Source organism: Protomyctophum parallelum (genome assembly GCF_964188405.1).
Source record: "Protomyctophum parallelum genome assembly, chromosome: 5".
NCBI classification, from domain to species: domain Eukaryota; kingdom Metazoa; phylum Chordata; class Actinopteri; order Myctophiformes; family Myctophidae; genus Protomyctophum; species Protomyctophum parallelum.
The window spans coordinates 33,045,692-33,154,919 of NC_139702.1; the positions used below are offsets into that span (position 1 = coordinate 33,045,692).

The 109,228-nt window shown below is 42.6% G+C and overlaps 10 protein-coding genes across 12 annotated transcripts; 5 read left to right on the forward strand and 5 right to left on the reverse strand.

The window, feature by feature from the left end:
• Nucleotides 1-622: 622 nt before the first annotated feature.
• On the reverse strand, nt 623-9,028 carry ltv1 (LTV1 ribosome biogenesis factor). Its single transcript, XM_083764576.1, has 11 exons — nt 8,862-9,028; nt 7,399-7,530; nt 6,431-6,649; nt 6,156-6,249; nt 5,270-5,399; nt 3,872-4,076; nt 3,392-3,519; nt 1,752-1,885; nt 1,494-1,546; nt 1,157-1,357; nt 623-1,011 (listed from the first exon to the last, which is right to left on the reverse strand). The coding sequence occupies exons 1-11, from the start codon at nt 8,862-8,864 to the stop codon at nt 898-900; spliced, it is 1,413 nt and encodes a 470-aa protein (XP_083620702.1). The 5' UTR covers nt 8,865-9,028; the 3' UTR covers nt 623-897.
• Nucleotides 9,029-9,664: 636 nt separating this feature from the next.
• On the forward strand, nt 9,665-10,813 carry LOC310858551 (large ribosomal subunit protein uL4B-like; the record flags this gene model as incomplete). Its single annotated transcript, XM_083764715.1, has 1 exon — nt 9,665-10,813. The coding sequence occupies exon 1, from the start codon at nt 9,704-9,706 to the stop codon at nt 10,811-10,813; it is 1,110 nt and encodes a 369-aa protein (XP_083620841.1). The 5' UTR covers nt 9,665-9,703.
• A 4,227-nt stretch (nt 10,814-15,040) lies between these two features.
• LOC310858478 (G2/mitotic-specific cyclin-B2-like) lies at nt 15,041-19,515 on the reverse strand. Of its 2 annotated transcripts, none has more exons than XM_083764601.1 (9): nt 19,425-19,515; nt 18,708-18,821; nt 18,241-18,558; nt 17,991-18,119; nt 17,106-17,264; nt 16,771-17,016; nt 16,107-16,277; nt 15,853-15,957; nt 15,041-15,176 (listed from the first exon to the last, which is right to left on the reverse strand). In XM_083764601.1, exons 1-9 carry the CDS (start codon nt 19,482-19,484, stop codon nt 15,072-15,074), a joined length of 1,407 nt encoding a protein of 468 aa, XP_083620727.1. In that variant the 5' UTR covers nt 19,485-19,515; the 3' UTR covers nt 15,041-15,071. The 2 variants fall into 2 exon arrangements, with proteins under 2 accessions (XP_083620727.1, XP_083620726.1); XM_083764600.1 differs by having other exon boundaries at nt 18,241-18,564.
• Nucleotides 19,516-27,112: 7,597 nt separating this feature from the next.
• capn9 (calpain 9) lies at nt 27,113-40,268 on the reverse strand. The gene is made up of 20 exons (XM_083764744.1): nt 39,917-40,268; nt 38,745-38,814; nt 38,322-38,440; nt 37,975-38,108; nt 35,423-35,591; nt 34,836-34,919; nt 34,494-34,579; nt 34,318-34,395; nt 33,618-33,778; nt 32,227-32,384; nt 31,615-31,823; nt 30,852-30,888; nt 30,670-30,750; nt 29,858-29,915; nt 29,530-29,594; nt 29,280-29,348; nt 29,089-29,167; nt 28,208-28,324; nt 27,611-27,669; nt 27,113-27,465 (listed from the first exon to the last, which is right to left on the reverse strand). Exons 1-20 carry the CDS (start codon nt 40,124-40,126, stop codon nt 27,439-27,441), a joined length of 2,070 nt encoding a protein of 689 aa, XP_083620870.1. The 5' UTR covers nt 40,127-40,268; the 3' UTR covers nt 27,113-27,438.
• A 782-nt stretch (nt 40,269-41,050) lies between these two features.
• taf5l (TAF5-like RNA polymerase II, p300/CBP-associated factor (PCAF)-associated factor) lies at nt 41,051-48,386 on the reverse strand. 2 transcript variants are annotated; one of them, XM_083764784.1, is made up of 5 exons: nt 47,984-48,386; nt 46,851-46,992; nt 46,445-46,549; nt 45,515-46,272; nt 41,051-44,600 (listed from the first exon to the last, which is right to left on the reverse strand). In XM_083764784.1, exons 2-5 carry the CDS (start codon nt 46,987-46,989, stop codon nt 43,809-43,811), a joined length of 1,794 nt encoding a protein of 597 aa, XP_083620910.1. In that variant the 5' UTR covers nt 46,990-46,992; nt 47,984-48,386; the 3' UTR covers nt 41,051-43,808. The 2 variants fall into 2 exon arrangements, with proteins under 2 accessions (XP_083620910.1, XP_083620909.1); XM_083764783.1 differs by having other exon boundaries at nt 46,851-47,031.
• A 514-nt stretch (nt 48,387-48,900) lies between these two features.
• nup133 (nucleoporin 133) lies at nt 48,901-68,997 on the forward strand. Its single transcript, XM_083765873.1, has 25 exons — nt 48,901-49,170; nt 51,235-51,347; nt 51,593-51,696; nt 52,398-52,631; nt 52,908-53,078; nt 53,524-53,679; nt 53,830-53,900; nt 54,253-54,400; nt 56,074-56,224; nt 56,908-57,062; nt 58,140-58,231; nt 58,556-58,719; nt 59,560-59,654; nt 60,353-60,577; nt 61,059-61,181; nt 62,062-62,161; nt 62,435-62,683; nt 63,396-63,529; nt 64,208-64,366; nt 65,097-65,232; nt 65,929-66,047; nt 66,410-66,490; nt 67,218-67,282; nt 68,019-68,107; nt 68,747-68,997. Exons 1-25 carry the CDS (start codon nt 49,028-49,030, stop codon nt 68,881-68,883), a joined length of 3,414 nt encoding a protein of 1,137 aa, XP_083621999.1. The 5' UTR covers nt 48,901-49,027; the 3' UTR covers nt 68,884-68,997.
• Nucleotides 68,998-71,785: 2,788 nt separating this feature from the next.
• Nucleotides 71,786-76,189, forward strand: acta1a (actin alpha 1, skeletal muscle a). Its single transcript, XM_083765154.1, has 7 exons — nt 71,786-71,948; nt 73,114-73,253; nt 73,837-74,161; nt 74,257-74,418; nt 74,530-74,721; nt 74,939-75,120; nt 75,687-76,189. Exons 2-7 carry the CDS (start codon nt 73,125-73,127, stop codon nt 75,828-75,830), a joined length of 1,134 nt encoding a protein of 377 aa, XP_083621280.1. The 5' UTR covers nt 71,786-71,948; nt 73,114-73,124; the 3' UTR covers nt 75,831-76,189.
• Nucleotides 76,190-77,412: 1,223 nt separating this feature from the next.
• On the forward strand, nt 77,413-83,811 carry ccsapa (centriole, cilia and spindle-associated protein a). Its single transcript, XM_083764971.1, has 4 exons — nt 77,413-77,721; nt 78,604-79,018; nt 79,152-79,489; nt 79,867-83,811. The coding sequence occupies exons 2-4, from the start codon at nt 78,637-78,639 to the stop codon at nt 80,044-80,046; spliced, it is 900 nt and encodes a 299-aa protein (XP_083621097.1). The 5' UTR covers nt 77,413-77,721; nt 78,604-78,636; the 3' UTR covers nt 80,047-83,811.
• A 6,115-nt stretch (nt 83,812-89,926) lies between these two features.
• On the reverse strand, nt 89,927-91,731 carry LOC310858332 (rho-related GTP-binding protein RhoU; the record flags this gene model as incomplete). Its single annotated transcript, XM_083764438.1, has 4 exons — nt 89,927-90,430; nt 90,915-90,944; nt 91,188-91,246; nt 91,494-91,731. 4 exons carry the CDS (start codon nt 91,729-91,731, stop codon nt 89,927-89,929), a joined length of 831 nt encoding a protein of 276 aa, XP_083620564.1.
• A 10,371-nt stretch (nt 91,732-102,102) lies between these two features.
• Nucleotides 102,103-108,066, forward strand: dla (deltaA). The gene is made up of 11 exons (XM_083764626.1): nt 102,103-102,239; nt 102,346-102,648; nt 102,932-102,992; nt 103,101-103,358; nt 104,215-104,275; nt 104,414-104,544; nt 105,981-106,150; nt 106,305-106,521; nt 106,824-107,598; nt 107,719-107,827; nt 107,947-108,066. The coding sequence occupies exons 1-11, from the start codon at nt 102,186-102,188 to the stop codon at nt 107,950-107,952; spliced, it is 2,145 nt and encodes a 714-aa protein (XP_083620752.1). The 5' UTR covers nt 102,103-102,185; the 3' UTR covers nt 107,953-108,066.
• The last annotated feature ends 1,162 nt before the right edge of the window (nt 108,067-109,228 follow it).

Here is a 109,228-nt window from a genome sequence, read left to right on the forward strand (position 1 = left end):
TTTCCCCTCTTGAAAATGCCATGTCATGCAAGTTCTGAGGTAATTAAACCAAATCTTAGTACCAGTCAGCAAGTTCCTGGCATTGATAATTCATGCCAGTGTGATCAGTGCAGATTATTGATGACATGCAGGATTTAATACGCAACCGCTAGTCTCTCAAGACAGACTGTTGACTCACGAAGAGGCTGCTGTTTTCCCTGTTTTGCAGATGGGTTCCCAGATTTCCCAAGCGCATACAAGAATAAGAATATAAAAGATTTAAAAAACCAAACAGTATGCTGTCTTTCAAAATCTTGACGATTGCTTTCCTTGTAGTTTCATCTGATTTAAATAAAAGTTACGAGTGGTTTACAAGCCATTTACTAGGCCTAGGGTTTGAGCAACGGTTGCTTTTGCCCATAGACAGTGGTTGACAGCAGGCTTATAACCATAAATTTAGTACAATTTATGGATTTTCATTAGTCAAGGCAATGGGGACATGTTAAGCATTTATGAAGGGGGGGGGGGGATCATCCTGTGTATGAAATGGGTTGGAATCAAGAAAGAATTGACAGAGCAGGTCATGGAAAGAAATATGCTGAAATAAACAATCACAGCAAAATGATAAAGCGCTACAGGGACATAATAGTAAGATATATTTATTTTCATGATCTTCAATAAGAATTAAACTGTTTTGGATAGCACTTACATGTATATACTGTGATGACCATTTTGAAACTCACACAATCTTCTGTGATTGTGGTTATCAGAAAAATGGAACTCTGCGAGCACCTAATGAAGCACATCCCTTTAGTCCCGATCTTTGAGGTTCCAGTCTCTGCATGGATCATTCCATTAACAGAAGAAACAAAGTCATTCATTGTTAAGAAAAGCACTTCCAGCTTCTCATCCAGCCAGCTAGGAGAGCTTCAGGCCCTGAACGTTTGATCGCAGGTTACACATCTGTTTCTCTTGTCGGACTTTCTCCTCTTTGAATGCCACCTGGTTGGCTTTCTTCTCCGTTCTCCTCTCCTGTTGAGACAATATGGCAATTTATGTCATGTTTTTAATGTAAAGTGCTCCTATATTCAAATATGACTTATGTCCCCGATTAGACCTAAATCTGTCCTCTCAAGTCAGAAATGTCACTCCTCAATATCTTTGCTCAAACACACACCTTGCGCTCTTCTTTGATGGCCTGTTTCCTGGCTCTCTTGTCGTCCTTACTCTCCTCCTTGTTGCGTGGCTGGGTGCAAACGCGCGGAAGGTCCAAGTCATTGATCCGCTCCATGCGCTCAGCCTGCTTGGCAGTCAGGCCTCTGGTGGGTAAGACATCCAGGGGAATGCCCGTTCTGTTGGATACTCGGATGGGCTTAAGCTGTGGCATGAACACACAGCAGAGGCAGGGCTCATTTTAAAATTTGTGGCCTGAAAGCCGAGAAGCTGGCATAACAGATGCACATAGAAAGCAACTCCAACATGAAGACAGAAAAAGCACAATACTCATGACATACCTTTGGTGGATCTTGAATGATTTTGGGTCGGTTGTATATGTTTGAATATGTACCTAGGAAAGAATTAAATATGATGAAAGCAAAATTACTTTGAGCAAAACCTGTTCCTGATTTCGCCCAGTAATGATGGAGTATAAAAACCGCCTCTTTGACAACTCTCGACATCAGAAAAAACACTGATGCAATATTCTGAATTTCTACAGCAAAAAACATTTAGTAGACAGGTGCCCTGAGGAATGTTGGTAAATTCCCACTCACTGATGATGGTTTCACAGTCCCACTTCTCTGTTGGCTCTTCAATGACCAATGTCTCCTGTTCCTCTTCTTCATCTTCCTCGTCCTCGTTCACCACGGGAAGTCCTCTAGGTCCCAGGTCATCAGGCCGCTGGAAGCTAAAGCACAGACATCATCTCCATCAATTACTTATTATTCACTGTTCAAAACTACAGGCTCCATTCCCCAGAAGGCTGTGTAATCGTATCAGTTTTACTTCATTGTTCACACATCCTATAGAGGGACAGAGTCGAGATAAAGCATACTTTTCAGGCAACCTTTTTAGACACAAGATTTGGTTTTGAACTGGCGAGATCTACGACTACCAAACATATTAAAGCCATCAAATACCAATGGAACTTGTTACCATTCCATTCCAGTGATGTTGGTACAACTACATGCTGCTGGTTGCTATTCTCAAAGAGGCCACAAGGTGAACAGAATGTAAACAGATGACCATCTGTTTATTGGGACTGATTGATAGTCTTCAATTCATCTTCATGTGAGAAAACAAAGACATGTGTGCACAAATGGAACACAAATCTTCATGGCAACATCCATTATATCCTTCATATTCAGTATTTTCCTGCAAAGTATTGCTATCGAGTAATGCAATGACAGTGGCGACTGGCGAAACAGGGAAATCAGAGCTTTGTGCACCTCCATGGCCCTCCATGACTTGGACAAAGTTCACCGTTATGGAAACAAGGCTATTATGAAGAAGGAAGGAACCTTATCACCTGTGTGTTGTTTCAGTGGCAAAACAGTGAGAAACACCTCTTGTGTACACACAAGGAGAATGAAATAGTGTCTGCCTTCATTTAAACTACCTGCTTTTTATATTGCTGGTTAAGATTTCAGTTCCTTCCACTTTCTCTCATTTCACTGTCTGTCAGTTGGGAAGGTATTGTTAAATGATTTGTGGTTCGTCAGAAAGTGTCTTTCCAATTCCCTTTTTTTTGCCATTGCTGTGCAGTTGGACATTTGTTGGGGTTTACATTCAAATGTACACGAAAAAGATGGTCAGCCAAACCTGATGCACCGTGGTGGTATGGTTTTAAAATCAGTGCTGCTTAGCACAATCATTCCCAGGATTCATTCAAAATAGGAGCTCTGGGGTTCCCGGAAAGACATGGCCGCTTTTACTCTGAACCCCCGCCCCCCCCTAAGCTTGCTAGCTTACCTTGCTCTCGTTTTCATTTATACGATAAATAATCCAAAGCGTTCATATTTTGAAGGAGAGGCGGACGAGAAGTCACAAATGAAGCGCTTAGTATATCCATCAGATCAAAAACACGGAGAGCGCCCTGGATTGGGAGAGACGAGGCATTCTTTCTGCAGCTAAGTGAACGGGACGCTAATATGAACGAAGAGCGCATTGAGGATGTGCATCCGTTGATTAGATTCCCTATGACGTTTCCAGATATCCTACAGATGGAATGTGTTATGGGTTGGTTTAAACACTGCGGTTACAAGTGGGTGCAGGTTCAAAAAACCTTTCTACATCGATTACGCTTTGAATATCCCAATTTTACGGAAGTAGAGCCACAGTTATCCATATTATTAACGGCCAAATCTAAATGTTTTTTCAAACAATAAAATTATAAATGATCACATGAACTCACTCTAGCTCTTTCTGTGTGAAGTAGTCCTTGATGATCTCGTCTAAGCGCATGCTGTCCGGGTTGATGTAGCCTTCCAGTTCAGCATTGTCCAGCGCTCCAATCTCATCATCATCAAACTGCTCATAAAACTGTGACAACACAAACACATTGGTTTAGAGTAGAGTCCGGCCAGTAACAGATTTCTTTAGTAAGATGCTGATCCAAATTTCAGAGAGTGGTAATGAATGGATGTTATACAGAATTTATGAGATTGACACTTCCACTTCTTCCATTTCCACTTATAATAATAATAAACCCTTAAACCACATGAACATTGTGCTTTTCCGAGCTTGGCCAAATACGGGAAAATTCTGAAACAAGCGGTGAAAATGTCAGAGTAGATTTAGTGTAGGAGAGGATAAAGACCTCTATGGGAATGCAGTCAACAACATATATACTGTAGGCCAGGGTTTAAGTGATTAGATGCTGAGCTGAAGTCACCTTTTCGAAGCGGTCGTCCAGCAGTGTGAGCTGCTCGTTCCTCCTCATGACAGAGGAGGACATGGAGTACTCTGTGAAGCGACTCTTGGTCTCCTCGTCCATGAACATGTGCTCTCTGCCAAGCCCTTCCTCATCCCCCGACAGAGCCCCCTCCGAGCCGAAGTCACCCTCCTCATCCGTGTCCTCCCACTCATTGTCATCCCCTCTGCAAATCATTATACACACGGTTGGGAGATGTTATGAACCAGGTCTGTCGTGGAATATCTATTATCAAGGTCGCCCAGGATGGAGATTAATCACAGGACAGAACATTAATGATATATATCATAACAGAGCGCACCGCTCCACAGGCTGGGAGGCGTCGATGGAGCAACATTCAATGTCCTTTCCAGTTGGAACATCATCCAAAGTGGACCCCTCCATGTTAGTGGATGAGAGGAAAAATAACTGAATAACTGTTGATCTAAATCAATCTGTCCAATTCTAACCAAAGATTAGGACGGCCATCGCTTGTCACGTTAGAAGTAGCCTGAGCTAACATGTTAGGTTTCTGGTCTAGAGGGGCAGGTCGCGGCTCAGATTTGCGCACGCCCTGATTGGATCTCATCGATCTGTCCGTCACCCCGGCCCCTCCTCTCCCCCCTAGTGCAGCGCTACGTCACATCATTTGGAGCGACGCCCACCCGGAAGGGTTGACTCCCACTTTTAGACCAGAGCGGCCAATGCGTTCCTCCAGGCTTTCAATTTTTGCACCAACAAAAATGAAAGCCTGGTACCGAGGCTACGTTAGAAGTAATCGTACTTCCCGTTGTTGTCGATCCCCTCGGGGGTGTTTTGGCTACGTCTAGCTACTTCATGCCACTTCCAAAATGGCGCGGAGCAACCTTGAAATAGGCACTAAAGGGAAAAAAATTGCTGGGAGTCCTGATTTTATGGTTACAAATACCCCCGGGCGTTCTAGGTGTTAACCACGTGAACTAAACCCCAGCATCCCTATTCTGGGTATTTCTTAACAGCTGAATAATGGGCAAAAATACACATTTCCCCCGCTACACCAAATCCCTCCCCCGAAAATAGTCGATCTACAAGCTCAGAGCACGTAGTGATGCATTGTGAACTTGAAGATCTGCAACTTTCGCCGAATGTTCGCCCCCCAGAATAGGGACAATAGGGTTCACGTGGTTAGTAACAAACGACTAGAGTAAGGGGGAAACCTGCAATGCTAGCTCTAATGCTGCCAGGTGCCCATAGCTAAGGACAGCCCAACTGAGAAACCATTCTGAACACAGGTTAAAAATACTACAGCAAATTTTTATCTTCACAGAAGATGTAGTTAGTGGATTCTCTTGACACAGGCAGGTTGTTCAATGGGCGTAATGGCAAAAAAATGGTTCTTACTCCTTCAAAGCCTCATTTACATCATTGGCCTTGATGATGAAGTCATCGTCCAGTACGTTGTCTGGGTCATCATAGTCAAAGTCCTCATCGAGACCTGCTACGATGTCAGGGTCCATGTCCAATCTGGGCCCTACGAAGACATACATGGACGGGGTGGGTGTTAACACTTCCTGAACAAACAAACAAACGACAATGTTTGTTTGTCATTTCGCTGAAACCTCTTATATCCATATTCTAATTTTTTGTGGGTTTTTTTCTTAGATTAATGCTTCATGTGATTATACTACTACAGCGTCACACAAAAGTATAAAAAGTAGCAGATCCATAAGCTTTTGAGCGTTTTGAGCTTGTACATTAGATCTGCTACTTTTGATATTTTTTAATTGGAATCTGAAAAGTAAGTTTCCACTATTGAGAGAGACATTGACAATCAAGATTAATCACAACTCAAAAGGGAAAATGTCACAGCTTATGCCCCAGAAAAATAACTCCAAATTGGAGTTATCACAATTACACAAAGTTTACCAACAAACACTCTTGATTTCACAGCCAAATTCTTAATCTTTGCGTAATTCTCCTTTATATGACTTGAACCCTATACCCTAAAAATATCAGATATACAAGTTCATAGCACGTCACTTTGTGCAAATCTTTGAATGTCATATTTTAAAGCGAACATTTTTTACTAAAATCTTTGCATCTGGGAGTCCCTGGAACTAAATATTTCGAGATGGGGGAGTTGGCGGCCAATTGCATATCATTTTGGGGGTCCTTGACATGAAAAGGTTTGAGCCCCACTGATATAGCAACATAGGTTTTTCAGAAAATTGTTAGACACTTGTAGAATCGGCCTCAGGCTAGAGTATCTAGAGGGTTCGCTGCTTACCTGAAATGGGAGCAGCTTTGTTCAGAAGTCCCACAGCCTCTTCAAACTCTGAAGCAAACACTGACGAAGGGAGGTTCAGAGTATGTACCGGTACCTGTTTGTTACAAAACACAATAAAAATCAGTAAAAGAAAAAAAAAAACAACAAGCTAATGCGCCTCATCACAATACTGATTTCGTACCTTTATTCGGCAGAGGCACTGCTATCATTGTCTGCATAATCAACAGTCATTTAAGCAAATGCTAATAAGTTAACCAATAGTCTCCAGAACATACAGAGATGGCCTGGTCCATTTCCCCCTCTTCTTCTTCTTCCTCCTCCTCCTCTTCTCCTTCATCTCGGAGGTCAACGAGCTTCGTGTCCAGGTGAGAGGGATAGGTTGGCACCAGCTCGGAGGGTCTGGAGGGCTCCTTCAGGTGCTGCAGGTAGTTGTAATCATCGTCAAAGAACACCCCGAATTCCCTCTGCTGCTCGTTTCGCTTCTCTGCCTCCACCTGGGAAATTCAGGAAAATCACACGTCACACAATATCACCAAGTTTTCTGAAAACCTTTAAATTATTATTATTTTATATATATATATATATATATATATATATATATAAATCTCAAAAAAGAGAAAAAACTTCCAAGGAAGGGACTGCACACTACAGGGAACAGAGACGGACAACTTACTGCATCAAACGTATTATTATCTCCTTAACATTTTGCCGTTAACATTTCAGAATTAAGACTAATGAAGTATTCAATTAATCAATCTGACACTGCCTTTCAGCCTGTCAGCTGTGGTCAAATGTCATTGGACCTGTCAGCTGTGGTCAAATGTCTTTTGACCACAGCTGACAGGCTGAAAGGCAGTGTCAGATTGATTAATTGATGGAAGTAGTAAACAAACAGGAGAATGGCGCACACCAGTATTGGTGAGGGGCGGCGGTGGCTCAGTGGTAGAGTGACTGAGTGGTAACCGCAAGGTTGCCAGTTCGAACCCGGGCTCACCCAGAGTTAGTGTGTCGAAGTGTCCTTGAGCAAGACACTGAATTGCTCCTGGTGTGAATGGGTGAATGTAATGCACAATCTATGTAAAGCGCCTTGGATAAAGGCACTATATAAATGCACCATTTAGGTACTGCTGGCCTTGGAAAATAGTTTATTTATCTTCAAATGGGTGGGCTTTTGAGACTTTTAAGTGGGCCTGATTCAGAAAAGGTTACTTGGGAACTACTGCAGTAGGCCAAATCTTCTCACCGGATTGGTATGCAGGAGGACATGCTGGGGTGCGGTCTCGTCTGCAACCAGCGGATCCCTCTGACTCCTGTGGACCAGATTGAAGTTCACCGCATTCTTCTTGTCTATGAAGGACCTCTTCTTTTTGAAAGGCTGGAGGAAGAGACCATGACCATGGATCAGGACTGTTGCATTATGACAGCATCATAATGTGGTAGTAAAATGACATGCATTGATTGATACTCCATTTTGGATGGGATGAAATTAGAAAACACATTTACTAAATGATATATTATTGCATTAGTATGTATTATGCCATTGTGATTATTTTTATGACGATTGAAATTTCAAACACAATATGAATTATAAATATTATATAAATAAATAATCATATCTCCTAAAACACAGCGATATAGATAAGTAGCGTACTGCTTATCATAGCACAAGGAAATGTCTGATTTATGTACGATGCTATTGGCATGGCATGGATACAGGCTATGTGGGCAATAGGAGCATCTGGGCACCTTGATGTCAAATTGCAATTGGCTATTTTGCCCAAAAAGTTAAAAATGTGTCTAATGTAAAATAAAAAATATTCATGATGTGAACATGCACAGTACATCATTGTGAATCTTAGTTTTATCCGTCAACATATTTCTTATGCCCCAAATTGTAGCAATTGTAGAACAAATATCTGATCCTAAGCATGTATGTATACTGTATGTATACATACATTATCATTATTATTTACATTTTTCAATTTAACACCGAGGTGCCCACTCACCCATAGCTAGAAAACCTGTAACCTATGTCCATTGTCCAGGCAAATCTGAAGGCTAATCTTTCCCTGTGATAAAATGACCACCAACGTAATCAAAAAAGTCAACCAAAGAACAAGATTCCTACAGGATCTCCTCACTGGTCAACAAAAATAGCCTGGCTAATAAGTCAGACCGAAATTGCCTGCCGCGACAGTGGTGTGATATTAGTCTGGCTTATTTTCGCAAGGCTACAACAAAAACACCTTGAAGACCGCAACAGGAGCCCTCGTACTAGGTCGTTTCTTCGACTATGCATGCAGCTCCTGGTACCACAGCACCTAGGCTCCAGACTTCCCAAAGCATACTGGTCAGGCTACTACTTGGCCTCACTCCCCGAACCCACCTCACCCCTGCGTGCCCAATTTGATTCAGAAAAGGTAGCAGCGCATAGCCTTAGCCCATACGTTCCCTCAGTCCCTACAGCATTAGCTTTAGATCAAGAGTACGACTGTATTTTATCGATGTTGACATAAAATACTAAATACATCTACGAGAGTCATGGTCTAAGGCTAGAGCAGGCTGCCAGGCAGTCAGTTGGTGATGTCAGTTTGTTAAAGATCTTCTCTAGTCAGAAAACAAGCTACTGTATGTACTGTATGTTAGCTATCGTTGGCTAGTTGATTAGGTCTTTAAAAGGCGCACGCAACAACAAAGTACACTTACCATAGTTTAACGAGATTGCTGATGGCTTTGTTGGATGTTATCAATAAAGAACCTCGTCGCGACACAAACTATTAGCTGCTGTAAACCTGAAAAATGATTTAAATGTAGAATTTGTCAATGTTTATAATCAACATTGGGCTGATCTTCACCACGCTGAAAGACCACCATTCCCGGAAGGAACCATTTCTGGAAATACCGTAGGGTTGTTGTGTACTTCAACAAAAAATAAACCTTTTCAACTTGTTCGGGCGTCGGCGGCGAGTATCCTGAAGATTCTCTTTTATATATTTACTACTACGGCTGCTTTTAAATCGTTTGCATTATATCTTTATATTAAGTAATGACGCAGATGACTCCAATGTCTCCTCCAGTCAATATTGTTGGTATAGTCCAGAAGACGACAGCAATCGAACGCGTAATGATGACGTGGTAAAGTGGTTTGCATAGTTGATTCCCATCCTATCATCTTTTAGAATTAGAATTTATATCATTAGATCATACTTCAAATTGAAATATACTATAGGCCTATGGAATATATGTTTTTGGCCTATGCTTTATATTTCCCCTTCCAAAGTAATTAGATTTTAGATTGAGGGCCAAAGAATCAAGCTTAGTACTCCAGGTCAAAACGGTACCTCAATGTGTCTCACATGGCATCAGGCTCAAATATGGGCATATATGATATGACATCAGGGATATCCATATATGGGCATGAAAAGGGACAATGACTGACAGATGTGTTGACAAATGTGTTATGCCTAGGCCTACTGTGTTACTGTCACTGTAGCCGTCATAGTGTGAGGAGCGTGGTTCCCGGCGAGCCGTAAAATAACTTACCCAAAATGGCTTGTGCCAGACCGATGATCTCGGTTTATTCCGAGAAAGGAGAAACTTCAGGCAAGAATGTTCTCATGCCAGCGGTGTTCAAAGCTCCAATTCGCCCTGACATCGTGAATTTTGTGCACACTAACATGCGCAAAAATAACCGTCAGCCCTATGCTGTCAGTGAGCTGGCAGGTCACCAGACCAGTGCTGAGTCCTGGGGTACAGGAAGAGCTGTGGCCCGTATTCCTCGTGTGAGGGGTGGCGGAACCCACCGTTCTGGCCAGGGAGCCTTTGGAAATATGTGTCGCGGAGGCCGCATGTTTGCCCCCACTAAGACATGGCGTCGTTGGCACCGCAGGATCAACACAACCCAGAAGCGCTACGCCATCTGCTCTGCTCTGGCAGCCTCTGCCCTGCCTGCCCTGGTGATGGCCAAGGGACACCGCATTGAAGAGATCCCTGAGGTCCCACTGGTGGTTGATGACAAAGTTGAAGGGTACAAGAAGACCAAGGATGCAGTGCTGCTGCTTAAAAAGCTGAAGGCCTGGAATGACATCAAGAGGGTGTACGCCTCCCAGCGAATGCGTGCCGGTAAGGGTAAAATGAGGAATCGCAGGAGAGTCCAGCGTAGAGGACCATGCATCATCTACAACCAAGATGCCGGTGTCACCAAAGCATTCAGAAATATCCCTGGGATCAACCTTCAGAATGTGAACAAACTGAACCTCCTGAGGCTCGCACCTGGTGGACATGTGGGCCGCTTCTGCATCTGGACAGAAAGTGCTTTCCGTAAACTAGATGAGCTGTATGGAACTGGGCGCAAAGCTGCCTCCCTGAAGGAGGATTACAATCTCCCCATGCATAAGATGACCAACACTGACCTGAGCAGGATTCTGAAGAGTGAGGAGATCCAGAAAGCACTTTGCGCACCAAATAAGAAGATTGTCCGCAGAATTCTGAAGAAGAACCCTCTGAAGAATGCAAGAATCATGTGGAAACTGAACCCCTATGCCAAGACAGCCAGGCGCTGTGCCATTCTCCAGCACGACCCTACTATCAAGGCCAAGATGCTGAAGCCCAAGAAGAAACCAGCCAAAAAGTCAGCTGCTGCATCTTTCAAAGCATAAATTCAAAGCATACATTGGATCATAAAGACTGTTGGGTTCAATACTGGCTTTAAAAAAAAAGGTGTAGGAGGCGCACCATTATGATGGTGCTATATTATTGGTTAGGTTGGCATATTAGTTTTGAACACTTGGTGGCGGGCTTTAGATTTGACAGCACATAGAGGGTCACTCAGGTGAACTTGAAAGACAAAATCACTGGTTTGAACCAACAATGTGTGCATTCAATGATTTCATGCAAAGTGTACGATGCTGGCTATTTAAAAATGAAGGGTTTATCAGGGCATTTGAGAGTGCAATTGAGAAAAAGACAAATAGATGATGACTTTTTGGAGCAATATACAAGAAGGCATCCAAAAGACCTGGTTCAAAGTCATCTGCCTCCATCACAGGGCTACCAGAGAGAAAAGCAGCTGCTCAAAGAGCATTTTGGAAACGAACATAAGATTATTTGCCCAACATATGCAAATTAGCATCCGGCAGTTTCTAAATGCTGGGGACCCATACTCAACAAGATAAAAACCTTAGGGTACTCATGTCTGGGCTCACATTCTGCAAGTCGACTATATCCCGAGTTTATTTATGCAAGTATTTATTGTCTGCTGAGGTGACAGATCGGCTAATAAATATCTTTGGGAACTCAACGGACAACATTTGGACTTTGTTTATTTGAGCACACTCCCTGAACAGCCTCCCTAGCCGTCAGTGTTCAAGCATAGCGCTTGGACACTACAATCCATATAGGCAAGCAATTCAGGATGGTGGTGCAACTGAAACTCATGGTATTTCAAATTGGGCTTAAGTGGTTTCACAATGTAGGCCTACCTTTACTTTCCAAAAAATGAAGTTGAGTCAACTCAGTGAAAATATAATTTCTTTGAAATGCGTGTACCCTAGTGGAGTGAGTAAAGTATTTAAAAAAAAAAAACACCAGTGTGAAGTGAGGGGCGCCAATATAGTCTCTCATGGTGATTAGGTGATGTAAAACAAACGGTGCAAACATTAAACGCCATTAACAATAAAGAAATGTTCCCTCCATTGTCAATGCGTTTACAAAAACATTAAACCTGTGTATAGGAGGCTAGTGCCCTTCAAAAACCCCAAATAGTCAAGTATAGGCCTAGCAGATGACCACCCTAATCCTTGAAATGTGCTGCTCATATTCATATAAATTGGCTGCCTTATAATTCAATTATATTCTTAAATGTAGCTGACCACTCGGTTAAGGAGTCACATCAAAGCTGCCCCCACTGTTTTAAAGCATCCTCAAAACAGACTTCTGACTTGCAGTCCCCACCTAATTCAAATCCCCCTCACCCTTTAATGATTTTATTTGCTTAGTTTGAGTGGTGCAACCATAGGGTGCAGCCACTCCAATGCCCAGCTATGTCCGTCCCTCCCCGTCTGTGGAACCAACAGGTGACAGTGGCATTGTTGAGCTTCACACTGGGCACAGGTGCATGAGAGGAAGCTGAGGTTTTTTGCACACTTACTTCAGACAGGTCTGATTTTTGAGAGCCCTCCTATAGATGGCTGTTTGTTTTTCAACTAGGTTTAAGAAAAATCTAATGTTTGTTTTGAGGACTACAAACATTAGCATTGCTTAAACAAACATTAAATGTTTTCATAATAATGTCATAAATCAGTTCCAGATGTACGATGATAAGCTCACCCTTCACACAAGTGTGATTTTTACACATTTAAGTAGTCATTTTCTTCATCAGGACTTGACGAAGACCTGTTGTGGGTCGAAACGTTCATTTAAAATAAACTAATCTGGGAGCTGTAGTGTAGAAGTGTGCAGTCCTCATTACTTTCCCCATTACACCTAGTGCCACAACTTTCTTTTAAACATTACCATAGTACTGAAAGGAGATTATACCAATTAAGAGTCAGACACACAATTCTCATGGTTCAAACTGATCAAACTGATTTATTAATGAATATTTACAACACATATAATTCATAGATATTTACAAAATGTACATGACTTACCAGTTTGCTATTGACAACACATATAATTCATAGATATTTACATGAGACTTTTGTCGAGTTGCAGGCATCTGAACTGCATCACTTAAATTTTGAGTACTCACCCCATTTAAAAAAAAAAAAAAAAAAAAAAAAAAAGTATGGCAGATGCATAGTTTCCAGGCTAGTCTGATTCAACTTCAGGGATTGCCAAGCAGGGGCACAGCTAGGCTCCTCACTGTAGATGACTGCAGCTCAGAAAGGCGAGTGACAGTCATCAGGTTGCTCCCCGAGTACTTCATCTTGATGGCCTTGTGGAGAGGGAAAACTAGCATTAGAATTACATTAATGTATTTATTACATGAACTGAGATCAGATTCTAAAAGTCTTCTACATCCTGACAGTTTTCTGAAAAGGCTATGTTTCTATGTCAGTCGTTCTTCGATTTTTCAAAAATAGCAGAACTACAAGCTCGTAGAGCGCCACGAGCTTGTAGATCTGCTATTTTTCAATAGCTAAAGCATAACATTGTTATGTTACATGAGTGCCTTCGTTTGCCAACTCACCTGGAAATTTGTATTCCCCTCGTTGACGACATTCTTAGCAATGTGCTGCATTATCGGTTTCAGGTGAGCATCATAGGTTGTGCAATGCTGCTCTGTAGGAGTCTGCAACACATGAAAAACAGACTCCGATTGCTCCACGGTACACTTTGACTCATCCATAATTACAATTTATTTATATAAAAAGAATAGCTTTATAACATTTTAGGTTAAATAAATTGGAAATCTATTTTTTGTGATCAGATTTGAACCATATTCCTATACAGGTGGATTAAAAAGTCTTTCAAATCAGTTTTCTAAATTTGTTTCAGTCTGAACACTGACAATTTCACAACCACGACGAATCGGCGATCATGGTAAACAGAACAGACGATACAAAAACTTGTCAAATAGTGACATGTAAATCTGCCATTTTGTCAATGTCGGTCTCAAAGAACAGAATTGAGAAACAACTCTGATTTGCCTGCAGTCTGGACAAAGCCTTGGTGCAGAGGGTCAAGTCTGATCACTACACCTTGTAGGTTAGTGAAACAATGAGGAACAATGACTCACGCTTGCCTTGGATGCTCTCCTGAGGAAGTGCAAGGGCAGTGGGCACCCCAGCTCAAAATTGAGTCACCTTAGCATCAGCCGCTCCATCCGTCTAATCTGAGTGGATGTGTACTGTGTAGGTGTTGTCTGTAATGTCAGCCAACTCCTGGATCCTAAGGGCGTCCATTTGTCTCGTCTCCTCATACTTTGAGGCCAGCAGCATGGCAGTGACACCAACAAGCTGGAGATTAGTTGGTGAAACTTGCTGAACCTGAAATAAATCAAAACTGCTCATTAAAAAAAAGACACTAGAGCAGATTAAATGGCATGTGTGCTGTTATCTTGTAGCCCTTCAAATACCCGGGTCGGACAGCCTGCTTTACCTGTACAAACAAAACACATTACATTGCTGCAAGACACCATGTCACATTATAGGCCTATCACAATCATTACATAATCACCTGATCGGCATTGCCCAATAGTCATAATTGCTTTAATGTTTACACAATGGGTTGCACAGATTTTTTTAATGTTTTAGATTCTTTGCATATCCAATGCAATGTTGTTTACAAAGCCTAAAAGCCAAATAGAAATTAAATGTTTATGTTCAATAGAAAAAACAATTGTCAAGTAAAATGTCATGACTGCGACAACAACCTTAGTCTCATCATGTAGTAAAAAAAACATGCCTCTGGCATCACATACCTCTAGATCCATAAGATATGCATATATGTCTTTCACATATTCAGAACGTAGGAGGTGGGGCATCTCCGAGTCTCCAGCATCAATGTCCTCTATGGTCGTTTTGGTTAAAGGTATGGCTGCGCCAGTCCTCTGAGGAGAAAAAAAAAGTCAAAACCCATCATTGTACAATAATTTATATAAAAAACAGAAACAGTCAATCATCCGTTTGAAAAAATAAAAGCAACATAAAAACAAAGTTTTCATGTAAAAAAAAAAGACATGTAACCGGCGGGTCATCGATCAGACCAACGTCTGCGCCCCGTTGCCGCGGTACCCAGGCTTTAATTATTTGCCATTTACAACACATAATTCATAGATATTTACATGAGACTTCTGTCGAGTTGCAGGCATCTGAACTGCATCACTTTAATTTTGAGTACTCACCCCATAAATAAATAAAAAATAAAAAAAGTATGGCAGATGTCTGGTTTCCAGGCTAGTCCGATTCAACTTCAGCCAAGCAGGGGCGCAGCTAGGCTCCTCACCGTTGATGACTGCAACTCAGAAAGGCGAGTGACATTCATCAGGTTGCTCCCCGAGTACTTCATCTTGATGGCCTTGTGGAGAGGGAAAACTAGCATTAGAATTACATTAATGTTCTGTCCATGTCCTGACAATGACAAATTGACAAACTATAGTTACTGTGGGCAGGGTTTGAATGACCACAATGACCCTTGCAACTAAAACAAATCATTAAAACATGAATAAATCCCCAAAAAGATTTATTGGAATATTTGATTATTATGACTCATGCATAATTACAATTAATTGTATCCATTTCATGAAAGATTTTAATTATCTAAAAACTAAGCCAAAGAATCAAGGATTGTTCTCTGCTGAATTAGGAATGTTCTGCGCGGAATCAAGACTTTTTCTCTGGATTCCTGTGGGGAATTATACTAACACTAACCCTAGTTGAGAGGGACTCATGTTGTAATGTATTCCAACATCCCCTTCTAACTCTACATTATACTAACCCTAGTGGAGAATATACATTTTATTTTAGTAATATTAATCTATGTGAACATCCCCATCTTACTGCATTATATTCCAATTTACAATTAAGGCATTTAGCAGATGCTCCTTGTCCAGAGCAACTTAAAGTAAACACAGACATCACATGCGGAAAGCTAGTGTCCGAGTGTCTCAGTAATCTAGGATCATAGGTAAAGTAAACCAAGCATCAGTGTGAACATGATGCTTGAACATGAGAGCCTTCGTTTGCCAACTCACCTGGAAATTTGTATTCCCCTCGTTGACGACATTCTTAGCAATGTGCTGCATTATCGGTTTCAGGTGAGCTTCATCATAGGTTGTGCAATGCTGCTCTGTAGGAGTCTGCAACACATGAAAAACAATCAATAAGATCATCATATGTGGTGCAATACGGCTCTATAGTAGTCTGCAACACATGGAAAAACAACTTTAATCAAAGGACAAAGTGTCTGTAATGAGCCAACATTATACATTTATTCTATTCAACTCACCCATGGCAGGCCACCCAGCAGCAGCTGGGAGAGGCACAGTGAAGCAGCAGCGATCTCAGACGGCCGGTAGTGAACCATGTCGTAATCTAGGAGCGTCAACTCCATGAGATACTTGGCCAGCATGTGTCTCTCCACGATTAGACATGGGTTCTCAGATTGCTCCACGGTACACTAGAGGGAAAAAAACAAAAAACACACATTAAAAAAAAACCTGCTTTCATACAATACTCTGCTACATCATGCATTCTTTTTTCATTCAGACCATGTTCTTGTTGCTTTATAAAGTAACTCTGAACAGCATAATGTTTATTGGAATATTTGATTAATTAAAATGTATTTATATAAAAAGAATAGCTTTATAACATTTTAGGTTAAATAAATTGGAAATCAAATTTTTGTGATCAGATTTGAACCATATTCCTATACAAGTGGATTGAAAAGTCTTTCAATTTTCAAATCAGTTTTCTAAATTTGTTTCAGTCTGAACACAATTTCACAACCACGGCGAATCGGCGATCATGGTAAACAGAACAGACTATGCAAAAGCTTGTCAAATAGTGACAACTCTGATTTGCCTGCAGTCTGGACAAAGCCTTGGTGCAGAGGGTCAAGTCTGATCACTACACCTTGTATGTTAGTGAAACAATGAGGAACAATGACTCACGCTTGCAGCCTTGGATGCTCTCCTGAGGAAGTGCAAGGGCAGTGGGCGCCCCAGCTCAAAGTTGAGACACCTTAGCATCAGCCGCTCCATCTGTCTAATCTGAGTGGTTGTGTAGGTGTTGTCTGTAATGTCAGCCAACTCCTGGATCCTAAGGGCGTCCATTTGTCTCGTCTCTTCATACTTTGAGGCCAGCAGCATGGCAGTGACACCAACAAGCTGGAGATTAGTTGGTGAAACTTGCTGAACCTGAAATACATCAAAACAGCTCATTAAAAAAAAAAAGACACTAGAGCAGATTAAATGGCAAACAAATTAAATTAGTAAATTGCCCTTACTTGCAGAAAACGATCCAAGAGGGCAACTGTGAGATAGAGTGTATCCTGCTGCAGCTGGTAACTGGAATGAAGCTGGATCAGCCAGTCGATTAAGACAGCTCGCATGTGTGCTGTTATCTTGTAGCCCTTCAAGTACCCGGGTCGGACAGCCTGCTTTACCTGTACAGACAAAACACATTACATTGCTGCAAGACACCATGTCACATTATAGGCCTATCAGGCATTGCCTAATAGTCATAATTGCTTTCATGTTCATACCAGGGGGGCAGTCAGACAGATATTTTGTGAAGCCTGAAACTCCTGAAAGTTCATATAATGGCCTGTTGTGGCGCCGTCACTGGACCCAAAAAAAAACCCATAGCCCCATAGAAGTCCATGTATTTGGGCCCAACTTCACCTAGACTGTGTTACAATAAACATAGTCATGAATACTTTCTGCTTCCAGTCACTAGTTTAAAGTCTCATTTCTAATGTCATAATATTCTTTTTGGAAAATTATGGTCCCATTTATAAAATAAGTGACCATAAAGTTGCGTATGTTCTGAGGGGCGTGGCTACCGTTACAGTCTATGATCGGGAGTCCCCACCCACTCTGGGCAGCCAATGGCCAGCTGGGCTTAAACGGATCTAGAAAGAGGGAACGCTTTGTCCATATTTTTTACAGTCTATGGTTCATAGTTCATATACAATGGGTTGCACATATTTTTAAAGGTTTTAGATTATTTGCATATCCAATGCAATTTTGTTTACAAGGCCTAAAAGCCAAATAGAAATTAAATGTTTATGTTCAATAGAAAAAACAATTGTCAAGTAAAATGTCATGACTGCGACAACAACCTTAGTCTCATCATGTAGTAAAAAAAACATGCCTCTGGCATCACATACCTCTAGATCCATAAGATATGCATATATGTCTTTCACATATTCAGAACGTAGGAGGTGGGGCATCTCCGAGTCTCCTGCATCAATGTCCTCTATGGTCGTTTTGGTTGAAGGTATGGCTGCGCAAGTCCTCTGAGGAGAAAAAAAAAAGTCAAACCCCATCCTTGTACAATAATTTATATAAAAAAAACAATATACAAATATACGATAGCGATGATATGCAATTCTACAGTGCAGACTAGCAAAAACGTACTCTGGACTCTAGGATGGATGCTCTCCACACCTTCCTATTCCTCATCAGGAGCTCTGCAGTGTTCACAGCTCTGCTGTCACGCTGCAGTGTGTCTACATAGGTGATGTGCTCGTCTCCCCATCCAACTGTGCCTCGTGCGACTCTGTTGGCCATCACTTTCAGGTGCCTAGCACAGTGCCCAGCCATCCTCGTCATTCTCTCCCTGAGCTTGACAGCGACTCCCGGGAGGCATTTGTAGACGTCCACGTTTCGGATGTGGTCCACCCATGGTAAACCAGGGATCATCTGCAGCGTTCTTGTGTAGACACTATCCAGGGCCTTGACCTGAGTGTACAGAGGGAACCTTCTATTAGAGGTATGACTCACTAAATTTGTCATTTTAAATGAACACAAGTGATTTCACAGTGTAAAAACAAGTAGCAAACTGTCTGTGGAATTGTAAAGGTTGATATTTAAAAATATATTACCTTCGTGTTAAGCACCTTGTTGGCACGGTCTCCAAGAGCAGCTCTCTTTGGACCAGGTTCATGCACGTTGACATTCCCCATGTGTACACGGTTCTCCTTCTCCACGTTCATCCACTGTTCAGGAACATTAAAAAAACAGTCAATCATCCGGTTGAAAAAATAAAAGCAACGTAAAACAAAGTTATCATGTTAAAAAAAAAGACATGTAACCGGCGGGTCATCGATCAGACCAACGTCTGCGCCCCGTTGCCGCGGTAACCCGGCTTTAATTTTCGTTCGCATTCGGCTATGCGCCCCATAACGGGCGAGTGACGGTTATGTTTCATCATTCTACGATATCGTCAGAATCGAAAAGAACTCTACAAGTCTACAAGAGTCTAAATCTTAGGCTCTCTCATCTACATGTCGCTTGCCGACCAGAACAGAGATTGATTAATTAACAGTTTGCAGAATTACAGTAGGCCTACATTTAAAGTACAATTCAATACAAGTTATACAACAACTGTTAAATGTGAGTGGACGACACCATAAAGCATTACACGTGTTTACAATAGGGCCCACCATTTTCAATTCATCAAAACAATGAGTCAAAACAGAAAAGTGTCGTTACACCGTTGGCAAGTTTGCGGTTACACGTCGCTTACCGACCGGAATATTAAAGCAGACAACGCGTCGTGTTAGATCGTAACATGTCTGGGCAACGTGTAGTTTACTCACCGTACTGCGGAAATTCTCCTCGGACACAACGAACATTGAATGAAAAACAGCGTTTTCCATTTTGTAGTCTCAACAATTAACAACTAACAAGAACTAACTAACAAAAATAACACTAGCAAGCTGATAAATGATAGCAGATAGCTGATATGATATATCCAACGCTGCGGCGTTGAACCAGATGCTCGCTGTTGAAAACTAAAACACTGACTGAAGAAAGAGTTCTGCGGCTTCTCTATTTAAACGTTCACCCACGCCTCCTCTGATTGGCCAACCTGCCGCGAAAGGACGCCGCTCATTGGTTGACGCGCGAAGCTCCGCCTCCCCCCCCCGTCAGTGGAAGTTCAAAATCAAGAAAACTAGCTTTCTTACTAAATGCGGAAGTGCATGTACCCTTTGAGCTCTTTTATATACTTTACTCTTAGAGTATAAGACTTTACTGCATATTTCACAAGAATATAACACGAGAGTCAAATGTGTTGGCAACTTGGCCATAGATATGTTAATATTACCTGGACCTCTGCTAATTTGTTTACTTAAGATGGCTGTCTTGGCTGAGTGGTTATATAAGGTCACTTGTCATTTCGCACATGCTAATGTATAACTATTTATGTTGAGAATACGAGTGACAATATAATAACAAAATAAAGCCTATCTGACTGCAGCACTGCCCCACACACACACACACACACACACACACACACACACACACACACACACACACACACACACACACACACACACACTTTTATATCATTAGGCCTGGCTATATTTGCTGTATATGTGCGTGTGTAGAGTACAATTTAAACTGTAAGATTGGTTATTGTCACGGACAGAAGTGATTATTTTCTTTTCCATGTCACGGACAGTGCATGATGCGTGCGTTGGGAGTGCAGTCTTAATTAGCAACTTTGTACAGCCATGAGACTGCCTTTGAACAGTGTCACCAAACGAAAATTACACTTTGGTAAAGGTTTGGGTAGGGGGAGCCTCTTGTTAGGATTATGTAACTCCAATTACATATTCAGTTGCTCTGTTGATTAAAACATGGAAATATTATATCCATCAACTTAATTTGATTGGGAAACAGGTCAGTCTTCTCTAAAACACTAACTAATGCAAAGTGGATTATTTTAATGAAAATTAAGATATCTCACCATTTGAAATGCATCATGGCGAGGTAACTACAGTACATATAACCCAAACCTCTGCCAAAGTGTAATCGATATGTCGATATAACATTGTAGACATTCACATAATGCTTAACAATATTCTGTTTAATTTCCAGGTGAAATCCTCTACCCAACAAACGGACTACCTGTCGGACTCTGAAGATGAGGTAATTTTTTGTAACCATATATTTTCAAATACATGATCATGCTCTATATTAAATATGAATATGGAGATAAATATTAAATAATGGTTAACAATATTCTGTATTTTTTCCAGGTGAATTTCCCCCACCCCCCACACAGACTATACACGCTAAAGATGGGTTATGGCAATGGCTCTCTGGAAAGACTCAATTGAAGAGAACCCATCCAAGGTCTACATCAGAGGTGTAGAACTGAACTTGGGGCGAGGGTCAAAAGGTCACTTGATGGGGGCCACAACCAGTTGCGGACGCACGCTCGATATCTCAGTCAGTCACTGCTAGAATATTATATATTATATATTATATATTCTACTGTAATTAATAAACAATGCAATAAGGATCCCCAACAAAACATTTGAAAGTAAAACATTTCAATTTGAAGTAAAGACATTACTTGTCTACCTGTTATACATCTGCCTCATACATAATACCTATATCTGCTAATATGCAAAATATCTGCAGTTTCTGTTCAGTCATGTGTGGCTTTTGTTCTTATGTTTCAGGTGTTGATCACCTGAGAGCTATTACCATGTCAGCACAATATCTGCAGTTTCTGTTCAGTAATGTGTGGCTTTTGTTCTTATGTTTCAGGTGTTGATCACCTGAGAGCTATTACCATGTCAGCACAATATATGCAGTTTCTGTTCAGTAATGTGTGGCTTTTGTTCTTATGTTTCAGGTGTTGATCACCTGAGAGCTATTACCATGTCAGCACAATATATGCAGTTTCTGTTCAGTAATGTGTGGCTTTTGTTATGTGTCAGCTGTTGATCACTTGTCAGCAAACATTTACATCTGCATTACATATGCCGGCCTACTTTCAGCAAATCAAACTCAGACAATCAACTCAGTTTTGTGTTTTTATTGAAGTGAAAAATAATGACACTCAATGCTTCATGCATGCATAATCAATTAAAAAGTAAGGAAAAAAACCCAAACTGAAAAAGTTCAGCTCAAAACATACAAAAAAATGTTTTACTTCATGCCTGAAATATTCAAAAAATAATGACACTCAATGCTTCATGCATGCATATTGCATAATCAATTAAAAAGTAAGGGAAAAAACCCAAACAGAAAAAGTTCAGCTCAAAAAATACAAAGAATTGTATTACTTCATGCCTGACACCTGGGTTCTCTTTGCTTTAACCAACTTGTCAACATCAGGGACCAGCTTCTGAGTAGTTGAAACTTTCATAATGTAATGTAATTGTCTCCACCAGGCCGAAGGCATGTGGGGAGAGTATGTTTTGCACTCCGTCCGTCCGCGTGTCCGTCCGTCCGTCCGTCCGTCCGTGTGTGTGTCCGTCCGTGTGTCCGTGAACAGCTAATCTCGGCCACCGTTAACCCGGTCGATGCCATATTTTGCACACACACTCCCTGGATGCCAACCATGAACCTCTGCCCCAAACTTTCCAGAACGGCCTGTTATAGCGCCACCAGGAGGCCGCTTTGTGCAAAACAAGTTTTTGCACAGTACACCTACAGATTTTGTCCAAACATCACGCAAATTGGTACACAGTCTCTCTAGAGCCATTCAACGAAACGGGTCTTTCAGATTTATCAGACTCCATCCTGATTGGTTAAGATTGGCTTCCAAAGTTCACAGGAGTGCTCAGTTTCAAACAAAATGCTGCAAATCATGAACACATCGCGTGATTTCCGTGAAATTGTGCACCCACATTCCCACTAGGCCGAGGACGAAATGCCACATGAACAATTTCAACTCAGCCTCAAGGTGGCGCTATAACTGGCCGAAAAGTGTTTTTACCTCTAACTGCACGGATCTGTGGATAACCTGGTGGAGACCTGTGCCCGGAAGGGCACTTTTTCTAGTTTAGATGTCTGTTTGTCAACTGTGAGCGCAGTTTGGATTTATTGAGATTCATCACAGAGAAAGCCTGCTCACAGAGATATGTTGTGCCAAACATACTGAGGATCTTTGAGGCAAACATTTGAAATGCAGGATATTGCGGTCCCAGTTTTGTATAGAACTCTCCACAGTGCTTTTCCTAAATTATATTGTCAATGCTTCATCATGCTGCATATCAATTAGTTCCATCTGGAGTTGACCATTCTGGTCCATCTCAATAACTGATTCAACATCGGTCTGAAATGGGTATCTGAATACAGAGAATTCTGCCTTTAGCTGAGCAAAGATCTGAAAACGATTCTGAAACTCACTTGCCAGCTGTGAGAGTTTGTCCATGTATATTGTGCATGTTGCCATTAGCTCCTTTCTTTTGTGCAGTTACAGGTGCAGTTACATACTTCAACGTGAGGAAATTAAACAGGACGTTTTGTGACAGTTGATTCTGCCACACTTTTGGCAGAAATGCTGCGTTGATATTCAGTAACAAGCTTGTTGCGGCCTTGCATGTTAACATTCAGCGTGTTTAGATGGTGTGTTATATCCACCAAAAATGCCAGATCATGAACCCAGTCTGGGTCATCCAACTGCACAAGTGGTTTCCCTTTATCCTTCATGAATTGTCCGATTTCGACACTTAACTGAAAAAAACGTTTCAGCACAGCTCCTCTGCTCAGCCATCGTACCTCTGTGTGGTAGGGCAGGCCATGTCCGATATCGTTATCAGACAAAGGAGCGTCAAACTGCCGATGGTTGAGCCCCCCCTTGATCTAATGAAATTCACAGTTTGGATTACAACTTCCATGACGTTGTCCATTTCAGGCTCTTGCTACACAGCGCCTCTTGGTGTATAATACAATGAAAATTCCAGAATTGTTGGTCTGGAATCAGAGCGTGGATTTTTTCTCGTAGTTTCACGACAACACCTGCCTTTTTTCCAATCATTGATGGTGCTCCGTCTGTTGCAATGCTCACAGCGCGACTCCAGTCGACCTCAGTCTGTCCAGTGCAGCGACCAGGCTGTTGAACACGTGAGTCGCTGTTGTAGTGTCTGTCATAGCGACCAACTCCACAAATTCCTCTGTGACGGTCAAATATGCATCAACACCACGAATAAATATTGCCAACTGAGCGACATCCGTCACGTCAGTGCTCTCATCAATTGCAAGAGAGAAGGCAATAAATGACTTGACTTTGTCCTTTAGTTGACTGTGCAAATCTTCTGCAATGTCTCCAATTCTGTCTGCAATTCCTTGACAAACTGACGTTAGCAAACAACTGTCGCCTCTCGGGTGTCAGCTGTTCAACGGCGGTCAGCAAGCACTCTCTGATAAATTCCCCAGCCGAATACGGCATTATATTCTTAATGACACAATTCTGTAAATAGTTAGAAACAAACCAAACCCTTTAGTATTGAATATAGGCATTCATGTAAATAAATGTCCTTTGATTTCAACTGTGTCTTTGGTTTTTATAAAAACCATTAAATCTACCTTTGTGGAGGCTGACATAATATTGATGTTGTTTAATATCAATATTAACTTCTAATAACATCTAACATCTAATCAGGCATTTTTATTATTTTAGATTAGACAAATTTGGCACCCAAATACAAACACATAATATGAGAAAATTAATTAGACAGATGCACAGGAAGGCAAGATACTTTTCTACAGTTTAGTCTACTATCATCACAACTAAGGGCGCTTTCACACCGGACATGTTTGGTTCGTTTAAAACGAACCATGGTCCGCTTACCCCTTTGGTTCGGTTGGTGTGAACGTGCATACGAACTCTGGTGCGGATCAAAGAAACGAACCATGGTCCGCTAAAAAAGGCCGGACTCGGTTCGCTTCCAAACGAACCACGGTGCGCTTCGTTACTGGTGTGAATGCATTCGGACTTTATAGAGGACCAAATACAGGACGATAGGCAAAATAGCCGTCGGGCGTCGGCAGTTGTGAGGCTGCATTAATAATTATAGTTATAAAAGCATGTCTTTTTTTTACGGGGATCGGGGATCATATGACAGCTGACAGTCTGATTTTAATAGTAGACGCATACAGTATATATGTCGAGGCGCAGCGCAGCATACGAGGTTCACATGCGCAAAATGTACAAGTTATCGACATGGAATGGTGTACGGTATGGCACACGATGTAAGCTTGTAGATCTGTTTATTTTAAGCATGCACCGGCGGCCGGCCGCCGCCACGCAAAGTTATGACAAAGCATGCGAATCTGCGATGCATGAGTCTTCATGCGAGTTTCTCTTTCAACTCGTGTCCCCTCCTTTTTTTGTGTGTGTGTGTGTGTGTGTGTGTGTGTGTGTGTGTGTGTGTGTGTGTGTGTGTGTGTGTGTGTGTGTGGGCGCGTGGGCGCGCACGCACATGAGGGGACTGGGGGAGAGACCCATATATTTATATGGGAGAGACGCAGAGACAGAGAAATATTTAAAATCATCCATGTCGCGCAGGCCGCAGGTATCGAGAAAAAGCCAATGTTAAATAAGCTATACACAGGTGGTCCCAAATGATTAATTGATTACATCACTATAGCAAAAGACGCAAAACTAGGTCAACTCAATTAGCTGCAGCGGAGCTGTTCTGACTTGAAGCTCAATAACCAACTGACCAAACCATAAGATGACATGGAAATGCCCGCCGCGGCGCCGATTTGATGCGCAGAAATAACATTATCTAATCGGGTGAAGGTGCATGGAAGAATTAAAAGTCCTTTTTATCGGGGATACCTTGTTGTAGGCTATAGACCGATTCCGTACCGGTTTCATGGTCGCAGCCTACGTATTTCCTGTAGGCGGACTCGACGTAGCTGCGGGGGTAAAACCCTCACCAGGCGCATCTCTTCCACTACAGTGAACGGCAGAGTGACTGATGTTAGTTTGCCTCAAACTTTACTCCTTTACCTGCTTTTTTACTAACACTAACATTACAAAGATGCCCAGAACATCGAGATGAACCTGTGTAGTTTATGGCTGCTCCAACAGTAGTGGCAACATAACAAATAAAATAAAACGGAATGTCTAATATCCACCGCGATGGCTGAGACCAGAGCCATTGAGTAATGGTTGAGACAAAGCAGTGAAGAATCCTGCAAGATACATAATTTCAGTCTTACCCAATACCCAATCTTTCTGTTTTATGAACACAAGGCTGCTGTATTTTATACCTCATACTAAGCATTTAAAGTATGAGGTATAAAGTACAGCAGCCTTGTGTTAATAAAACATAAATATTTGGTATTGGGTAAGACTGGCGTTATGTATCTTTCACTGCTTTGTCTCAACCATTACTCAATGGCTCTGGTCTCCGCCATCGCGGTGGATATTAGACATCCCGTTTTTATTTTATTTTTATGTTGCCACTACTGTTGGAGCAGCCATAAACTACAAAGGTTCATCTCGATGTTCTGGGCATCTTTGTAATGTTAGTGTTAGTAAAAAATCAGGTAAAGGAGTAAAGTTTGAGGCAAACTAACATCAGTCACTCTGCCGTTCACTGTAGTGGAAGAGGTGCGCCTGGTGAGGGTTTTGCTCCCGCAGCTATGTCGAGTCCGCCTACAGGAAATACGTAGGCTGCGACCATGAAACCGGTACGGAATCGGTCTATACGTCTCCGTGAATTTATGCATCAGCATTCAGCAGCAAGCACATTATTGTTCAAACACCTGCTCCTCTGTTCATCTGTTGCTCTTATTTGGCTAATAAAATAATTAATAAGAATGAATGCAATAGCAAGTTGTTGCTGCCTGTCATGTTGCTGTTCTCTTCTCTCTCTGTGTGACTGAAGGTTGCCCCAAAAATTGTAGACAGTGATTTCCCCTCATGTTCTTTTCCCCCTCACTATTTGGTTCGCTTAACATGTCCACGTGTCATTTGTTTACATATTTGGTGCGCTTTACAAAGTCCAGTGTGAACACCAAACGGACCAAAATCTAAATGCAAATATTTGGTCCTTGGTCCTTGATCCGGACCTTCTAAGCGAACTTTGGGTGTGAAAGCGCCCTAAGATGCTGTCCCTCAGGTTCCAGTGGAAATTGAAGCAGTTTGCAGAGCAATACATTTTGTACATACATTAGATAGCAAACCTCCCAAGGTTATTAAGAGTTGAGCGTTTTATCAGACGACAATTACTTTAGTTTGGAGGCTGTTCGTTCAAAACCAGCTTGCTGATATGACTGAACCTTACTTTCCTTATCCATGTTTGGCTTAGGTGAGTTTGATGACATTGATGTGCTGTTAAAGTTAAATTACACTTGGGTGGAGTGTGGGTTGTGTAGTCACTAGTTACCTGACCTGTATTGACTTGTGCTTTTCGTTTGAAATGTACCCATTCTGCATACTGGTATACATTTTTCAATCAATCAAACCTCTATGTGGAACATGGAGTTGAATTTCTGAGTGATGACACTGATGTGTTACACCCATGTATTACTCTCAAAGCAGATTTAATGGTAAACTTCTTGCAGAGTGGATAGAAGACAACTTGTTAATCAGCACAACATAGGTAATGACAATACAAAATGTCCCCTGTCTGGTAAACACTTCACAGTACAGTACCTCTGATCTTCACCATACTTTTTCATGTCAATAGGCAACAAGAAAGTATAAAAATAGCTTTAACGTTTTTTTTCTTTTAAGTAAGAAATAAAATAAGAATGTATTTGTGTGCGTGCTGTGCACACACATTTTAAGGGTATGCAACACATTGCACCCATGTTTATTTGTTCTTCTTTCATTTGACTTCAAGGGTATCCTTAGACGTTCATGGACAACATAAGGAACTGCAGGAAGAAGAAAATAACATTATCACAACTGCTATAAATAAAATAGATTAGATTAGATTGAAAGGAAAAATAAACAGAAAAAAAATTACTGAAAAGGTGCAATGATGGCAATACAGCTGTTTGACTGTTAATGAGCTTTTACCTGCATTATGTTCATGTTCACCTTTCCTCTCTTGACATTGTCCAGCGCCTGGAAAACTCCTGGTAGAGGAAGCAAAGTCAGTCTATAAGACTTACATATTTATGGTACTCAAACAAAAGGTTTGTTTACCAAACCAAAAGAAACAAGACTGAACCAATTTGACAACCGGGCAGCCCCTAGACTGGCCAAACATTATGAGAAATCTTGTGTGCAAATCTAACATATTTTGTCCTGAGAGTGGTGCTAGAGTAAAGGCCACAGGCTGGTGTAGCTGAAATGGATAGCTAGGTCGTTCAGGGAGTATGAATGCATTTAGAAAGTTTCATGGCAGCATGCCTATTCAATTTTGAAATATCTTGGGTGGAAGTGGAAAGTCTGGCCTAATGGTGGAGCTCGCAGAAAGGCCAAGGGCTCACTGAAATCACGTAGGTTCATCCTGCAATCTGCCTATTAGATCATTATGAGATAGCACCCTGCTTTGAGGCCCAGTCTAGCATACATTATGATAAAAATACATACATTATAGGGCTGCTGTGTGAATATGGTGTGAATGATGCAAGGAAGGACAGGTGGTTGTTACAGGAAGGGTGTACTTACTGAACATGTTCTCCAAACGAACAATGCATGTGAGGTAGTCGTCAAAGTCAATGTCATAGCTGTCATCAGCAAACCTTAAGCCAAGCAACTGCAGGAGCTTGGTGTTCAGTTGCATGCCTTGGTCAAAATAAATATTATTTGTTAGTCTTGGCTTGTTGCTCTATTCTAATGTATTTAACTGATTTATGAACGGCAGAAAAGCATGATGTCCTCATTGACCTACATTAGCTTTGTTTAAACAATTCTATAATTGTTTTTTGTATATTATTTTATATTTTATGAGATGTATTTACTAGTCACATTGTGGATTGTTCACAGAGACTTTATGACACAATTCCAGTCTGTGGGTGTGATGTGAGGTGATCAGTGGTGATTACCACTCCTTTGAAAGGGACTGGCATTCAGAAACTCTCCACACTGATGCAGGCTGGATATTATTATTATTATATTCCATTATGCAAAAATAAAAACTATAAAATGCAGTCTTGGTGTGTGCGACTCATTACCGTTATTTTAGTCTTGGCACTGACATATTCTGTATCTTCTCCTCAACAGAAATTAGGTAGCAAGTGATTTACAATGAGGAAAGTGAAATATAAATGTATTATAAATAATATACAAATATAATTATATGAACAAAGAAAAAATAACTAATTGTCATTATTTTACAATTCAAATTTACATAAATTCTCCCATTTAGCCCCTGTCACTACTGACCCGCAGAGCGGATTCAAAGCCCTACTGTATGTGGTGGTGGGTGAAAACCTTACTCCTGTGCCACCCGATCGTCCAGTCTATACATATATTTGCAGTTATTTTAGAAGAAAATAATTTTACTTGTGGGTATAATCTTTTCGTAATGCTAAAGAGTTCTATCTCACCTGCGGCTTTGAGGGCAATGCGAAGCTCGTAGGAAGACATCTTTCCTGATCGGTCCGTATCAAACGACAAGAAGAGCATCTGGAACGACAGTGACACATGTTTTACAACCTCTCCCACTCTCATTCATAACACATCAATCCGCCAATACTAGATACATTTAACAAATATCATGAAATATCTGAACCCATACAATCCACTTCTTCATCTTTTCCCAGAAGACCTTGAACTCCTGGAACTCCAACATGCCCGTGTTGTCCACCTGATTTTGCTGTCAAGGGGAATGCAATCACAGTATCTCGACATTCACAGGAATAGTGTTAATTTGAAAACAAGAGGATATGCAAAGTAGAAGCTGTATTTAGTTTAGTTTTGTTTAAATGCCAACACTGTAATCTCACATCCAGTAAAGAACTGTCGCTCAAAGAAGCATAAAAGGATACATCCATTAGGTTGATGATGCTGTGACATGTGTTAAGACTGAGGCCATCAAATTTGATTTCTTTTCCTGGGGAAAATCAAAAGCAACCATGGAACAGAATTCAACGAGCAATGTCAGTTTAACTTGAATATAAGCACTCCAAATAAGTTTATCACAAAGTACTTTACAGAGCAACACAGTAATGTAGATTAAACATGGGATTGGTGTTTTCTGAATCGCTACAATTAAAAAAAGATGTCCTGGTCGATTGAATAATGAAGTGAAACTAAATGAAAATTCAGTCAGGCTAGTATGACTATGTTGTTACAACAAAACAAGACGATGCATACTTCTGCTGAGCACTCCATTCAACATCTGCTGAAGTTCTCTGGCAGAGATGGCCTTGTCCTGGAAATACAATCGTGAAAAGATAATGAAGGTGCAGTTCACGTGAATCACGCTTGACCTAAAATTAGAACCTTACAGACAGTATCGCATGGTGGTCATATTTGTGTTACATTCTTCTACTAGGGTTGGGTAACTGCACCCCTGTCTGATTGTAAATAAATGCAGGAACTGCCACCGTGACTATGTGAATATGGTCTACCTAGTCTATGCAACATATGGGAAGACGCATCCACACCATTGTTTTGAGATTAAGAAACCTAAATCCCTAGTTTGCTGTTCATTTATTTTTGTACTGGAATTGAAGGATTACATAATCTCATGGACTGAGAATTACTTTTGTTTTGGCTTATAAAAATCTTTCCAAAGCTGCAGCAGAAATTGTATATCGCATGACATTTACATTTCCATCTCAACTTTTTGAACCACTTATTAAAGCCATATTTTATAATTGATAGATTTTTCTAAAATCACAAACCCTTTGGAGTTTATAAACGATTATTTTGTATATATTTCTGTAAAATGATTGCCTGTGATGTAATGCCCTCCCCAAAACAATGACGCCAGGTTGAGAGTGGTTAAATGTTATTAAATACTTTCATTTAATAATAATAATAATAATAATAATAATACATTTTATTTATATGGCGCCTTTCAGGTCACTCAAGGTCGCCTAACAAAACAGAAAAGAAATACAATACAATATTCATTTCATTTTGTTGAAACCATGTCATATGAGAGTTTAATGTTAACTCACTGAGCCAGCCAGCTGATCAAACAGCCTCCTCAGACCCTTTTCCTCGTCGCTCTCCTCCTCAGGGAGACTGGGCATGGGTGGCTGTGTGATATGGACATGTTTTATTATAAATACAGCAGCATGTGTAAATACAAAATAAACTTTATATCAATCATTATTGAGTGAAGAACTGATCTACTTACATCCGGCAAGTCAGCATCAACATTACTCCCCATCTCTCTGTAGAATAACACCACAATTTAGCAGTTTCTACTTTCTAATCTATAAACAATGACCATGTCACAACAATAACAATATAGCAGCTAAAGGTCCAATTATTAAATAATTATTAGAACGTTAGTGGCTTAATTTCCTTTTTCCTTTTTCTTCTTTTTACAATATGAGTGAACTCTGTAGATGAGTGTAGGATAGGAAATCATCACCAATCAAACATATTTTCAGTTTTCACTGTGGATATAATGTCAGTCTACACAAGTCTTTACCAGGTAACCATAATCAATCACTACTGACCGTTCCACTCAGATTAATCTGCGGCCTTAGCCCTCAATCCAGTTCTCAGGTCTTTACACTGGTTTCTGAACTGATTTCAACATATTACTACTGTTGGCTCATAAATTAAGCACTGAACAGTTTAGGGCCCAAATACATTTCTGATCTTGTGCTACATCATAAACCATCGAGAGCTCTCCAGTTGTCTGGGACAGGAGTCAGGACAGATCTAAACGTTGAGAACCAGTGTTCCACCTGGCCTTGCCTATAGCAACCACTGTGATAGTGACAACAAAAGCCTGTGTAATTACACTTCTCCTTTGTTCTTATGTTATTCAGTTGTGTTCTCTTTGTTGTTTGAGTGTTGAGGTTTTTAGAGGTGTTTTATCTTTTAGCCGTCCTCCTTTGGAATTTTATTCTTTGTCCATATTTACAGACGTCTAACTAATCACTCACAGCGCTCCAGCTTTCTTCTCAGAGAAGATCCGTATAATGAAATCAGCCTCGTGGTGAGGCTGGAAGGTGGTAGGGACCAGCAGATAGTTCCCAGGGGGTAGGGTGAAGCGTTCCGACACCTCCCTCATGTTGATATAGGTCCTACTGCGAGCCTTGGATGCATGGTACCGGAAGTAATCCTTCCCCAAGTGGTCCGCATCATCTGGAGCCTGAGAAGGGGGTAGATTTCAACATCCTGTCTCATAGACTTTTACATTTAATAATGTGACACAGTTCTAAATTGATCCTTAACTAAACCTGCCCACATATTCTGTTTTCATCTGTGGTTTCAGTCCAACACGTCATACAGTATCTGTTTTGCAGTAACTTCAACCTATTTCTCACATGTAAGCATCATACGTTGTTACACCTCATTTCATGTATGCAGCCATGTAAGGGGGGGTAGAGTCGCAGGTTGGACTTGATCTATACTGTAGGTCTTAACCCATTAAGGCACATGTCCAAAACTGTTACTTTTCAGGATTAAAATTCGAGAGCGTCAGGTGTTGCCTATCAACATCATACAAAGATCACACAAGAAGATGTTTCAGATTTAAAAAAAGTCTGTCTCACATCATACACAGCGAAGCCGATGGTCTCCAGGTCCAGTCCTTCTTTCCTCAGCTTACGTCTGTTCTTCTGCATCAGTGCGATGACCACACTGCACACATCATCCTCGTCATCAGCATCCTCCAACGTCAGCTTGAACTGGGGATTGGTCCAGAATGTGTCTATATAGCATGGTGAGACTTGGACGTTAGAACATGTCACACATGTGTGTTATATGCATAAGTACATGTATGACTAACAATGTTCAACCCTCTAAGCCGGTTCCATTTTTTTGTGAATGTCATTATAGGCAAAACATTTCCAAAATTGTGAAAATACAAGATCAGCTATTCTGGATAGCATATTCTTTGCTGTTTTTGCACGAACAAAGGGCTTAAGTGGCTAACCATTATATATCCAATACAATCCACTTTATATAGAGAGCACATCACATGAAAAACAACAGTGTTGAGCTAAAGTACTGTACACTCTTAATCAAAGATAACCGGAGCAAAAGAACAATACACAATAAACAGGCAACATTAAGATAATGCCTAGTGGAAACAGCAACATGTTCGAACTCTAAGGAGAACACTCTAAGGAGAAACGTGATTTAAACACAGGCGATGTTTGGGAAGCGCTAACATGAGGTGGAAGATCGTTCCACAGTGTTGGTGCTACAACAGAAAATTATCTCTACCCGGGACTTCAGCTTTGTTTTAGGGACCAGAAGTGACCTCAAGTTGTTCCATTTTACTGAGTTTAGCCGAAAAGATATGTGAGATTAAAGGGTGGCATGGTGATTCGTATATAGAGTCTTGTAGGTCCAATGTTTGGTCTCTTCCTCTTATGTCTGTGTTATGACTGCAATTTTCTGTTTGAAAAAGGTGAGGTCACCAGTAGGTCACCACTCTGTGGCTGATCCTGAACTTTGTCCTCCATGTGGTTAGCAATAGCGGGTGAGAGAAAAGAACCAATGTCCCTTTAGGTTAATATCACATAAAACATTTGATGTCGGGCCCAGGCCGTAGCGTAACGGTCTGGGCACCGGACTGGTGATCCAGTCGCGGTGTGCCGCGGGTTCGACTCCCGGACCCGACACGGCCTTTACCGCATGTCATCCCCCCATCTCTCTCCCGTTTCCTGTCAGCCTACTTTCTATCCCTTAAAAAATCAATAAAGGCGTAAGCCGCAAAAAAAAATCTTAAAAAAAAACAAACAAAAAAAACATTTGATGTCCTGATGCTTGACCCTGTTCTTAACCCATTTTGGGGCGGGAACCCCTTTTGGTGTTTTAAACATTATGTTATAGTTTAGCTATTGAAAAATAGAAGATCTACAAGCTTGTAGGTCTGCTATTTTTGAAAAATCGTTCAAATGTGCCTCAAATCTTTCCGAAAATTTTCATGATTTACCAATGAAGTTCCTGCAGCCTCCTGCCGAAGAGCCTCGGATCCAGTTTCCCTCGAACATGCTGACCTCCCAGTGGCGCTTGGTGTTGTCGGTCAGAGCATCCGGGGTCATGTTGCAGATCTCAACCTTGTCATAGTTGGTTTTGAAGTCCTCAAACTCCATCCTGAAATCGGAGTCAAAATCAATAACATCTAATGACACCTAAATGACCAAATATCTAGAGTTTGACATCACATATACTGGACACTGCTAACATACAGTACAGAAGATGGCTTCACTACAGCACCTCACGTATAAAAAGGACAAAGCAAGACATAAACTTGCTGTCGAGATTACCGCTTTTGATTTTAAGTCACTGTGAAGTTTGACGGAATTGAACAGAACTGTATTATTAAAAAAAAAATAGGCATCCAGAGGAAGCACGCTTACTATTTTTTTTTTTAAGATATTTATTTTGCGGCTTACGCCTTTTTTTTATTGGTTTTTGAAGGGACAGACAGTAGGCTGACAGGAAACGGGAGAGAGATGGGGGGATGACATGCAGTAAAGGCCGTGTCGGGTTCGGGAGTCGAACGACTGGATTACCAGTCGGGTGCCCAGACGGTTACGCCACCGCCTGGGCTGCACGCTTACTATTAACCACAACTTTATGAGTTTGCACATCTGTGCAATCCTTGCTTTATTCCATTGATTGAGGCTTACCAGAATTCACCATCCTCCATGGAATTCTGAAGGATACGTGTTTTCTCAGACCTGTCAATTGAGTCCCATTCTCTGGATCTGTCGATGAAAGAAGAGATCAGGTCACAAGACTGGTCAATTTATCATTAAAGTTACAGTTTAGGTTTTCTTAGCTGTTTGTGAACAGTTAAAAGTACTTGTCACTCCAGGGTCCATTCCATTCTACTTGTCCCCAGGGGTTCCTGATCCGGATTAGCTTGACTTTCCCTCCTCTGTAATTCACCTGAGGAGTAAAGTAATGCTTCATTTAATGATGGAATTATCAAAGCTACAACACGTTAATTATGAGCTTGTAGATCAGCTATTTTTGGCATGTGGCACCATTGCATGACAAAGTAAATTATAAATCAGGCTTAAGTATCTAAACTTCACTGTTTTGAGACAAAAACACTATGTAATATAACTACATACAACAATCCATTTCCACAATAAAATCCAAAATATTGTTTTTCTTGTGCGTGCGTGCATGCGTGCGTTACCTCTTCAAGTCCTGTGATCGTGTAAGCATGTCCCTTCACCAGACCACTGGCAGTCTGGGCCTCCGACTCGGCTGAGCTGGAGATCTGGAGGACAGCAAAAATACATAAAAGTTCTGCTTAAAGTGAAGCTCACTTTGCTCATCTTAGGCCCAATCCAGGATGGTTTGGAACATATATGAAGTACTTAATTATGCTAAGTTTTTGCCATGTTTTGCCATCCCATGTTTTTGTGAGTTTTTATTTATTTAAATCGCTCTGGATTAAGAGCGTCTGCTAAATGCCTAAATTGTAATAATTGTAAATTGTACATTATTATTACACTAGCCTTTTTTGTGATGGAGCAATCAGCCTAAACAGTGTTTAATGGGGATAGTTTTAACAGGTACTACTATCAGCCTTTGTTTGCATTTGCACTGATCATGGGACAGTGTAAAACAAATGTACTTAACTGTAAAACAAATTTACATTTAAACACATTTACTCTACTACTCTATGCGATTTGACTCTCATCTACATTGTTCAGCTGTACTCGACTCTAATAATAGTATATTCCTATCTTTAGATCAAGCCGCTTTAGAGGTCCTTACATCAATTGAGCATCCCAGCATGGAGCCTCTGTCATGGGCCTTCTTCATGGTCTTGAAGAGGGTAGGTGGAGCTTTTTTGGTGTTATACATCTCACCCACACCGCCTGTAAAGTCCTCCATGGCTTCCATTGTGCTGCCTCCCTTCAGAGACTCATAGCTGCCATGCAATCTGAAAAGATGGGGAAAACACTGATCCTTTAACCACTTAAGCCTTAACCACAAGAAATTCTAAATTATGTCCAAAATAGTCGATCTGCCATCTCACAATACATCATATCATATCATTCATATTGCAAGCTTTTGGATTGGCTTTTTTATTCCTTTATTTTTTGCCTGTAATGACATGTCCAAAATTGGATCTATAGGGTTGAAATGGTTATAATTAAGGAGTATTCTATGTACGTTGTATTATATCATGTCATTTCTCTGCTATGTGTTATGCTCTAAGCATGGGTTTGAGTCCCGATCTCGACAACCTTTGCTGCGTGTCACTCCCCATGCATGTCTCTCTACATTTCCTGTCAGCCTACTGTCCTATATCTATAATAAAGGCATGAAAGATCAAAAATAAATCTACCATAAGGGTGCATGACATTAAACAAATACATTTTATAATGTTTGTAAAAAGGGATTGCCTTTAGGTGTTATTTATATTTACTTGAAGAAAGAAATATTCCTGTCACTGCAGAATGTCAGTAGGACACAGTATGTAAATAAAAAGTAAACAAATATGCACCAGCCAGAAGTCTTTTTTACAAGACAGGCAAAAGGTCACATGAAGAACTGTGGGCTGGAGGGATAGTAATGGGAGATGATTTCAAGTGGTATAGAACAGTTGTTCCCAAACCTTTTAGCTCGAGCTTGAGTCTGAGCCAGCGTTTGAAACACTGGTATAGAAGAAGAGGATATTATGGAGGTAGACTTTATGTGTTGAAACAAGTATATGCCTAGTAGTGGAGGGGAAAGGAAGGAAGGTGACATAGAAAAATGAAGGGATCCATCTTTAGCCATCTTTGGGCAGGCTACAATAGGTCTACCAATATAGACTATAGGTGGAAAAGAAGATACCATCGGACTGGACAAAAGGAGTGATCGTTAAGGTTCCAAAGAAAGGAGCATTATCTGACTGTAACAACTGGAGGGGCATCACACTTCTTTCTGTTCCTAGCTAAATATTCTGTAAAATCATCATACACCGTATTACACCAGCAGTTGATAAAGTACTTTGCGATGAACAAGCCGGTTTTAGGAGAGGAAAGGGATGCGTTGACCAGATATTCACTCTCAGGAACATCATTGAGCAGTGCAGTGAATGGCAACGTCAGCTGTACATAAACTTCGTTGACTTTCAGAAGGCTTTTGACAGCATCCATCGCAATAGTCTCTGGAAGATCATGAGAAGCTATGGAATCCCCTCCCACATAGTTAAAATCATCCAACAATTCTATACTGGCTTTTCTTGCACTGTGGGAACAAGCATCACCAGCTTTGATGTACAATCCGGAGTGCGCCAAGGATGTGTGATGTCAGCATTACTTTTCAATCTTGCAATAGACTGGGTCATGAGGAGAGCCACGGAAGACAAGGCAAGAGGGATACGATGGACCCTGCATTCCACCATTGAAGACCTTGACTTTGCGGATGACCTCGCCCTTATGTCACATACACACACACATATTCACACTATGGCCAACAAGTCAGACTGATCGTTAACATCAATAAAACCAAAATCATGCCCATTAACACCAGTACACCAACACATATAACAATAGAGGAGCAGGTATTGGAGAATACAAATAACTTCACATACCTTGGAAGCATCATTCACCACGATGGGGGAGCTAGTAAAGACATTCAAAACCGGATCAACAAAGCATACACAACCTTCATAAGACTTAAGCAAATCTGGAAATCAAAACAATACAGCACAAAAACAAAACTCCGGATCTACCAAAGCTGCGTACTCTCAAGACTACTGTATGGCGCAGAATGCTGGAAAACAACAGAAAATGACATCCATAAACTATCCACCTTCCACACATCATGCCTGCGAAAGATTCTGCACATATTCTGGCCCAAGACCATCTCAAACAATGACCTCCTCAACATCACCCAACAAGACAACATGCACAGCATAATCAATAAACGCAGGTGGACCTGGATTGGCCATGTGCTCAGAATGGACATCGGCGCGATCCCAAGAGTCGCATTACACTGGACCCCAGAAGGAAAGAGAAAGAAAGGCAGGCCCAAAACGACATGGCGTAGGACGATCGAGAAGGAGCTCCAGCTACAACATCAGAGCTGGGGGACCATAGAGAAGATGGCCAAAGACAGATGCAAGTGGAGGAACTTTGTTACTGCCCTATGCGCCAGCCGGCGTAATGGGGATAAGTAAGTAAGTAAGTAATATAGACTATATTCACACAACGGCCATTTTGTTCTCACGTCATATGTGCAGGTTGGGATATTTTCCAATCCAGCGCATTATTAGCTTAATAACAAAATGGCTGTCGTGTGAATATGGTTAATAGACTGAAGTGCAAAATTACTTGGCATAGGCCTTCTCCAGCAGAGCGCTCCAGAACTCATTTTTTGAGGCAGAGTGGACCAGAACCAGCTTGTTCCTCACAGAGGGCAGCCTGTCATCCACCACTACGTCCAGCCATTTGTTGTGACGCCAAAACTGAAAGAGAAGCAGATAACAAATGTAACAGCTCACTTCTGAAACACAATGTGAAAAACATATTACATATATTGTCTCCAAAGTAACAATGATGCTGTCTAGAAAATATGGATAGAATTATGACAACCAATGAGATTCATTTAAGAGGCAAGGGTTTTATATTTTATTTTGACTTAGCTGCAGCATATCACTGACATATACAGGTAAGTGTACCTGAAAATGGAAGATGCCAGCATAACTGCGGTCAAATCCCTGGTCATGGGGTACGACCCTGGCCAAGGCTTCCTTATGGAGGGTCAGGGAGGCGATGGCTGCCAGGAGCCAGCAGTCCCCTGGAGTGACAAAACAAGTGTGTTTTAACCACTGTATGCAACTGTGATCTTAGAATGAAAGATTAGTCTGTGAGCTTACAGTATGTAGGCCTGATACAGGCAATATTAAAAATACAAAAAGCTTTTTAAGTGATTGGTATATGGTCAATAACGGGTCTAAAGGATTTAGAACAGCAGTTGTAAATTGACATTAGTTAGTAGCAGTACTTGCGCGCCATGTATGGCCTACTTGTGTGCAAAGCACAAGTTGGCACCTCGACAGAGTGCATTTCTAGTAGTAGTTATAGCTCTTTTGAGTACCTACCCAGTTGTCCTTGACATATGTCTGTCCTGTTGGCATCACCAACAATGAACTTGGGGTTCTCACAGAGCTCCTAGAAGGATCAGAAACAGACAGTGTCAGGTATTTAAAGATCGTAGGATAAATACTGGTTAGTTCTGCTTTTTTTTTTTTCTTGTTTTGAGAATTGATGGGTGAGGTGACACAAGTAGGTGTGTCGACATTTCTGAGAGTCCTGGACTATTAATCTCACACACACACACACACACCCTCACACACACACACACACACACACACACACACACACACACACACACACACACACACACACACACAGTCACACACACACACACACACACACACACACACACACACACACACACACACACACACACACACACACACACAGTAGACCACGCCACAGGAAGGCAGCTGAGGTATTTACCTGCGAGGAACACCCTACAGAGAAATGCATCCTTTAATAGTAATTCTCCCTAATGGTGATGTTCTCCATTGTTCAGGGTAGCATTTCATCTCAATCTCACACATTACTGTGTAGGTCAATGTGAAACAAATATTCTCAAAAAAATAATCTGTATCCGGATTTTGCATTCTAAAAACGATCTGAATCATTGTCATTTATAGACATAGAAGAACGTCACATTGAAGATTGTGTAAATAATTAATAATTTCCAAGCATTTCATCTGAGCTCAACCTAACCATAAAATAGTTTAATGCCTTTATGCTAAATGGCTGGAAAGAATTTTTTCTGCAAATAGTACTATGACATTTATGCATGAAACTAATCACTCAAAAAACTTGAAAACCAGAATGCGGCCCCAATGCTTTGACATAAGTCTATTTACCATATTTTGTTGTAAAACTGGTTTAACAGTCATGCTGGATTAATTCTTCCCTTCCTTGTCACATGGTATGATGGTATTGGTATTGTATTGTTTGTATGACAACTTTGTTTTTAAAGGGAGACATTTCTAAACACATTTATTGGTATACCACTCAGGCTGAAAGCTACTTGGGATGACAGTTCAGCTTGTGAGACCTGCAACGTCTATGAACAGCATATTGCTGTATGTCCTGTCAACGTGCAATAATCTGAAACTCTGAATTCCAGCTCACTCATTGTACTTCTCTCTGGATAAGAGAGAAAACCAACATTAAACTGTACTGTACATACCTTTGGTCTCTTCCATTCAAAGCTGATAGGAACAGTCTGGCTGTAGAAGAGAGAGGAATCAATGGCAGGGAAGTCAGGGTCCTCAAACAAGGTGTTTTTCCTCAGACACTCCTGCCTCAGCTCCTCAAAAGACTTCCCGTCGTACTGTGTGTTGATGCCCTTGGCGGCCGCTTTGGCGCTCCCGCCTGACAGGGTAGAATGGAGGGGCATCTTCAAGCTGGGGAGACAAGGGGATGAGATGTCTCTGTGTCGGTGACTCCGGCCGAGGTATGGCGTGGTTTGTGTCAAAAGCTCTTATGTCTGTCCGATCCACCTCTGTGTGATGGAGGGACAGGCCTGTCAGGTCGGTGGAGTACTTGCACTACTAACACACCCTCTAGACAAAAAACTGGTTTGTCCTCCCTTTTGATGGACCTCGCCCCTTCCGCCTACTCTGCCTTAAACTCACTATACGTTTGAGTCATAGGCGAAAGGAGGAATTCATTGCGGAATGCGGATGATGTAGAATCAAATAAATTAAGCCCATGGCACGTTCAAAACTCTACACCCTCAAGTAGTCTTATGGCAGGACTTAGTGTATTTGATAATCATTCTATTGAAGTGTCTTTTTTTCAGCTTCTTGATTCTCCTGCACTTTCATCAATACAGTAAATGACAGATTTCTTTGACATTATCAAGATACAATGACAGAACTGTGGAATACAGACAAATAGTTCTCAATGTCATGTCCAGGGACCAAAAGGGCTCCACATGGAACCTTATGGCTCTGTAACTCTGAGTGCACAAATGGAACCACATTTGTCCATTTTGTACAATCATAGTTTTGATCCAAGCTGATTTCAGAATACACAGCATACCGGCAAAGAAAAAAGAAGATTGAAGCATACTATATTCTGATAAATTGTTACTTTATTTCTTGTTTTGAGAGGGGGCTCAAAAGTTTTGCTTCATTTTCAGACAAAAATCTGTCTGAAAATGAAGTTATATAAAAGGTCTCAATCTGGCTGATAATTTAAGATTACATGGGGCATAGCCAACTGAATTTATAAATGTATTATCAAAACAAAATCTCAGTGCTGCGTATGTATATAACCTGGCTGTTGGCATATAAAAAATATAAAAAGGAAGACCACATCAAACTGAAGAACTTTATCAATACTTCTTACACCAACATATACTGTAGCAAATGCCAATTCTCTTGAAATAGAAAAAAAAAAGAGTAAGCAAGATATTACAAAAATATATTTACACTTTTCAGCATTGCACAAATAATGCCACTATAGCAGAACCGTGCGAAAAATACAGCCATTATTTATTTAGTCGCTTTTTCCTCTTTTTTAGAACGTTCCTTGAGAAGACACATGGTGACACTTCTCCCTCAGCTCTATAGACCATATTCACACTGTGGCTATCTTGACATTAACTTGATGAAATGCCCATATATAAAATAAAAAAATAGATGCCTCATTGGCCGCTGCAATTCAATGGCGCCACCTGTATCGATGTGAGGGTGGAAGTGCGTCGGAAGGCACGTTATGCCACGCTGCCAACCACAGCGCGTCTTTTCCGGGACTTGTAAGACCCGACCGTCCACTCTGTGATGCACGCAAACTTCTGTGAAGCACTAGTCTCGTGTTGCCAGACTGTAATAGTTGTCTGGCTATGCAAGACTAGTGAAGCACCAATGCAGAAGCTTACACTCACTTGAGTACACACACAAACACACACACGCCCCAGAGCGGAAGGAGGCGTCTACCTTTCAGTCTATGGAAATGCCACCCCGTTGCCAACTGCTTTTTTCAATGCAAAAGGCCAACATTGCCAGCATCCGAATATGGTCTATACTAGCGTCTTTTATGTTTTCCGTTATTGTGGGAAAAGCTTTCACTGAAAGCTGATCGACAAGCTCACAACGCAATGCAACGCATCAGGTTGTGAGCTTCCAGCAAAAGCTATCCCCACAGTACTGGGTGCTGGGGTGCTATGTCACTAATGATAATAATCAGTGTACACTCAGTGTACAGAATAGTAAGACCACCTCATCGCTGTCAGGCAGAAATATCCATATTTCAACATTTAGTTTTTCATAAATGCCCTGACAGTGTCATCCAACATTAACGAATATAGCAGATCTACAAACTCACGTCACTTGTAGATCCGCTACATTTGCAATTTGGGAAGAAAAAAAAAAACTTCTGCTTGCCCAAAATAGGGATGCCAGGTTGAAAGATCTTCAGACTTTGAGTCTGCGGGTTTATAAATATTTCACCAATGAAAACCTATCAATAAGAGCTTGTGACTACAATGGATATATTGAGAATAGAGGGTATGCGCATGCATAAAGTAAGTGGCAAAGTGAGTTTAAGGTTGTTTAATGCAATCAGATAGGACTTGTTTGGAATGGATATATGGACGTCAAGGCCAGAAATGTTTTGCCACTCAGGGGGTCCTGCATAACTTCCACGTATTATGATGATGTGACATGCAGCGGCACATACCCTCTATAGGTTCATTTCCTGAAAAGCAATGGTTTTGGACATACAATGTTTCTGCCGGACAGCAACGACCTGCTTAACAAGTTGAAAACCTGCATCACTTATTGATTTCACCCCATATACGTCCACTTTAACCATGAAAAGGAAGAAGCTAGTTAACAAAAGGATGTTTGAAACATGGACTGTGCAAAACGAGGGCAAAAATTCTATAGTATTTCAATAGTACTACTAGCCAGGCAGTCATAATATTTTGTACACTAAATACCCCCAGGTGCCAGTTTACAGCAGAACACCAATGTCCATTCTGTCGCATTTCTTTTGGCAATTTTGTGGATGTCTGTTCAGCATGAACTAGCAAAATCATGTTAATAATACGGTCCTAGGAAAAACCATAAAGCCACATTTTATGATTTCCCCCACCAAGTAGGCTATGTATTTCAACTTGAGGTTCTTGATGTTGGACCCATAATATAATGTCAGGTCATGTGACATGATAAAATGACAGGTCAATGTTTGTTATTCCAGAATTCTTGAAAAGCAAAACATATTCTATAAGTTTAGAACCTGACAACAGCAATGATCAACAGTGTCAGCCTGGAGCCTAGGACACCTCTGGAGAAGGACACATTCACCTCCTAACATATGTATACTGTCGGTTACTTCTACAAGCACTTTTCATTGATCATAATAACATTGTGCGTGAGAGAACAGTAAACATTCGCTGACCACCATGGCACCATGTTTAGAACACCTTTCCACGATCCCAGTTGCAATCTACAGCAGTCTACGATTGACCCGGTTCAACAGAATTAGATGTTGTTCAGAAAAGGGTAGGCTAAGATCCCAATGCTGTAAACCTTTGACTTCTATAAAATACCGCAAAAACATTGAAATGACACTGTATTTTAATTATACTCGACTATCAACTGTGAAGCCCTGATGAAGACCGGTATAGGTCGAAACATGTTGGTTTAATAAAGATTCTTCTCCTTTTTAACCAATTTGTGTGCCCGGATCTCCGCCTTTTTTCAATAGATATCTTATCCCGATTGATCCAGGAGCACCTTTTTACTATTAGTATTTTTATATTTTGTATCTACCTGCACGTCTCCGTCGAGCACCTGGTTGCTTTCTTGCCTCTGCCTTTATCAACTGTGAACATTGGACTTCAGAAGTGACGATAGTTTTTTTTCTACGAAAAAGATTAAGTGGACTGGTGGGCGGTGGCCGGCTGATTAGTTTGACCTGCAATCAAAGCTTTTTGTGTGCCCGTCACAGGGAAGAAAACATGAGAATGAGAGAGAAACAGTTTGTTGGATGACGACAAAAGAAAGCCAAATAAATGTTTGTTCTCAACATAAAACAAATGAGCCCTGACAAATGAGAATTCCCTTTGGCTACTGTTCAGTCTTTTCTTGTGCCGTTCCTGTCACCAGGAGCAGGTTGCAGGCCATGAACTGGACATTGAGCACGTTGCTGGTGTTTCCAGTGTACTGCCCCACCAGTTCGCCGGACGACCCGTCCGAGGGGGCTCCGCTGTGGGAGTTCCGGATGTCCCACACCCGGACGGAGTTGTCCATGGAGGACGACGCCACCAGGCTGCTGTCCGGGCTGAAGGACAGACTGGTGACGCTGTCCGTGTGTCCCCGCAGGTCTTTGAACAAGGTCCCCGAAGCCAAGTCCCACAGCTTCACCCTCTGGTCCTCGCCGGCCGACGCCAGATACTTCCCATTGGGCGCGAAGGCCAGCGACAGCACAGGGCCACGGTGGCCCGTGAAGAGGCGAACAGACGCCCCCTGCTGGGTGCTCCACAGGCGGACAGTCTTGTCTGTGGAGCCGGTGGCCAAGTAGTTGGAGTTGGGATGGAACTTGACGCAGTCCACGTCGGCCAGGTGGCCGGCGTAGATCCGCAGCGGGTACGTGCGGGAGAACGTCCAGAGGCGGGCCGTGCGGTCCTGCGAGCCGCTGGCGAAGTAGAGGCTGCAGGGGCTGACGTTGACGTCCCAGACCGGGTAGGCGTGGCCCTGGTAGAGCGCCGTGTTGGTGAAGCTGCCCAGGTCCCAATAGCGGATGGACGTGTCTTCGGAGCAGGAGAGCAGGCCAGAGCTGTCCGTGAGGAAGGCCGTGCGGAACACCGGGCCGCTGTGGCCACGCAGGGTCTTGATCTCACTGCCGTCTTCCTCATCCTCCTGAGGAGAAAGTTAACCGTGCAATTTATAGTCCTGCAAACATTTATCTTTAACCATCTCAATAACCCACATCATAGCAACTAAGATTTATGTTTGTTAATTAACAAACATATTTGTTAATTAACGACAGTGATGTCAACCATTTCACATTTTATGCAATTAAGACAGCTCCTTATGTGCATATTATAATATAATAATCATACAGTGCATTACAGAATTATAAGATTATATGGTCACCTTCATTAACCACTATAGTAGAAACACATCATTGTCATGATTAATATATTAATACTTATTATAAATACTATCCAAAGGTTTATATGTCACTACTCATACAGGTACAAGTAGCAACCGTTGGTACGGTCTGCATTACTCTGCAATACTGTGTGCAACATCAACAATTATATAATTTTATAATGGCTGAGAGGCGTAGTGAGACATGATGCGTAGCGGAGGGTCCCCGACCCTGTCAGCCATTATAAAATACCCGGTAAACTGGGACCTTGCATGGCTTATTGATTTTCTAAAATGGTTACAAACGTATAGCAATATTAACCTCATAAAACTGTTAAAGTCACAATAGTAGCTACACTTTGCGCCCACCAGAGCGAGCCACACTTCCTTGTTTTTACTCGTAGGAGGCGCTTGATGTTTTTACGAGGCCGCCCGGGGCCACACATTGACAGTCATACGAGCGCGGGTGGTGCTTAGACGGACACACGCACAGGGTGTGTAAGGCCATCAAATGCTCCCCTTACCCAGTTCAGCTTCAGAGCTGCGGGATCAGCTGGGAATGATATAAAGTGATTGAAGGTGTGGATTATCATGAGATTTACAACGGAAACCAGCCAATCAGAATCTAACCGTTTTAGAAAGATACATTTGTGCATCGGCATTACAATGAATATACTCACTTCCTCTTCCAGTAAATCACAGGCCAGGTGGATATGTGCCACGTCGGCCCTGTGTGGCTTGGCCTTCAGCTTCCTGGCCCTGAGGCTCCACAGCTTCACCGCGGAGCTGTCGAACCCCGCGGCCAGCAGCCTGCTGTCGGCAGACACCTCCGCCGTGTTGAGGAGTTGCTCCGTGTGATGGAACGCATAGAAGCACACGGTGGTGAGCGAGGGCGGCCCCTCGCGCACCTTCTTGATGCAGTCCTGCAAGGCCTCCAGGGCTGCCTCGCTCTGCGGCAGCCCGGCAGGGACGTCTACCCCCTCCCCTCCCTCTGCCCCGTCTGCCGCCGTCCAGGAGGAGGAGTTGGGGGCAGTGACGGGACCACCGGCCACCCCGTACAGCTGGTAGTCGGTGCGTTTCGACGCCGTGACCTCCACCTGCACGTGGGTGCTGAGGGCCCTGCAGAGGGCGCTGTTGTCCTCGCTCTGCAGGTAGCGCAGCAAGTAGCTGTGGCCCGGCTCCGTCAAGTGGACCACGTACTTGTGCTCCAGGAAGGCGTTGAGCTTCGGGTTGGCCGTCACGTCCTGAGCGGTGAGAACGTGGCGGAGTTGTTCCACGGTGGCGCGGTGGTCACTGTCCTGGAGGAAAGCACCGTGGAAGCGGCTGTAGAAGCTGTCGACGGCTGACTTCAGGCCACAGCGCACCATGTCCAGGTGAAGGTAAACAAAGAGTGGATAGAGGATGCTGCTCACCTCTTTGGCCGAGGGCACCTCTGTTTCTAAAATGGGGGAGGGGGGGGGGGGGGGGGGGGTGGGGGAGCAGAATTAAACCAAAACATGCCAAGTAGCACTGGGTTAAAAACCAACCTCTGAGATCATTTACCAATCAAAACGGCCTCACTTACAGTAGGCTGTGATCCAACTAACAATACGATCATTTAGGTGGAGTACCTGAGAGAAAGGTACAAAGTCTGGAGAACTGTGTCTCATACTGTTGAGGGTCAGACTGGCAAGGTGCAGCAGAGACGATGTTGGCACACCCCGACTCCGTTTGCACTGCTCGGGCAGAGAGACAAAATGACACGAAGAGTGATAAGCTCAATCATTTAGTAGTGTCGCCACATTCATGTAAATTTGGATTCTATGCCAAGTGAACAATTCTGAGCTTTTAAGTACCAAATGTTTTATTGTGGGACAAGGTATTTGTTCAAAGTTAAGTTTAGTGTTAAGTGTGTTAAGACTGCAGAACTTACGACCCTTGGTGGAAAGAAGCTAATAGATCGGATTTCCATATTGCAGTGGTTCTCAAAATGGGGTTTCTCCAACTTTAGAACAACAAGAGGCAATATCTACCCACCTGTGAGGTTGGCAGCCATCTCCTCTGGCGACTGGAAGAGTTTAGCCCCTTTCAGGGCACCTTCCATGTCCACATACTGCCTCCTCTTCAGGTACTGAGCCACTGTGTACTGGATCTGCTCAGTGCGTACTCGCTTCATGACCTGTGGAACCAACCAAGTCAATGGAGATTCACCACACAGCTGAGAGGTGGAGGGAAATGTCAGACAATGGAAGAGAGACATCAATTGAAGCCAAGTCAATGGAGAATCACAGGGTACAGGATAGGTGAGCACTAGGGACATCTAGGCAGTGGGCATCTTTGTCCAAAATGTTACAAATTGTAATATTAAAAAATAGTATCAATTAATGTAAAGTATACATGATGTGAATATCCACAGTACATTATCACACTTAATTTGATCCGTCAACTTCTTGTTTATAATAAACAAGAATCCTTCGTTCTGAAATTGGTAGCACCAGTGCTACCAAGTAAAAAAGTTAATTTCGAGCCCTGTTATGCCCCAAAAGGATAAAGAAATTGCAGAAATATTAGACCTTAATTGTCCCAATGTTCTAATTCTTTACATTTTGGAGGAAATACGGTAGCGGAATCCAATTTTACACTGAGGTGCCCACTCTTACTTGGTGCCCACCTATCCTGTTACCAATCACGCACAGCTGAGAGGTGGAGGGAAATGTCATGCAAAGGAAGAGGATCTCAGTCATTGCATTGATTCATCATTAATATCCAGACTTATCACCAACTCTTGTGTGCTTAGGAAGAAGGAAGGCACGTGTATGCTACAAAACTGAAAACAAATATATATATATATAAATGAATATAGCATATTTACACCAGGCTACAGCTAACAAGGAACAAGTGGGTTAATTGAACGAGTTATGGCTCTCGCTCTCTGAGGCTGAAATATAGCTATACGTAATAGTAAAACAGTCAGGAATCCACACAAAAAAGAGAGAAAAATACACCTGCTTGTGCCGTCTGATTTAATCTTAACAACCCCTAAAGATGCAGCATTAAACTATGATTGGGCTAACTGGGCTAACTAGCTTTGAGCTAACTAACTGGATTAGCGCGAGAATCCCGAGGAGGTGATCAGTTTGCAGACACAAGAATGTTGAATGGTTACTCACTGCATATCGTGCTGTACTGTGCTCTCCCTTTAGTGGTCAGATGCTACGTGCAAGGAAGGACCAGATGAAAATAATCCCCAACTGAAAGCACAACATCAGCAGCGGTGTAACTCCATCGTGCTGCTTTTCCCCTCCATGTTCCAGCAGCAGCACCCTCCATCAGAGAGAAAGCTAAAGCTAGCTGTAGCTGCGTTCATATCTGGACGGGTAGATCTCATCAGGCCGTCGATGATCTTCTACCTCTGCCTGGATCATTTATTCTGTACACAGCCTAATGAGCCTATCATAGATTCATATCGAGTCTGACTTTTACTTTCATATAATATCTATGGTAGATATGCAAATGTCTGCAAAGTCTTAATCTAAGGCTAATTCAGATACATAGATTAATTTTAAACCATGAAAAAAATATCATAATCTACAGTGGGTGGAGTTTATATAGAGCACCGAAGTCTGACGTCACTTTCAGTAGAGGGCGTCAGTCCCCAGGTTCATGTATTTGTTTAGTTGCATTGAAATCACCATAGGAGGAGTTTTAGATTGATTCATATAAGAACTGTGTTTGAAAAATAAACATGTCATCCCGGCCGCTTCACTCACATGGATATGAAGAATCAACTGACTGAGAGAAAACGCTAATGTTACTGCTGCTGAATTAGTTAGATTTTCGCTAGAAGCAGACTGTATCATATATGAGTGACTGACTGTTGCAAACGATACAGAGACACCTCCCTGACAATAACGCCGAGACAGCTTGTTTATTTTTGGACCACAACGCTTATAGTAGACGATATTAAGATCACCCCATGTTATTCTCCATAGAGAAACTACTTCCGTGAACCAGGGGAATCGTCGGGATGAGCGAGTTACGTCAGGACTTCGGTGCTCTATAGTGATGATGATGGTGACCGTGGTGACGTCTATTTCAAGCGACTAAAGGTTTGGTTTGTACCGCGCTCTGAGGAGATAGCGTGTTATTTTTTTTGGAACGCTTCTGTAATTTCCACACTATTAATAATAAATCATAAAGGGTATTTTGTAGAGATGTTCACCCCGCGTGGTGGAACTCCTACCGGCTCGGGCCGCAGACAGACGCCCCGGGTGACCGGCGGTAGGAAGAGTTTGGCCGTACAGGGCACCCCGTCTGCTCTGCTCTTCTCCCCGCGCAGGACGTCTCTGGCCGTCAGGTAACTTGTCTTCACAACAACCACCATGTCATCATGACATGAATTATGTTTGTCCCGGCCCGGGGCGTTTAGTCGTAAATGATCAATAAACCACTGCTTTGTCAAACGTTTTTTTTTAATTCCAAGGACCCCCAGCTTGGTATACCACGGAGCCTCTACTAGACGTCATATACGAGTGTCTATTGCACTCACTGTCTGAGTTAGTGTGTAATACACAGGTCATCAGGACCCACATTGAAACTTGAGGCTTACTTGGGTTATCGCATACGCATAGCAATGATGATGATGGCATCCTTTTGTATGTACCTGCTTTTTTGCAAACTGTTAGTAGTAGTAGTCATACTAGTCATTAGTCAATCAATCAAAACTTGGATCAAGACGATCATAGATTTATGATAATCTAGTTTAACACTACTGTAGATACCACCAACCAACAGCCCATACATCCAACCAGAAATGTCCCATCTGATTGTATTAAACAACGTTAAACTCACCAACATTGCAGCTGTACGGAAAGCTTGCCTTGATACACTTCTCTATTTGGAAAGTGTTTGTTTCATAAAGGGGCGACTGTGGCTCAGGAGGTAGAGTAGCCGCAATTTGCAACTCTAGATTTTTTTACAATGGGTTGAATCTAGAGTTGCAACAAGCTCCATCCACTTCCTATTCATCATTTTTGGTTTGTGATCTGCTTGTCTTAAACGACGTTAAACTCACCAACATTGCAGCTGTAGTCCAAGCTTGAATTATCCTCTTTCAATCTGCAGAGCTTGTTTTTCATAAAAATCCACCGTAGAGATGTTATGAGCTACTTTCTGTCAAGACATCCTCTGCAAGTGATTATTTTTTTAAGTGCTGGAGTTTGGAAGCACTCGTCGTACGTCACTGAACGGCCCTGCATTCCACCTGTTTCGAATTTGCACATAATGCAGGAGGCAGCAGCACGACCCGTTAACAAAAACGAGTGCTTCCAAACTGCAACACTTAGAAAAAGAATCACTTGCAGAGGATGTCTTGACAGAAAGTATCTCATAACATCTCTACGGTGGATTTTTATGAAAAACAAGCTCTGCAGATTGAAAGAGGATAATTCAAGCTTGGACTACAGCTGCAATGTTGGTGAGTTTAACGTCGTTTAAGACAAGCAGATCACAAACCAAAAATGATGAATAGGAAGTGGATGGAGCTTTTTGCAACTCTAGATTCATCCCATTGTAAAAGAATCTAGAGTTGCAAATTGCGGCTAGAGGTAGAGCAGGTCGTCCAATGATCCATGGGTCGACGGTTCGAATCCCGGCTCCTCCTGTCTACATGTCGAAGTGTCCTTGGGCAAGACACTGAACCCCAAATTGCTCCTGATGTGCTGGTTGGTACCTTGCATGGCTTCCGCCGCAATCGGTGTACGAATGTGTGTGTGAATGTGTGAATGTAATGCACTATGTAAAGCGCCTTGGATAAAGGCGCTATATAAATGCACCATTTACCATAAAACATGTTATTTTGAACTACTTTATGTCAGGACATTTCATGCAAGTGATGTAAGAGTTCGAGTTTGGAAGTGCTTGTTGGAGTGTGTCCTGCTGCCTCCTGCATTATGTGCAATTTCAAAACGGGTGGTATGCAGCCATTGAGTGATTTCCAACAAGCGCTTCCAAACTTGAACTCTTAGAAAAATAATAATCACCTGCACCGACTTTCTTGACGGAAAGTAGCTCATTGCATACTTGCAATCTTTCCTTACAGCTGCAATATTGGTGAGATGTTGTTTTAATACAATCAGATGGGACTTTTCTGTTTGGATGTATGGGCAATGGTTGGTGTTGCAACTCTAGATTCAACATAATTAAAAAAAAAACTAGTGTTGCAAATTGCAGCTAGATTTATGCTATAGTACAAACCTGTACAGACCGGTAAGGATCCAAAATTTGTTCCCATTCCCAACTATCAATCATTTTGCTGCGGACCCCTGGAACCACCCCAATGACCTCTGGGGGACTCCAGTCCAGATCCCACTTTTAGAACAAGTGCACTATTACAAATGATAATCTTGTTGTGTTCTACCAGGTCCACTCCTACACGTATGCAAAGCCAAACTGCAGAGTCGGTTCACTTTGATGTACAGCCATTCGGCTCTTCGCTGCCTGTCAAAGTCATGGAGGCGTTGACGATGGCCGATGGTGAGAACACTTCTAATAACAGAAACAATTATGATTTCAATATTACACATCGCACCAAACACTCTTTTAAAACAGGCTTAAAGACTTGTGTATTAAAAGTTGTCCTTTAGCGCTTGACATTTTTTTGGAAACCCTGCTTTTAACCTACTATGATTGATTATGTGGTTAACTCTGACATTCCCTGTCAATGAAACTGCAATACAAATGTGTTATTATTATATCTTGTGTGTGTTTGACCTTTCCAGCCGATGACCAGATCTCAGTTAAAGTGGATGAGAGTGGCTGGGCCTGGATGGTGTGTGGAGAAAGAGTGATCATCTGGAAGATTTGTCAGACTGCTGTGGCCAAGGTACAGTCTATCAGCTGGTCAGTGACCATTTGTGGGTAGTTATTGACTGCAGTGTCTGTTGACAGCTTAAAGGCACATTCTGAATTACTTATACTATGTATTATATATGTATATATACCCCTCCTAGCTGATCTACAACACAAGTTCACAACGTGTGTAGATTTGCTATCTTCGTTTGTATATGTTTGCAGAATGTTCGCCTATATGGCATGCCCACTCACTGTCCAGAACAGGGAAACTAGGGTTCGAGTGGTTACGAACGATGCAAATTACAGAGTACTCTGTAGTGGTTCAGGGGTAGAGTGGCTGGATGAGAACCACAAGGTTGCCAATTTGAACCCAGGCTCCCGCAGTTAGTTAGAGTTAGTTTTGAAGTGTCCTTGAGCAAGACACTGAACCCCTATTTGCTCCTGATGTGCATGGTTTCCGCCGCCATTGGTGAATGTGTGCGTGAATGGGTGAATGTAATGCACAATCTCTGTAAAGCGCCTTGGATAAAAGTGCTATATAAATGCGCCATTTACCTACTGTATGTCAAGTGATCACCAACATGTTTCTATCACGTTTCTATCTAATATCTGCTGAATTACACTGGAAGTACAGTTGGTCCACAATATCAAACTACAATAAACAGGCATTATTTAGTTATCTATCTTTATGATTTTCAATGTAATGACTGCCAAACTGTCCTTGATCCATAGATGTCTGTGTGTAAGGAGCTGCAGCTCCCGAGCAGTGAGTTTGACTACTCGGCAGACCTCATCTCCATAGCCTCAGCCGGGCCACTGGAGATGGTCCCGGTTCAGTCCATCTCTGTCATGGCCGTGGTAGCAGAAGGAGTGGCTAGATTCTGGCCCAGCCTGGCCCATGAGGGTAACTACACCGAGACGTCCCTTGACATGGGAGAACTCTGCAACTTTGTTGTTGCTGTAAAAGTAAGTGGAAAAAACTGGGACAACAGATCATTTTAAACACTGGAAATTCAAATAATGTGGACAAATGACCATAATTAAGTTGGTTTGTTAAAGTGTGTCTTTGGAAGAGATTTTTTTTATGGCATCAATTGAAATATGCCTGTTGTATGAAGACATTCAAAGCCTGCAGCATTACCAAGTACTCCCTGTAGTTAAAATCTGATAAAACATCCCTGCTGTCATATCTTAATTTTATTAATAACAAATATATACTATTATCCCCCCTTCCCTCCTCAGGGTGGAAGTTTCATTGTATCCTCTTTCAAGAGCCAGCTGTTGAGAGTTAGTGTTGACTCCTCTGGGAAGCTCCAACACAGAGCTCTACAGCAGAGTCACGGGGTGCTGTCTGGCATTGGACGCCGCATGTCCAGCCTGTTTGGTATGGGGCCCACTCCACTCAACCACACGGTGAGTGAAATGTTGTGATGCTTTGTTTTCACCAGACATGCAGTATGCACGCATGCATTGACAATGAAACGGTTTATCCCGGACCAGGACCGCTATCAGAATAAGCTTTATTGTCACATCACAGGTTTACGAGGTAAAAAAAAGGGTGAAACAGCAGCAAATAGGAAACCAAAGTGGGAAGCCATCTCCAAACCAATGTGTTTAATTTGCAATGAGATAGAGGGTATATGCATGCATAAAGTGAGTGTCAAATCAAATGGCAAAGTGAGTTTAATGTTGTTTAATTCAATCGGATGGGACTTTTCTGTTTGGATGTACAGTACGGGCTGTCCAGAAAAAGCAGCTCAGTGCTGAAGTTGGTTGCTTCCATTGCACCTTATGGTTGTTTCACATATAGGGTTTGAATGTACTGTACAGATCCTAATCCGACTTTTCCTCTCTGCAGCTACAAAGCGTGCTGTGGTTGGGGGAGTCGGGCTGCCTCTACACATTGACCAGCTCCACACTTAACAAGTGGGAGGTGGACGAGACCTCGGAGCACCAGCTCTTGAGCTGGGATGCCAGCGGAGCTCTGACTGAGAGCATTGCAGATGCAATCTGGGTACATTTGGCCAGTCTTGGCACCAAAATTATGACATTTAAACATTTTAATAATGAATTAACTGTTAACAAATAACTCCTATTCATTTCGAACCATTAACATCCCTAGTATACAGCATTAAAATCTTCTAAACTTGTTTTTTCAAACCAGGGATCAGAGAGCAACTACGAGGAAATGAAGGAAGGAGTGAATATAACATACCTTGATATGAAGTTCAGCCAGTGAGTATCTGCGTGTGTGTGGTTTGGGTTACTAATTACTATTGTCCGTGTGTAGAAAGTAGAAACGGGTTATTTGTTTTGGGAGAAATTCACAAGTTGAATTTGGTAATGTTGGCGCTAGAGACGGATGTGCATGGCTGCTAATATCACTGACTTTAAATGATGGCGGGGCAGGCTGAAAGCAGGTGTTTAACCCATTTTGGGCGGGAACCCCTTTTGGTGTTAGCATTATGTAATAATTTAGCTATTGAATTTTTTTTGAAAACGACTGAGATAGAAACATAGCTTTTTCAGAAAACTGTCATTTTCAAACAGTTCACAACAGTTTAAATTTCTGTGTCTTGTCTTTTAGGGTTGGTCTGGTGGTGTTGGCAGCAGCCTGGCATTGCTCGGACACGCCCTGCCTGGCCTACTACTGCCTGGTCACCCTACAGGATCATGGAGCCTCCATCTCTGACCAGTTCACAGTGGAGGTCACAAAGCACAATCCACCCTTCAAGGTTGGTCTTTGCCATTATACTGTTTTACTATTCACTTTTGTGTGTTTTATTTGATTTATTGTACAGTCAAGTTGAGTCTGGGAGATGTCATGGTCAGGGCCCCGCAAGCTTAAGTTGTTTAATGCATGGATCAAGTATAAAGTGGGTTGGCCCGGGCCGGCCTAGCGGACCGGGCACCAAGGCGGCTAATCCAGCCTGACAGCGGGTCGCAGGTCCCAATGACCTTTGCTGTGTGTCACTCCCCATCTCTCTCCCTCCATTTCCTGCTAGTTTACTGTAGTGTAAACTATCAAATAAAAGCAGAAAAAGCCCCAAAAATATATATTCTTTCTTTTTTTAAATATTTTAGAAATGCATTTTAGAAATACAATTCTAAAGAAATACATTTCTAAAATGCCAGCTTGCACGGTACATGATATATTTCCAATGATACATTTACAATGGGTGATAATGACCATGCGTTCAATACACACGGCCATCAGGTTGAAAAGACCCTCAGCTCTGAACTCGGTAGAATCTGAACCTGGCTCGCTGATAACAAACTATCCTTACACCTGGGAAAAACTGAATCCATCCTCTTCGGATCAAATAGTAAACTCAGCAAGGCAGATGGCTTCTTGGTTAGAGTGGGTGACAATATTATCACACGAAAAGATGAAATTACCTACCTAGGTTCCATCCTGGAGGCCAATCTTTCCGGTGATAAAATGGCCACCAACGTAATCAAAAAAGTCAATCAAAGAACAAGATTCCTTTACAGGATCTCCTCACTGGTCAGCAAAAACACCTTGAAGACCTTAACAGGAGCCCTCGTACAAGGTTTCTTTGACTATGCATCCACCTCTTGGTACCACAGCACCTCAAAGGCCCTTAAAACAAGGCTCCAGACCTCCCAAAACAAACTGGTCAGGCTCCTACTTGGCCTCACCCCCCGAACCCACCTCACCCCTGCCCACTTTGACAGGCTGGGATGGCTTAGGGTCGACGACAGAGTACAGCATCTTGCAATGGGTCTGGTCCACAAGATTCGATACACCACCAAGATACCCATGTACCTGTCTAAATACTTCCTTAATGTAAACGAAGTCCACACCCACAACACCAGAGGGAGTGCAACAAACCATGTACAACCCAGATTCGGCACAAACAAGGGACTAAATTATTTTCGCTCCTATGCCACCAAAATGTGGAACGCCCTACCAACAGTCATTAAGACATGTGAATCCCTTGACTCCTTCAAAACCGCTCTCAAAGGGCACCTACGGATGGCTGCAATTCGAAACTGGCCTCTGTAAAATCTGAATCCCCCCACCCCCCCCCACCCCCATTTTCCCTCACTGTATATTGTATCTTTTCCCTTTTTTGCTTCCCATATGATGAATTCCTGTTCTGTACTTTAGCTACATAGAAATGTCTATTTGTATGTCTCTAAATGTCTGTATGTCTTTAAATGTTTTGATGAATTGAACAATGTGGACCCTGTTGTAAACAAGTGTAATGCTTAATTGGGTCGTCCACTCACAGTTGACAGTCTTTGTATTGAGTTTGTGCTTAAAATGTACTGTAAATTCTACAAACTGTCAATCAATCAATCAATCAAATCAGCTGCTTGTTGCAGGCACTTGCACCTTTATTTAAACTTGGTGTTACTGTTAACATGTTTGTCTCGTCAGAACGAGGAGTCCCTCCATGCCACGAGGCTAGTGCTACCATTGGCCGCCGGCCCCGCTGCCTTCCTGTACAACGAGGAGATGGTGTTTGCCTGCTCCACCGGCACCGGCAGGGGAGGCCTGCCAGAGGAGAAGATCTCCTTCAACTCCCCAGGTGAGACCACATGAAGGGGAAGCCGTAGCTGTAGCAGTTGTATTGTTTGTAGGCGACTTCTCTTACATTTTTATCCCTGATTTCAATCTTAAATTCACTTTAAAATGTTATTTATAAGGTGTGGTTCTACAGGAGTCTTGCCTGTAAGAGGGTCTGTCTGTCTGTCCAGCACCAAATATTTTGTGCACACACTGCCGGTAGGCCACAGTACATTTGTTTTAAAAAAATATGCGTTTTACAATGGAAGTCAGTGGGGTTCTGATTCTGCTGAATCCCTACCCAAATTTGTGCTGGGATTCAGGGAAAAAGTACATCATAGATATGACATAGACAACTGATTGTCATAGATGTATTAGGTCGCCATGATTTGATTTGTTTTAACGTTTAAAATTCTATGCATTTGAAATCTGACTCTCCTGAATGTCCTTGGATTTCGTTGATGTCGTAACGCTGTTAAAAATGGAAAGGTAGCGGATATAAAAGCTCACAACGTGTTGCACCATGATGACTTGAGCTTGTAGATGGGCTTTTTTTTAATTTTTTTAATGTCACCCAGGTGGCTAATCATTTTGGATAATTTTGGCACAAAATAAATGTACCTTATTTTTATTTATTTTATTCAGATCTCCAGTTTTTCACTGCTTCATTACCAGGCTGAACTGCTGTGTGTTTTGCCCATGCAGGGGACAGTGTGTGTGGTGGGGGCAGCTGTGCCAACCTGCCGGTCTTCTTCTCCAAGAACAGCAGCCTTGTTGCCGTGGTGGCCAGGGAGAGTGTCTCCATGTTGCCTGAGACCATGGAGGACTCGCTGTGCTCCTCACTGGCTGCTGCTCCGGAGGTACACACAGAACCTTAGCAATCGGCATATTATCAAATCCAATCGTTAACAAAAATAAGTGGATGGATAAATGGACAACAAGTGTCATTTATAAGACAAAAAAATCACACTCGTGTTAAGTGAGGGGCGCTCTTATCATCATACATCACATTCCGTGCTCAGCCAATCAAATCATCACAAATGTAATTCGGCCAATCACTTTTGGCCTCTTCACCTTTCTGCCTGCACTTATCCTCTTGTGTACTTTGCTCAGCCAATCAAATCATCGCTATGGGGTTATGAGCCAATCACACGCCAATGTTTGCGTTCACACAAACCCGGAAAGCTGGGCATAGGATGGGTTAGCGCCACCGCTCATCTGCCGATAGATTTAGTTGAGGTGCTGGAGTCACAAAAGTTTAGAAATTAAAAAATAAAGGAAGTCTCCACACACACACATCTGTGCATCAGGTATTTTGTTTTGCAAGCTTTCGGTCTATTGACCTTCAGGCATGAAGACGGTCAATAGACTAATAGACTGTGATTTATACCTTCAAAAAATGACTAACCCCTTAGTTATTTCACTTCAGTTCAATGTCAGACACATATTACTCAAAAGTTAATTAGTGTTTATACATGTAGAAAAGAAGTATTTCGACCTATTTATCTGGATGACGATCTGGAATTTCTCACAAAATGACTGAAGAGGAGAATATTGGAGCAGACGCACCTTTATTGACTTTTTCTTTTTTACTAAAGGTCTAAACTTAGGAACTTAGGAAACCATTAGGAATGTCAAAATATTCTTCAAATTCTACTTTCTTCAAAGATGTGTGATTTATGATTATGAATCCCACCGCAGTTCTAGGAAAGCCTTGCTGTGATTGGCCAGTAGTCCCTGTGATTGATAGTTCTCGTTTTTTACAACTATGCCTAACCCTAACCTCAGTAAAACTATGCCTGCCCGGGAGCCAATCAGACACATGGCGGGTCTATCCCATAACGAATATTCTGCTGTTCATTTATTCATTCATTGTTATGAATTATATATTCTTTTCTGCATTCCTTTAATTCATTTAGGCTATTCATTCATTTAAGGTTTCAGCCATGGAGACTCCTAACAGGATGGAACCTGTGGCTCAGGAAGACAAAACCAGGCTCCTCAAAACGGCCTTCCTGCAGTTCTGTCGGTATGTATGCCATGGCAGTGACTCCATTCTGGTCTACATACAGGGCAGTTAAGTGTGAAAGTAGCCGATCTACAAGCTTATCTAGCTTGTACTGTAGATAGACTATTTTCACTATCTGCATGACGTGATGATTGTTGCCCCCTTCCCCACTGCCTCAAGAGTCGACTCTAGAGGCCTTGCCTTTTGCCAGGCCCTAGTAAGTGGTTAATCAATTTTTGCTCTGAAATGCATAGAAAACAGTGTTGGTGCATCGACCCCTTTTTGATAGATAATTTAATATTAAGTGTGTCATCAGTGGATCTCTGGGTGTGTTTGATTTGACAGTAACGACGGGATTGGCGCCCAGACTTTGACAGACGAGCTGTTCCCTGCAGAGGTGGAGGGAGAGGAGGGAACGGAGCTGGACAGTGTGGTCACCCGCATCAACCTGGACCTGGTGGACGACTATCCAGCCTCTGACCCCCGCTGGGCAGAGTCGGTCCCCGATGGTAAGGATGGGAGGGAGGTTGGGGTATATAGAGAAGTTCTCCTATGCAAGTCTTAAACTGTTAAAATGACTTTGTAGTTTGCATGTTCTCCCGTGTCCCCTAGGGTAGTTACCCTAAAAGAAAAACATGCAGTAATCCTGGTCTCTAAACTACCTCCCCCTGGCCAGCCGGGGCGCCTGATGGAGTAGAAGGGAACTGGTCGGAATAACTTTGATAAATGACACATTTTGAGCATTGTGAAGTGGCCAGGAGGACTTCCTGTGGTAGCATGGATGCATTATCATTCATTCCACATTTTGATATAAAAAACGATAATACAAATTACAACTATAATAATAAAAACAACTCTATGATCTTTCTCATGGAACAGACCTTATGAAATGCTTTACAGAATACGACAATGCATGAGTCCAATATCACTGAGATAACTTAGCTGAACCTCGCGGTACCGAGCAAAAGATACCCGTCCTTGATGAGGCTAAAAACTTTAGGAGTTTTGATCAGAAAGTTACGTGTGTCAGTGATACCAGATTGACTGTTGTCGCGCAGAAGAGAAAACGGAATATGCGCATGAGTGAATGCGTGCTTTTATGCCCTCGGGCGAGAGGGCACCTATTACGTCATGACGCAGGAGAGGCCCATTCTCTTGGTTTTAATAGTATGTGAGTATATTAAAGTACTTCTGTTGTCCACGCCCAAGATTGGACGCATCCCATAGCGAACTGCCGAGCGTTAGATCTTCATATAACTAAAGCAAATAAGTAAAGTGAACAAACCTTTAGATGCTGGTCCTGAATGTTAATCATGTGATTTCTGTACTTTTGTTCTTGTTTCTCCTAGAGAGTGCAGGCTTCCCCCTCACGTCCCTCATCATCCTCCACCAACTGGAGGACAAGATGAAGGCCCACGGCTGCTTCATGGACTTCCTGCAACAAGTAGGCACACACACACACTAGGGCATTAACCAACTAGTCGACTAGTAAAACCACTAGTCGACCTCGTTTGTACAAGTTGTACAGTTGCTAAGAAATAAAATCACACTTGTGTGAAGTGAGGGGCCCATCACTTGTGTGCTCTAAACAAAAAAAGTCCATAGACTTAGCTGCCACATGACGTAATTTCTGAAAGCCAGACATTAGATTATTATACATCATTTCATGAACAACTGAACTGTTTATGTTGCCACAAATTTACGTCATATTTGGCGGACATTTAACCTAATTTCTGCCTCTGCCTTATTACATATAGGTAGGTAAACGACTGGTCGGCTAGTAAACTGAGCAAAAATGACTAGTCGTGAAAGCCATAACACACACACACCCGGTATATAGTTTACCATAATTAAATAATTCACAGACGAGGAAACTGATTCTAATACTGAAAATTAGCACATTGCATCGCCGATGGCCTAGTGGTTAAGGAAAGTGCCACATAGGCTCTGTTGCAGCCTGACAGCGAGTCCCGGGTACGATTCCCATTGTTGTCACTCCCAGACTCTCCCCGTTTCCTGTCCTCTCCACTGTACTATGAATAATGGCAGAAACATCCCCAAATGTATCTTCATGTTTTTTTGCACAGTTCTTTAACATGATCCTCGTATAGCTTTATTGTCTCTGCTCCATCCCTCTCCAAGGTGGGTCTCCTGGATCGGCTGAGCCAGGTGACGGTGCGTTCCGCGGCCATGGCCACGCGTCTGCTCCTGTGCGAACACGCCGAGAAGCTGCAGGCGGCCATGGTTCTGAAGAACCACCACGCCAAGCATGCCGAGCTGGTCAACCGAGCCATCCTCGGTGCTCTGCAGAAGAACAATGCTGTCGTGCCGCCCAGCCTCACGCCTGCAGATGTCTTCTTCAGAGAGGTGCTCTTTAGCACAGTGGTTCTCAAATGTTTTCCTGCAAAGGACACCCAAATTGCTACCCCCATGTGAAAATATTTTGTGCCAGAAGCAAACATTTGTGTTAAAATGTTTGCTTTAAAAAGGAAAATCACAATATTTCAAAAATGGCAAATCTACAAGCTCATGACATGCCATGTCACGTATAAACCCAGCAGATACAAAGATCAAACATGATGTGCAAATGTGGTAAAAATATTGGTAGGTCCACATAGGGAAGAAACTTCACAGGTAGAACCAGAAGGAAATAAAAATCCACGTGAAGGGAGGAAAACAGTCCTTTTAAGGAGGAAGTGTTAAAGTTGACAGGCCAGCCTGATGAAGGGCAGTGATCAGGCATTGTTTAACAGGTCCATTGTATAGCAATCGTCGCAATAACTGCACATCGACAGTATATTAAGAACTGTCATTTTCATGAGGTACATGTGTGTGCGTTTGTGTCCAGGTGTCCCAGATCTCCTCTGTGTTGGAGTGTCTCCTAGAGGAGGAGGACAGGAGTCTGAAGGAGAACCCGGTGGACTCTGTCCAGTGGGCTGAGGTGGTGGTCACTGTCAACATCATCATCAAGGTACCCAAATGTCAGCACCTTAGAGTATATATTAATAGAGACGTCACCGGATTTCTCCTCCCAATCCCATCCACTTGCATTAAGTTGCTCAAAAGTGCATGAGGCGATTTCGCTCCTCTTTCCGGGTAGGAACAGAGTGCAATCTGGGATGGATTTGGCCAAATTGTGAACGCGCTGGCCGTTGTCTATCATTGCACACGTTCACGTATCAAACGGCGTTCACGTGTCATTGCCCCAATAACATGAACATGCGCAATGATAGTCAACGGCCCAGTGCTGGTTCGAGCTGCAATACCAAATTTGGCCACTGTCCATTTCGCCTCAGGGTTTCTTCTCTGTGATGTCTCTATTATATTATACTCTTAAGGTCAGCACTAACTTAGATCTTAATATCTTGTCTTCCTTAACATTTACATTTCACCCACCCATTTTGTTTTAAATATTTGTTGTTTGACTGTTTAGACTGATACTACGTTCTTGGTTTACATATATTCCTAGATTACTGTGGCCTTACACTGTATGTATTTGATGTATGTCTTTACCTTGCTTACTGTAAAAGTCGCTCTGGATGAATAGCATCTGCTAAATGCCTAAATTGTAGCAGGTGTCACTTAAAGTGGTGTGGACCAGATTTATGACGCATGATCGGCTCCGACCTGCTTGAGCAGGCATAATCGGCTGTGGAGATGCCTACTTAACGCTGAAACTGGTGACGACAAAAGCATAGAAATAAAAATAAATGTTTCAATCCCCAACCTTACAGTATTGCGATGGTCAAAGCTGTAGTGTAAATATGACAGACGTTTCTTAATTTTCTTATTTCTGCCTTCCTTGAATGTATAAAAATATTTTTTTGTTTTGCGCGCGTGTGTGTGTGTAGGACATGCTTCTAGCTGCGGGTCAGTACAGAGACTCTAGGGCCTCGATATACAGACCTACTGAGAATGCTGCCACCGAGCCAGAGTACATTCCATGGACAGGTAGTGCTTGCACGCATACACACACACACACGTACAAACGCACACATTCCCCATCCATATCAACCGCCCTTTTAATAGTGAGATTTGACATGAGATGTCACTTCATCCATTGACTAATGATGTGCAAATGTAGTTTTGTCTTCAGTCTAATTGCTTTGCATTTCTGACGGTGTAAAATGGCAATAAACTTACTCAACTATATGAAGTGCTTGCTTTTACCAGCCAGCTGGGAAGTTTATAACGGAAAATTACCTTCAAATGATTTCTCTCCAGCCTCTGGCGGTGTGGGAGGCGTGCGCGGCATCATCTCCCGCCAGCACGAGCTCATCCTGCGCTCGGTCTACCCGCATGCCGACTCGGAGCTGCGCAGCGTGCTCTGTGAGCAGCTGGTGGCGCTGTTGGACCTCTACCTCGGCGGCTACGTTTCCCAGCTGACCTCCCTGCCTCGCTCCCAGCAGGAACGCTACAACAGCCTGGAGATGGAGTACGGTCAGCGCCGCTCCGAGCTGTTGGCCCCGCTGCGTGAGTTAGACTTTCATATTTGTTAGGGGTTAGATACAGTATGTTACACTTGGTTAGGTATGTTAGGGCCAACTGGGGGCCCCCCACTCCCAGATGATTAGCTTAATGTGCAACATTGTTTTCTCACTCGACAGTAAACGAGTGTGTACAGGCTATCTGAACATTTCTAAAGTTAACAATTTAAGGACTTTTAACACCCTTTTTAATGCCAAATTGGCCAAAAACGTTTAACACCCTTTTTAATGCCAAATTGGCCATAAGAAAGAGGCAAACATGAAACCGATCTAATAGCCGAAAATAGACGATCTACAAGCTCACAACACGTGATCTTGTAGTTCGGCTTCGCAATATTCATCTGTGGAACAGAGTCAAACTAAATGTAATGCCTTCCCTACATCAATTCCAAGTGCTTATCAGGGTGGGGGGGTGCCGAGATCAGATGTGATTCTTTCTGTCATGGCCTGAAAAGTTGGGGAACCTTTGTGTTAGGGTTAGATATGTTTTGGTGAGAGGAAGGAGTGGTTCAGGCATTGAAGTTCATAACGGCTTTTTCTTTCATGGGAATGTCTTATTTGAGTTTTGGAATTACACTGCCAAGTAGTGGGAATCCTGTATATACAGTATTGTATTATATTGAACTATATTTCAGCTGGTGGTGGACGGGAATCCCGATCCCATAACATATTGTTGTTTTTCTTGCTCTGTGTTGTAGTGGAACTGGGTCAATACCAATGGGTGGCAGCCTTGGCCGAGAAATACTGTGACTTTGACATCTTGGTACAGCTGTGTGAGCAGACAGACAATCAGAGCCGTCTGCAGCACTACATGACCAAGTTTGCTGACCAGGTACAGAACACACCAGTTCAGAACCACTGTTTCAACTTTCAACACAGACCTGGGTTAGATCGCTACACACTGATTGATCATCAACCTTTTTTTAGTAGGCAGTCTTATATTATACTACAGATTAGAAGAGTCGAGGTTCCTGAGAGGTTAACTAACTGAACCAGAACCATAACGGATTATGTCACATCCACAAGATGTAGGATGTGTCCATGTGATCCTCATCTTGTGGGTACAGGCCTAGTGGCCAACTGGCCATGACATAACACCTCTCCACTTCAATTCCATTTCGATATACTTAGATTCTTGAAATGAAAATCGATTTTTCGATGCAGTTACTATATCGTTGATTCGTTACACACCCCTAACATTCACCCATTCACACACCGATGGCGGAGAAAAACCATGCAAGGTACCAACCTGCACATCAGGAGCAATTAGGGGTTCAGCGTCTTGCTCAAGGACACTTCGACACTAACTCTGGGGAAACCAGTGCTCAAACTGGTTTGAGCACTGGTTTGGTTCCCATCCGGCTGCTCTACCGGCCACTCTACAACTGAGCCACTCACTCCCACTTTCAAATGGGGGGTCCTTGACACAAAAAAAACGTTTGGGAACCAGTGAGCTACAGTATATATCCTGATGTCTTTCCTTGACACGTTTCCTGTCCTCCTCCCGTAGAACTTTGCAGACTTCCTGTTCCGGTGGTACATGGAGAAGGGGAAGAGGGGCAAGCTGCTGTCCCAGCCCAGTGCACAGCACCAACAGCTGGCCAGCTTCCTGCAAGCCCATCAACATCTCAGCTGGCTGCACCACATCCACATCCAAGACTACCAGAGTGTAGGGACACCATAGAACCATTACACACTGTATGGCTACATGGAGAAGAAATTGAGTGTTGATTACAAGTACACAATCAACTGGACGGAGCATGACTATACCTCCCGATATCGTAACGGAAGTGTTACATAAATACAATTCGAGGATTAATTATTATGAATGGCAGATGGCTTACAGTTAGATCAGATATTTTTCCATAAATTGGGTCCCAGGCAAACCTGTAATTTCTCTTTTGGGTCTTGAGCTAAAAAGTTTGGGGTGATAAGATAACGATAATGATAAAATAAATAGACTAGTGTATCCTAGCCATCTGCACTAAGTTCTGACTGACTCTCCTAGTTGCACTAATACTGTATGCTTATAATCCTGTGTGTGGGTGGCCACTGAGCTGAACATGAGTGTTTTCACCACTAAAGAGGAATACAGCTAAAGATGCTTGCTTTTTTTAACGGGACAGTGACTTATGATAGAAGGTGAGGGTAGGGGTGACATGTAACATACTTGGGAATGTTGACAACACACACACACATTAGTAAATTGGAGGAAATAGAAATACAAACACTAGTCTAGGCTATTGATCGCCTTAGAGGTCTACGGTGCTGGGAGGGAAGCACTGTCTCAAGTACATTTTAGTATCTCCCATTAAGGGTTACAGTAACTACATTGACATTGGGGCTGTTAGTGACCGCAAAGCCCATGGAATTTGACCCAGTGTTCCCTTCGTCCTCAGGCCCACAGAACACTGTACAGTCAAGCCAATGCGGAAACACGCTACTTTGTGAAGAAAAAGACCCTTTTAGCCCTCAGTAAGCTGACCGCTCTGGCTTCTGACATGCCAGAGGATGCCATGCAGAAACAAGTTGACGGTAAAAAGAACTCACTGAGCACTTCCTGACATTTTAGCTCATCTGTCCCTAAGGGTTTATCCTGCAAAAACTATGATTGAAATGCTCTGTCTGCTTCTATATGTCAGACTATTAATGAAACGCTACTTCAGTTCAGATATATTTTTGATGTACCATTTTATTTTGTGTAAAAGGAATTGATTTATTTTAGTCAAAGTTAATTGGCATGCATAATGGGAAACTAACACGGAAGGATAGGTCCATAGCGTAGTGCAAAATATCAGCTAATTAACATGAATTCATTTGTGGGTCTTTTTCATGTACTGTAGGTGCTTCTGTGTGCCAGCATGAAGTTAGCAGGAACTGAGTTGCTTGGCACACTAAACTCTTAAATGAAACGCACCCACACAAAGTCTAAATTAAGGTTTTGACAAAGGGGAAAAATAAGTCTGCTCTGAAATGGGTCTATTGACTGCAGCACTCGGACTGCATAATATCTTATGCCTCACATACAGCTTTCCCCTGGTTTGATAATTACTTTTGAGATTCATGTATTTATACTAGACACGATAATATATAATGATGCATTTGTAAAGGAGATGTCCTTAATTTCTTAATGGAAAAAGACAAAGCCCTACATACAGTAGAATATGATTATGAGATGAGCAAAAAGGGCAAGTTGACACGGAGATCTTTGTTTGTTGTGTGTGTACTTAGACATCGTAGAGCAGGAGCGCTTCCTCCTACACCAGGAGACTCTGCCCAAACAACTGCTGGAAGAGAAGCAGATGAATCCGGACGTCATACCGGTGCTCACCGCTCACAACCTCATCGAAGTAAGAATAAAGCCTGAATTCTCACAGTGTCGTAGCACATGCTGTTTATCTCAACTGTACTTTCCAAATATAGGCAGAAAAACTTCACACCTGTGTGAAGTGAGGGGCGCTCTTATCATATATCATCATACATCAATACGTACATTGCTCAGCAATAACCAGCCTAATCATAGCTATGGGGTACACACAAACACACAAGGATGGGCATAGGAGGGCCCCTCCTAGCGCCCCTCAAAAACAACATATAGTAATTATAATATTGGCTTAAAAGCTTTTCCCAGGAATAATACCACAGATGGCAATGTATTACACATAAGCCTAACCTGTTGTTCATGTTAACACCCATTTTGTCCTTCCACTAGCTGTATATTTGCGATGACAACAGGCGAGCCAATGAATACGACTTCAAAAAGGCCCTGGATCTACTTGAATACATTGATGAGGTAATGTCCTGACTCCTGCCTGATTTGCCTTGATCTTGGGCATGATGATTCTCTTGATTGGAAGTGGAACTGTTAAACAATTGAATCTGTTTTAAGCAGTATTTCACAGTATTGTACTCCAGATTGATGCTTACTGTTATTATTGTCATGACAGTTGTGCGGTTAGAAATGAGGTAGAGAGCCGTTAGAATCTCTGGAGTGGCAATTATCCAACCCCGACCTCACGGTGGACACTCAAAAACCATAAGACCACTGAGCTGGAGCTTAGTCACCCCTGCAAAATGATAAATGCGTGTAGACCAGCCGAGTGCTCCAGTGTTTTATTCGGGTTGTCTCTCCTGAAGTGCCCAGGTATTATTCTCTTTGACCCTCTCATTGTAATATTGGCTATTATACAATGTTTACAGACAAAAAAATGCTCTCTTTAATTGACTCTTGAAGTAAATCTAATCAGGCTAGTAAAGTAACATCTAGACATATTCATTGTTACCATGGAAATGTGTTGACATTTTCTTCTTGTATCAATGATGGAGTGATATTTACAGTGATGTATATTTAATTTAAGCATATAATACTGTAGTTGAGGTGTGCTGTATCGTGACTTGAGCATGGCTGGAAAGCTTTATTTCAACAAATCAAAATGCTTGGCCAGAGCTGCCCATTGTTGTACTGGCATGGTTTACTTTTACTGTACATACATATGCTGTAAATATTGTTCATTTGATAGGAGGAGGTAGCGGAGACGGACACTCTCAAATGCGAGATCTTTGGCAAGGCCCTCAAGAAAGACGAGTAAGGACCATATCTGATCCTTTTTAGTTTCTGCACATTGAGAGAAGAAATGAGGATGATGTTTCCATTTTAATCCTATTAAAACCGGTTTGTCATTTTAGATGTTTAGCTATATATTTATGAGCGTCAAGATTTTTCAAAATTTGGGGCCCGGACGGTTAGCTCAACCGTCTGGGCACCCTAGGCTGCCAAGTGCCAAGCCTACCGGACAGTGTGCCGCGGGTTCGACTTCCGAGCCCAACGGCCTTTTTCTGCGTGTCACTCCCCATCTCTCTCCCCCTTTCCTGTCTAATTACTGTACCCTATCAATAATGCTAATTGAATTTATTTGGAAGCAAAGATTTTTTACCTCAAATCTTTGCTTCTGCGTGTCCCTGATACAAAATATATTGAGATGGGGGTCACCGGCCAAATTCATATACATTTTGGGGCTCCTTGACATGAACATTTTGAGAACGACTGATATAGCAACATAGGTTTTTCACAAACTGTTGGGATTTAAAGACCTTTATGTAGTATCGGCCTAGGGTCTTAATGGGTTTAACACAATCTCAGCATCTTCTAGCTACATCTGTATATCTGGAGCAGTAGATTAAATATTTAATGGCCGCAGAGCACAACCATTCATGGTGCAGCAAAGTGATGACATGGCATCTCCACATTTGACTTGAAAATGTTTTTTATATTTTTGGCCATTTCTTATTTTCTTATGCGTTACACACCTTTCTCTTTCCAGCTGGTCCTCTGCTGATGGCAATGATGACCCACTAGAGGCAGCCAAAGACAGTATTTTTGTCAAGATCCTCCTCAAGCTCATACAAGAAGGTGAGTTGGGGAGAGGAGAAAATAATAAGCCGGATTTATACTTTGTTGGAGGACAGTATTGTGCACAAAATATATTAAAAATCACACCCGTGTGAAGTGAGGGGCGCTCTTATCATCATGCATCATCTCATACTGGCCAATCAGAATGCCTGTTGCCACAAATTGACATATTTGGCAGACATTTGACCTAATTTCTCCTTTCAGACGTGTGGGGACAAGATGACGTGCATGACACCATTGTCAATGGCATTTAATGTTTGTGTTGTGGACATTTTGTGGGGACAAAAGCTATAGGAGGGGCTAGTGCCCCTCGAAAAACCATACAATATATATATATATAATGTTTATTCTTACAGGCTTGATGCTTCACAGTGCAAGTGTGAGCTTGTACATCTGTTATTTTGTGTGAACCATTTCGTTTTTTGACCACATAATAATATGACAATAAAACGGTAATTAAAACATTGATGATCACATGTGCAACACAAGAAATTAAACCCAAATGCCATACAAAAAAAGTATATTGACGATTTTCCTTTTCCAGCCTTACAAATTGCATATCACATGGAATCCTATCTTTTCTGAAACATAAAGTTTGTTACTTAATATAGATTCATATTAAACTGTCTACTTTCCCAGGTGTTCCTCTACAGACGTATCTTCCAGATGTCAAAGACCTCTTGGACTTGGATGAGCTGGCAAGTTTGAAATCCAAGCCCTCTTTTGAGTTTGTCCTGCGAGCTAATTATGAACATTACCTTCAAGCCCAGATCTGACCTTTCACCTTTAATCCACTGTTACTTAAGTTCTTGATTGTTGTCTTATTAATAATTTGTTTGAGGAAAAAACTAAAAGTACTCCTTTTCTAAATAAATGCTACATTTGTACAATTGGACTCACCAATGTTTTGACTTTTAAGCCCTTTATATGATATTCTGTCTGACGCAAAAATTGTACATATAAAACCTTTACTTTTCAGGAAATGGGGTGAAAAAATAACCTGTGTTCCAATGGAGCCAATGGAGTAATCCAGTTAGTCACAACCTGTTTTCATTGGCTAAATCATCATTATTATTATATTATAAAACCCGCAGACAGACTTGACCACTTTCAACAGGGGTTCCTGTTTTGGGCATGCCATTATAGGAGAAGGTTTTTTAAATTGAACTTTTCCAAATTAATGAAAAGCACTTCAAGACACTGCCCCTGCTGCCACCTGTAGATCTCCATATATGGAGCTGACCTGTTCTGACATTCCATGTTGATCTGACCTCATCAAACCCTGTAGACTCAAGACACGCTCCATGTATGGCCAGTACAGAATTCATTCCATGTTAATCTGACCCCCCATACCAGAACGCCAGCACTTGCCCAGCAGTCTGCCGTCACCCAGGCGGATGTGTGCACTTCTTGCCCTCAGGGCGTCTTACTGGTATACTTTAGCTTTGCAGGAATATTAATAATAGTGCATCTACAGTATGCAAGGTACACTCTGAAAAAACTGTGAATGAAAGTACCCATTAACCACTTAAACCCTATTGTACACCAATAGTGAACATGTTTTTTATTTTATTTATTTCCTCACCTATTATGACATGCTCAGAATAAAGATGTTGGGGTCCCTTTGGATTATATCGGTCTGTGGCTTTATGGTTATAATTCATTGACTTTATTGGTTTGCTGGGATGCGTCATTGATTGGAACCATGCATGCACACAGTGAGCCAGTAGTCCTGGAGAGAAACGTGAACCTTGCCAACAGAGACAGTAAGCATTGGTGACTGAGGGCATGTGTGTGGCTTATAAATAGTGTTTGCTCTAGTCTACTTTAACAGCCACAGCAGGAGAAGGAACCATCTGCCTTCTAAAAATAGAGAAAGCAGCTTAATTTGGGGATGTCAACAGTAGACTATACACACAGTTTTCTGGAAGAACCCCGTGTTCACAAACTTGAACTGTTTAACAATCCGTCAGTGAAATAGTCTGAGGCCAATATAAGGACACTAAAATAATCTTATATATTTTTTAATACATAATGTTAAAACTGAAATGTAATAATGGCTATGCTTCAGTCAAGACAATTGGGATTTGGATTGGTTTTTAAGGTCTATAATGCCTAAAGGCCTATTCATATATTATATAGTCCAGTTTTTGTTGAGGTGACCACCAAAACGGTGGCTAGTAAAAACATGTGTTGTGTGACCACCGTGGCGTGACATGTTGTAGTTTACGGTTTGGCACCAATTCACCGAAAACTCGACTATGAATAGGCTTTAACACTGAAACTCATCTAGACACCTCTGAGATCAATCTTTGATTGCTCAGGCTGTTGTTTATGGCCTTGTGTGGGCATGATCACCCTGGCCACTGCCTACACTACAGCCATAACATTGGTCACTTTGACTATGGATTATTACACAACGTTTATGTGCTCACATGCCAGTGTAAATATTAATGCTTATCTTTATGTTATTATTGTTTATCTGAATTTATTTAACACAAGGTTTACCAGAAATACTTTTATCTCAGATTCCATGTTTTCCCCCTAAATATATTGTACTTGACCTAACATGTAGTCGTTCAAATACATTTATTTCCTGACCATGTCTCTTTAAAACCTGAATTGGATTTACTGAAAGGCCAGCCCTGTAAATCTGATATCCCAGTCAAGCAGTTGGATAAACACAATGAACCTTTTGGCTATTGTAAAATACAAGGGCTTCTCAAAAGAATGCTTTTGCCGGCAGTTGGCTGCAGCTGTTCAACTGGGTTTGAAAGTCCTCTTTCAACCAACCACTCATTGCAGAAAATAGAGCATGATCACTTCAGTCAGAAGTGACCCAGATTTTCACTGATGAATCACAACCTTAATTCATACACATGACACAGCTTTTAATTCTGTTGATGCTGCCTGACTAACACAGTCTTATTGAAACTGAAGTTATGTTTGTAGTGATGTAGGCTAGAGTTCTTTTTTACTATTATTTATACCTCATTCAATGTATCTTTAATCTCACTCTTTGTTTATGTATCTAGTTACTGCACTGAGACACCTTGTTTACACATTGTTAGTCGAGTAGGCCTAAAATAAAAAAAATCAATCATAATTGAGAGAGAAGCCTACTTTTTCTATTCTCAATTCAAGTACAATTTGAACATTGTCTCACTGAGTCATAGCGTGTATAAACCCCATGGCGCTGGATCCTTTAATAAACTAAAATGTTATTTTTATTTTGTCAATAAAATTTCTACCTTTTGAATATAGATAGTTACTCGAGTCGAAAGGCACCCCGGCCCACTGGCCATCTGACAACCATAATCGGTATCCACTTTGTGTGTAAACTACTGAACTGACATTCCATTGAGAGATTGTGTGTGTGTGTGTGTGTGTGTGTGTGTGTGTGTGTGTGTGTGTGTGTGTGTGTGTGCGCGCGCGCGCGTGCAGTCTACGTGTGCGGTGGTAGTATAGTAGTTCTGCGTCACGGCGCGCCTAGCCTTCAAAATGCCATGCCGGGGGAGCGTTGGCTCGCCTTACACGGGCCGACATCTCCTGTGTGGATTCGGGACTACCTCTCCATATATGGAGCGCCCCGCGCGCCATGGAGCGCGGCGACGGGAGCGCACTCCCCACGGCGTGCCCGAGGCACTCCCGACCCGTCCAAGAACCAAATATGGATGAAGGGTAGAGAGAATTCCTATGGAATACACGGACATTCCAAATGGTTGTCTGTGGAAGGAGAAAAAACCGTGAAAGGGCCCGGGTATATAAGGATCGCTGTGTCTTTCCAGCTCGAACCTTCTGCCACACTTGTGCTCTGATCATCGGCAACAATAACAACAAGGTAAGCAAAGCGAGCGTGGAGCAGCCTAGGCTATGGGAATATACAGACTGGGACTGACCAGGGATCGGTGGATTTTCTCCTTTTTCCACGGGGACTTTTAAACTGCCGTTCTATTCTATGAATGAACCCGATCAAAGGATCTCTGGCAGCCTGCAGGAATGAAATGCTGGAGCTTGGCAGTCCGCCGCTGTGCGCTGGTTAACTTCACTTCCAGACAAATATGCTTCTGTCAGACGCTTGTTAAGATGATGTTGATAATGGGTCATCTGGCGCAGTGGCACCTATGTGTGATGTAGGCCTATTTGTAGGCTGCATTGGCAACTTATGGATTTCTTTAAATGTGATCCTATACTAAACATTTTCATAGCTATTTTGAATCCTTGTTCTTCAATCAATGCATGATGTGGGTTGGCTACTTATTCAAAGATTTCAAAGGGGATGCTATGTTATAATGCTAATGTTATGTCTAAAATAGACAAAGATATGATTCGGAATTGAATTGATTGAATACTTTATTAACAGTTTGTAATTTACAGAGGCTATACGGTTTACAATGATTCTTTTTTAAGGATAACACAAAAGGGGCTTGTTTCCTTTGTGGTCCTATCTGTATTCAATTCATTAATTTATTTGTATTATTATTGATACTGTGTTGTATCAGCAGCAAACTAGAATACAGGCTCTCTCTTATTGTTTTATTTGCAGGCTGATTAATGCATGGAATAACTACACTATCATGTTGTCAATTTGGGGGTAAACTTTAGCATATAGCAGGCTCTGATAATGAGTTGGAACTCAGGGTAACAGCTGGGTGACAGTGCTGGGCTTTATAAACGTTTTCATGGCCCCGCAGTCAGCTCCCCATGGATCACCATTTCAAATGATTTAGTCCTATTAGGGATCCTGCTATTCAAATATGTTTTGATTGTCTCATGACATAATAATAATTTGTTGCTGTATTTGTATTGAAATATTTTCAAGTTAATTGAATTATAGTCGTGAAATTTAACTGGAAGCCACTGATTTAGAGCACTCTTCGGATGTCTTTCTGGTGGACAAAAAGTAGTGTTTTACAGTATGTGAAACATACTGTGTGTGCGTGTGCGTGTGCGTGTGTGTCTTCCTTTTCTTTTTCTTATTAAACAATGTTTTTTACTTTCTTCAGAATCCTCCAACATGTGTGACGATGATGAGACTACCGCTCTTGTGTGCGACAACGGCTCCGGTCTGGTGAAGGCTGGCTTTGCCGGAGACGATGCCCCCAGGGCTGTGTTCCCCTCCATCGTAGGACGACCTCGCCATCAGGTACAGAGGAGCAATAACACTTAAGTTGTACCCAATGATGGAAGAAGCACTCACATGTTTTACTTCAGTAAAAGTATCAATACTGCATATTCTGTTACAAGTAGAAGCCCCGTATTCAAAAAGTAATTGGGTAAAAGTACAAATTATCGGCATCAAAATATACGTCTGTATAATCAAATGTACTCATTATGCAGAATGTCCCAGTTTTCAAAATGTATAAAAGAATCTTTTGAAAATAGCCAATCTACAAACTCACAATGCGTTAGATCTGCTATTTTGATAGCAGATCTACAAGTGTTTTGTAATAATTAAAGTCTGCAAAGTAACTTAAGTTTCCAAATAAATATGGAGTAAAAATAGATTGAGTTCACTTGAGTACATGTACTTAGTTACTTTACACTGCTTGTAACACAGAAATGTCTTGGGAACAACCTTTGTGTGTCAAAGTCATCAATTTGTATGTAAAGATTACACGTATATTTAGCAACCAGCATAACTACATGTCTACAATATGTATTGTCTATAGACTATACATATTTCTTGTGATGTGGCAATTAACAAGGACTGTTTTTGTTCCCTATAGGGTGTGATGGTGGGTATGGGTCAGAAGGACTCCTATGTAGGAGACGAGGCCCAGAGCAAGAGGGGTATCCTGACACTGAAGTACCCCATCGAGCACGGCATCATCACCAACTGGGACGACATGGAGAAGATCTGGCATCACACCTTCTACAATGAGCTGCGTGTGGCCCCCGAGGAGCACCCCACCCTGCTCACAGAGGCCCCCCTGAACCCCAAGGCCAATCGTGAGAAGATGACCCAGATCATGTTTGAGACCTTCAATGTCCCAGCCATGTATGTGGCCATCCAGGCCGTGCTGTCACTGTATGCCTCCGGTCGTACCACCGGTAAGGAATTGTGTGCAATCTGAACATGACTTTGGCCTGTTCTCCACCTTCCTTCCATAAATGATTGAGTTACATGTTTACATCTGAACTTATAGGTATTGTGCTGGACTCTGGTGATGGTGTGACCCACAACGTCCCCATCTATGAGGGTTATGCGCTGCCCCACGCCATCATGCGTCTGGACCTGGCTGGTCGCGATCTGACCGACTACCTCATGAAAATCCTGACAGAGCGTGGCTATTCATTCGTCACAACCGGTAAGCACTTTTGCTCAGGGTGAAAAAATAAAACATCCTGCATTTTGTGTGTATAGTGTCGTTTACGCTCAACGTATCACAATGCTAACATAAACGCACTGCTGATTTCAGCCGAGCGTGAGATCGTTCGTGACATCAAGGAGAAGCTGTGCTACGTGGCTCTGGACTTCGAGAACGAGATGGCCACCGCTGCCTCCTCCTCCTCCCTGGAGAAGAGCTACGAGCTGCCCGACGGACAGGTCATCACCATCGGTAACGAGAGGTTCCGTTGCCCCGAGACCCTGTTCCAGCCCTCCTTCATTGGTACGTATCCATTCAAATGTAGTATACACACACACACACACACACACACACATTGACTTGTACACTTAAATTAACACTGTTTGGTACAAGATTCTAACCAAACATCTACTCTAGGGCAAGAGGGAAATTCCGCTTGTCCATGCTAGATATTAGGCTTTTTGGGCTTTGGGTTGAGCTACTAAATATTAAGTTGACCTGACCCTGTGAACCTCGACAGGTATGGAGTCTGCTGGTATCCATGAGACAGCCTACAACAGCATCATGAAGTGCGATATTGACATCCGTAAGGACCTGTATGCCAACAACGTGCTCTCCGGTGGGACCACCATGTACCCTGGTATTGCTGACCGTATGCAGAAGGAGATCACCGCTCTGGCCCCCAGCACCATGAAGATCAAGGTATCAGAAATCGTTAACCATTGGTTTAAGGCATGGGTTCCCAACCACTGGTAGTAGTACCAGTAGTGGTACTTGAGCCCCCCTCTGGTGGTACTCAGAGGAGTCGACCAAAAAAGGAGAAAAAAGACAAAAGTGGAATGAAATAGATACAGTAATACAGATAGTTGTTCTGACCAAGCAATTGGTTGCAATAGGCTCTTCAGCCGTGCTGAAATTAGCATGACAGCACACCTAGCCGTACATTTTTTAGAAAGGATCACATTAGAAATGTATCAGTTGTGCATCAGAGCAGCAGCAAAATTGTCTTAGGAAAGGAACAAAAACAAAACAATTTAAAGAATAAATTACATTTTCCTCCTGGGTCTACGCTCCTGTGTTTAACATCAGTTATTGTGGTGGTACTTGGAGAGCCAGATATTTTCTGTGGTGGTACTTCAGTATAAAAAGGTTGAAAATCCCTGGTTTAAGGAACATTTGAAATAGGCCTAATATTTTAAATGAAATTAGAATGGACCCCGTTATGGACAATTAATAATCCAATGAATGACTGTGTTCCTCCTCTATAGATCATTGCCCCACCTGAGCGTAAATACTCAGTCTGGATTGGAGGCTCCATCCTGGCTTCTCTGTCCACCTTCCAGCAGATGTGGATCAGCAAGCAGGAGTACGACGAGGCAGGGCCCAGCATCGTTCACAGGAAGTGCTTCTAAAGTGCAATAATCTCGCCCAGGACAAAGCTGTGGCACGCTGCCATCACTGTGCCAAGGACATTATCTTTTATATGACTTTACTGTTAGCCAAATGAACCTGCACCGCTGTGGAAACAATGTCAACACCAAGGACACATGGAAAATAATGCCACCGTGTGAATGTGTAAACTGTACATATTTTATTTATTGTTATTTTGTGTATGAGTCAAAGAACAGTTTGCTATATGGGGGAAAACCGAGGAACAGGAACTTATCCATGAGTCTCCTGCTGCCCGGTGTTGGCTTCGAGGTACCACACACTCCTATACTCGGACCAACAAAAAAAAGACCAAACAAAGCAAATAAAACATTTATTTTCACTCATGCCTACTGTTTATTATTCTTTTAATGTTTTTTATAGTGCAATAATGCACGCAAGGATGCACAAACTCCCTCAATGGGAAAGTTGTTGAAAATCGTTAAGGTATAAAGTCAGACTGCAGTATAAACATTTGAGGCACTTAACACTTGGAGGTGTTTTATTGTTTGGAGGAATAGCTCCAACATGGTTCGGAAAGCCAAACAAAGAGCTCAAGTTCACTGACTGTTGTAAGTATAAGTCTAGTGGCAAACTTCATGCCAAGCTAAACAATCTCCTAACGGCACGGCAGTGTTGTTTCTCAGCATCAAATGAAACAAGGGTAGACTCATTCCACTGAAAATTCCCACAGAACAGACAGCTGTCCTGAATGCCAGAGGGCATAAAAAGGGCATGTGTGAAGTAAGCAATTTGGATTAACATTGGCCATTGTGAGTTTGGATTAAATGTTTATTTAATGGACCACTTAAGCCATTTTAACCCTATTTTCAATTGGTCTTCCTTATACTAATGCTCAAGATGGTAAGATTTTTACATCTACTCATTCTGCGCCTCAGTAGTGGGCTAGTACTATGTACGCCTACAGTTCAGAATCCTGCCATTGTCATCATCAATGGGAATTCCAAGCTAATAGAAACTACAGCTCTCTTCTTAGAATGGCATGCTGAAATGGGATAGATATTACCGTATATATATATATATATATATATATTAATATATATATATATATATATATATATACCGGTATATTGTTTTTTTTATGACCAAACCTGCCAACTGATGTATGGTAAAGGCTATATGTTAGGTGTCCGCAGCTCTCAGAATTGGTTCCATACTTATGGGGAGCAGTGAGGACTGTGAGGTCCTCAATTATATGAAGATAGCTAGGTTGAAAATGGGTGAAGTGTTCCTTTAAGATGCTAGCTCACACTCACATTTCTGTCATTCAAATGCTCACTACTTTATGTTAAATATTTGGACAGGATGGCAATTGGCAGGCTAGAGTTGCAGTAGGCTAATTCATCCGAATATGTTTATTAACCAAACATGTCATCATGTGACATGAAATAACATAGCCTAGAGCTAGGTCTACTCAAAATATGTCCTCAACCTGTTGGCAATGGAGCACGCATGTCCATTAATTACCACTCATTGCGCCTGTGACGTATGAGAGGCAGCAGCCAGCAGGGTATCATATCACATGCCAGAAAGAACAGACTTGAGACTACCAAGCAAGCTAATAACGCATTGGTGCTGCAATTAACGCATTAGCTTTTATGTTCTTTTTGACTGCGGTACTGTCGTAGCCTACTAGTCTAGAGGCGCGCCTCGTGTAATCGCTCTCGTCTGACAGCACCAGTGTATAGACCGTCGAGCATGCGCGTTGTCCATCTTCGTGAAATAATAAATAAAAAAACATATTCGTCCAGATTGTATTGTAATGGCTGTATACGCTGAGGGACAGGAATAAATCTACAACGAATGACAACTGCCTGGAATGAAACCGCAGGGCTGAGGCGTCACTTTCCTTAGGTGAGTAATGTATCTAGCCCTATAGATATATAGATAGGCTAAGCATAGCGATAAGCTCCAATAATAACCTGACGGTGTTTACAAACGGGGCTTTGCCGTCTGTACAAGCAGCAGGTGAAGAAAACATCGATCAGCACAGATAACATCGGCAAAGATGTTCAGTGTTCTACGGTTTATAGTATAGCCCATTCAGAATACGTGCTGGAATATTAAATGTGCAGTGATGGTAGGCTACTGCATCTACTGTAATGGTCTGTACTCTGTAGTATTTTGCACTACTGTCGGCAGTGTCGGGCTATACTACAACTCGGAGGCGCCCAGCTGGCGATGGTGTGATTAGTGTGATATAGAGGGTAAACAGTCAAAACAGCAGCAAATCACATTACAACACTTGACTTGCTTTAATTGCTTATGGGCTTTAATAGTAGATGGAAAATGCATAAAACTATTTTCTCCTACTTGTTCTCGAACAGCTTGGATATACTGTAGCAGGCCACTGCCAGTAATGCTAATTAGTCATGCTGTTTTTAGAATGAAAGGATGCGCATGCAATGATGTAGCTAGAAGAAGACAGTCAGACAGAGCTGTGAGTGAAATTGTAGCCATTCAGTGGAGTGGTCACATGGTCAGTGAAATGTAGGCTAAATGTCACTCAATCCTCAGTGCTTAATTGCTATAGACAGCCATAGACGACAGGTGGGCGTGGCCTAACGGTAGACACCTGATCATCAGTGCAGGTGAATGCATTGAATTATGTTCAGTTCAGTGTATTCACCACAAACCAACTCTCCACGGGTAGGCTATACTACAACAATGAAGTTCATTAAGGAATACCTATGAATTCTAATTGCATTGTTTTCAAATTTTCTGGTGCGCTCAAAGTGATTGGAATTAGACACACAACCAATAAGAAGAATGGTAACCAAGAAAATACGGACGGAATACATGAAGAAATTCAGAGATCCGAGATGGGAGACCTTTTCCAAATGCTACGAGGACTCGCTCAAGTACCGCTTGACCCGCCGTGTGATGGAGTCCTCACACAAACCGTGGATCTGGGAAGGCTGGGACAATGGTTCCGACTCCAGCGGGCGGTCCACTCCGAGGCTGACCAGGAACAAAGTCTTACCCCTGTCTGTCAAACCGTCAACATCCTTAGGGGTGCTACACGGGAGTATATCAGACTCCATGTCCTCCACTGAACCCAGGTCCACCCCTGAACCCAAACCTCCTTATGTGAACGGAGACGCAGAGGTACAGGCAATGGAAGCACTCTGTTTGGATGCTGCACCTACCGGTAAGGCTTGTAGCCTACTATTATGCAGGTGCAGGAGATTTCTATCTATTACACAATTGATTGTTTTCATTTTGGGCTGATTTATTTCTGTCCGTCCGTCCGTCCGTCCTTCCAACCTTCGTTTCCTTTCTAGAAAACGGTGTGAATGGTCCAGGCATGGTTTCAACCACTGATGGCCCTAACACCACCAGCGATGACACGGCGACAGATGACGGTCCATTGGACAGGGTGTCCTCTGATGAGGAACCGGTCAAATCAGAGCCTAAACGCCGCCACCGCCATCGGACCCCTCGCCCTGAGCCGGGACACAGGGACAGTTCCCAGGACGACAAATCTGCAGCGTTGGCTCGGAAAACATTGAGAGCCAAGAGCCAGCCACCGGTCAGCAACAGGGAGAAAGAGAACAGGCAAACTCTCTGCCGATACGACTGGACCGAGAAACACAGTGAGGTCCGAAAGATGCCTAATGAGGTGAGTTTGTATGTATTTCTATGATATAATATAGATCTGTACAGTATTTATATGAGAGTTTACTTATCTTAAACTTCATTAAAAAAAAGCTTTGTGCTCATCATGACAACATAGAGCCTACTGTGTATTCCTTGGCAATGGTTTCTAGTAATGTTCACAATATTGGAATTTATTCTACTGTTGCTCTAATTTGCAAGTCAGTCTTTTAGCACATGGGCACTTTCTTATGTAGTGGATACCAGAGACGTGTAGGTATGTCATCCAACACTGCCACCGCCACAGGCAATCATTAATAATAAAAATGGCTTGTGTTTCGGGAGGCAAGCTCCTATCTCATTGACCCGTCCTCAACACTGGCCATCTCTTTCCACACACAGACTCGCACCTCTGATGTGCGTACGCAGACCCGACGGGAGTCGGACAAGCGAGGCTCCAATGTGGAGCGCAGAAGAGCGCGGTCAGCCGACTTGGAGAAATTGAGGAAGTCTGAGCTGACCGTAGTGGATGATCGCTGGATTACGGAGTACATGCGTTGTTTCTCTGCACGGATGAGGTAGACGAGGCAAGGCTTGGCAGGCCACAGGCAATCCAACACCATCCCCTAACACCATTGCTGTGTCTAAAATCACTCCCTCCCTACTCACTATACAGTATAGGCCTATTGCACTATATAATGATTACACCATCTGTAGTGGTGTCCGAATGTATAATGATTATACCCTATGTAGTGGACTCACTCACCTTATCTTACAAATGCATCATGGAAAGTAAGGTATAGCCTATGTACAGCCGATGGTCACTATCGCGAAGACAGTTGGCACGTTATAATTAGCCTCGGTCCCAGCCTTACTCATCTGCGAAGAGAAAAGCCTGGTCACAACCTAAGGCAGAGACGCTATCGGCGGAAGTGTTGGTCCAGAACATCCGTCTGATGTATTTCCCCCAGATACGATATTTTTCGGGACCAAACACAACACTTGTTTCATTCACGGAGAATGTAAACTGATTTGTAAAGCATCATCATCATTACCTTGAGTGGTACTTCCGCCAAAATCCCTCAAAAAAATGATAGCGTCTACAGCATAGGTCTTGCCCAGCGTGCGTTATAATTGTGTGACAGCAATGAGTTCACTAATATAGCCCCCTACCTATAACTCCCTATAGGGAGTAGTGACGGAGCGAATGATTGACACGGCCTATGTTTCGTTATGAAAGAAGAGTGAATAACAGAATTCAGTGGTGGAATCGATGTGCTTCAGGTCTGATAATAACAGCCTACTTTTTTTGCAGATCGTGTCCCCCAAAAATGATATTGTTTGCAGGCCCAGCTTTGTTATTCAGCTAAGAACTGTTAAGGTGTATGTTAAGGTGTGTATGTTTGAATTGTTTTTCATTTAGATATTTACTAACCGGCAACTACATTTGTTTAAAAAGAAAGAAATAAACCGATAAATAAACACTTTCTATAGATGTACAGAATTACAGAGGGTTTTTATCTACAATAGGCTAAATCACTATTTGAATGTATTTTATTTCTTAAGCATGACTGTTTCAAAAAGACATCGCTGTGCATTATCACCGTTTCTTACTGGAACAGGTCGAGTATTTTTTAAATCAAATCACAAAGGCAGCTGTACCAATATTTGTATCTGTATTTAATTTGTTGAGGCACTTGGAAAGGACCAAACAGTGAGATAGATATATTTGATATTTCTGTATTTTGGAGGTGAAAGATGATGCGGAAATCTATTAAAATAGCCTGTTATTATCATAGGTCTTTTTTTAATCATGAATGAATCGCTAACTAAGCGCCATATGTGCAAAAGTAGAAAAACTGTTTCTTAAGAAGAATACTGTAAATTTTTCATCTTCTAGTTTTATTTTCAGCATTTAAATTACCTTTTGGATATTTACAGCATTTGAAAGTTTATTTTGTACACTCCCAATTGATTGTTGAAGGGACAATGGCATTTTGAAATGTCTGTTTTCCTCTATGCTGAAATTGGCTTTGGTGACATTTACTGGTTTGACACCTCAGTTACCTGGAATACAGCGATATGTTGTGGTTTACAAAGTCAGTGGTTACAGTGGAATGCTAACCTTGCTAACAAACTGCTTTTCTGTTAGGTGAAGTGTCATTACATTATTAACATTTTGGTTCTGTACAAAATGTCATCATAATCTGGGGAAGATAGACTGGCTTGGCTTATGGCCTCTTGGGAAACACCCTATCGTGTCATAAGTCATAACCTATGACAACACCCTAAATTGTCCTAGATTTGCATGGTCTAAAATGGTTGAAAATGTATTCCTTTTTTAATTACAATTGGTAATTAACAGGATTAGTGAAAAATGTCACATCGCTCACATTTAAATAATCAAATGGTTCAAGAAATTAAACTTCCCCCAATTATACAGCAAGTGCATTGTTTAAGTTTTGATTTTACTTCTTTAATTCATCACAACTCACATGGTGACGCATTTTTAATACAAAAAGTTGAAAAGTATTGTTAATGAATGACACAATTAACACTTTAGAGCTTAATGTACAGTACTGTAGGTTTCACTCGTATCACAACTTATTTGTGTTTGACTTAATTATGATTGTATGTGATGTCAGTATTAAATATGTGAGGGCTAATGAAAATGTATGGGTTGTATTTAATTGTAACCAGCCGTGTCACAAATATATGAGTGAGAAAATGTGTCCTCGTAATCAATGGTTGTCTTTTCTTATGACAATGTTATTTACGAATGTTAATTAGTTAAGAATGTTAAACAGTCATATGATTATGAACATGAGGACACATTTTCTCACTCATATATGTTTTTGACACTCATAGGACACTCGTAGGGCAGGTTATGATTATTTTTTCTTTGAGATGTCCTGAACACTTATGCATTTGTCATTTTCTGCTGGTGTTATAAGACGAGTATACTATAATAGACAACGGGTGTATTTGAAAAGACGAGTATACTCGTCTTTGGCAGGGAATGTGTTTTAACCGTTTGTCCTCAAATTATAGCACATCAGAAATTAAATGAAACCTTCTCCCTTTTGTGATGAAATCCAAAGACAGACTAGAAAGGGACCTGGGTTTGGCTTTAATTGTATTGTGCATGGACAATCTAATTAGATTCCCTAACTGGTTTACTGTAAAGGGGACATTAAGCCTGTGCTGAATCAGAGATCTCATATGAGATCAGACTGTCACTAGTGAATAGTTAAGGACTAGCTTTCCTTTACGATGTCCTATAGTGCTATTTGAAAACAGCCGATCCACAGTGAGCTTAGATTGATTATATATAAAACATTGGAATGATGGAAAAAACATGTATGAAGAAATCACACTACCATACTTCATTGACCGGAGTCCCATAGGGGTCTGTACTTGGCCCACTCCTTCTTTTCCCTCTACACCAAATGTCTTTGCAGAAAATAACAGATCTATGAGCTCACAATGTGTCATAAAACAGCATGTTGTGAGCTTGTATAGATGTGCTATTTTTTGCCAAATGTTCACCCCAGTATAAGGATAGGTTAAATATAGAGAAGAAGCCTGACTTGAAAATGTGTTAAGTTAACTTACCTTTTACCATAATTTATCACAAATTCTTGTGATCTAGCAAGAGTAAGAGAGTTTTTCATTGCGTATAAATGTTTTTATTTTGGATGTCTCACTTTGGAATTCAACTGCTCAGTTTAAAATGTAACATTTTGATGACATGTTTTAATTTAAAGGACAGGTTAATGTATTCCTGTATCCCTTTACATATATGTTCTCATTCCAGGAAACATCTCAGGAAGAAATATTATATTAAGGTAAAGAACATCTTATATGCAGATGTGGGTCAAATATTATTTCATTGTTAATGTAGTTCAATAGTTTTATATGGTTTGCAGATGGACGAGATTAGCATATTATAGCACAACGAAAAGAAGAAAATAAACAATCACTGAAAAGAACTTGCAACAAACCATCACTGATTAAAGAAACTCCACCTGTCTGAAATTTGAAGCATGTTAACGCAAATGCTGAGCATTATCTCTAGACATAAATAATAATATCCACGTCGAATATTATGCAACTTTAAGGAAACATTAGGCTTAAAGAGTTTGTAAAACACACAGTTTGAGAAAGATTATTATTTTACTTGCTTTAGCTGTCTTAAAAAGGCTTTGAATTAGATTAGATTAGATTAGATATTACATAGTATACAGAGTGAGATATGTGGTGAATTTAATCATGACTATTTTATGTCAGCTGCTGTTTACATTTTTGGTCACTGTATTTGTATTTGAAAACATGCACTATATTATATTTTCATCCACTCTGGGGCATTGCTGTGAATAAATATTTGATTAGTTTATCATGTGGTTCTCTACCTTTGCTTGTTTTCATGAACTGTAATGTTTGGATAATTAAGGATGCGTGCAGCATGGATTCAAAATTGTAACCTGCACATTATTTCTAGTCAGAACAGAAGTAGTTACGTTTATAGGGTTAGAAAGTTTTTAGGAGAAAAATTACATATTATTACAAATATAATAAGTGGTTTAAAACATCTGAGAGGTACGAAGGGGCACGAGTTTGAAATATTTACATTTTTATTGCTGTCCACGACTCAGCATATGAGTTCAGCTCAGTCTGGTGCTATACATTGAAGCAGAAAATAGCCTTCCGACAGGGACAGGTCCTCGACTGTTACATAATCCATTGTGGGCACGGTGCCACACTGGTGCCTATGCAGCATTGGTCCTTGGCTCCTCTGAAGGAGTTCTTCTGCAACACACTGTGTTCTCGCTGCCAAGTCAACTTCCCACAATGTTATAGTACAGGAAAGAACTGTCACTATCATTATGATTATTTTCAGGTTTGAAGTACTTGATGTCAGGTTGAATCAATTTCATTCACAAAGTGCTTTTAGTGAAACAGGTTCCTTGGGCTTAATTACCACTAAGCTTAAATACCAAGAAACCAAACTGCTAATCTGGGCCTGTGATTCTTTTGTTTTAGGATTTAATTTAGGTCATTTAGGACAATTATTTCGGGCCTTATCAATTACTCAAATAAGACTAATTGGTTATTCTGCTTGAGAAGTCTACCTGAATCCAGACCATTTAACCTACAGGCTACTTTGTTATACGTCACAGCGACAATAGCTCAGAATAGGAACGCTACGGTTCATGTGGTTATATGTTTCAACTGGGTTGCACTCTGTGTCAATCCTTGGCAGATGCATAGGGGTCCCTCTCTCAACGACTCACACAATTTGCTGTGATAGAGATGAGGGGCCATATCCGCTTCCCCAATAAAACTAAACTACCCATATATGGTAAATCCAGGAAAACATACTGTAGATCAGAGACTGCCTGGATTGACTTCACTCCCACTGGTCTTTAGAAGCCCATTTGTACTCGCACAGACCCACACACTAGTCTACAAATTCCAAATCCCTTTTATTGAAGTGTCTTGTCTGTATGTTTTTGATGTGCATTCTGTATAATTACTTTCTTCGCCCTAAATTAATAGTAGTTGACCACTATAAGAGACTCTGTGCGTTGTGAGCTTGTAGAATTGTCTCTTTTCATATCAATAGGGTTAAAGTGGTTAAACTGATTTACTTTAGATGCTGTTAACTAATTTAGCTGGGGACCCCTGGCCTAGAACCTCCTCAAGGACCCCTGGGGATCCCTGGACCCCACTTTCAGGGCCACTGTTCTAAACTATGGGTGACAGCAGGGCTGGGCTAACAAGCTCCTATAAAGATGTCATTCTGACAGTGTAACAGGCTAAGCAAGGCATCTGAGGTACTGTAGTCTGCCTACTGATTACATTTTGTTGTGAACTTGTGACATAACTAAAAATACATTGCATGGATGCACCTGGGATGTATCCTCAGTGATGTTTCCTGAGGTCAACATCATACCCCTCACTCAGGCGTCCCAGCCAGGGTTGATCAAATCCCCACTTACGTCCCAGTAGCTACCCTCGATCAGTCCATCAGGGAATGAGCAAGGCCACACAATCCGTTGCTCCGGAACTACTCTGCCAGGACTGGGAGAACCAAATTCTGGCGCGTGGAAGGACTAGGCTCTGTGGATTGACTCCTGTCCGGGCCCCTCCTACGTCTCACCAGGTCCACTCCTGCTCTCACCAGGCCCAGGACCTGTGCGTTGCACCAGACTCCCAGCACCAGGCATAATATATCACAGCCTTCCTAACACTGCTCAGTTTATAAACGCCAGAGATACAGAGATCTATTTACAACATAATATATGGACAAAAGACATAAAACCCAATCGTCACTGTATTATTTATCATCAAAGTCATCATCCACACATTTTAACCATACAAGGACATTTCAAATGATGAAATGCTATGTGTCAAAATAGTTTGAGCACCACTAGGGCCCTGTCTAGTGGGTGGATGTGGGAGGTTCAGAACTATTTATATAGCTTAACACAAGTGGTTCTTTGCTTGTAGGGCCCTATGTGAGTGAACTTAAACAGAAACTGTCTGGGACATGTGTCTTATAGAACACACACCACATTCTGGGGGTTGTTGGAGAGTGCCAAGTTTAGCCAAAGTTTATAGAAGTAAGAGGAATCTTCTTCTTTACACTATAGTGACTTGTTTGCCATCAGATGTTTTCAAACTGATATATTCCACAAACATTTGTTTTATTATTCTGTGTAAATGCCTCCTAGGACCGTACACTGTCAACAATGTGTCCTTTTGTACAGTGACAACTGTAAGAAACTGCTATGGCTGTAGTTTTAGGAGAGATGGATTATACAGTATCTACTGTGTTTTCACTTTACAGCTAGCTAAGCTGATTGAAATCTCCTTATCTTTTATAATTACGGTGTGGTGGTCTTTTTGTCATGAGTTATAGGTAGAAGTTGATGAATCTGTTTTAAGTTAATTCATTAGTAAAGCAAATGGTAATATAGGCCACTTTTTATGCAGACTATATGGGTGTACCACAAGAAAATCAGACCCATATGAGTGGAGATGGGACAGACACTTTATTTTAAATTCATCTTCAGGGCTTCTGATGTACAGGTTGTCACAAGCATAATATGAAACTTGTAACAGTCCAAGTTTGGCCCCTGATTGGCACCTTTTACAGTCTATGATTGGGACCTAACCAATAACAGCATGTGTTGGTGACACCTAGTGGTCAACCTCAGTATGGTAGCTGTCATTGTCATGCCAGTATAATAAAATGAATGAATGAATGAATGACTTCACGAACAAACCTCTTTATAAATAAATGTGTTTGTGTATGATAGGCCTACAAAATACAATGTCATTTTTTTTGTATGGAAATACTGGTTTTGGATTCCTAGCAATATCTTGAGTAAAGATAAACCGAGACTTAAAGGTATATTCAGTGATTTCACTCAGGTTCACTTAGGTTTCGTTTTTGGCTGTGGGACCCAGCCTTTCGTCCAATCAGGATAGAGAGTCAAAAACGAAACCTAAGGTTTTTTGACCCCCAGGGGTTAACTGGGGACAGGGAGGAACTCCTTATATGGCCAGCACACTCTATAGTAGGGAGGATTATCACAACAAAACAAAAAAATAAGTGATATTTGAATTAAGTGAAATCACTGAATATACCTTTAAAATCTCAGTGGAATTGACCTACAGGTAGCATATATGCAACATGCGCGTGCACACTGACACACAAAAAAACTGTTTGTTCTTCAGGCTGCGGTTCTGAATGATTGCACTGCTCTTAAGTATGTAAGTGGCCTTGCCGAGCCATGAGGCCCATCTCCTGTTTCTGTAGCATGAGGCAGCTTGATGTACACCCCCTGGACATGACGCTGGTATGTCGCAGGGATTTACCCCCAATCCAACCCTTCATGCTGAGTGTCAATGAGGGAGGCACTGGGTCCCATTTTTGAGTCTTTGGTATGACCCGACCTGGGATTGAACCCCGACCTCCCAGTCTCAGGGCGGACACTCTAACCACAAGGCCACTGAGCTGGCACTGCTCTTACTTATTAAGCTTAGCTTATTGTCTCCACCAGGCCGAAGGCATGTGGGGAGTATGTTTTGCACTCCGTCCGTCCGTGTGTCCGTCCGTGTGTCTGTCCGTCCGTCCGTCCGTCCGTCCGTGTGTCCGTTAGTAGCTAATCTCGGCCACCGTTAACCCGGTCGATGCCAAATTTTGCACACACACTCCCTGGATGCCAACGATGAACCTCTGCCCCAAACTTTCCAGAACGGCCTGTTATAGCGCCACCAGGAGGCCGCTTTGTGCAAAACAAGTTTTTGCACAGTACACCTACAGATTTTGTCCAAACATCACGCAAATTGGTACACAGTCTCTCTACAGCCATTCAACGAAACCGCTCTTTCAGATTTCTCAGACTCCATCCTGATTGGTTAAGATTGGCTTCCAAAGTTCACAGGAGTGCTCAGTTTCAAACAAAATGCTGCAAATCATGAACACATCGCGTGATTTCCTTGAAATTGTGCACCCACATTCCCACTAGGCCGAGGACGAAATGCCACATGAACAATTTCAACTCAGCCTCAAGGTGGCGCTATAACTGGCCGAAAAGTGTTTTTACCTCTAACTGCACGAATCTGTGGATCACTTTGTATGCCAACTCCCTAGAGGCCAAGGAAAAACCTTTGTCTGGAATTTTTCACATCTGCTCTTTATAGCGCCACCAGGAGGCCCACATATGTAAAACACATTTTCTATTATTACTCCTTCAGATTTTATCCAAATTTCACGCAAATCGGTACACATGATAGCAAATGGCCACAACTCGGCAGCGTCCGATTGCGATGAAACTGTGCACGCATATTCCCACTAGGCTGAGGAAGAATCCTGGTGGAGACCTGTGCCGATTGGCACTTTATCTAGTTTGTTTTATTTTTTTGCCAAATGTTCACCTATTTTTGCTAAATGATCTATCATTACATTACTAGGATTCATGTGGTTAATCTCAAAGTAACACTGAGGAATTTGCTATAGGCTAATTTACACATCATAACTTCAACTCCCTCTGGGTTGGAAGAAAAATATATTCTCTATGCTACATATACTTGGCAAACGGTTAAGTAAATTGTGAGCTATATAGATAAATCACAAGATTTCAACCACACATCCTTTAAAACAACAACAACATAATGCTCTTAATTACTGTTACAGTTATAAAGGCCTTTACAGGCCATATTTATGAAATGAAATAAACAGCATGCCCTGTCCTTTATGGACCCTCAATTGGATGAGGAAAAACTCCTAAGAAAAACTCCTTGATGGAAAAAGAAAATGAAGAAACCTAAGGAAGAATCAAAAGAGCTGGGTGGAAAGAGTAGGCAATTTCAAATATTCAATACAAAACAAACAAGCAAACAACAGAATGTTACATGTCACAGCAAGGGGTGGCAGTGGCCGGTAGAGCAGCCGGATGGGAACCGTTGAGATTCCCAAGCTCCCAAGCTCCCGGCTCCCCGGAGTTAGTGTCAAAGTGTCCTTGAGCAACGCTCTGAACCCATAATTGCTCCCGATGGTTGGTGCCTTGTATGGTTTCCTCTGCCATCGGTGTATGAATGTGTGTGTGAATGTAAATGCACAATCTATGTAAAGCTTTTGGATAAAAGGCATAAAGGGATAAAGGGAATCCAATCCATATGTAATTCACAAGTGGCTGCATGCTTGATCATGTGTGTTCTGTTTAGCTTTAATTTGGGATAGTCTAGTTTTAGGTCTAAAAAAAGCAACAACCAAAACAACACTGAAAGAGAAGAAAAAAGGGGCCTGTTTCTCCTGGACTGCTGTTGAAGGAGTGCTTTGCTTATAAGAGTGAATGCTGTCATGGTGCTCAACTCAAGCTCCATATGTCTGGTAATCCGGTCCAGGTGGTACTGTCTGGTCCTATTAGTGGAGGACCTGCATGCGGCCACAAGCGAGAGAAACTATAACCTAACAGATTCTGGTTAAGGGTCAAGGGTAAAGCCTGACTAACTGATCTGGGGCTTATACACTGAGATTAAAGAGTACTACTTGACCTAGAGACACTATTCCATTGCTGTTCTGCGTGTGGAGCTATGCCAATATCAATACCGATACAGTGTCATTGTGGGAATGTGAATGTGGGCTCACAAGGATAAATGCTGATAGCTATGGAGTTAGTGAATCTTTTATTATGTATTCTCACCCAATTTAGTTGTTTGTATTGCCAACCCCTAACATTGGTCGAGGGAGGGTGTAGACTGTAGACAACCACGTCTCCTCCGATACATAACATGGAGTCACCAGCGGCTTCTTTTCACCTGATAATGAGCCTTCTTTGTGTAGTCCTGTATGCTAAACACTGCCCTATCCATCAGGGACTTAAATTGGCAAAAACAAATACTGCTGCTGAAAGCATCTCCCCAATTTGAGCCATGCAATCTCTGTCATTCAGCCTTTCACTTGAAAGCCACAGCTTTGTTCGTCTCCCATCAGACAGTTGATCTTCCTCAACCAGGTCTCTGAGAGGCTCTTGATCTTATCTGGGGTTTTGGTCTTCAGAGTCAGCCTCTGCAGCTGGCCGCCACGGCTGCTGTCTGTCTGCTGGATGCTGGCCAGGATGGCCAAATCAAAGGCGTCTTTCAAGTTCTTCTGGGTCAGTGCCGAGCACTCTGCGAAGCTCACCGCTCCGATCTCCTGGGCCAGCCGTTGGCCCTCCTCGGTGCTGACCGGACGCTCCTGGGTCTGTGCCAGGTGGATGAGTACCTGGACGTCCTCCCGCAGGTCCAGCTGGGTGCCCACCAGCACCAGGGGCACGCCGGGACAGTGCTGGCGAATCTCAGGCACCCACCTGCCGGTCAGGCTGAGTGCGGAGGACGGTTGCACCACGCTGTAGCAGAGCAGGACCACGTCGGCGTGTCGATAGCACAGCGGTCGGATTCTGTCTAGCTCGTGCTGTAAAGACGGGGAGGAGGGGGAGAGAGAAAAGTTCAAACAGAAGAGGACAGAGGCACATTGTCTGAAGGAAGCTAAACAGAGATAAGTTTTACTCTTATGTACCTAACAATAAAGTGGGCCTACAACCTTGAACATAATTGTGTTAATTTGCTCTTTAAAACCCAATCTCTCTTCAGGTGCACTGCATTCATAAATGATAAATCCATCAAATCTATCCATCATTTTAAAGAATTATTGCAACATTTTAAATAGACTTCAGCAGAGCCTGCATTGAACCAAAAGAGGGCGATAAAGTACAGGGACAGGACACGGTGGTGGAAAAACTGCACGACTTGAGGGTTGGAAAAGGAATCACAGGATTTTACTACACGGTGTATGACCACATCCAACCAGCAGGGGGCAAACTAAATGACATCTATAGCTGCAAACAGGGATGCTGTAGGTGAGGGGGCAAATTAGCTATAGCTCATTAATGACTTACATTTATTGATCCACTCACCAACTCCCACTTCTATTGGTTCGGCAAAGAAAGCAATAAAGACAGTTATCAAATATCAACGTATGTGACCATGTTTTCTGTGGTTAGGAGGACATGACACAACATGGGTTAGGGCTTCCATTCCCTGTGTAACTCAACTCAATGGCATTCAGCCAATGCACTCAGCGCTACAAGGTGCAGGTATAAATTAACTGTAAATGCATACGCGACGCGCGTTAATCCGTAATTAAATCAAAGAGGAAACATTGTACAAACCTGCCCAGCCGTGTCACAGAGCTGTATTCGCATAGGCTTTCCGTCAACCATAACCATTGCTGTATGGGGGGATAAATAAACATTACACAGACCAAGACACCATGACAGAAATGTCGAACACAGTCAGTGACAGTAGCCTACCTACATATAACGTTATTATTATAGCTGTCACTGTCAGTGCATGATACAGACGAATTAATTGGAGGATTGTGCGTAAAAATCATGCGCAAAGCTGGCAGCATAGGCTGTGAGGGCATTGCATTGGCCAATATCAGAATAGTTAGTTTAATAAGAGATGATTATTACCAGCAAAGTTGTCATATGCCGTTGGAACATACTGTGTTGGATATCCATTCGTGGTATAGCTGACAATAAGGCTCGTTTTCCCCACCGCGCCATCTCCAACAAGGACGCAGTTGACTTTCCGCTCAGGGACTGCAGTGCGCTTGGGAAACTCTCGGTTCCTCAAACGCCGCGTTGGAACCGGTGGGAACGGGAGGCCGTCGCTCCAACATGCCGAGGGTTTCTGTTTCTGATTCCCCATATCTTGTGGTAGCATTGTATTCCGTCGGTATGCGTGTTATTCTGTAGAACGGTTCAACCTCTCTCGAGCTTAATTTTAACACTATAGGCCTATACTGTTCCATGCAGGTGCTGTGTCCAGGTGTGTCCGAAGACTACGCCTACCACTTAATGTACAAACCATTTCTGCGATATAAAGTCAACAGAGTAATCTAAATAACGTCATGTTTTCTCGTTACCTCTCTGCAGCGATGTGCATAGTAAAGCTGCCTGCCCTGTTGGGTTCTTTCTCCTCACAGCATGAGATGGCATTCTACATCTGGTGTTCATTGTCCTAAGAAGCTTAACAGGCACCATATGAGCTGCGTGCTTTCTAAGGGAAATGAACTAAGCTCATTGGAAACACCTATGTCTCACGTTAGTGATCCACTTTTGATCCTTTTCAGTCCATAGACGTATCATTTGTTGTTTTGTCCATTACGTAAGCAATTTGAATTATATTTCTTTATAATAAATGGACTTCCCCTTTTGCCATTTTATAACAGAAAAGATCAAGATACAGTGGTTATTGTTAGTTCGTTTATTTTTGTGACAGAATCTGACCTATATGATGAACCAGCCTCAACAATCCATGGTGCCATTCTCAATCTTTCCACTAATCCCTCTGGTACTTTCATCTGTGGTAGTAGGAGTAGGAGGACAGCATGTGGAATTAATCTGTCTACAGGCGCCCCCTAGCGAGAAACACTGTGTGTGTGTGTGTGTGTGTGTGTGTGTGTGTGTGTGTGTGTGTGTGTGTGTGTGTGTGTGTGTGTGTGTGTGTGTGTGTGTGTGTGTGTGTGTGTGTGTGTGTGTGTGTGTGTGTGTGTGTGTGTGTGTGTGTGTGTGTGTGTGTGTGTGTGTGTGTGTGTGTGAGAGATGAAAAATAGTCAATCTACAAGCTCAACCGACGCGTTGTGCAAGACGGCAAAAACCTAAGAAAAACGAAATAATTGTTTTACCAAATTATTTTTTACCAAATGGGTTCCCAGATTGGTGTCTCTGTGCCTGAGAAGACCACAGTGCTGTAACACCAGTGAGTAGGCGACATGGCGTCACCATACCTTTTAGACAGCACTCAATGAAATATGACAATTTCATACAGAAGTAACACAACAGCATTGTATAAGGAGGCTATATCATAGAGTGAGCCAGAAAAATCTATCAGGAGACAACAAGGGGAATGTAATTTTCCCATCTCTTGTACATATTATTTAACTTTTTTTCATGCATTGTTCATGCTTTTGATTAACTGAATACATAGGGAATACATAGGACCATAATGGAAAAGTCCCAGGACTTTTTTTGTGTTATCCTTTTTGCATTAATACCACGCACTGTTTACATTTCTGACCGTTGTGAAAAGGCCCATGGAGCCTCCCTGCCAATCCTGCAATCAAGGCTGAGTGGCTGGCAGCTTGCTCACTGCACACAGGTGTGGGAGGCTACAAATAGGACTAGCTGCACTCACTCATTCATGCATGCTTCACCACACTGGCTTGTTGTCTACCAACCTCCAGCAACATCTCTCTCTTCACCCTCCAACTGTGTGTGCAGTTTGTGCACACACACCAATAAAAAACCTGAAAAGGAACTCCTCTGCCTCAGCCTCTTCTGGGGTCAGCCTGGCTGGTGGCCAGCCTGCTCACCATTTGTCCATTACACCTATACCTATACGAACTATTTCCGAGTGCCACCACTCTTTCAACAGTATTCAATAAAAAAGATGCCTTAAATGATTTTAAATGTGAGTCCTGTCACATGCTGATGTTTGGACGCAGTTAACGTAGGCTCACAGATAGTTTTCATCACCCTTTGAGAAAGAGAAGCACAGAGCATAATGGGAAGTGTCATCAGATTCCCCGTAACCCCATAACAGAATGATAAGATTCAGGTACTTGGCATGCAGAGTTGCCCTTTTAATACATTGAACGTGAGCTGTGTCCTTCATTCTCTGCACAACACACTTCCTGGGCCTAAAAGATGATGCCATTTTGTCCACAGCCATCTTTTACAGATTTAACATGTAAGCCTGAGAAAAGGAGAATCCTTAACCAAGTGCTGACCTTGTTACTTAATTGGATTAACGATGAGTCAGTGAAAAATAGCAGCGCTCAAACATACATTGTGATCTTTTGAATAGAGACATCGGGCACCCCTGCTTTCAGAAGGTGGCATGAAACCCATAAACCCTATGGTACACACAGACAACACACAAAGCTGCCATTCTACTCGTATACAATCGCCTCAAAGCCCCCCACAGCTGATAAACTAGACATGTAGTCAGAATCGTTGGGCAGCCTGCATGCGTGGGCCTCTTATTTGAGTTTGCAGAAAGGCAAATACATTTACTCAATTTAGAGTTTGGGATTAAAAGACCCCCTTCATTCATCCCCCGTCCCACGCACACATCCACAACCCCCCCCCCCCCTCCTCTCTCTGCTCTTTCCTCCATCCCTTTCTTTTTTTATGGGATCAGCTGAGCGCTGCATTCTCTCCCCTATTTCCTCCTCTTGCTCCCTCATCCTCTCTCTCTCTCTCTCTCTCTCTCCCCCTGAGGGACCAGGGTGCTCGGACTCTATAGTTATGGACTGGGGCCATCTGTCACCGTGCGCATTCACGCAGCCACCAGAAGGCCACAACATGTGCTGATTTAAATGGAGAACCCAACTTTCCCAGGACACACAGGCCTGACCCCGGCAGCCGTGGCACCCCCCCCCTACCAACCCCCCTCTACCCCCAACTCCCCCCAAACCTCATCACCACCAGCATCTCCGACCATAGCCCCACCACCATATCGCCTGAACCCAGACCACACCCTCCACCACCAAGAAATACTGTCTGCATATGAATCAGTGAATTAGAGACCCAACAAATCACCCTGCCTCCCACCCATCCCACCCAACTACCGGGTGTATGGTAATAGCTGCACAGTGAGCAGGAGGACTTTTTTCTTTTTACACACACAATGATGGATTTCCACCTTAGCAGCTGATGTGACAGAGAGAGAGAGAGAGAGAGAGAGAGAGAGGGAGAGAGAGAGAGAGAGAGAGGAGAGGGGGATTGGTAGTTTGTGATGATGATGATGGTGATGGTATACATGAAGGAGGAGATGTGGGAAAAAAGGAACAGAGAGAGGAGGTTGAGGAGGGGGATACTGCACCGTACCGGTGTTCCCCAGTGTACTGTACGTGTGAGAAAGATAGAGATCAGCTGATTGATAAAACGGATTGTAAAGGGAACGTGCGGAAGGAAGAGGAGGAGATTGTGACAGTGTGTGTGTGTGTGTGTGTGTGTGTGTGTGTATGTGTGTGTGTGTGTGTGTGTGTGTGTGTGTGTGTGTGTGTGTGTGTGTGTGTGTGTGTGTGTGTGTGTGTGTACATGTGCGTGTGTGCGTGCGTGCGTGTGCAATCTGTGCATGTGCGTGTGTGTGTGTGTGTGTGTGTGTGTGTGTGTTTTAGAAGGGGGAATGAAGAAGCAGAAGAAGGAGGGTCTCTGTGTGTCTGGATGGGTGTTGGATTGTGCTTGTCTGTGGGACCCACAAGGAGGACAATGGGACCTGGGCGGGGGGTGGTGGGGGGTCTGGGGTGGGCTGGGTTGCAGGGGTGAGTGTGTGTCACACGCTTTTGCTTTGTGGCTCGGTCAACAGGCGTGTGCCACGAGTGTTGTCTCGACTCCCTCGCCTGCTGTCCAGCTTCGGGGGAAGGGCGGGTGCAGCGGGGGGAGGGGGGGGCGGGGGGGATTGGGAAAGAGAAGAAGAGGAGCCATGAGAACCAGACCCTGGGGTCTTTAATGAGGGGCGTGCTGTTTCTTATCAAAGATGGACAAGCCATCATTAGAATCATCATTAGACGCTGCACAATGGAGAGATGACTCCCTTAGTTATGGATGGGAAAATCCTCCTATACGGGACGATGAAATAAATAAAATAAAATAAAATAAACTCTGCAAGGTTGTCTGTTAACGTTATCCACAAACTTTTGTCACAGGGTTCACCGTTGCTGTTGTTGTGATCAGGGAAATGTATCAAATGCACGATGCATGCTTAATATTGGTACACAGTTTATATAGGGGGGAAATATGTTGGTATTTTCTTCTTGACTGCACAGGTCCATTTGCCTTGCCAGATGTTTACATCCAAGGATTGAAATAGATGGTTTACTGTACAGACATAAACAGACCCATAACAGTTAATGCTGAATCAAATCAATAAAAAAAGCTGATAGTTCATAGCAATTATTCCAAAACATTTGTTTTGGAATAATTGCACAGCAAAATGCTCAGGAGCTATTTAGGATCTATACAAGTTATTATTATATAACTTTTCAAATGAAACCTCTGTAAACCCTTGCACAAGGAAAACTGGCATATCGCAAATTACATTGACAAGATCTCAATTATTATAACCTCTCCCTCATTCGACACTCCATTTTATTCACCTTCCAGGGGGGCCGGTAATCAATATTATAAAGTTTACCGATGTCATAACACTATAACCCTGCGCAGAGTTTGTCATCATTAATGTTTGTCCAAAAAATGTGTTGCATTGCTGGGGTCTCTCTCAGGGTTCTCTCCCAAGTCCTTTTTAATGGTCTCTGGTGGCCTGTGGCCCTGGCCGGAGAGAGCATTGTCATGGTGTTGGAGAGGGCTGGGTGCAGGAAGGGGGTTAGTGTGTGTGTGTGTGTGTGTGTGTGTGTGTGTGTGTGTGTGTGTGTGTGTGTGTGTGTGTGTGTGTGAGGGGGGGGGGGGGGGGGGCACCATGACGCTGCAGCAGTGGCAGCTGGCGGCCCAGCTTGCGGGGCCGTATCCTCACAATGGAGAGTCTTCCCCCTGGGGCCAGTGATTTAGGACAGGGCTCTCTGGACAGAGGCCCCTGGAGAGGAGGCCTGCATGAAGGAGAGAGAGAGGACAGTGGGCTTTGGAGAAACTCACCCTCCCATCTCCCCTCCTTCTTAGCCCCTGTCCCAAAAGCCTCCCTGCTGGTTCCCGTACATCGTACCACCCCCCTCCCCCGCCACCCCGATCCACCCCAGCTCCCTTAACACCCTCCCTTACCCCATCCATCCCACTGTGGCAAAAAGCTCTCTCCTGGGAGAAGGAGACAGGTTTCTGAATGGCGCTGCGGAGCATTCCTGAGGTGTAACGCGCCAGGGCTCGCCGGACACAATGGGGGGAAGACAACAGGTGCGCGTGGATCCTCTGTCGTCCAGTGGCAGCTGAGAGATAGGGACGGGGGGCTATTATGGCCCATTATCCACTGCCGCTGCTGCTGTATACCGGTGGGCTGTTGGCCCGCTTTTTTTTCTCTCTCTCGCCTATATCTTTCTGAACAAAAAACAAGGTTTTCTATCTGTAACCTGGTCCCTCTATACCCAACCTGCTCCAATAAAGCCTCTCTTTCATCCTCCCAACCCCAGCTAGCACCTGCCACCCACAGGCTCAGCGCCTCTAAATGAGCCCAACAGCCACTTATCCCACAACGACGTTCAACTGTATTGAACCTCCATTACTTATAAAATGTCTCTCTTTTAAGCATAAGAACAACCTGTCACCCCTGCTTTATACACTAAAGTACATAATCGGGAGACTCTCAACACAGCCAGCGCCTACATGCTCTCCGTTATCCCTCACCTTTCAGTTCACTTGAAATATGAAGTGTCTCAAATGAGCAGTCATACACCAGATTGTTTGGTGCGGCCACATGATATTACTGGTGACAATGCCTCTAACAGAGCGGGTGTCCTGGGGGGATTGGGAGTATTTGGTTACTGCACCCCTGATCTCTCCCCATTGTGACTGGCTCTGGGTCCCATGGAAGGTTGAAAAGGGACATGTGTGCATATGTGGGCTCCCAGCGCAGGTGCCTACATCTGTTCATTTCTGGGCAGATGCTCATGGTCCAGCGATAGAAGAGAAAGATGGAGAGAGAGAGAGAGAGAGAGAGAGAGAGAGAGAGGGGGGGGGGGGGGGGGGGGGGGGGGTATCAAGAAACAGAGACAGTGAAATCTGCATGATAATTTAGACTGCTCAAATCACTATGAAGAATGGTGAATAAAAACTTTGTGTGTCCCATAAAAAGGTAAAAGCATGCTCCCCACGTTCCCATGCATGTTTTATCTTCCGATATTTTGAGATGTATAAAATCCTCACCGCTATTCTCAACAAGTTGGAGCCTATATATATGGGCATTTACAATCTAATTGTAGTATTACAATTTAGGCTACAGCGTAATTTATGACATTTAGCTTTTTAAGTTACCAGGATGCAACTAAAGTTAAACATTAATAGGTTCCTCATTCTTTAACCCGAATCCAAATAGTGTCTTCAGTCACTCACTCACCTGTGTTATAATGTTCAGAAGTAGGCTTAGTATTTGTTGTGGGTAAATCAATCATGTATCATGTAAAGTATCAGTTGTTGAATTATCGATTTATTCATAGGGACCCGCATATGTTGTGACGCGTCAACGAACAGGCGTTGCCCAGGGGAGCGCGGCAGATGTGTTTTGATAAACATTGGCACGCGACTGGCCATAGGACCGTGAAAAAACCTTCGACGCCTCCTTTACTTCTCCTATGGTCCAACTTGCCCAAGTCCCCCTCCCTCTCTCACACGCACGCACACAAGCGCGCGCGCGCACACACACACACACACACACACACACACACACACACACACACACACACACACACGTTGCATACCATACGCGTGTAGTATGTACACACGCGGGCGCGTCTTGGGGGCCCCCACGTAATTATTGCGGCACTCTTCCCCTAAACTTAAGCTCAGCACGTCTCCGGCAACAACATAATGCAAATGAGACGGCAGCACGAACCAGCAGACCCGTGGACTGGCCTGTGTCCCCTCTTCAAGCAGCTGGCCCTAGTAATCTGATCTGAACACAAAGGAGCCTGTTGCTTTCTGGATTTGAGCTGCAGGTAAACAGGCGAGTCAGTTATGAAAATGAAAGACTTCCCAATGCCACTGCCATCATCATACACCGCCATTTTCCCACCACAACTATTTGGGCCACTTTTGAAAACAAACAGATGTGTGCCAGTGTGTTGTTCGTAAAGCGACTCTGGGTTGTGGGTGTGGGCTAAATTTAAATGCACAAAAAATGACTCATGCGTAAAATCGTTTTGTTTGGAAGGGGGAAATGAGCACAAAATGGCATCGACGTTTTCTAGAATCTATCAATTATGTTAATTGGTAGATTGAGTGTTAATATATGTAGCATTGTTTCCACTGCTCAAGGAGTGGTATAGGCATATCAATGAAAAATCCATTGATCACCCGGTAACAGTCAGAGGACGAGTACCCCTCGTGAAGCCTAATTTATGTTCCGTCGAAAATAGGAGTATCGAATTGTGAGCTTCGGCTGTTTTCCGGCGCGCAACACACTAAGTATGAGTGAACCCAGGGCTTAATTCAAGCTAATCATCTTCACCACACCACTTCATATGATCGATTTCGTGTGATGCGCGCCGTGTTTACGTTCCCACGAGCCACCATGTGGTGTCTACTCTTCGGGGACGAAAACTTATGGCTTCCCCTCGCCATATGGCCCCGGGATAGCCATACCGTTACAGGTTCCTTTAACATGCTTCCAGTTCAATTTAGACGGTGCCCAGTCAGTGGACAGTCCGCGTTGCGCTTGAGGGAGGGCGGGTGGAGGAGAGAGAGAGAGAGAGAAACGACGTTTTGGAGCAGTGGCAGATGGCTTGTAAGGGTCTGACCGCGTCTGAAGGCGTGTCGTGGTCCTCCACACAGAATCCCCCGGGGCTCCCCCGTGCATTCACAATCAATGAAAATTAAAGCGCACAGAATGGATGGATTGTCGGGCCTCGAGTCACCCTTTTTGTTCGGCGCAGCTACTGGTGGGCAGGAGTTAAACTACACAGCCCCCTACAGTAGCACCACTTTAGTTAAACAGTCACCCCTCCGTCGTCATTTTGGGAAGGTACACAAAAGTAGGCTATAGAGAGAGAAGAAAAAAGGGAGAATATCTAAACTATACGGTTGGCAGCAATAGACCTAAGAGTCAGTGAGGGGAAGGAAGGAGTGGCATAGGTTAATGGATGTTTCCTATAGGCTAACCAACCCAACGTGGTGATTTTATTGATGGCATTCAAGCATTCAGCGTCACACCAAACGCCAATAATCACACACTTTACAAGCCTGACTCGGAAGACCTCTTGCTTTGGCGCACATGCTACCTATAAAGGAGTGCCGATTTTGCCATTTTTCTTATTCTTATAATATCAAGCCAGGGGCCCATGGCAGCACTTTTGTCAAGAAGACTAAAGACTGAATAGTAAAGATACACTGACTGAACATGGTTGAATTTGACAGGTTTAGTTTGCTGTCATCCCATATTTGTATGGTCAGACAACGGGTATAGATAGCCTAATTACAACTGCATCAAAAGAAGGCCAGGCTTAAAAACCCGAGGTGCATATCTTAACAGAGTGACGCAACGTGTGTGTGTGTGTGTGTGTGTGTGTGTGTGTGTGTGTGTGTGTGTGTGTGTGTGTGTGTATGGTTTGATGCATCATGGTAACTATGGACGGGCATGCCCATTATCCAAAAGAAAATCACACTAAAGTTATAACGACCTAATTAAGAAAAACGCACCCCCCCACCTCCACATTGCCTCAACACAAAAGTAGGACTTCGAATTAATAGTCCCCCCCCCCCCAGTCTGACGTTTGCTCAGAATTGCCTCCGTATATAAGCCATCTCCATGGAGATGCTGCAAAAGAAATTTTCAGAAGTAAACATCAAATATAGCTGCCTACACCCTACACTATACCTCTGACCGCCCTGGTCATGTTTTACTCTGAAGGGACTCCTTAAAAGTTGTGTGTGTGTGTGTGTGTTGGGGGGCGGGGGGCATTGTGCAAGGATGGCGGCGCGCGCCGAGGGAAGCTCGCGCTCTGTTATTGAGGGGAGAGCAGGTGCTGCCCGAATTACCATACAGCTGAGCGCACACAACTTATTCCTCCAGCACACAATAACAAAGTGCTCTCAGGACGGCCATGCATGCGAGAGACTCTCTCTCTCTCTCTCTCTGGCGCGCGCGGATATGTGCATGGACTCTCAGACACACCAGCGCGCGCACACACACGTGTACACTATACTCACTCAAAGCAGTAAGCACGTGCGCGCACGCACACGCGCGCGCACACATACACACACACACACACACACACACACAACATTTTCCCCTTTTTTTTTTTTACTTTAAGCAAATTGAAAACCGTTTTTCCCCCCTCACTCGTTTACCTCACTAGTCACACAGCTCTGCCAAGGAATGTTTCCTTTATTTAAGCCTTTGAATTGATTCAAAGCATTAAATTCTTCCCACACCATCACCAGAAATAGCAAAACGAGGGTGGAGTAAGCCACAAAGCTATACACACTTAACTGAGTCAGGGTTTGACGAATATATAGCCCAATAGGCCGATATAAATAATATAATAATAACAGAATTAACCTAACAATTCATTATTTTTGCAGCTACTTTTCCAACAATGCCTTCAGTTGAAAGAAGTTTTGCTATAACACATGCAGAACAACATATAGCTGCTATACGGTAGGCCTATCACAACACCTGGGTTACTGGAAAGTCTGACTTAAACAAAACCACATCATCATCATCACCACCACCACACATCATTGGATTCCTGCTTTGTGCTGCAACACAACTTCTAAATTATAGGATATTGTGTTGTATGGGTGTCGATCATCTCCAATCTTTGTTTAAAAGCTCTTTTCTTATAAGATCAAATAGTTTCACACAACTAGCCAGTTTTACTCTTGTGCTACGAGGGCATGGGTATTGGGTCCCCATTGTGAACATTCGGGCCAGATTGGGGGGTTGGGGTGGGAGCAGTTCATTTGCATCTTATTACCATAGCATGCGCCAAGCCGTATAAAACTGGCGGCAGGCGTCCTTTGCTGTAAACAGATGAACAGTTCATGTTGAGGGAAAGACGTTGGGAGAGAAGGTGGAGAGGAAGAATGTTGGATCAGTGACAAATCTGTCCTTGGGATAGACCAAGACACAACAAAAGCTACTTCCTAAATTTGTCGCCTTCTTCTTTTGAACGAAGAAAGGAACCGAATCAAACAATTCTCTACACTTTTAGCACTGGATTATCGCACCAAGGGAATTTTAAACCTTTTTTTTCTTCCTTTCATTCTTTTTTACCTTTGAAATACAGATCAAATCATTCACTTTTTTACAGTTTGGATTTATCCTTTTGTTTCTTGGACATGAATGAAAACGGCGTGGCTTAAACCATCAGCTAATGTGAAGAAAGGAGGAAACGTGCTCAATGCATCTTTCTCAGAGCTGTGGACGGATTTGAGTGGACTGCCTGAGCCCCAGACTGTTTTACTATTTATTTATTTATTATTTATTTATTTAATATGGGGCGTGTCATCATTCTAACTGTCGCCGTTATGTCCATCTTGGTGTGTCAGGTAAGCAATATCTTGTAATTATTTCATCATTTAAGAACAATGAAACAACACCAGTAGCTATAAGTTCAACTCGAGTTAAAACAAAACCCACTTCTTTTCTCAACAGGGATTTTGCTCGGGAGTTTTTGAAGTGAAGTTGCAGGAGTTTTTAAACAAGAAAGGAGTACAAGGCAACAAAAACTGCTGCAAGGGGGGAATCACTTCATCATTCCAACAGCAGTGCGAATGTAAAACCTTTTTCAGAATCTGTCTGAAACATTATCAGCCAAACGCGTCCCCGGAGCCGCCGTGCACTTATGGCGGCGCGGTGACGCCGGTGCTCGGCTCAAACTCTTTCCAAGTCCCCGATGTTATACCGGAGAGTTCGTTCTCCAGTCCCATCAAAATCAACTTCGGATTTACTTGGCCGGTGAGTACTAGTACATTGGCTTGTGTTTGTTCCTGAACCAGTGATGCATGAATAAAAACAAACCGCAAACCGCGCGTAATCGTGCGTAAAACACAGCACTGCATGCGGGCTGAAAGTAGGCTCGGAATACAGCTGCTCAGAAAGTGTTCGTATCAGGTTAAGCGTTTGTAATAGCATTGTGCACAGGCACCGTAGAGAACAATTGCCTCAGGCATGCTATGCTTGATCTTATCTCCACATCTTCGCTGGCCACCTGTCTCACCAAGCCATTTGTGTTCTCCAGGGCACGTTCTCGCTGATTATCGAGGCATTACACACCGACTCCAAAGACGACCTCTCTACAGGTACTACAATAAACACCCTGCTGAGTATTTAAGAGAAAGATAGCGAGAGTCTGAGAACCTAATATGTATAATATGTAACCAAATACATAATCCCCCCCTATGCTTCAGAGAATCCAGATCGCGTCATCAGCACCATAACCACACAGAGACATCTGACCGTGGGAGAGGAGTGGTCCCAGGATCTGCACACCGGCGGCAGAACCGAGCTGAAATACTCGTACCGTTTCGTGTGCGACGAGCACTACTACGGCGATGGATGCTCGGTGTTCTGCCGCCCACGAGACGACGCCTTCGGCCACTTCACCTGTGGAGACAGAGGCGAGATAGTGTGCGACTCGGGATGGAAGGGACAGTACTGCACAGAACGTGAGTAATACTGATAGACCACTACCGTTCATTTAACTGTAGGCCTATACGGGCTACGTGAAATGAGAGTGTGATGGTAGGCCTACATTTGGGGTTGAGGATTTTACAGTAGGTAGGCCTATAGGATGATCATGACTAAAGTACAATTGCAGTCTATTTAAGTGCTATCAGCGATTTGTTATGTTATGGATTTAGTAGGCCTATAGACTATACTCGTGGAAGCCGTTATTATTAGCAACTGGTGCGCTCATACAAGAAGACACCACGCTCCCACACGCTCCCACACACACGACCACTTGATTTATTCAAATGAGGCTGAGGAAAGTTTTCGGAATAATCTCACGCGTGCCATAAATTTACATGCTACGTCCGATTCGTTACTCTCGGAGTGGGCTGGACGCTGATTGGCTGAGGCGGGTGAGGTATTGTTTGAAGTGGGCAGCTGCTGGGAGAGAGTAGACAATGGGGCAGCTGTCGCGCACTGGCAACATACTCGCCAGCTGTCCACTCTTATCTGCCCAATCCGAGACATTAAGGGGAGTTGTGTGCACTGAATGAATAAAAGAGTTTTGACCCACAGCGAAGAAAAAGTGTGCGCGTGCGTGCGCGCCTCCCTTCAATTTACTTACATTGAGCAGAACATTCTTATATGGTTCTAATAAAGGATACTTTTGTTTTAAATAACAGTAATTGGTTTCAGGACTTGTTTTTTAATTCATTAATTCATTAATTAGTAGCCTATATAAGAGTAAAACCAGGCTGATATAGCTGTTTTTATTTTGTTCAAATAAACCATGTTGTTCCAACTGTTTTGCTGTTGTAAACATAAAATATATACTTTTTTTTCTTCATACAGCGATCTGCCTGGCAGGATGTGATGCAGATCACGGCTTTTGCGAGAAACCCGGGGAGTGCAAGTAAGTTTATGTGATGCTGACCTCTTGCTACCAACAGAAAAGCATTAATTAATTAGTGGGGGGAGGGGGCGGGGGACGACGACACATGAGGTAATTTGAGTGGACTGACTGACCGGTGTTCTTCTAATTGGACAACAGGTGCAGAGTGGGATTCAAAGGCCGTTACTGCGATGACTGCATTCGTTACCCGGGCTGCCTCCACGGGACGTGTCAGCAACCATGGCAGTGTAACTGTCAGGAGGGATGGGGGGGGCTCTTCTGCAACCAAGGTGAGTCCCAGACAGACAGACAGACAGACCGACCGACATATTGATTGACTGACTGACTGACTGACTGACAGACAGAGGGGCAGACAGGCAGAGCGGCAGACAGATGTCTCTTTTCCACTTTAGGATGGGTAACCCAGAACCTGCCATAACGTCAAACTTTTCAGTTCTGTGGTTGTTTTTGGTTTATTGTTTCCATTACCACCCCTGAAGGGGGAGGTAGGCTATATGTCATTACAAAAATCACACCCGTGTGAAGTGAGGGTCGCTCTTATCATCTTACAACATCAATTACAACATAATGTTTGTTTAATTAACAGGTGCTAATGTTTGTTTAAGTTCTCAAAACAAACATTAGATTTCTCTTTATTGTCCATAGCGTTTTCTTAAACAAACATCGTTGAAAGACAAACATTAAAGCCATATATAGGAGGGGCTAGCGCCCCTCAAAAATCACACCTGTGTGAAGTGAGGGGTGCTAATATATTAAAGTCTAACTCATGTTGATTAGGTGATGTGCCAACACAAACTCTCTTCATGGTTAATGGCATTAATGGCATTTAATATTTGTTCATTGTCAATGGCGTTTTTAAAACAAACATTGAACTAAAAACAAACATTAAACCTGTAGCCAATAGAGCGTCGCAGTCCCTCCCCCTTTCAGAACAACGAGTGGCCCAGGAAATGAATCGCAATGCATTTTGACCATAGGCATTTCTTAAATTATTAATTTAAAGACCTTTTAAGCGTCGTAAGAAGCCAACTCTTGTCGTGACAAATCATGACAACACACACAATATTTTGGACCAAACAAAGAATTAGAAAGTAGAAAAAACGGCAGGTTACAACACTTTTTTTGTGGTTTTTCTTCTTTGTAATTATTTGTTTGGTCCAAAATATTGTGTGTGTTGTCATGATTTGTCACGACAAGAGTTGGCTTCGTACAACGCTTAAAAGGTCTTTAAATAAATATGGTCAAAATGCATTGCGATTCATTTCCTGGGCCACTCGTTGTTCTGAAAGGGGGAGGGACTGCGACGCTCTATATAGGAGGGGCTAGCGGCATAGCGCCCCTCAAAAATAAGAAAATAATAGACACAAATAGCCAATCTACCAAACTATTTTTGTAGGACTACTAACCTCCTGAACAGGGTTAGGTTCTGAGAATCTTATCTGAAGTCGTGTGTGTGTGTGTGTGTGCGTGCGTATGTGTGCGTGTGAGAGAGATGCAAACGCTTGGGTGTAAAAAATAAAGCGATAAAAACAAAAAATTAATGATAGATTAAGTGTCGAGGAAACAGAGACAATAGCAGGACAGCAGGCGTTTTAGAAGATATACAGTACGAGTTGAGTGAAAAAAGACATTCTCCTGCATGCTGCTGTTGTTCTGCCATGTGTTCCTCTGAGGCTAATCCACATGTGCTGCTGTGTCTTTCCAGACCTCAACTACTGCACTCACCACAAGCCCTGCATGAATGGAGCCACTTGTAGCAACACTGGCCAGGGCAGCTACACCTGTTCCTGCAAACCAGGATTCACTGGGTCCAGCTGTGATGCTGAGGTCAACGAATGTGCGGGAAGCCCCTGCCGCAACGGTGGGAGCTGCACTGTAAGTTAGTGTTTACACACGTCGACGGCTCATTTCTATCGCCGTCAGTACAAATACAGTTAGAGAATTAAAGATCGTAATACTTGATTACAGCATTGCAAAGATAACATTGACTTAAGATAGAGTTGTAAACATGTGCCCTCTCTTCAAACAGGACATGGACAACACATATTCCTGCGTATGCCCTCCTGGTTTCTACGGCAACACCTGTGAACTGAGTGCCATGACGTGTGCCGACGGTCCCTGCTTCAACGATGGCCGCTGTGCCGATAACCCTGACGGAGGTTACTACTGCCAATGTCCCACGGGGTATGCCGGCTTCAACTGTGAGAAGAAGATTGACCACTGCACCTCCAGTCCCTGTTCAAATGGTATGAAGGACAGGCATGTCTTCAAGTCTTGTTTAACAACTTATTTAACAACTTATTTTAAAAATAGCAAAATAAATAACAGATCTACAAGCTCACAGCACGTCACTCTGCAATGCATTTCAGCTTATATGCTACTATTGCTGTCTTTGAATGTTATTTAGATGTGTTTGAAATTTAGCCCAAAATATGGTCACCAGCTTGAAAGCGATTAATACATTTGAGTCAAGCAGCATGGACCTTCAGACTTACGGTCCAACACCTTATCGATCCCAGACTAATTGCTTATCCATACTCTGTCACAGGAGCACACTGTGTGGATCTCGTCAACTCATACTTGTGTCAGTGTCCTGACGGATTCACTGGCCTGAACTGTGACCACACCGGCGACGAGTGCTCGGCGTACCCCTGTCAGAATGGTGCGACATGCCAAGAGGGTGTAGACGGCTACGTCTGCTCTTGTCCCCCGGGATACACCGGCCGCAACTGCAGTTCCCCCATTAGCCGATGTGAACACAACCCTTGCCACAATGGAGCGACGTGCCATGAAAGGAACAACCGATATGTCTGTGCGTGCGTGTCGGGCTATGGAGGCCGCAACTGCCAGTTCCTACTTCCGGAGCACTCCGCAATCCGCGGCGTGGACGTTCCCTGGATGGCCGTCGGCTCTGGGGTGGCTTTGGTGCTGCTGCTTCTCGCCGGATGTGCGGTGCTGGTCGGATGTTTCCGCTCAAAGGCCCAGCGTGAGGGTCAAGACACTTTCACTGAGGGCGAGACCATAAACAACCTGACCAACAACTGTCACCGCAGTGACAAGGACCTGGCAGTCAGTGTCGTGGCAACAACAGGCGTCAAGATCATCAACAAGAAGATGGACTTCTGCAGTGACCCCGATGAAGGATCTTCACCGGGGAGGAGTGGTTACAAGAGCCGCCATCCGCCCGCAGACTATAACCTCGTACACGAGGTAAACTATGAGCATGCTGCTAAAGAAGCCATGTTGGAAGCAGCCTGTGAGGACAAGTGCCAATCTCTCGACTCGTTTGAGTTTGAGGAGAAACGCAGCAAACGTTTAAAAAGGTAAGCACTTTATGCTGAAAAGTTGATGTTGTCTTGAAATGTACAAATTCAGCTGCGATTTGTTTGTCTAAGTACCGCCTGGCTAACAACATTTTTGTGTTTGTCTCCTCTCTTCCACAGCGATGCATCAGAAAAGAAAGGCCCAGAAATGTCTGCATGTGCGGACACCAAGTACAAATCTGTGTTTGTGATGTCAGAGGAGAAGGATGAATGTATAATTGCAACTGAGGTGAGTTTTGAACCCCCTAACGTCCTCATGTCACCAATTGTTGTGTAAACACCAGTTCTTTCGGTGGAGATATTTGGGAAATAAACACTAATCTCAGTTTTCTTTTGTTGTCTTTGTAGGTGTAACGAGCGACCAGCCCAGTTGCTCATTTGCTCTATAGGAGACTTTTTATACTCCTTGAAATGCTGCTCTAAACCCTGGGGGGATTGTCCCACCTTAAGACTGCTGCTGATACGGAGACGTTTAACTGATATTCAGAGTGAGCTGGTTCTCTACTGGAAATTAAGTGCAGGCAGTGGCGGCCTGTGGGAAGAGAAATGGGCGGGGGGGGGGGGGGGGCAAAATAATACAAATAAAAACTTTTTTTTAACGGTTTCCCTTTCAAAGCAAACTATTGCTTGTGTTTCCACTGGCTTTGATTGGGCTGACAAATTGATTTTGTCTCGAGATTGAGAGACAAATTTGGACACTGTCACTTTGTGGCAATGTCTTCTTGTTACAATTTCAGCCAAGGTTTTAGTCTTTTTTGTTTTTTTGCAACATTTGCACTCAGGTCTTTTCTCTAACCCACATGCCGTTGCTGGGTGCAGGAACTGCATCAAATGGTGGATGTTTGGCCATAATGGCCTGGTTCTTCACGAGGCTGTTCACATGGGCTATGCTCCCATATCGCTTAGACCTGTGAAGACTGTAATGTATACTTGATCACTGTGTTCATTGAAGTGCGTTTTCTTTCTCCTAAAAAGCCCTCCAAAACCATTTATGACATAGTATTGTTTTTTTGGACATGAACATTTTGTCTTTATTGAAAAAAAAATGAAAAAAACCTTTTGCTCTTTTTGATACAGATCGTCCTTTTTGTAAAAAAAAAAGAAGAAGAAAAATAGAAAGAAAAAAGTTATGATTTAAGCTATGATTTAATTTAAGTTAATTTAATGATTTTTTACATTATTTCTATTTTGTAATATTGTATATTTGTGATGTTTGTTATTATTTAAGTTGTTTTTTGTAACAATGTTATTTGCAAAGGCACTTCAGGTCAATGGGACTTTGTTTTTTAAAGAAATGCTATTTAAGAGGGATTGTACAAATTCTTATGTTACTGCCTCCTTTACCGTTTTTGAACGAAGGATTTAGCTAAGACTATTTTTCCAAATAAATATTATTAAACGTGAAATTTAACAGTGTGCAACTTTGTTTTTGTTCTTTTTAGGCCGTAAACATTCTCAACACTACTTCTTTTGGGGTCTGTGAGCAAAGTTAATCAGTAACATCTGTTATCTTTCCCTGGCGACCCCATAGTGAGCTATTCTATACAGACACTGTTGGCTACTGACAGAAGTTTAAAGTGTCTCCCAGGAGACAGACGGGAGGGGCTATTCATAAAAAACAATGTGCTCA

Bases quoted from the DNA above. Each gene is read 5' to 3' on its own strand.
- ltv1 (XM_083764576.1), bottom strand. The intron at 5,400-6,155 runs GTAAGCAGCGAA...ATGTCTTCGTAG, and splicing joins CAAAGCTGCTCCCATTTCAG to GGCCCAGATTGGACATGGAC. The intron at 1,886-3,391 runs GTGAGTTCATGT...TCTGTGCTTTAG, and splicing joins TTCACACAGAAAGAGCTAGA to CTTCCAGCGGCCTGATGACC.
- taf5l (XM_083764784.1), bottom strand. From the start codon at position 46,989: ATGAAGCGAGTACGCACTGAGCAGATCCAGTACACAGTGGCTCAGTAC. The intron at 46,550-46,850 runs GTGGGTAGATAT...CTGCCCGAGCAG, and splicing joins GATGGCTGCCAACCTCACAG to TGCAAACGGAGTCGGGGTGT. The intron at 44,601-45,514 runs GTGAGTATATTC...CTTTCTCCTCAG, and splicing joins GTGATTTACTGGAAGAGGAA to GAGGATGAGGAAGACGGCAG.
- nup133 (XM_083765873.1), top strand. From the start codon at position 49,028: ATGTTCACCCCGCGTGGTGGAACTCCTACCGGCTCGGGCCGCAGACAG. The intron at 53,680-53,829 runs GTACATTTGGCC...TTTTCAAACCAG, and splicing joins GCATTGCAGATGCAATCTGG to GGATCAGAGAGCAACTACGA. The intron at 68,108-68,746 runs GTGAGTTGGGGA...CTACTTTCCCAG, and splicing joins CCTCAAGCTCATACAAGAAG to GTGTTCCTCTACAGACGTAT.
- acta1a (XM_083765154.1), top strand. From the start codon at position 73,125: ATGTGTGACGATGATGAGACTACCGCTCTTGTGTGCGACAACGGCTCC. The intron at 74,419-74,529 runs GTAAGCACTTTT...TGCTGATTTCAG, and splicing joins CTATTCATTCGTCACAACCG to CCGAGCGTGAGATCGTTCGT. The intron at 74,722-74,938 runs GTACGTATCCAT...GAACCTCGACAG, and splicing joins GTTCCAGCCCTCCTTCATTG to GTATGGAGTCTGCTGGTATC.
- dla (XM_083764626.1), top strand. From the start codon at position 102,186: ATGGGGCGTGTCATCATTCTAACTGTCGCCGTTATGTCCATCTTGGTG. The intron at 106,151-106,304 runs GTAAGTTAGTGT...CTCTTCAAACAG, and splicing joins GCAACGGTGGGAGCTGCACT to GACATGGACAACACATATTC. The intron at 107,599-107,718 runs GTAAGCACTTTA...TCTCTTCCACAG, and splicing joins CGCAGCAAACGTTTAAAAAG to CGATGCATCAGAAAAGAAAG.
- LOC310858478 (XM_083764600.1), bottom strand. From the start codon at position 19,484: ATGGAAAACGCTGTTTTTCATTCAATGTTCGTTGTGTCCGAGGAGAAT. The intron at 18,120-18,240 runs GTACGTTTTTGC...TTTTCTCCTCAG, and splicing joins CATCCATCCTAGAGTCCAGA to AGGACTTGCGCAGCCATACC. The intron at 17,265-17,990 runs GTATGTGATGCC...TTGTCTGTACAG, and splicing joins CATATCTTATGGATCTAGAG to GTAAAGCAGGCTGTCCGACC.
- ccsapa (XM_083764971.1), top strand. From the start codon at position 78,637: ATGGTAACCAAGAAAATACGGACGGAATACATGAAGAAATTCAGAGAT. The intron at 79,019-79,151 runs GTAAGGCTTGTA...TTTCCTTTCTAG, and splicing joins TTTGGATGCTGCACCTACCG to AAAACGGTGTGAATGGTCCA. The intron at 79,490-79,866 runs GTGAGTTTGTAT...TTCCACACACAG, and splicing joins TCCGAAAGATGCCTAATGAG to ACTCGCACCTCTGATGTGCG.
- capn9 (XM_083764744.1), bottom strand. From the start codon at position 40,126: ATGCCCCTCCATTCTACCCTGTCAGGCGGGAGCGCCAAAGCGGCCGCC. The intron at 33,779-34,317 runs GTAAGCCTCAAT...CTCCGATTTCAG, and splicing joins ATGGAGGATGGTGAATTCTG to GATGGAGTTTGAGGACTTCA. The intron at 31,824-32,226 runs GTGAGACAGACT...CCCCCTTCTCAG, and splicing joins TCGGCTTCGCTGTGTATGAT to GCTCCAGATGATGCGGACCA.